Here is a 135,311-nt window from a genome sequence, read left to right as displayed (position 1 = left end):
ACAAATTAAGCACTGGTCCTGATTAGCAGAACCATAACACACATTTAGAGTGTGTATGTAGAGTGTGTGTGTGTGTGTGGGGGGGGAAACACACTGATAATTAGAGGAAAGGGGGGCACCTAGGGCTAAAGAGGCGTGGGCCCTAGGATGAGGGAATGCCTCACTCTTATTCCCTATTATTCTCAAGACTCCCTAAGGGAACACTGCAGACAAAGGAAGCATCAGCTGGTGCTTAGTTATTCAGTCCATTATATTTAGAGTAGGGCTGCCAAGTGATTAAAAAAATTAATCGCGGTTAATCACACTGTTAAACAATAATCGAATATCATTTATTTAAATATTTTGGATGTTTTCTACATTTTAAAGTATATTGATTTCAATTACAACACAGAATACAAAGTGTACAATGCTCACCTTACATTTAATTTATTTTTAATTACAAATATTTACACTGTAAAAAACAAAATAAATAATATTTTTCAGTTCACCTAATACAAGTACTGTAGTGTAATCTCTTTATCATGAAAGTTGAACTTAAAAATGTAGAATTATGTATAAAAAAACCTGCATTCCAAAATAAAACCATGTAAAACTTTAGACCTAGAAGTCCAATCAGTCCTACTTCTTGTTCAGCCAATCGCTCAGACAAACAAGTTTGTTTACATTTGCAGAAGATAGTGCTGCCCGCTTCTTGTTTACAATGTCACCTGAAAGTGAGAACAGGTGTTTGCATGGCACTGTTGTAGCCAGCGTTGCAAGATATTCACATGCAGATGCGCTAAAGATTCATATATCCCTTGATGCTTCAACCACCATTCCACAGGACATGTCCATGCTGATGACAGGTTCCGCTCGATAACAATCCAAAGTGATGCGGACCGACGCATGTTCATTTTCATCATCTGAGTCAGTTTGGTGGTTCAGGTTCTGTAGTTTCCTCATTGGACTGTTGCTCTTTAAAGACTTCTGAAACCGTGGTCCACACCCCGTCCCTCTCAGATTTTGGAAGGCACTTCAGATTCTTAAACCTTGGGTTGAGTGCTGTAGCTATCTTTAGAAATCTCACATTGGTACCTACTTTGCGTTTTGTCAACTCTGCAGTGAAAGTGTTCTTAAAACAAACAACATGCTCTGTCATCATCCGAGACTGCTATAACATGAAATATATGGCAGAATGCGGGTAAAACAGAGCAAGAATCATACAATTCTCCCCCAAGGTATTCAGTCACAAATTTAATTAATGCATTATTTTTTTAACGAGTGTCATCAGCATGGAAGCATGTCCTCTGGAATGACGGCCGAAGCATCAAGAGGCATATCAATCTTTAGCGCATCTGGCAAGTAAATATCTTACAATGCCAACTACAACAGTGCCATGTGAACACCCATTCTCACTTTCAGGTGACATTGTAATTAAGAAGGTGGCAGCATTATCTCCCGTAAATGTAAACAAACTTGTTTCTCTTAGCGATTGGCTGAACAAGAAGGAGGACTGAGTGGACTTGTAGGCTCTGAAGTTTTACATTGTTTTGTTTTTGAGTGCAGTTATGTAACAAAAAAACCTACATTTGTAAGTTGCACTTTCATGATAAAGAGATTGCACTATGGTACTTATATGAGCTGAATTGAAAAATACTATTTCTTTTGTTTATCATTTTTACAGTGCAAATATTTGTAATAAAAATAATATAAAGTGAGCACGGTACACTTTGTATTCTGTATTGTAATTGAAAAGGATATATTTGAAAATATAGAAAAACATCCAAAATATTTAATAAATTTTAATTGGTATTCTATTGTTTAACAGTGCGATTAATCGTGATTAATTTTTTTGAGTTAATTGTGTGAGTTAACTGCAATTAATCGACAGCCCTAATTTAGAGGAAACATGGAGGGAGGGCCAGGTAGACATATCCATGGATGATGATGATGCTTCTCTCCTCACACGAGGCAGACACCTTAAGTTCTGATGAGGCAGAGATCTCTATTATCCTGAATATCTCCAAAATACAGAACTTGATACAGTAAGCCAAGATTACCTACAAGCTTTGCAGTCCCTTTCCTAGATGAATTGAATAGGACAAACAGAAAATCCACTCTTTCCCAAACTCTGACACTACCGGGTAAATTTTCAGAGCTTTGAAATGTCATGGGGATGGGGACAAAAATTAGACAATATGATGTCCTGCATCAGGTAAAGGAAGGTGGAACCTGAGAAATGGAGGTAAAGGCAGATAGCGGGGCCATACAGAGGGAAAGAGCGAGAGATCTAGAGCACTTGGGTTTGGATGCATCATCAGCTCTTGCTGGAACAAGTACTGACCACAAGGAAAATGACTACCCCTTCCCCTCAAGCTTCTTCGCTACTCTGGGAGCTATTAGGATCAAAGAAGTCTTGTGAAACACTAACTTCTACATTTATAACATTTCTAGGTATTGCCTATCCTGCACATGAGGCACTGCACCACACTAATCTACTCACCAAATCCCTCAAGTAGAATTTTCCTACATAAAAATCCTCTTGATCCTTGCAGCATGCGGTGAAGGTCATCAGATTTAGGCTATTTTGGAACAAGGTGTTGTGTTTTTGGTTTGGTTTGGTTGGGGGAAAACCAAGGAAAAAGAGCCTTGTTTGAGCAGGAGAAGTTATGTACCTTGTAACTGAGTTCAAGATGTGAGACCCTATCGGCAGGGGCGGCTCTAGCTTTTTTGCCACCTCAAGCACGGCAGTCAGGCAGCCTTCGGCGGCATGTCTGCCGGTCCCGCGGCTTCGGTGTACCCACCACCGAATTGCCGCCGAATCCGCGGGTCTGGTGGATCTCCAGCAGGCATGCCGCCGAAGGCTGCCTGACTGCTGCCCTCAAAGGGACTGGCAGGGCACCCCCTGTGGCTTGCCGCCCCAGGCACGTGCTTGGAGCGCTGGTGCCTGGAGCCGCCGCTGCTTATGGGTGCTCCACTTGAGAGGTGCATACATTGCTCTAAATGCACCTTCAATCTGAGATTTTTGGTCACAGCGCCCATTTGGCTTGCACATATTTCCTACACATCCTTGTGTCCTAAACTGAAGAGAAGTTCCCCCTGAAGGAGGTGGGTGCTTTGTAACTCGGTCTAAGGCTGTCTGTAGGATTGCAAAGCCAAAGGCAGCATCTGCCCGGGAAGCAAGAACCAAAGCATAGTGTCTTGAGAAAGTACGGACTGAAGCCTGTGTAGCAGCTTTGCATATTTCTGTAAAAGGCATGTTCTGTAGCAGGGCCACAGACATGAATATGTTCTCGTAGAATGAGTGTGATACAAAAAATCCTCAATGCCATCTGGCGAAGGGGTTACAAGAATATCCTGATACTGATATCAAGTATCAGGGGGTAGCCGTGTTAGTCTGTATCTACAAAAACAACAAGGAGGTTTTTACCCACGAAAGCTTATGCCCAAATAAATCTGTTAGTCTTTAAGGTGCCACCAGACTCCTTGTTGTTTTTGTCTGATACTGATATGTACATCCTGCTTCACCAAAGAAAGTCATGTAAGGTATCAAAGGAAAGCCAGTGTCATACTGGTTATGAAAATTGTCATAAAAATTGTATTGATACTATGTAAGGAGTTACGTATATATAATGGAAATATGTTCTTATAGTTTGTATCAAGGTGTTAGTCTTCAGCAGAGGTGAAAAACTGATTTCCTGCCAGATCAGAGATGTTTATCCACCTATCTGTTGAAATGTAAATTTATTGTCTTGTTCACAATCACTAGTATGAAATAAATACAGATGACGGATCATGAGATTTAACAGGAAGAGAAGAACAGTGGGGGGAAGGGGGGAGAGCCTTATGTGGGGGTGCCTTTCAAAGGTTTACTGGACTATAACTGGAGGACAAGGAAAGCACTCTGTTAAATGAACAAACAGTGCATTTACATTCTTGAAAATGGGATCATAACCAACCAGCCTTGTTTGGAAACACTGCAAAAGGGTTTGGGTGAGGTAAGATTGGAGGCAAGGAGGTTAACCTGTTAAGTTAAATTTAGTCTCTAGAAAGCATGTATTGATTTAGTTTTATATCTAACCATTTTTGCACTACAAATATATCTAAGTGTTGTGGTGTTAAGCAAAGCAGTAATCCTGAGTTAAATTTTACAAGTGGTGTGGACACTGTCCCTCTGGGGACAGCTGACCTGTAATTCTGTGAATGTTCAGTGGAGAGGGGGCTGGACACCACAGGGGAATGTTTCAAAGAGCGTTGAGGATTGGAGTGCACCTTTGTTAATCTGCAAAGCAAAGTGAGGGCTGGCATTACTCTGAGGAGAGTGGGTGGCTAACAGTCTGGAGGTGTCAGGGAGCTGACACTTTGGTTTTGTCTACACTGGCACTTCGGCAGCAAAACTTTTGTCGTTCAGGGGTGTTAAAAAACACCTCCCCCGAACAACAAAAGTTTTACCAACAAAAAGTGCCGGTGTGAACAGCGCTTTGTCAGCAGAAGCACTCTCCTGCCGACAAAGCCACTGCCGCTTGTGGGGGGTGGAAAGGAGAAAGGTGATCCCTATCAAAAGTTGTGACTCAAGCCTCACCTCAAACACAACTTTGCACATTTCCAATTGGCTGTGGTGGTAAAAATAGAGGTTACTTACTGTACCTGGAGGTTCTTCGAGATGTGCGGTCACTATATGTATACCGTATGTACGTACACATGTGCGCCATGCGCCTGAGTCCAGAAATTCTTCAAAGCAGTGTCCATTGGCCCACACATGCACAGTAGCTCTCCTTGTACTCCCAACTGAGGGTATAAGAGGCAGTATGGACTGATGCCTCTCCAGTTCCTCTTCTTACCGTAGTCTAACAGGATCCGAAGCAGATGGGAAGGAGGGCGGGTAGTGGAATACAGATAGGAACCACACATCTGGAGGAACCTCCAGTTACAGTAAGTAACCTCCACTTCTTCAAGTGATGGTCCCTATGTGTAATCCATACCTGGGTGATTGGCAAGCAGTGTTCAGACTGGGGCAAGGGGGAATGCAAGGAAGCTGGTAGCAAAGATGCTTGCAATGCTGCTGATCCCACAGCTGCATCTACAGTCGAGACATGAACTAGGGCACAGAGCATCATGAATGTGTGTATCAAACTCCAGGTGGCAGCTCTGCAGCTGTCCTGCAGGGGAATGTCTGATAGGGATGCTGTGGAGGCAGCTTGTGCTCACGTGGAGTGAGCTGTGACATCCTCAGGGGGAGGAATGTTTGCTAACTTGTAGCATTCTAAGATGCATCCTGAGACCTATTTAGAAATCCTCTGGGAGGATATGACTTGCCCATGCGACCTCTCTGCTGTGGAGATAAAGAGTCTCAGTGATTTCCTAATGTGCTTGGTTCTTTGCAGGTAATGGGACACCACGGAATGCCAGACGTCAAGGGAATTAAGTCTCTTGTCTTCAATGGAAGTTTGGGGTTTTGGGAAAAATACAGGTAAGTGTTTCGTTTGATTGATGTGGAACTGAGAAACAATCCTGAGGCAAAACTTGGGGTGTAGTTGAAGAGAAACCTTTTGTGTGTGTGAAACACTGTAGAAGGAGGGTCCGCCATGACGGCTCCAAACTCACTGACCGTCCTAGCTGAGGTGATAGCTTCTAAGAACGCCACCTTCGTGGACAGGTGGGCCGTGGTACAAGTCACCATGGGTTCGAAAGACAGACTAGTGAGCTTGGACAGGACAAGGTTAAGGTCCCATTGGGGGGTAGGTTTAAGCACTGGTGGGAAAGTCCTGATCAGGCTTTTCATGAATCGTACTGTAGCTGGGTGTGTAAAGACAGAGAGTCCCTCTGCTGGAGGGAGGAAGGCACTAACTGCTGCTAGGTGTACTTGTAGCTAACTAATAGACCTGAAGCCTTTAGGGAAAGGAGATAGTCTAGAACAACTGCAATGCTTACAGTATCTGGAGAATGTTGGCACAGTTGTACCAGGCTGAAAAGCGTCTCCATTTGGCTTGATAGCAGGTTCTAATAGACTCTCTTCTACTCTGGTTAAGGATCACCTGAACAAGGTCTGAACATGAGTGTTTTATTTCTGACGCCCATCCAAAAACCAGGCTGTGAGATGGAGTGAGAGGGGCCCGGACACCTGCCATAAGGATCCCATGGACTCCAATGAGGCCAGAAAGAGGGATTGATCAATTGCTGGGGACCCCAAGGAAATCAGTACCAGCAGTCCCGGGGGGGGGGGGGGGGGTCATACCTGGCAGAATGGCAAGCAACCCCTCAACTTTCTATCAGGGCTTAACTGTCTCTGTGGAGATGCCAGTGCTGCGATCTCCTCTGATTCATCCAAGTCTGAGAACTGCTCCATCAGTAGCGGTGGTACTGTCTGTAGTGGGGAACTCCTGCCGCTTGTTGGAGGTGAGATTGCTCCTGGGAAAGTGATGGACATCCCGTAGGAGGGCCAGGCCAGAAAGAAGTGGAGACTGTGGATGAGGGAGGAATATGTCCTCCAGTGTTATGTAAGTCTTGGTATGACCTGGTATCTGAGGGATTCCCTCAGTTAAGTCTGATGGATCTGGTGCATCAGCTGGACAGTCTTTAGATGAACATGGTGGTACTGACAATGGGCCTGGACCAGCACTGGTAGACGCAGTAAGCAGCTATCCTTATGCTTCGGTACCGAGGTGACCCACAGAATCAGTGGATCTTTCTTTTTATTTATCTTGCTCTCCGATCTGGGGGTCTTCTTTGGAGCCAGTCTTAGGTTTCGCTCACGCGACATCTCACCTGACCTTGACCGGCTCAGGGAGGAAACATGTTTCTTATGGACAGTTCTCAACTGGGATTTCTCCTCTCATGGGGAGCCCTGGAAGAAGCGTCCTTGGGCCTAAATGTTGACAGCTCCACTCCAAGACACGTGATTGGAGGGGCACTTTTAGGCAGGGGAGGCTGATGTATGGGGGTGTCTCCCTGGCCTGGATCAGAGAGGGGCCTCATAGCTTCTCCAGCAGGTGCTTTCATAGGTGAAACTACTTAGCGAGTGGGTGGAAGGCGGTAGAATGGGACCCAGTGATGGGGTATATAAACCCCACACCAGTGATGACAGGATTAAAGAGATGCTATGGGCAAGGCTGGCCCCACCCTTCTGGCCCTGTCAATCATGTTATGGTGGAATAAGGGCTTAAAAGCAGGAAGTCTCCAGCAGTTGCAGGGTAGTTTGGGGACAGAGTAGATGGTGGCTTCACAGGGAGATTCCTGGAAGTCTTTACAGGAGCTGCCCTCAGGAAGACCATTTACCAGCCCGTACCTGTTCCTACAAGGAGACAACTCTGGTCTACTGGCAGAATAGGATTGGTTCAGCAAGTCCCAAGGTGAGCTGTTAGGTGGTTGATACTGCTACCCTCTGTCCCTTTCAGGGCTAAGGAATCTGAGACCATACTAAAAGAACTAGGGAAGTTGGAACCAAGAGCCCCAATCTCTTCAAACTCAATCTGTATCACAGAGACTAGGCAGGTGGTGTTTTTTCCAGTGTCTGTACAGTAGGAGGTGCCCATCAGCTTCCCAAGAGCTGACAAACTCCTGAACACACTTTGGATTAATCCACCATTTGAGGGAAACCAGAATACAAGGTGGGGTAGAGAGATCTGCAACTGCACCACGGTAGTGCTTCAGCGTAGCCACTACCTACACCAATAGGAGGAGTTTTCCATGCTCCTGAGTGTCATACCTGGGTCAAACTAATATTCTAGTCTAGATCAGCCTCACATAAAATACTCTGTAAATGCCTAAAGTTTCTACCTGGAGGCGGAATGATCATGTAAAACGTCCTATCGTATCAGCACAGATGAAGGTGTGAAACTGATAGGACAGCACTGAAATTTACACATTGTTGAGCCAATTTACATTTTATACTGTGGCTGACTTAGCAAAATCAAGCATCCACTGGCCCCACAACTGATTTCACAGATAGCTCCAATATGATGTTATCAGCCATGAAATGTATTTCTCTCTAATTCATCCTAAATTTGTATAAACCAAATTGAATACATTTTTAGAACATTAGGGGGTGGGGATACATGCACAATTTGGTATTCAGAACAGATGCCGTGGGACTAACTTTCCATTCAATTTGCAGGAAATAGATGTGAGAGGTGACGTCTCAGCTCTGTTACACCCACAGTAGCGCAGATCTAGGATTGCTCAGTTTTTGGATTATGCCACTTTCCTTTTCTTCCTGGAGGCAGTCATCAAGACATCACTTTCTGAATAGCTCAGAAGCAGAAGGCAGTTAGTATGCTTAGCTGTATTGAACTATATAAATATGCAGAGTGTATATAAATATTCTGGTTCAACTGTGGATCAGTTCAATGTAGGTTGTTCCTTTTCAAATATACTGGTGCCGCATCTTGAAGCTACCGTGTAGGTTAAGAGACTTTTAAGGTAAAGTAACTGCTATGCCCCAACCCCAGTCTAATTTCTTGCACCATCATTACAACAACCATAACCAGCAACACCTAAGGTCAACAAAACATTGAGTGACTGACTTGTCTGCTGCTTCCCCACACTCATTGTTAGAAAGCACATGAAGAGCGGTTAGGCAGGGTGTGCAGAAGGGACAGAGTAATAGGACAGTAGATTGCAGGGATGCTTATTAGCATGTGTGTAGGTTCTTTTATTATTTTTAATGTTTTCTCTGTAATGTCATCTTAAGAATAAATGTACTTGTTTAGAAAGAGCTGTGTGATAACTTTAAAACATGGGGAATTGCAACTGTTCATAGCCTTTGAAGAGAAAGCAAAGCACAAACTATGGCTTTTTGGGTGGTCTGACTTGCTGGGGAATTCACAGTGGAGGCAGGGAACTGTGCAGCCTCAGTCACAACCAATGTTCCCTCTAATTTTTTCCATTCATGTGCGGAATACATTGTTATATGCATTGAGGTATGTGCGGATGTGCGCCACCAGTAAAAACAAAAACCCTAGATATAATATATATTTTTAAAAAGTTACCAGAGGGATAATTACTCCAGCCAGGACAGGTTAGGCATTTTAGAACTCACTACTTAAAGAATTAAATTTAAGTGTAAGAGAAATAAAAATTATGAAATGTATAGACCAGTCAAAACACTAAAACAACACATTTTGAAAGAATAAAATTAAAGAATATATGTGCATTGCAGAAAGTACCAAGAAGTAACAACAACAATAATACAAGTATGTGTTGGGAGGTGAGTGTGAAAGATACACTGTGTGTGTGTGTGTGTGGGGGGGGGGGCTGCTGGGGATGTTTCTGAGACACATTGTGCTGTCTCTTTAAGGCACCCGCTGAAGGCTCCCTTGCTCTGTCCTGAGCCCTGTTGTCTCCCCTCCCCCGCTCTGCAGAGATGGGGTACATGGGGAGGGGGGAGAGAGAGAGTGTGTGCGTGAGAGAGAGACTGTGTGAGCTGGCTGCTGGGGAAGTCTCAGAAACCATGCACTACCTCTTTAAGAAAGGCACTCAGTCACTCACCGTTCAGACCTGAGACCGCAGCAGCTCTGAGTCCTCCTGAGCCAGGCTGTCCCCTCTCCCCTGCTCTGCAGAGATGGGGTACAGGGGGGAGGAGGGGTCAGTTTTGGGCCCCACACTACAAGAAGGATGTGGAAAAATTGGAAAGAGTCCAGCGGAGGGCAACAAAAATGATTAAGGGGCTGGAGCACATGATTTATGAGGAGAGGCTGAGGTAACTGGGATTGTTTAGTCTGCAGAAGAGAAAAATGAGGGGGGATTTGATAGCTGCTTTCAACTACCTGAAAGGGGGTTCCAAAGAGGATGGAGCTCGGCTGTTCTCAGTGGTACCAGATGACAGAACAAGGAGTAATGGTCTCAAGTTGCAGTGGGGGAGGTTTAGGTTGGATATTAGGAAAAACTTTTTCACTAGGAGGGTGGTGAAGCACTGGAATGGGTTACCTAGGGATGTGGTGGAATCTCCTTCCTTAGAGGTTTTTAAGGTCAGGCTTGACAAAGCCCTGGCTGGGATGATTTAGTTGGTGTTGGTCCTGCTTTGAGCAGGGGGTTGGACTAGATGACCTTCTGAGGTCCCTTCCAACCCTGATATTCTATGATCCTGACATCAGCACCCCCACACACACACTCTGCACCCCCAGCAGAAGGGTCCTGGGAGCAGCTGCACTTGAATCTCTCCTGTCGCAGTGCAGCTTACAGGGAACACAGGTCACCAGGGAGCATGACGTGTCTCCACCCGAGACATGAGGGCTGTGGTGCTAGAAGTCTAAAGAGTGGGTGCTCTTGCTGGATCATAAAGGGGAATATAGGTGCCATTGCCCTGAACTGTGACAATGATGACAAAGGGGTTTAATTGTACTTGGTTTTAGAGAGAGAGATTAAGTGATCTTTGATCAGTTGGTTGTGCCCAGAAGAACTAATAAGCATGAAAGCAGTTTTATTTGTCTATCTAGTATCCTTTACTTATCCTGCTGTATAATCCATGGCTCTGCAAAAAAAAAAAAAGTCAATTAGGAAGGCTTCTGAGAAAATTGTCTTGCTTTCAGAAACGTCTAGTAAGATTAGACTTGAAGTCTAAAGGTCTCTAGAGAAGGCTGAGACTTTGGTAGCAGTATTTAAAATAAAGTACCTCCCTTTTACCCCAGTGTTCCTGTTCTTTTTATGCAACACTTTAATTGAGTAAGGCTAGAAAGCATTGTGTTAATCTGGAATAATGTGGACAGAGAAAAATGTAACAAACTGAGGTACCTGGATCCAGAGGCTGAAGGCTGCGTTGGTGTCTTACCTCCAGAGTATTGAAAAATGTAGTGCAAAGTGGCCATCTTTCAGAAGTATCATGATGCTGAAAGGGCAGATTTTCATTTGTGTCTTATTTTGCTTCTTCCCTCCATTGCTGCCCAAACAAACCCAGATTAAGGCATACGTGCTACACGTCTGCACATAAAACCCCAGTTTCTGGAGTCATGAGAGTACAGATTCAGTCAGCTTTCATTTAAAAGTTTCTAGCCTCATGATTGTGTAGAAAATGTCACTGGAGCATGACTGGTGTACTGACATCTGCCAGAGTGGGCAGAAAGCTGGAAGCAATAATTTAGATTTGAATTGCCTCATTCATTTCATTTGGGGTGTTAACTCCAAGACCATCTGCTCTGGTGGAACCTTCTGCCACCTTCACAATGAACTGTGTAGCAGGAAAAAAGTGCAACAGACCCAGCCCACTTAGGCATATCTACACTAGAAAATTAGGTTGATTTAACTACACTGGTTCAGTGTGTGAAAAATCCACAGCCCTCAGCTGCATTGTTATGGTGACCTAAGCCCCTACGTAAACAGGACTAGGTCCACAGAATTCTTCCATCAACGTAGCTACTCCCTCGCAGGGAAGTGCATTATCTACACAGGTGGTGCTCAAACTTTTTCAGTTGCCACTACCCCCTCTTACCAGTAACTGAATCTGTCTGCACCCCCCTCTCCCATTACTACACAGCCAAGGCTTCCTCAGCAGTGGAGCGTGGGCTGAAGGCACAGCTAGGGATAGAACTGCGGATGGGGGAGGAGCTGGGACTAGAGGCAGAGCTGTGATGGGGGCCAAGAGAGAGTGTGGCATAGCCAAACTGGGGGAGGAGTGGAGCTGAGGCTGGAGGCAGAGATGGTGGAACTGGCCCTGGAGGCTGAACAGGGTTGGAGACAGAGCTGGTGTGAGGGCAGAGTGTGTCTGGAAGCATGGTGCTCCCTCCTTGCCCCACATCATGGCTGGCCCTGTCTCTGCACCTCCCCTATGTTCCTCCATGCTCCCTTCTCAGGGGGCGTGCCCCAGGGTTTAATAAACACTGATCTACACCAAGAGAACCCCGCCCACAGGCATAGGTAGTGTCTACACCAAAGCACTACAGTGGTGTAGCTGTGCTGCTGTAGCATTTTAAGTGTAGACATACCCTTGGTAAAGCAGAACGGGTTCTGGCATAAGAGTACTAGGGATTCTTCTGCTGCAGCCCTCTGGCTCTTGAGGTAGGGGGACCTTGTTGCTGCATTCCCTGTTGCCATCCCTGTCTAGAATGGGAAGGCATCCTCTATTGTTGCATGAGAGCACAGCCAAAGCATGGGGAGGAGATTGTGCTGTCAGTGTGCCTATGGCCTCAGACTGCTTTACTCTGGCCCTGCTACCCATTTTTTGCATTCCTCAAATTGCCCTCTGCTCCTGCTGGGGTGAGGGAGAGAAGCAGTGTCAGCACACTTTTCTCTTCCCTACTGTCACTCTAGAATAGTTTATAAAATATAATCTAACCAAGGGGATGTAGTGGAAGGTTGGTTATGACTCTCCCCCATAACCAGGAAATGGTGTACTGAAGTATTTTAAAGGCAAAATAGCAGTTAATATCCATGGATGTGCTTTTATCCAATTTTTAAGGAAAAGGAACTGGCTGCTGTAAGTCAGACTTTAGCCAGTTCTGTGTGACCACTATTACTGACAAGCCGAAGTGAAAGTGCTGCACTGAGCAATTAGGGACGTCTCTACACCTACAAGTTTCTCACATCTACCACATAGGCCTGTGTATTTAGAATGCCTGTGTATGTTTTCTACATCAAGCATACTCCCCTTCAAATCATTCTGAGAAGAGTTGGGGGGGAAGGGAGGGGGAGAGAAGAGAAAGATTTTGGCTTTATCCTGATTTCATACTTAAAAATTAGGAGCAACTATAGGAGTCAGTGAAGATACTGGTGAAAAGGAAATCAAATCCAAGCCCTCTTCTCCATATCAGTTTATTTAGGAAAACCGTATATGCTATCGCTGCCTCTGTCTTTGTGGTGGGTCAACAAATCCACTGCTGAAGCAGCTCACACCATATTTAAAAGTCTTGTCATGAATAAGATGCAATCAATCTTGGAAGCTTTTCATAACATGAATTTACTAGAGTGAAAAAACGCAAACTGTTAAGACCGATGGAACAATCTTTTTCCAATACCTACACTAACTGACATTAACGACACAACAAAGGCTCTAATAAAGTGAAGGAGTATACTGATTGTAACCCACAGCAAAATACATGTCTTGCCAAGTTAAAAGTATTAATATGAAGCTGACTCAATGACACTGTTGCAAGGTCTTAATAAAGTTCACTACATTTCAAAGATTTTTTTTTTCCTCTTTATTTAAACACAGATACATTTACAGCATGCAGGTAAGTTAAAACTAGATGGCGTCTTCCCCAAACCAATTATGTTTTAATGCATCTTCATGTACTGAAATTAAGTCACTGTGTTCCACAGGTAGACTTGTCATCTCATGTCAAATTTAGAGTTACACACAGTAGTGAGTCAGTATTTAAGTTATGCAAATAATTTAGTTGATCACCATGAATAAATATTATTCCTTTATTTAATTCAGTTCCTACTCTAAACCATTTTTAAAAAATATGATCCAGAGGAACATAAAAATAAAACCACTCAGACTGCAAATTGAAACAGCAATGCATTTAACATTCTATTACAGATTTAATTTACAAAACAGTAACTGTCCTGTCCAGATGACCTACCATAACTGAATCAAAAAGAACAAAATAGCAATTTCTTTGAAAATTGTAAGTTGCAATTCTTGGTAAACTTCATAAAAGCTTAAAATAAAAAAGCTTAGATATAAAAAAAGTGATGTACATTTTGAGCTACATGCTAGTTACAGTTTATTTTACTGCTTATTACACAGCAATGTTCAGCACCAATACCCGTGATACATTACTTACAGGAATGAAACTACCATCTACATGAGAAAAAATCCTGCTTCATCTGAGAATATTTCCAAGGAAGCCAGTTTTTAGCCAGTGTAAAGTAAAATATGCAGAGGTCTGAAAATGTGTAGTTAATATTGAGAGATAATGGACAAGGCTGTTTCCATTAAGAGGACTCCATTTAAATCTATCATAACTGCTACTTCACTGTCCTCTTTCCTTGATATGCTGCCTTTATCATGCTTCAGAAGAATTTGCAAGATTAGGACTCAGAGACAAACACTCCAAAGAGCAAAAATACGTGTTTAAAGGTTGAAAACTCCAAAACAGTGAGGATTTCTGACTGAAGCAAATAGGTTTAAAAATCTAACCTATTACAAAAGTCAAGCTGCAGTAGTTAGCAAGGAAACAGAAAAAAGTAAGTTGAATTAAGGTCTAAGATTTGACTATGCTCCATCATAGCACAAATATTTTACTTTGTATAAAAAGTTTTTAAAAGTGATTTACCATTGAGGTCTTTATGGAGCTTTTACGTTTCCACAACGACTGATGAATAGCCAAAAAAGGGCAGACCACTAATATTAAAGATAACATTAGCTGGTTTGGGAAAAAACAATTATTTGAACTCTCTTTCATATTGCTAAGTTCCTTCCCTCTCAAAGATCTGGTAACATTTCTATCTTTTGAGAAGTACTGTTCTAAAAATGTAGTGGCTAAAACCCTAGGAATAAATTATACAAATGATGGAATTACAACATTAAAAGCCTGATCCTAACCTCAGTGGGAGTTATGGGTGCTCAAAACTTTTGAGAATCAGCTCAAAACCAAAACAGTTTACTTGTTGTTAGCCAATCCTACACAACTATATTGCAAAGAGAAAAAGAAAAAAGTTTGATAAATTTAAATATTTCTAGAAGTAAACAGATTACAATACAATTCAGTGTAGCACAGTTTTTACACATATCTCTGGGATTTCTGGCTGTATCAGCTATGAAAAATGTTTCTTTGCCTCCATTATTAGTGGATTTTAATTCATTATCCAATGGTTCAATTGACTCATTTTCTTAAATTGAAAGTTTAAATTTCATCTCAAGAATTCCAGTATGTATGCAGTATTGGAAACATAAGAATTGAATCCTAGATTATTCTAGCTCATTTCAGTGTACACTAAATTAGTGAAAAATATCCATTTGTCCAACTCTGGTGATAGTGAACAGAATGTTCATCAGAATGAAGCAGAATGTTTTCATTCCATCAGGCTATGCTATGTGTAGAATCAAGAACAGGACAGATTAAATATTCTATTGCCAAAGCCTTTTCCCATGTAAACTTAAGTTTACTCTTGTTACTTTTACAGTATTTAACTAAAAATAACATAACAGGTATTTAATCAGATAACAGTTAAACAGCCTTGTTCAAACTGAAATCTTTAGTTCTGTGGTTTCAAGATTTAAGTGCCTGATGGCAGCTGTCATAAGCACACTTCAGTATTTCCACACTGTACAAATAATATTAGTCCTGGCTAAATAGAACATCACTTCAGGAGAACTTCAATGTACAGTGCTGTTCTAACTCAGAGTGGGACAAGTAGTGTTATTTAAAGTGGTAAAAATTAAAAAAAAAAAAATTTTCAACGTTGTTCCACATTCCCTAAGACAATAAAATGTACACAAATTAAACTAGGAAATTCGAACTAAGATTTTCTTAACATACATTCAACTTGGCACAGTGCAGACTAAATTTAAGACATGAAAGACAAACTGTAATGGACAGAGCTACACTTGAAGTAACATGTCATTTTTCAAGACGCCAAAATTGCACTCTAGTTTTGTTGGGAAATCAGCAGAATTTGTAGGAGGGGAGAGCGCTGTACAGGCCAGGTATAATTTATACATTTTCAAAAAATAATCCTACAATCCTCAATGGGAGAGATTATTGTCATGGAATGACTCTCTCTGCATGATATCCAATCATCTTTATATTTCATTCACTTTTCAGCAACTATAAAGAAAAAGACAGTTAAATTGATATGCAAACATATGCCAAAGACATGAAATATAATCAATTATTTACACTAATTAAGAACAAGGTGCTTAGTGCTATTTTCAATATAATATCCATTTCAACCTTTAGTCACTTTTATCAAATTGATGGTCTGAAGTTTGCTTTATACCTGACAATGTCAAAATGAACAACAGGCGTGGTTGTTTTAAATACCTTGATGTCTACAATTTACAGGAAGGTAAGTAGCTTGCAGTAATGATGATTGTTTTATGTAGCCAATTCCCTGGAAGGCAGGAAAAAATTTTTCTATAATGTCTTTTCTTTTATATTGCCAAAAGCTGGGAATGGGCGACAGGGGATGGATCACTTGATGATTACCTGTTCTGTTCATTCCCTTTGGGATACCTGGCATTGGCCACTGTTGGAAGACAGGATACTGGGCTAGATGGACCTTTGGTCTGACCCAATATGGCTGTTCTTACGTTAATACAAGCACATTATATGCCAATACTTTCTATGATCATTGCTCATGTATCCAGCATCAAGCTGACAGCTACTTAGAACTGATATTTTGGCAGTTTTCAACATGCAAGATTTTCACAGAGGTGGGTGGTGGTTGGGTGCAGCACCTGATAAAGATGCTCTTCAAACAATCTTTTCAGCTGTTTTAGAAAGAAGGGGGTGTTTGGAATGAGACATCCTTACCCACTAGTCATCCCCAAAAGGCTGGGTTGTATGGGTAGTAGACTAATAATTACCCTTCTTTTGATTTAATATTTTTGCATGAAAACAATTAAATGACATTACCTGTTAAAAAGTGGACTCCCTGTTTCTTCCAAGACCCCTAAAAGCCTGCCACTCAGTAAATTTCAAGTGAGAAATATCCATACTAACCCTGGCAGAAATGGTTAAATAATGTACCTATATTTCTAATCTCCCACACTCTCTGCTGCACACCTGTTCAGAACAAAATACCATTGTTGGGTGGCTGGAAAGTGGGGAGGTAGAGAGGGAACAGGCAATAAGGTTTTTGACATGATCTGCAGACCGAGGAGCAAATTATGAGTTTTCAATGGTAAAACTGACGTAACTGCTCAAAGAGAGCCCATTACAGAGTAAAAAACATTACCAGTATAAATTAAATGTGAAAAGCATAAATACTAGGGGTCATTACCATGCCTTTGATGGACACATGGACACTTACTACCAACGTCATTGGGTAAAAATTCATTTCAAACTAGCCCAGATGACTATCCCTCTTTCCCTTCCCCCCCCCCCCCCCCAGGGGAGTACTGCAATAACCTAATGCAGAAGCAATTTTCGCAGCACTGACAACAAAAATTTAAAGCTTCAAAAGTTATGTAATTTATCTCCCTTAGCTGGCTAATCTGCTATACTTAAGAGCTCAGTCTAACAGCTAACAGTCTCCCTGCTTGAATTTCCCAATGCCAACTAGTATACAGCTACAAAGAGTGAAAGTTCTTTTTCAAGTGAGATGTGAGCTCAATAGGCAATGAGAGTAAGAGAAAGTTAATATACAAATTCTATCAATGGGAGAGAATTATGATCTGAGTATTTATAAAACACCCAGTCACCATGGTTTCTAGGTGCTAATCAACTGCCAGCATCAGTTAGCTGTCTGATACTTCGGAGACTTGGACTTAAAAATCTTGTACTTCACACTCCTGTTCCCTGACTCCTCTCTAATCCCAGGAACAAAAAGCATGACCCCTAATAGTTCCATTCTTTCCTAGTTGTTGAAGGCTAAGATAAACGCCAAATTCTGAGTCCTTAAGGAGAGAATTATTACATATACAGGAACTGAGGACCCACAGGGCTCTAAGTGTGCTCTATGCTTCAATCCAAGATGCAGACAGTTTCAATACAGACAACTAATTGTGCAGCAGATACTCAGACAGATGGAATACTCAAAATGGGGCTGATGTTTTACAGTGAGCAGAGGGGAGCGACCAACTGCAATGAATCTATTAGTGTGAAAATATGCTTTAAAGCCCCAAATCAACACTGTTACTTAAGTATGTGAAGGTCCCATTGATTTCAATGAAGTACTCATTTGCTGTAATATATACTCATATGCTTTTTTTTCCTTAAATCACATACTAATCTCAGTTGCTGAAAATCTGATCACTGAAGCACTTTGTATAGTACTTTAAAAAAAGTATCACTGAGAACTCAACTCAAACAGCAAGAGTTTTTTAAAATCTACATTAGATGTTTTATGTAGTACAGTTGTGGCCAATTGATCTATACATTACAGCTTTTGTATTTTGTTCAATTAGAAGTACGATTCCTAACCCCAGAACTGCCCCTTTACTACACAACTGGACTTTGGTTGTACAAAAGGAGGCAACAATATGGGCTGCTTATTTACATATTTTAGCACAGTCCTCTAATTGCAAGATATAACCACAGAATATTCAACTGGTTTGTTCACACAGTTGGATGGATTACGAACACAAACTATGAAATACACTATCTTAAGGATACACTAAAAAACAGCTCCTATAAAGAGAAACTTACACTTTATCCTGCCGTCCTCCACCTCCACGCAGTGTGACTGGCTGGCTGTTTTGAGTAAATGCACCTCCTCCACGAATTGCACTTGGATGAGTTGGAGAAGCTGCTGGATGCTGGCCGGGACGGATAGGCTTAGCTACACGAAATAAAATGTGCCTGTTAGAAATCATACACCAAGCAATTCTAATAATTTGACCTTCTATTGTTCAAATTCATTAATATTATGTTTTATGACACCTTGAGAAAGGCATATTCTTACTATTTGCATCATGCTTTCTAAAATGAGAAAAACATTTTTAAAATCTAGGGAAGTGATGTTTTGGGGATTATAACAATGAGATTGTTAGACTCAGGCAATGTATCTTATGATTGGTTGTATGAAACAGATCAATGTTAAATCTATAACTATGTACTCTGCACTTTAAGGCCCAACCAGGCTGATTCTGCCTCATCAAGAAAACAAGTTACTGAAATTTCTGCTGTTGGTATATGCTCCTTGAGTTATGCAGTTGCAGAAGCTGCGCCCTATCCAAAGGTGGAGGTGCCAACTTTTTGCTAATGGCTAAAGGTGTACTACATCAGGCATCCAGCATTTGCTGTCAGATCCTCCCTTCAAACAGCTGAATCAAAAGATCTGTCAGTGTGATCACCATATATAGCAACTGGGTTCATGGTGGTCATGCATTCTTTTACATCCTGACTAGGTATCATCTTAGCTGACAGCATCAGTTGGAGAAGTTTTGGAGCCAAGGCTGAAAGCTAGTGGGGTGAAGTTTTATCTTGACAAACAGCTGCTACTCCCTGACAAAACTGAAGCTATGGCCCACACCGAGCTACAGATTCTCTTCCTCTTTAGAAATCCCCCAGGGAGAAGATGGGAGATCAGGGACAGGAGCACAGCCATCACTCTCCAGCAACTCAGAATGGGAAGGGGCCTTTCCTCCCTCATCCTTCCCCAATTTATAGCAAAAATCATAAAATAGGCCTGGGACATGTCCCACTTCCCTTTTAGGGATCTGAAGTTGGAGCAATTTCTCCTGCCTAGCTGACCTCAGCAGTAGGAAGAGAGGGTACAGCTCTAAAACTGGGATTTTGGAAGCACAAGAAGCTCTGTGCTTGTATTATAGTTAAAGTTGGTATACTCAGAGAAATCTGCATGCACAATTTTATAAATTTGGACTAAAATAGTTTACCTCCTCCCTTCCATGTCCAGCTAGCTTTTGGCCTTTCATAGAAAGCCAATCTTTCCTAATAGGTCAGCCCAGGGCCATTTTCTAGCATATCAGAGGCCTCTCCCTATGCTCTGTGATAAAGGTAGAAAGAGACCCTCAAATCTTCCCCATTCCCTTGCCCTTCTGGTGATCTAAGAGGAAGTAGAAGTAAGGGACTATCTTCTCCCCTGAAAGCAAACTACTGTCTGCACAACCAAAGCCATTTTAATACAGCAGTTCTCCCCTCTACTTCTGCAGCAAACATCAGACACTTGCTGCACGGTTTATCCCGTTCCACTTTCAGAAGCAAGGCTTTTGGGGGGAGACGGGCAAGATGGGAGCAGCTTTTCCAGTCCTGTCTCAGGGCTTCAGTGAAGACTGGATTAAGGTTAGTGGATGAGATGGTGCTCCGCTGTTGACCAGTGGGGAGCGTTAGCTCACTGCACTGGCCCCACCCCAGCAGCACAAGGAAAATTTTCCAGATTCCTCCTATTTTGAGCAACAAATCTTTAAATCCATTTTCAATATAGACTGATGGTTTACTAAAGTATAGATTAGCAAGATTCTACTGTGTTTTCAGGTTTAAATAAGCAAATACTCTTGATGTTGTTTAATCTGCCATTGAAATCTAAGGTTGAAAGTTGTTACTGTATAACACAAGAAAAATGGATAATAATGCTGTTAGACCACCCTCAGGTTAGCTAGATTGGATATCAGAATTGTTTTCAGTGACTTCCCACAGACAATAGAAGAATTTGTGTCAAGTGAACTCCTGTTTAATAACTGGTATTTTGGATTAATGCAAGTTATAAAAGAGTTGTCTAGTGACTCATTTTTTGGATACAGAACTTGCTCTCTGAGCAAATACTTCTGCACATCCCGATCAATTTCTGTGAATGCAAGACATTTTAGAGAGATTAACTCTCTTAATCACTTTCTGTTCCCAGCATTAGAATCGCCATACTGGGTCAGACCAATAGTTCATCTAGCCCAGTACCCTGTCTTTCTACAGTGGCAGATGCTGATGCTTCAGAGGGAATGAACAGAACAGGGTGATTATTGAGTGATCCATCCTCTGTCATACCGTCACAGCATCTTACAGTCAGACTTAGGGACATCCCTGACCATGTTGGCTAATAGCCATTGATGGACCTATCCACCATGAACTTACCTATTCTTTTTTGAACCCAGTTATAGTTTCACAAACATCCCTTGGCAACGAATTCCACAGGTCGACATCCTCTTTTTAAGGATGACACCACCTTATTCTTTATGTTGTGTAATAGATCATGGTAGGTGATAGCTACTCAGGTACTAAGGTAATGGCCACAGCATTAAATCCTTGAGTAAAAAGAATTATATTTTGATTGGCAAGCACCTTCAATATTTGAGCGTGCAGAGGAGTGGCTTTACAGATGATAATTACTGTGCATAGTAACTTGTACCTATCCTACTGTTTAAAGTGGAAATTAGGGTAACTTTTTATAAATTAATAAAATATATGTACTATTCCATGTTCTTATACTGTTCTCATCACCACAGTATCCAAGTGCCTGATGACAGTCTTGCATTAAGAGGTTTGAGTAACATTAGTCATATGTGGTTTTGTTCTCATCCTCTCCAGAGGGGAAATTTTGTGAGCGATGGAGTGTTTTGAGATTGGGCTTTTTTTGTTTAAGTACATGTTGCTTTGTACAGATATTAGAGAAGGCAAAGTTGAAGGAATGGACCTTGCATTTGGAATGGAAGGTGATGAGGATTGTTGTGATCCTTACGTTTAAGTTCAAAACATTGAATTACGGAAGTCTTAGATCTTGCGTTTTCTCCTTGGATTTTACAGTTTTATAAAGAAATGATAGTCAAGTTTTGATGAAATCCTTCTATTCAAAATACTTAACTAAGCAAATCAATTACCAAAAAAGTACTGAGAAAATCGTTTATTGCTTTAGCAAAGGCATTAATAATTTGATTATGAAATTGAGTACACTTAAGTTTCTTGTCCTTCCCTTGTTTTGATAGCCACTTCGTAATCTTGCCATCACAAGAGTACAGCAAAGACTTGAAGGGCAAATTATAGAATTTTTTGGTTTATGTTCAAACTTTTGTTTTGTTTTTAAAGGAGACAGAACATTCACCTTGGTAGTTAGTGTTCCATGCAGGTGAGGTTTTATATGGTGTGAAAGCCCAACCACCGAAGAGACAAATCAGGTCAACAAAGCAATGACTTACGAAGATTTGCATGTATTGTACACTGAAATTAACTATAGCAGTTTTTCTACTAAGTGACAAATCTTGCCTTTTTTCACATGTGCAACTCTCAGACATTACTAGGAGCTGCAGGCATGTATGCAGGACAGAATTTGGCCTTAAGTTATTTAAAAAAAAAAAAAATAGAATAGAATAGAAAGGAAAGGAAAGGAAAGTTAAACAAAACATGTTTGGAAACTGCAGTATCTTCTTTACTAACCAATCTGTGCAGAGTGTCCTCTTCGGGCCATGTTCTTGGATCTCACGGCTTCTTTAATACGGTCTACCTCTTGCTGATATCGTCTGCGATCACGAGATGCATTCTCTTTGGCTTCCCTTAGTGCAGACTCCAAAGCTTTAACTCTCTCAGCTGTAGCTCTAAGTCGTTTCTCAAGTTTAGGAAGCTCACAGCGAAGATCTGCATTATCACGTACCAGCTGAGGATAAGCAAAATGTCTTTAGTTTTTCACTGTAGCAAGATGAAAGTAACCATAATAGACGGGACAATACTTTCTTTGTTGAAAGTTTGTATATACTCGATCATAAGCCGATTCGTTTATAAGACGACCCCCCCCCCATGATGGATAAGTAAAAATGGAAAACATTTATGACATGTTCATAAGCTGGCCCTATAATTCAGGGGTCAGCAAACTTTGGCTCCCGGGCCATCAGGATAAGCCGCTGGGGGGCCGAGATGGTTTGTTTACCTTGAGTGTCCGCAGGCATGGAGGTAAACCTAAGTAAACAAAGTGTCCCGGCACACCAGCTGCTTACCCTGACGGGCTGGGACACTAACTGGTGGGGAAATTTTTTGGAGGGGGAGAAGCTGGGGGTCAGGGGAGTAAACCCTGTGACCACCCCCCACATGACCCCACCCCTAGCCTGGGACCCCCACACTCTCCCCATCTCATCCCTTCCCACCTGGGGAGGGCCAGGTGAGGATGTCTCTGGCCTGGCTGGAGTTGCTCCGGCGGGCCAGACCAGGCGGCGTGGCCACAGCATGTTCCAGCGGGCTGGGCCGGGCAGCATGGCCTCAGGGTGCTCTGGGGGGCGGGGCTGAGCGGCATGGCTGCAGCCTGCCAGCCCCAGAGCTGCAGCTGCTTTGGAGGCTGGGGGGAGAGCAGCGTGGCTAGAAGCAGAGAGACTCTGGCCCCACCTCTTCCCTAATGGCTCTGCTGGCTGGGCTGCCTCTCCTTGCTCCCTCTGTTGGGGGGAGGGGCTGTGTCCCACCTCTCCCTTCTCTATACCCTCTCATAAGAACGGCCGTATCGGGTCAGACCAAAGGTCCATCTAGCCCAGTATCCTGTCTACCGACAGTGGCCAATGCCAGGTGCCCCAGAGGGAGTGGACCAACAGGCAATGATCAAGTGATCTCTCTCCTGCCATCCATCTCCATCCTCTGACAAACAGAGGCTAGGGACACCATTCCTTACCCATCCTGGCTAATAGCCATTAATGGACTTAACCACCATGAATTTATCCAGTTCTCTTTTAAACGCTGTTATATAGTCCTAGCCTTCACAACCTCCTCAGGTAAGGAATTCCACAAGTTGACTGTGCGCTGCGTGAAGAAGAACTTCCTTGTATTTGTTTTAAACCTGCTGCCTATTAATTTCATTTGGTGACCCCTAGTTCTTGTATTATGTTAATACATAAATAACTTTTCCTTATCCACTTTCTCCACATCACTCATGATTTTATATACCTCTATCATATCCCCCCTTAGTCTCCTCTTTTCCAAGCTGAAGAGTCCTAGCCTCTTTAATCTCTCCTCATATGGGACCCATTCCAAACCCCTAATCATTTTAGTTGCCCTTTTCTGAACCTTTTCTAGTGCCAGTATATCTTTTTTTAGATAAGGAAACCACATGTCATAAGCCGACCCCCTTCTCTGGTGCTTCCCTTTTTTACTAAAAAAATTCAGCTTATGAATGAGTATATACGGTAATTAAAATAATACATATGAGCAGTAAAATTTACTTTTAAGTATTAAGAGTCAATAGAACTACACCTCTTATCTAAATATAGATAGACATCACTACATTATATATACAAACACACACCACCATTTAAGTCTAAATTATTGTAAAAAACCTTCATAGGAATACACTAGTCTATGTATTTAATATTAAAAATTGAAGTTAAAATTTGAGACAAGCAAGCATCTCTGAAGTGTCTGAACAACTACTCCAGGATACAAATATGTACACATGCATTATACCTTCAAAAACTGTTCCTTGTTCAAGATGTATTTTAAAGTTCTAAAGTTAAATTAATTTAGTCTTAAGTTTTACTATACCTGTTTGTGGACTTTTGTGAGCTGCTCAAGATTATTCTCAAGAAAGGAAATTTTCTGTTTTTGCGCAGCACTGCCTCCCGTATCATCTGAGTCAATCTCTGCACTCTATGGGAATAACAGAAAATAGTGATATGTGGGTGTTCAGATTTCTAATAAAACCGGAACCAAAGGAACTACATTACATTAAATTAGTTAGGCTCACTTCCTTCCTTCCACATTTAAATAGAGACAAGTCTTGCTATCATGTCATGTTACCTTTTTAACTCTGGTAGCCAGATCTTGAACAAACAGCTTCCGAAGGTTGTGTAGCGTTTGAAGTTCTTTTGCCTAAAACAACAAATAAGCATTTTACAGCTTAGAATTCTTAACATAAAATAAATGCTTGTAACTTTTGTTCAAGTACACATTGTAATAACTAACTTACCACAGTCTCTTCCAAACCCTTCAAATCTTGTCTTGCTTGTTCTCGTCTGTCTTGCATAACCCTAACAATTAAAGAGAATATATACACACTAGTACAGCTAAACATTTATATTTGTGTAAAATACAAACCTTATAAATCCTACTTTATGTTCCAAATAGAAAGGAGATTAAGTCCTTAATTATGCAAAGTGCAAAACCACCCTACAATCAGTCACAGATGGCAGAGCATTCAAGAGCCCAAGACTAGAAGAGCAGGGATATTGTGTGAAAATTTGTATACAATTAGCATTAAAAGGGATTTCAATAAGTCAGTTCAGACAGCTGAGTTATAGAACACCCTAAAACCACCATATTAACATACTAGAGGTTGAAAACTTCTGATTATAGGTCCAGAGCCATTGCTTGGAAAGATCTACTGCTCCTACAAATATTTCTAGCGTTGACTGGTCAAGGAGATAATAGATAGTATGTGGGGGTGGGCTGGGGGATTTATTCAATTTGAAAAAAACTTTTCATGTTGTTATGCTGATTTCTTCCTTTATATATTAGCAGTTCAGATTTCCAATTTCCAAAAGATACAACAGCCTAATGACACCAATCACATTATAGGGTCTCTCTCAACATCCTATTTAAGATTTCTTCCTGGGAAATAAGCATCAACTTTATTGTTAAGGCCTCTGGTTTCAGCTACTTTCAAATTATGAGGCAATTGGAGAGATCAGGCAGGATACTGGGGAAAGGACCCAGGCACTTTATTATGATCAAAAACATAGTGAAGGGTGAAAAGTAGGGAACCAGTGTTGGGTTTAAGGAGAAAGGAAACAGAACTTTGCAAAGTTTTTTTTCTGTCTTTATAACAACAATTTCCTTCCACCCAGTATCACCAAAAGTCTGAAGTCTAAATTGATTAGGCTATTCTACCACTTCTAATGTTGCAACAGGAAATGCTCATGAGCTCCAGCTGCATTTCAGATCTCATCTGGAGGGAGTCACAGCAAATTTATAAATATGTTTTTGAGTTTGAGACTAAACAAGTTTTACACTGTTAGTATTCAGCATTGTCTTTGGTTTGAAAAGGCCATGCATTTATGGTACTGTACAGTATAAAGTTAAAAATGATATACCTTGGCCTACACTTTAAAATCATCTAATTGTGATAATCTTACACTTCACGCCATCCAAACTTCAATAATAATATGATTCAATTATGCATATTGTATGAGGAACCAATAGATTAAGAGATTAATGCTTGATATAATTTGGTTCCAAATTGCTTTGGGGGTGTGGACATAAAGCAGAGTTAGAATGAAGTGACTTTATGGGCCAAAAAATTGTAACCTACCAAGATACAAAATAAAGCTGCATTTTCCACTGGTGTAAGGGCATTTGTTTAAAAATCTTTGACGATTGATAATATTAGACCTTAGACGTGCTTTGGCTGCCATCACTCTAAAAGGGATTTTGTTTTGCCACTGATCATTGACTGACCAGCAGCTCCCAGACCAATGTAACCAAGTTCATGACTGATTTTCAAGTTTTAGGTACGCAAAATTAAAATCTCCTACAAGTTTTCAGGCATGAATAAAAATTTCAGGTTTTGTCTTTACGGAAAACTACAATACGTCAGGGCAAAATATGACACCCAGTAAATGTAAATTACATAGTTCAATAAGGCAGTCAATAAAACAATGCATTCAACTCTCTGGTAATCCTTCCAAATACATGCTCACCAATTTTCTGTAAACTAGAGTATGTTTTGTGTCCCAATCCCCACATAAATTAATAAATTTTTGGACAAAGTCTTTAAAAAGATTTCCATGAGAGCTCCTCTGGCTAGAGGCATTTAGAGAAATTTCTTTTTACATTTATACATCCAATTTTGAGCCATCATAACCAATTTCCTTAAACAGTTTATTTAATTTCCTGAAAAAGTCTATAGGAGATTCAATCTTGCATGCACCGGGCAAACCACTACCCATTTTAAATTTGGCATGTGGGTAATCCAAAATGGTTCTCCCATAAAGAACTGGCATTACAGCCAACTAAACGGTAGCATGTTTATTTTGGGGGGGAGGGGGGTGTGCCGCCTCAGAATCAGGTCACATTTTCAGACTTTGATTTTTAAAAAGGGGAGGGGGAGAACAGTGAGATGAGAGGAAGAAAATATATTAAAGATGAGTAAACAATCCTACAAGTAGTAGCCCATTTCCACTTCAGAACAGTAATGGAATTCTTAAATCACAACAACATCTCAAGTAACTGTGGCTGCCATGGGGAGGGAAAACAGTTCTCTTAAAATATGGACTATTTTGAAGTGAAGTGGCACAAAACTAATATAATATTCTAATATTGGAGGAACTAACATGACTATGGATAGTGTGGCTGAGCAGTTCTGGAGGCTTTACGTCATATGCAAGGTTAAGATTCTATCAGATATTTTTTAGTAAAAGTCAGGGACAGGCCGTAGACAAACAAAAATTCATGGAAGCCCGCAACCTTGAGGGGCAGAGAGGGACAAAGAGAGCTGCTGGGGCTTGCAGCTGCTCCAGCCCCACAGGGGGCTGACCACTGCTGCTCACACAACCCAAGCCACTACTCTGGTGTCCCCTCGCCAGCCAGTTGTTCCACCGGCCCCCTGCTCCGGGGCTGGATGGTGGCCAGCTGTTCCGTCGACCCCCGGGTGGCCACCGATCAGCTGTTCCAGCAGCCTTTGCTCCGGCAGCCCGGATCTGACAGCTGCTCCCTCCCTGTCTCAGAAGTAGTCTCAGAGGTCCCCAGAAAGCCACAGAACTCGTGACCTCTGTGACAGAATCGTATCCTTAGTAATGTGTTAAGTAATGAACATCTCCCACACCACTTCAGCTCACCAGTATTTACAATTTTAAGATCCCCAGCCACACATTTTCTTGCCTGAAGTATGATTATTACTTACGTAAGTTCATGCAGTTTTCTGCTTTTCTCCTGATCTGTAGCTCTCAGTTTCTCATGCTCAACTCTAAGACGTTCTTGCTCAAGCATCATCTTCTGGTTTTGGCTGGGCACAGAAAGTTAGGATTAATATACAATTATAGAGAAACATAATGATACTTCGACAATGCTCCAAGTCTTCATCATTATATGCCATTCTTTAACAAAACTAAGCTGAGACAGGATTGTAAGGTCCAAAAGGAGTCAGTTCAGACTGCATTATAAATTTAATCAGAAATCTTAGCAACTAACTCTTACGCAGGTCTGATTATCTGATAAATGATCAACAAATGAAATGATCATCTGTCAGATGAATGAAATCTTTATCAAAGCATCACGCTCACAGTAAACATGTTTACAATGTTGGAAAGAAGGTTTTTTCACTATACCAATAGATGCCTAGTATATTATCTTTATTTTATTCACACTAAAGTTAGGATTTCCAAATGCTAAATGTCATTGTTTTTTTCATTACTCATCACTTGTAGAAACCCTGAAACTCAGCACCAACAAACCAGAGTAAAAAAAAAAGGATGACATTCTTTGCTTTGTTTTGAGCACAGTACTTCAGGTGACAGCAATGAGTTATCCTACTCACTACTATGAAGAATGGTTAAAGACTTAACTGAAGAACTAATTAAATCAGAATAATCAAATATTACCCAGAAATTAATATCCTAAGGAATTCAGTAATCTGCTAGGCATATGGTTAAAGTAATAAATTTTTAGACTACTGAGGTAATTAAGTAAAAATCAATAAAATATTTTAACAGCACAACTCTTACTCTTGAAGTTCAGTAATAAGCTTCTCCTTTGCATCAATTTCATCTCTTAGGCTACTAAGTTGCTTTTGATGTGTCTCACGGTGGCTCTGAATCTGCTGCTCAACAGCTTGCTATAGAAAAAAAGAATATTTGTTTTACTATTTAAAATACGAAGTTTTATATAAAACTATTAAGGAAAAGCAAAATACATTAACTTGCCTTGACTTCATTTGCAGTTTCGACCTTATTTAAGTGCTCCTTCTCCATTTCATGGACTTTTTCTAATGAGAAAATAAAGTTTTCAGTTACAGAGCCTAGTCAATCACAGCAACAACTGTCAGATTTATACTTACACCCTTTCATTTTAAACCTTGAATTAGTTTTTCATATGCAGACAGATTAAGGTGCAGTCTTATATCTGTATCTTAACCCTGTTCTGAATAGTTCTTTCAGACAACAAGTGTCTCCAAATACATTATCTCTAACTACTTTACTTTGTTTTCTAAAACTTCTAAATTACACATTATATAGCACTAGACTGCTATCTTAATAGGACAAACACTAACCACATATCTTCTCCGATGCCAGTTATGCATACTGCTTAGCCACATTAATGGTTACATACTTAAATATAAAGAATAATTCAGACCCTGTGCCCGAAGCTGGACTAGTTCTTCATTAAGGGAATCCACAGATTCTTCCAGTTGCCTCCTTTTCTGTTCCACATTCTGAAGATACTCTGTCAGTGACTTGATCTTGGCTTCATGCTTTCAGAATGAAAACGACATTAATTTACATTTAAACTAGGCATATCAAAATGAAGTTCCATGCAAGACTTAAAAATATTAAAAAATTTAAAAGGCAAAAATAACTAATCTGAAAACCAAATGCATACAAATATTCTCTTTTTCTAGAAAAAGGAAGGCTTGACCCAATTCAGGATCAAGACCCTCATAGTATGCCTTGTACACACTATCATAATACTTCAAAAACCTCTGATCACAGGTAAATACATTGATGGAATGAGCGAAAGGCAAGCTATATATTTTTATCTTTGTACATCAGGTGGATAAAAATTGATTTTTTTGGAACATTTTTAAAAATTATTTTTTAAAATTTAAATATTTTATTATTTACATAAGTTTTATTTTTAAAATAAACCTGTTTACAATGAAATCTGAATCTAATGCAAGATTTGTTAAGGCCTAAAATTATAATCTCTTAAAACATTAAAATAAAAAAATATGCTGAATCCATGAGTCTCTATCAAAAACTGAGTTAAAGGCCGCTTTTCTCTATAAAGAAAGTCAGGGGGGAAATATCTGGCTTTTGAGGTCAAACTTTATAAATATGGCATAATACATCATATACTGTTTAAGGGTTTGATCCTGTGGGGGACCTAGGGGCTGTGCTACTTGGTGCAAGAGACTGGCAAAATCATCACAGGCACTGGAATCTGGCCTCTGACTTCAGGAGACACCATCATGCATCTCATTAGGATCATCCACTCCTGTTTTATAGCTTCTCTCTACGTGATCTCAAATTATGAATATTTAAGATTCCACCTTCCATTGAAACTTACTCTCCAGCTCATGGACAAACACTGATCTGCCTAGTAACTACCAGCCCTTGCTTCGTGTTGGTTCTGGACACTTCAAGTAAATGACCTTGCTCTGTCTCCTGGCATGTGTACACAGAGAGTTACACACAGAAATCCATTAATTTCTTAATTGCTTCTCTGTCTCCAAACAAATAAAATACTGCAGTGCAAAAGGCATGTGGGTTACACAAGCAACAATCCTGGATTGTTATTAGTCCTTGTTTTTCTGGGGGCAGTGATGGCGGAGTTATATAATAAGGGAGAAGTAGTGTACACAACCCAAAGGGAGCAACACTGGTGTCAAAGCAGGACACTGTGTGAAGAAGGGATGACATTCATTTGAGTGCAGCCTCTAGTGTTGATTTCAACACCTGGAAACAGGAGGAAAAAACTGCTGTGGCTGCATGTCATAGTCCCTGTTAGGGAGTATTTTCAAGAAAATCCTGTACCTCAGAGTAAAAAAAAGGAACATGTGCCAAATGTAAACAGTGCAACAAAGATGTAAGATCTAGTTGTCAGAATGAAACATTATGAAAAATGCTCCTCAGAATGCAATGACTTTGAAGATGATGATGTGGACATGTTTGAAACAATTTGGATCAACTGATTGGTCAACATATTTTTGCACCATTCTTAAGCACTGCCTACCATGTTTTACTATGCTAGAGAATAATACATTTTTGACAGTAATCTAAGTTGAGTTTTGGATGGCTTGATTACTTATGAATTTCAAAATGTGTGTTCAAACTATAGTTGGTATGTTAGTTTGCTGCACGAGTAGTTATCAATTACATTTTACTGTAATTGCTGAACTTCTGAGATGATTTTTTATTGCTAACATGATCAAACGTCCTAGGTGCAGATTTCCTGTTTAACAATAAAGTTTTATTAGTCATTCATAAATTTTAACATTTTAATTTTTTTCCCCCCCAAGCTGTTTGGTATGTTGCTAGAAATAAAGATTTAAATAGATTTAGATAATACTTATGATTTATTAATTATTTCCCTATGAAGTTGGGTTTACAATAAGTTATACCATTTAAACAGTGGTACAAACAGCTGCAGTAAGATGAATCAATTTACAAATCTCAGTGTACTGTTAAAGCAGTTCACTGAGTAATACTCAGCGTGAGTGGCACTTTTTTTTTTTTTTTTTTTAAACCATTTTGTTTCAGGGTCCAGCTTAGACATAAAGAGTTATGAACATTCCATCTGCAATGTCTACAGCTTCAGAGTCATCTGCTGGTATCACCAGCAGTGCTGCAACTAATAGACACTAGATAGTAAATCACCTGCTTAAAAAAGAAAAAAAAGGGGTGGGGGTGGGGGGAAGAGACTTTCTTTGTCATCCCGTAAAATCATGGAAGAATTTATAATCTGGATCAGCAAATTCCAGCAAGACTCCATAGATGAAACGGATGCATGGTTTATTTATGCATCAAGTTCGCTCCTTTTGTCTTGTTCAGAACAAACATTTTATTGACATGGTACAATCAATATGACCAGGCTATACTCAACTCAGCAGAGCAGACATTGCTGGAAGGTTGCTGGATACAGTGTATGAGAAGGAAAATGAACAGTGTACAAAAAACTGACAGGAAATTTGTTAATTACAGTCTTGATGGTTTAGCCATGCACACACTGATCCAGTAATGTGCGCTATGTAACACAAGATGTGGTTGTCTATCTTACCAAAACAATTGGAGCAATCAGTAAATGCCCATATATCAGAATACTTAAAAAAAAAAAAAAAAAAAGCTGCAACAAACTGGACAAAAATTCAAGTATCAAATGCATAACTTTGTCAGAGGCAATGCTGTAAATGTAGCAAAGATGAGAAGAAATCTAGAAGATAATGAAGTGAACCTGAAACTTGTAACATGAGGGCCATGCTCATCTGATGCATCTTTTAGCCAGAGATGTAAATACAACTGCAGGAATAAAGGAAAATGTTGAAATAGCAAAATACTTCCATAACAAACACTTTGCTTCAGCTTCACTGAAGAGAGTAGGACGATCCAAACTAATTCTTCTCCAAGATGTCTGATGGAATTCAGTGGATGACTGTTTTGTGCTATTTATTAAGAACTGGCCTATTCTGATGACAATTTGTGAGGAAAATTGTGACAAAACAAATGAAACTATCTAAGCCAAAGTATGGATTTAACAGACATGAAGATAAGCTGAAACCGAATACTCTGAAATATATTTCCATGGCTTTGGACAAACTGCAGAAAGATTGCTGCTGGTGTTGAAATTTGGAAGTGTACTTCAAGAGACACTGGAGTAAGAAATGCCCAATAACAAAGTTAAATTGCAGGCAGTACAGAAATGGATGGATCAAGCACTTACTCCATCTCATTTTCTTGTCAATATTCTCAACCCAAAGTACCAGGGTAGATACTTAAGTGCTGGAGAAGATGCTGCTGTAACCTGGGCACCAACCAATCATGGCAAACCTATTAAATTTCAGGAGTGGAAGTGAACCACTCAAACAGTACATGTTTGCTGATGATGTTTTAAAGAAAGTCATTCTAATGAACTGATGGAAATCTGTAGGACCAGATATTGTGGAAATGCTAACCCAGCTTTTGACAGCACTAGCTTCTTCTGCAGGCACAGAAGGAATATTTTCTTCATTTAGACTAATTCAAAGTTGACAAATTGATTGGGAGTTGAAAAAGCAGTCTGACTAAAAATGAGGAGGGAGGGGATGATATTTACTGTTTTAAAAGTCTGTAGGACAGCCTATGTAAGTTAGGAGACTGCTGTCTCATTTTCAAGAGACTTAGGTGAGTAGGAACTTCAGCTCCAGTCACTTTTACTAAGGCATATTTGAAAAAAATGTCCCCAGCAGACCTGAAACAATCAGTTTAATTCACTGACTATTGTTAATACCTCTGTTTCTTTAATAAATCACTTAGTTGTAAATGTGAAACATGTTTTGATAAGTTTATGTATCCAAAACATTTAAGGTTATTTTGTTTAATAAAAATAAATGTTATATGTGGTTGTGTGTGTTTGTTTAAATACCAGTTACCATCCTAATGCAGCTTGACACACATCATAAGCAAAAAGTTAATTATCTAGTAAATAAATATTTCATTCACCATTTTCTAACATACTTAAAATGTATAATTAATAAGAACCTAAAAATATTGAGCTATATAGTTGCTTAAATAAATGTATATAGTTATAGTGTAGCTTCCTAGGTGACAAAAAGATGTACCAAATCAAGTGTGGAGGCTCTATTTAGTTGTAAATCAACATGTTTTAATGGTTAGATCAACCAATGAGAATGGACCTTTCTTTAGAAAATAACTGAAGTATAAATGGAAAAGTTGATTCAAAATGATTATTTAAATTGCCCTGATTTAAATTAATCCACCCTGTTGCACTTGAGGATTTATCTATCCAGAAATGGAAAGTTGCTTGCCCTATAAGATGGAGATAAAGTCATACCAGTCCCACAGAGAAAAGAATTAGGGGAGCAGCCAGATTATTACATATGGACAGCTAATTTAAAATTTTGAAAAGAAAAGAAAAAAAAAAAAGAAGAGCAGTTCTACTGTGATAACCTCCTCATACTGTGTCTACACCCTGATGCCTTGCCTCCCTTCCTCCTTTCAATTGGTGTTTAAACTGGCGGTCTCCTCAGAGTACTTCAGAAAAAATGACTGCTTTTTCAAGCTTTGAGAAATTGTTATTTGTATGCAACACTCCTCCAACAGCAAAAAGAAAGTCAAGAAGTCACAAAAGTAAGATTAACCCAGTATAAGAATGTTGTTTCAGTGTTAAATATAAAATTATGAAAATGGAGATTTAAGTCTAGGAACCTATATTGGGGTTTTAAGACATCCGAAACCACTCAACTGTGCTCTTATGCTTCACAGGAAGCATTAAGTCCCCTTGGTGTCTATAGTTCTCGGTGTACTTTGTATCAGGAATGATAAGATTTTTTAAGATAATCTTAAACACTTTAGTATATTGCTGATATTAAAAACAGGTTGATGAATACAACATTAAGACAGTTTGAAGAAACAGATGTCTGAGTTCTCACTTGTTCTGCAAAAAGAAGTTCAGATCAAAACCTCTGAATTACTATTTTCACAATCTGACCTGAAAAAGACTTCTGTGTAAGCTCGAAAGCTTGTCTCTCACCAACGGAAGCTGGTTCAATAAAAGATATTACTGCATCCACCTTGTCTATTTTCAAAAATGTATGCTATAGGTTAAGTGAGAGCAACCTAGCTACTGACCAGTAACTAGATAAACAACCAACATAAGAATCATGTTTCAAAAGTGACTTGAATCAGCAAAGCTAGAGTAATGCAACATTTACCTGTGAGATAAGAAGCTGACAAGCTGCCAGCTCCTTTTCGTTTTCTTCAATTTTTTTATTGCTTTCAGTTTGAGTGCTTTCTAACTGCTTGCAGCGTTTTACCATTGTTTTCACTTCTGATTTCATTTTGCTAATGTACAGTCTTGCAACTGTGAATTCTTCATCTATCATGCCAGTTCCTTCAGGCTGCTGAAAGAGAAATTCAGAATTTGAAAGGTTTAAGTGATCAAAAAAATCATTAATATTCATATTAAATATGGGATGCGGCAGCTCAAAGTGCAATCAGAAAACCAGAAGTGCCTAGTCCCTAGTACACAGTCATGGCACTGCTATTCAATTTCAGACCATGTTTATGGTAGCCACAGCTACTACTGTTTTCCATTTTCACACACAACTTAACCCCACCTGCTTCCCACTAGAAAGGCTAGCCTAAGTCATACTTTTTTCACCTCAAGAAATTCTGACTTGTGTTTGTCAAGCTGTAGGTCACTGCAAGTGTTTACAGGTCAGCGACAAACTTCAAAATAATTTAGTTTTTTTTAGTCTATTTGGGATTTTTCTAAGTGAACACATGTGAGTATTTGAAAAGAAACTGTCTGAAGTGGAAAATGAAGTCGTCTTAGATCATAGAATATCAGGGTTGGAAGGGAACTCAGGAGGTCATCTAGTCCAACCCCCTGCTCAAAGCAGGACCAATCCCCAGACAGATTTTTACCCCAGTTCCCTAAATGGCCCCCTCAAGGACTGAACTCACAACCCTGGGTTTAGCAGGCCAATGCTCACCCACAGGGAAGGTATAGGCAGCTGTAGTATCTTCTATACATGGCTTATTAGTTACCTCAATTACTCTGGAAGGAACAGCTATTCTAGAAGTAAAAGCAACCATTCCCGGTCAGTGCTCAGCCTTTCCTAAGCAGGTACCATCAACTGTGCCAAATTACATCTGGTGACTTAAGTTGAGGAATGTTTGCACTGTATTTGCATAGTTAGACTAAACTGTTCGCAGACTTTGTACACTATGCCTTGTTATAAATAAGTCAGAGATAAACACTGTATAAGCTGTAAAAGGCAAATACTAACACTTGGTTCTCTTTATCCTCTCTCAGAACCTTACAGGAAGACATTTATATGGTACAGGTGTTATAAATTACCCTAGTTATTATATCTTTACTAGACTGAAGAGACCTAAACATGAATTAATGTATGTATCATTTTACATTTGTGACAGCTCCTCTTTTTACCTTTGCGTCATTATTTCCTACTGCAAATCCTATTTCTGCAAGATCTTTTAATAAGGAGGCCATCATCTCTGTTGCCCGCTTTTTCTGGTGGTTGGTCATTTCTTTAAGTTTCTGAAGCTCTGCATCTATATTGGCTAAAATTACCTAGAACAAGGGATGAAGGTGTAAAATTAGATTTTATCAGTTTAAATCTTTACATGGGAATATTTTTCTTTGTTTTTCCATCCCGCAATCTCAAAATTAATTTTCTAATTTTTTATTTAGATATTAGCAAAATCTTGTCCCTCCATTAAAGTGCCCCAATCTGGTAACTACATTATGTTTTAAAAGTAACTGTTAAAAACCTGCAAGCACTGTAGAGTAGCATAATATGCAAAACAAAAGTTTCAACAACTAATAGTATTTCACCAAAACTCCTAGAGTTCTTTTCTGAAAGACACAAAGCCCTTCAGCACACAATACATAATCCTGCAACTCTGCCAATGATTCTGCCAACACCCTAGAAGAGCATTTATGGTTACATTTACCAATGTGTGACAGCACAGGGGTTTTTCTCAAAGACATTAAAATGTGACCCATCCTTTATCTGCTTTCTCTCATAGTAAGACATACATTCATCACTATGTATGTTTTGCTGGTGGGACAATTTAGATGTTTATCTGCTGTCTTCTGCACAGAAGCAGATTACATCAATTTCAGTCCATCCCTGCCTAGAGCTTTCTGAACAGATATGGCTGTGGGAGAAGTTTCTAAATTGTCTTTTTGAGCAGTGTCATTAATTCTAGAGCAGACATTCACAATAAAGGTATGCCAATTTACACAGACTGAGGATTGGCCCATCCATGTGCCACCAACAGCTAACTCTAAATTCAGGGTTAGACTTAAATTGAAGAAGCCACTTTATGCCAATACCAGCTGCCAAACAGACCATACTTCTTCGTTGTTCTCCAACCTTAATTTTGATAAAGTCATCCGAAGCACATTTAGGTTCAGCATCAGAAACTTATACCAAAAGACTGCCTTTTCTATAGATGGAGGTAGACAATTACTGGATAATGACCCTAAGAGAACAGAAGGTTGTTTTAGTTTCCTTAGTCTTTGAGTGACTCCATTTTTTCCATTTTCACAAAGGTTTGTTGCCAGGTTCTTTACCTTCTGCTGAGTATCAATACAAAGGCTTGATGAATGCGGCCATACATGCCTGCAAGCATCAATGATAAATACTTATCACTATTACCTCAAACATCACAAATAAACAGATATCAATGCATTATCAAGGGAACCTTGCACCTGACGTGTGGTCATGTCCACACTGTAGCATGTTAGTCTGTGAATTCTTTAAACAAAGGTGCAACTTCTCCCACAGTTTGCTGATATTTTAGCAGGAAGACAGTCCAAACGAATGTTGCCAACACTGCTCACTCTTATCTTGCATCCAAAGGCATCTTGGTATTCTGAATCATGGCTAGGGAACAATGTACCATAGGCATAGTGAGAAGAACAGCCTGTGACGTCCTAAACCCAAATGGTACTTTCTACAATTGAGTGTTCTGCCATATTTTACCAACTGATCCAGAGTACAGTATAAGGGCCCTTTCTGTGGGAAGTATCTCTGTTCTTAGTACCGTAATACCAAAGCCCTTGGGCTTTCCTGGACGGTCTCCATCTCAAATGGGATGGCTATAGCTACCTTTAAACAAAAAACAAAGCTGGATCATCCTGGGGGAAAACTGGTAGTTCTTGCCCTTCTGAACAATAAACAAATTTCTAACATTCCTGTTCCTTGGCAGCATTCACTTCATCCCAGACAAACATCAGTATGCTGTAAATAACTTGCAGCATAGTGGCTGCACTGGCAGCAACATACACTGTTTACAAAGAGGCCAACAATGTGGCCAAGGCAATGGCGTTTATGGTTCCAAGACTCAGTGCATGGGTACCAAAGCCAATGCACCCAGGTATTCCAGGATGTAGAGGACACTGACCATTACAGCTGTTAGGCCAGTGCTTCAGTGCAAAGACCAGGAACACCGTCAAAGGTACCAGGTCTATCCTGAAGTGACCAGAAACTTTTGGTCTCTGAAGTTAAGAGCAGAGTATGGTACAAATCAAGCATGGTCCACTCTCAAAGATCACGATGGACAGAGGTGACATCTTACTCAATAAAGCAGATTCAGGCACCTGAGGAATCAAAGCCTTGACAGAGCAGCAGAAGTAGTGCATGGGATCCAGCTAGGTGTTTTACAATGATGAGAATGACACCAGTGCCTGCCTTATTGGATTTATGGCACCAATATAAAGTCTCAAATCACTTTTAAGTCTTAAGACTGGTTTTTGAAAAGGACTTGGCTAAAGAACTGTACGAAACCAGAGGAGCTTTCAGGTGTGTTCACTGGATCATGGCAACAACTGTTAACATATCCCACAGCCAATCATGGATGTTTCTGAAGAATGCCCCATGTAAACCATACCATTCTATGACAGGCAAGTTAAAACTGCACTCTACACACACTTAAAAGGCTCTGGCAAAAACTATTTTAAAAAAAGGTGGAGGGGGAAGCTACACAAGAGACTGTTTACTACTTCTAGTAAAAATGTGAGGCCCATCCTTGTTGCTAAGGAATGATTTACTAAGATTAGAACAAAGCTTGGAATGCAAATAGTACACTTGTATCAAGGCAAGTTTCAGAAGCCCAATGTTCCAATGAAGTTGGGATTAATAAGCTCAACATCAACTACACATGTTGTGACTCTCTAGACCTCAAAGTAGCACCATGAAACCCCCCATATTCACCACTGTCATATGATTATGATATGTTTTTTACAATGCATGCTGGTGAGGTCTCATTTTATATCCTGTTGTATTGTATGTACTATCATTGTATGTGAAATTGCCATGTGTTACTGAAATATGTTGTGAGTCTGGGAGACATCCATAGCTGGCCTTTCAGTAGGGACAAAAGGAGCAACTATCACTGGCCAGACAGGTGTTGATGGCCAAGCAAGAAAAATCCACTCTCTGAGGCTTCTCAGCGAGGACAGCCTAACCCACCTCACAGCAAGGATCTTTCTAGCAGCTGGAAGAAAGTATAAAAGAGGGACAGTGATGTCATCACTTGGCCTCTCTTCCCCCATCTCAAAACCTGGAAGGTCATCTGAAAGAAAGACTTTGAGCTGGGGAGATTGGTCCCAGGCTGGAAAGGGCATCCAGCCTGTGTACTGAGAACTGTGAGCTGCCTGTATGATCTATTAGGGTGAGAGACTGATTCAAATCCTGCTTAGTCTCTTAAAGTTAAAAATAAATTCACACTCTAAATTCTATTTCTTATGTAATCAACTTTGATCTATATACCTGCTACTTACAATCACTTAAAATCTTTCTGTAATTAATAAATCTGTTTTTATATTTTACCTGAACAGTGTGTTTTTGGTTGAAGTCCTTGGGGAATCTCAGCTCAGATTACAAAGGCTGATGCATGTCCACTTTCCTTTGACAAAGTGGCAAACTAATTAATGACCTTGCACTGTCCAAGTGAGTCTTGAGCAATGTAAGACTGTAAATTTCCAGGGTGCAAGGCTGGAGTGATTTGCTGGTGGCTCTCTCTATGATTCATGAATGGCTCAGGGAGCATTCATGTAATTTAGCTGGGTGTGAGACTCCACATGCTGATGGCTGAGTGACCACAGCGCCTCTTTTGATCACAGGAGTTTTGCTGCTTGTCACTGGCATAGCTTTGTGAGAGACAGCCCAGGCTGGAGAGTTAAGGGGCAACAACAGTCCCACAGTTCCAGGTTGTACCCCAGGGATCCCCGTCACACCTGTGATCAAGGGAGGCCTGAAACCAATTATCCCAATTTTGGCACAAACATGCCCAGAAGAGACAAGCCTGTCACTGACAAAGGGACCCCAGTTGTCAAAATCTTGTTTAAACAGAAAATTTATACCCGAAACAAAAAAATTTCATTGGGGTATATGCAGCAATGTCTTGACACCTCACACTGAGTTAAGAAAAACTAGTGATCAGAGGATCCCACTCGTAAGAAACTTTTTCGTCAACTATAATCAGAAAGAAACTAAGCCTTTAAATGCAGACTGAAGTTAGCAGATTCCCAGGCAAGAGGGATGCCACAGGCCTGCTGCTGAGCCCAAAAGTTTAGGATAACTACTAGAACTCCCAAGCTGGCTTGCACACAGACACACAAGAGGGATTCCTGGAGTTAGGTTCTTTGGAGAAGTGCGAATTTAAAAATATTTTTGTACTGGTTCTAGATTGATCATTTAAGGTCTTTGTACTACTCAAGTTTGATAAAATCCACCTAAAAAAAGATGGAGAAGCACTTTCTTCTAAAATTGTTCCAGTGTCAAATAATCCTAATTTACCAGCGCTCTCGTTCTTAAAGTATCTGCTATCCATTCAACCTAGAATCTTTGGAGGGGAAAAAAAAAAGATGGGCATGATGGCAGATACTAATTGCTATTTCAAATAAGGCCCAACCAGCCTTATGTTGCTGACAGTCAACAAATACTACCTCTTATGTACATCTAGTCACCATAGCAGAGAGTTTAGAACAAATACCTCAAGCTAGTATCCAGTTATTTACTCATTGGCATAGCAAGGAAGTGAAATGTAAATAAAGAAAGTCAGCACAGGGAAGAGAAGAAAAACAAATTCCCCAAGCTGGAGTACAGCTGATAGAACTAAAATGTTTCATGCAAATGAAGATATAGTTTTGTATCACAAAATGCTTTTTTAATTAAGAAACTCTGCAACTGGTTGGTAAGGAAACAAATGGAAACGTCTATGTTGCCTGTCTGAAACCACACAATTTTTATATAAGCAATAAAAACAAAGAAAATTGTGTGTTACTAGTGTGATGGAAGCAAAGGCAAAATTCATCCTAAAAACAGTAGTTCTGGAAACTGAATCAACAAGAAAAATATTTTACCTGGGTAATAGTTTTGAAAAGTATTGAAAGAATCCACAGGAAAGAGGATTAAGTAGATTTTTTTTTTTTTTATGAATTCAAAACCTGACAAACATTAGAACTTCTGAAGCAGTTCAAATAGAAGAAAGTATAGAGCGGAATCTTTCTTCACCTTTTGGTTGGTGATATACCGCTAACACCTGGACGAGGACAGAACAGACCCACAGAATGAGACTTGGACACCAAGAGTGCAAGGCAGGCAGGCACTTCTCTCATCAATAATACAGTAACTGCCTACTTTCCACCCTTAACTGCTGGTAGCCTTTGAAGGGTGATAAGTTTGAACTGCCTATTGCATTAACGTGTTGAGAGTCAACACATACCTCTGCTCACTTTAGGCAACAGAACTGACTGTACAACCTGCTACTACAGTGACTTAACAGGATTTTGACACCACTCCCCCAGGCAAATTGCAAAAATTAGTAGCTATGGAATAACTCCTCAAAAGGGCAACTCCAAGCCGAGGCTCCAGAAGAGAAATCTGAATGGCAGATATAAATTGCATTTTCTATCTTTCCCATTAACTATGATTTGTTGTGCAAGCTACATATCACATTAATATTTGCCAAAATCTGATTTAGATAATCAAATCAGAACTATTACAATTCCACATCAGAAAAATATAAAGCTAAATTTCATGTTTTAACACTCAAAAAAGCCATTTAAAAGAGACAACGTATGTAAGCAGTTGAAAAAACATGTTTCCTAATAACAAAAAAGTTACATTACAGATATTTAGTAATTCCCTGTCCTGATTTCCTACCGATTTCTGATTGAGTTCGTCACTAAGCAGCTCATATTCCTTTGCTTTGTCTTCTACTTCCTGAGATTTCTGATCATAGTTGACAGCAAGTTCCTCAAGGGCTTGTAGCACCTCTTTTACTTCTTCTTTAGAGGCATCATTTTCAGCCTGGAGGCGATTCAGCTCAGCTTGCATATTGTCTTGGTCCCGCCTGGTAGATGCTAGAAGCTACAAAAGCGATAAAAAAAAGTAATAAAACACAAGTTGTCACTTCAGTGACATTAAGAAATGCAAGTAGGAGCCTAAACTTACTGAACATTTTCTCCTGGAGTATAAAGCCTTATTTATTTAGAATTTGTACATGGTCTACCATTATGAAATAGCAATCCCTGAACTTATCCTCAGTACAACCATATTTTAAGAAACAGATGGTTAAACTATTTGTCAAGGATAGTAGACAAAGCTCATGTTGTATATTTCAATATCTGGTCTGACAAGATCTGCATTTTTATTTACAGTTAACTATTAGTCAAAACCTGTGTGCGTGGGGAGAGAGTGTGAAGGCTTGAAAATCATACAGCAGATCTTCCTGGTGAACTTTAAAGAAGTTGCTAATCGTTAGTTTAATTAGAATGTTCTAAACTCCCAACTGACATAAACGTGGCCAGTACTTCACCCTCTCTGTATTTTAATATTTCATTACTGAATAGGCACATGACCAAGCAGAATGGAGAGTTTTCAAAATATTGAAAAACCAGAGCTGAAACCATTTTCTGAAGTATGGTCAAAGTCTTATATGCTCAGGCCTTGTCTACACTACACAGTTTTGTCAACAAAAGTCAGCTTTCATCAACAAAACAGTGGAGGTGTACACACTACAATGCTCCTCCCGCTGGTTTAACATTCCTGCTATGCCGACAAAATAAGATCACCTCGACGAGAGGTGTAGAGCTTTTTGTGACAAAAGGCAGATCAACGCAGTGTCAGTGTAGACACTGCGCTTGCTTATGTTGCTCTAACTGGCTTCCGGGAGGTGTCCCACAATGCCCATCATGACTGCTCTAGTCAGCAGTTTGAACTCTGCTGCCCTGAAGAAACACAGGCATGCGCCCCTGCCCCGTTTAAAGGATTGGGAATTTTTGAAATTCCTCTTCCTGTTTGTTCAGCATGGACAGTTAAAACAGCACCTTTCCAGCTGACCATGCCGGCTTTCCACAGTAGACACGCTCCTGCGTGGAGTACACCAGAGCTGTTGGATCTTCTGGGTCTGTGGGGAGAAGAGGCTGTGCAGTTGCAGCTTTGTTTCAGGCATAGGAACTTTGATACCTACAGCCTGATTACTAGTGGGATGCAGGAGAAGGGGCATGAAAGGGACATGCAGCAGTGCCGTGCTAAGATCAATGTGCTGAGACAGACATACCAGAAGGCAAGGGAGGCCAACCGTCGCTCTGGTGCAGTGCAGAAGACATGCCGCTTCTACAAGGAGCTGCACACCATCCTTGGCAGCGACCCCACCTCAACCACCAAAAACCCCAAGGATACTTCGGGAGGACTTGAGGCAGCGGCCAGCAGAGTCAACCCTGAGGATGAAGTGGTAAAGTGATAGACGAGGAAGTGGAGTTGGAGGAGGCTGTGGAACACGACAGGGTCATCCAGTGGTGTGGTGAGTCAGGACCTCTTTTTGACTCCGGAGAGGTCCAGCCAGTCCCAGCACTCCAGCTCTGGCGTTCCTGAAGCAAGGGACGCGAGCTCTGGTAAGCTTTGATTTTGCTTTGATACAGCATGGTGAGAGGAAATTGAGCTCATGTACTTTGTTATATGGTAGAGGAGGGATAAGGCACAGAAATTAACAAATTTCTACACAGCACGGGCCCAGCGGAAAAGTTCTTTAATGTACACCAGCATGTCCCGAGAATCCGCCAGAGAGATCTCTAGGAAATTTTTCTGTAGGTATTCTGCAATCCTCTGCTGAAAGTTCCTTGGCAGAGCTGCCTTGTTTCCCCCCCCCGCTGTAGGAAACTGCCACGCCAACCGGAAATTATTTCTGCAGGGATCAGAGCAGCACACTAGCGAGCAGCATACAGACCCAGTCTGAAGCCGCATGCATGCAGGAGATGCATCCTGGGTTACCCTTAGGAGTAAGATATTGGGTTTGATTATGCATGTAGTGACCCTCTTTGCAAATCACCCAGACCCTTTGTCCCTTCTTGCTCATTCCCCACTTCCGAACCCCCCCATCAAACTCACCATATTTGAGACTCTCACCAAGCTGTGTGCTAGCAAAGGGACAGTGAGAAAGAGGTGTGTGTAACTTTTGTGATTCATGGCTCGGAGTGAATTCACAATACTGTCTGTTAATTGTTTCTTTGGCTTCTGCAGATGTGCCCTTGAGGACCCATTCCTCCACACCAGCGGAGCACCTCAATCAGATAAGGCGGCAAACCAGAAGGAATAAGGAGGATATGTTTCGCAAAGTGTTGCAATCAACAGATGCAGCACATAGCAAAACAAGAGCATGGAGGGAGACAATTAACAAGACTCAGGCTGGGTAGCCTGGAAAGGACACAGGGGCAGGAGCGGATGATAAAGCTACTGGAGGGCCAGAGATGCTGAAGTCCCCTTTTAGCCTGCAATCAGAGCATATTCATGCATGACACCCCCTGCAGCCAATACAGAACTTCATTCCATGCCCTCCCCAAACTCCCCCACCACATTCCTCACATGTTCCCAGTCCCTCGCAGTACCCTGTGCACTCCAAGGACTGGTTTCACAATGAAAGCTGCAGTTACATGCAGCTGTAAGAGCCGTAACTGAGAGACTGTTCCTCATTACCATGTCCCGTTTGACAAAATTTGCGTTTCGTCCTGTTATTAAACTTTAGTCTTTGAAATAAAATGAGTCTATTTGTTCCATACATGTTAGTTGGTGCTAACATTTAAACACAGTGACTATTGGCAGGAATATTTGCTCAGTACAATTAAAGCTCAGGAAGCAAGCACTAAAGGGATTGTTCAGGGTGGCAAGTAAATATTGCCTGGCCGAATGCATCACATAAAGACACGTTACTGCAAATCATTGTCAAAATGCTTCTTCAAAGCCTCCCTAATTCGAATAGCCCCCTCCCTGCTGTGCCCCTCTAACTGCCCGGGTACCTAGCGGCTCCAAATCAGTAGCCAGCTGATCTACCTCAGCGCTCCATCCCGGGGAAACTTTTCTCCCTTTGCTTCGCAAATGTTATGCAGAGCACAGTCGACTGAAAATGATCAACCTGCCAAAAGGCAGTACCAGCAATCTTTTAATCGGCAAAGTCACAACCAGGAGAAAAAGGGGTAGATGGGGTCTCCCAGGATTACTATGGACATTTCCATATCCCCCATTTGAATCTTCTGGTCAGGAAAGAAAGTCCCACTGTGCAGCTTTCTATATAGTCCAGTGTTCCTAAAGATGTGCGCACCTTTCCTGACCACCCCGCATTGATGTCAGTGAAACGGCCTTGCTGATCCACAACGGAGAAGTAGCCCTTCCAGTTGATGTACTCCGTTGCAAGATGGTCTGGGGCCAAAATTGGGATATTCGTTCCATATATTGCCCTGCCACAGTTAGGGAATCCCATTGCCTCATAGCCATCCACTATTTCCTGCACATTACCGAGAGTCACAGTCCTTCAGAGCAGGTGGTGATTAATGGCCCTGCATACTTGCATCACCGCAGCTCCTACAGTGGACTTTCCAACTCCAAACTGATTCATGACTGACCAGTAGCACTCTGGAGTTGCAAGCTTCCACACGGCAATTACCACTCGCTTTTCCACAGTGAGGACAGCTCTCATTCTGGTGTCCTTGTGCCGCAGCGCTAGGGTGAGCTCCGCACACAGTTCCAGGAAGGTGGATTTGTGCATCTGAAAGTTCTGCAGCCACTGCTTGTCATCCCATACTTGCATCACAATGCGATACCACCACTCTGTGCTTGTTTCCCGAGCTCAGTACCGACGGTCCACTGTGTGCAGCTGCTCCATGAATGCAAGCCGCAATCTTGAATTATTTCTTTCTATAGCAGGCAGCAGGGCAGGCACCACCGATTCACAGCTCATGAAATACTGCAGAACCAGCCCTGTTGTGTTCATAATGCTCATTACCAGACTGGTCAGCAGTTCAGGATCCATGCTTTCAGGCAGAGATGGTGGGCGCACAGTTAACAAGGGCTGCTGAAAAACAGCGCAAAACGAAGCACTCACTGTGGACACATTCCGCCAACCCAAGGAGCATTGTGTGGACATGCACAACTGATGTAATTAAAGTGGCTTATGATCGTCGACATAACTTAAGTCCCTCTTCCTCATCCCCAGATGAGGCAGTTGTAGTGAAGACTATTTCGTCACCTTGGGACAATTTTAAGACTCATCAGGAGTGGTTGAGGAGGATGGCTATGGCCCTAGATATCCAACCAGAGATGGTCCAGGAAAAATCTCTCAAACTGGTGGACGTTTTGGTATCTGTGGCTCCAGCCTGAATAGCTCTAACTTAAGTCAATATAACTCTGTAGTGTAGACATGGCTTCAGACAAATATTTAAAATTAAGTAAATCTATTTTCTTACATAGGAGAGCCAGGCAAGGTTGCCCACGCTTCCCTTCTGTTTTCTCTAGCAATGGAATCATTTGCATCTAAAATTAAGAAATAATTCAGTGACCGAAAGAGCTAATTTTTAGTAAAAACATATTAGCTTTGTATGGAAATTAGATATTAATATTACCTAATCTAAACATCTGTCAAAATTAACAGAAACAGAAGGATCTGGTAAAGCTTTGTTTTTTAAATAAATTATACCAAATTAAATACTTTTGGTTGGCATTACACAGCAAGAGCAGATTCATATACAGTTCATAAATAAAAAGAAAAACATTATGTCCAATACTTCCAGCAAACCTAGATAAGAGGATAACTGTATACAAATTATGATGTCACAACTCAATGCCTTGTAAAACTGAATAGTTTTGTAATCCAAATATGGTGATTAAAATGAACACTACTTAAGAGGGTTTTTTTTTTTTCCTCCATTTCATATTCTTCCTACAGAGGAATGCAATTATTTTGAAACTTCTAAAGAATGAGACTTCTTGATACCCATGGAAAAGGTGGGGAAGACCTACTGTGACAAAACTCTTAACAGACACACTAAATTGGTAAAGGGGTTTGTGAATCTGTAGTTACTGACTGGCCAAAGTACATCAAACGGGGAGCTCTGGATAGACATTGAACAGTTAGATTCTGACTTTAAAACTGGAGAAGGATTATGATGTGGTAAATGAATAAACCAGTTTCCTTATATAATCATCCTACTTTCAGTTTACTGAAAAGTTAGTTATGACTTTAAGGTGGTTTTTTTCTGCATTATCCCCAATTATTTTTTTTATCAAATGAAAAACCCAAAATAAAATACACAATAGTGAAACTCACCTCTTCCTGATCCAACATTTGTGTCTTCAACTTTTCTACTAATTGGCTCTGCTGATTGATTTCTTCATCCTGCAATTAAAACCAGCAATCCATTGAACAGTTTGAACACACAAAAATCTCAAATACACATTAGAAGTCAGTTGTTCACCAACCTTTCCATTTTTGGAAACAATTATCAAACTAAATACAAGACCGATGATTCGTGGACTCAAAAGTGATATGAAAAAAATATAGTAGGCTTCTAGCTTTAGATGCATTTGTAGTAATTTACCTTGCACCCAAGAGCAAAGTCCTACCCCTTTGTTACGTCACAATGTCTTCTCCAAGTTCAAGAACTAGGACATGTGCTCTCTGTAACTTCTAAGTAACCTACTAGGAATGAAAATTCTCCTGACTTTAGATAAATTTATTACTTTAAGATATTTAGTACTGTAATATTGTTTACATGTTAGAGATATGTAACCAAATGGCATATTTTGTAAAATATAATAATGGACAAATAAGCAACATCTCTCAGCTTTTCCAAAACAGACCACTCAAATATCAGTTTAACTGCATATTACCTCCCCCTCCCATTAGTATTGTATTATCACAGACATCCAACTATCAAGGAGCTGAGTGGTCTCAAAGAATGTTCTGCATTCAACTCTACTCTGCCTACATCAGACTCCATTTTCATCTATTTCCTATGCTCGGCCCACTTTGCTTTGTTCTTTCTATCCTTTCAATCTCTGCCCCCGCCTGTTGAAATTGACAAAGAGAATGCCAATTAGTCCCAAATGAGGGGATTGTTTCTGTTGTGTTTAATCCATGGGAACTGCAGTCAGACCATGTTATATGGATTGAGAACACCCACCATGCTCATTTGTACTAACAAATGAAGATTTGTCTGAATTAAAAATCAACTACTGTAGCTCCAAACATGCTTACTAAGAGATTTTATATTTAACAAGAACAACATACCTTGTCATCAAGTTGCTTGTATAATTTAGTGATTTCTTCGTCACACTTTCTTCTTTCAGCATCAGTAAAATTACCAGTCACTCCAATTGTAGCAGCTGGTTTATCATTATTGATAGCAACATCCTTATCCACTGCAAAAGCTTCCAAGTTGGCTTTCTCTTTGTCAAACTGCTCATCAACTGGTACAATCTCCCCTTAAGTAAAAAGATTTTATAAATATGTTCTCTTATCACAGTTAGTTTAGAAATGTCTTTCAAAGTGAAGTATCCCTGAGAGGTTATATATGAGATAGTCCGTAGTTATGATAGGTAGTAGTTAAATGGTAAATAAAATATTCCAGAGAGTTTAAGGGCCTGTGATATACAGGAAGTCAGACTTGATGGGCGAATGGTGTTTTCTGGCCTTAAATTTCACCCAGTTATTATTCCAGTTAATTACTGAGTCTAATAACTTGTGTGCTTGAGTAAGCACAATTTGTTTGACTAAAGCATAACTTCTAGAAAAGGATCTAGCTTTTATTTGAAAGACTGAGAATTCACGACTTCCCTTGATAGTTTGGTCCAGTTGTTAAATCACCCTCACTTAAAAACGTAGGTCTTATTTCTGCTTCAGCTTCCAGTTTGAGTCTTGTTATACCTTTCTCTGGTAAACTGAAGAGCTTTTTAGTACCCAGCATTTCTCCCTGTGAAGGCACTTATACCCTGTAATCAAATCACCTCTCAATCTTCTTTTTGACAAGATAAATATATTGAGCTTTAAGTCTCTTGCTATAAGAGGAGCTCTGTGTAAGCTTGAAATCTTGTCTTTCACCAACAGAAGTTGGTACAATAAAAGATATCAACCACCTTGTCTCTCTCTGATAAGGCATTCTTCAAGCCCTTGAATTACTTCTACAGCTCTTTTCCACACCCACTCCAATTTTTAGAATGTGGACACCAGAACTGTACACAGTATTCTAGAGTCAATCACACTACTACTATACACAGGTCAAATCACCTCCCAACTCCTATAGTCCCTACTTCCTTGTTTATACATCTAAGGATCACAGACCTTTTAGCCACAGCATCACACTGGGAGTTCAGGCTGAGTTGCTTGTTCACTATGATCCCTAGATATCATTCATAGTCCCTGCTTTCCAGGATACAGCATAGCCTGCATTCTTTGTTCCTAGATGTTTAACTTTGCATTTGGCTATATTAAAACGCATATTGTTTGAATGGCTTTACCAAGCAGTTAAATAGTGTCAATATTTAGTATATATATATTAGTAAATAGTATCAAATAGTAAATAGTATTTACTAAACAGTAATTAACACTGCTATTGATACTATCAAGTCATAACCCTACTAGCCCTCCCACCATTCGATGATTTCCCACGGATGACTACTTTGAGATCTGTCAATTCACCAGTTCTTAATCTATTTAATTTGTGCTTTAATATTGCATAGTGCCAATTTTTTAGACTGGTGTGAGTACTAAGTCAAACATATTATACAAGTCTAGTTCATGTATGTAATTACCTTTATCAGCCAAATTTGTAATCTCAAAGAATGTAATCTGTTTGTTTGATTAAACCACTTTGAGTAGCATTAATTATATTCTTATCCTTTAATTAATAGAATCCTGTTAAATATTAGTATTATGAAAACTATCTGGCCATCCACAGACAGTAAATTTTCCAAAACACAGCATTCCAAGTTCCCGCTTTCCATAATCCCACAAGTGCTTCCCACAAAGAACATTTAACATATTAGTGCACATTTACTTTAAACAGCCACCATTCCCATACAATTTAATGTATTTAAAAAGTACAACAGTTTAATGCAGGGGGTCCCAAATTTGGTTCGCAGCTTGTTCAGGGTAAGCCCCTGGTGGGCCGCGAGACAAGCCGTGAACCAAGTTTGGGAACCCCTGGTTTAATGCAATCAATATTTTCCTAGAAGTTAAACACCTAATACAAATACAGTGACTACTGAAGCAAAAATCCAGTAAATTGAAAGCTAACGCATGTCATCTCAACTGAAACATGAAGGAATATTCTTAGCCACACGTTTCAGTAGTTTCAGTTACAATTTATTTTAAAAGGAATAAGGACTACTACAGTAGCCTCAAAGATTATATGCTATTTTAATAGCATGTTTCAAGATTATACAACCCTAGTTTTCACAGGCCATTAATGTGCCTGTAAAAGTTTGCTCCTCGTTAAAATTGTCAGCAAAGTCTTATAGTAACGCAAACTGAATTGGAAAAATAGATTTGGTCAGTGTTATATAAGGGTAAAAAATAGTTTACAGACGCTCCCCGACTTACACAAGCGTTCCGGTAAGTCGAATTTTGTATAAGTCGGGGACGTATACCCAACAATTATGCAAAAAAACAAAAAACAAACCCACGCTTATGGAACTTTTTCTGTAAGTGTGGGTTTGCGTAAGTCGGGGTTTGCGTAACCCAGGGAGCGTCTGTACCCCGTTTAGACACCTGCAACATTACCAAACTAACTTTTTTAAATTAATTTAATAAGATTCAATTAGTGTATTGAGTTTATTTGGAAAAGAATAGCAATTAATAGGCTTTACCTCAGATTCACAAAATGAAAAAAAAATGCGTAACATTGAAGAGTTAACCTAGAACTCAGTATCGTTATGGTTATAACAAGCCATGAAATGCAAAGTTGAAGATGAGACTTCAGATTGACACTACAGTTTATGATTTATCAGTTTTTGATATACCCATTTTTTAAAATTTACTTTTCAACGATTCATAGATTCCAAGGGACTACGATGATCATCTAGTCCAGGGGTGGCCAAACTTACTGACCTTCCAAGCTGCGTATGATAATTTTCAGAAGTTTGAGAGCCACAAGACAATCTGCCCCGCAGGGCTTCTGCCCTGATGCCCCGCAACATTCCCTCCCCCCACACAGGGTAGAAGCCCCTAGCCTCACCACCCCGCTGCAGGGCAGAAGCCCCAAGCTTCCCCCACTCCCCTGTCTGGTAGGTGGAGAATGGGCCACACTAATTATAAAAGAGCTTCATCTGTCTCACGAGCCACTGTCTGGCCACGCCTGATCTAGTTTGACTAATTCAACTATATTCACTAAGCTAAAATTCAAGCAACAAAAAATGTAATAACTTCTTACCATTGCGCCATCTGTTGAGCTCATTTTCAAGCCACTGTATGGTGTTACGCAGTGTCTTGTTTTTCTCTTTTTCTTTTTCATACTTTTTTTTCCATTGTTCTGCAGTGAGTTCCACATTGACACAGACTGTGTTCTTAATAGTCTTAGCTCTAGAAAAAAAAAAAAAAAAAAATCAGAAAATTAGCCAGGCTGAACAAGTCTGATACAGAGATTCCAGCCTACTCACAGCTTGATCAGATTGATTCGTTACCTAACCTATCCAACAGGCACAATATTGTGCCTGACTGTGTCCTTATTCTTCTTTCCACACACAAAACCTTCAATAAAACTGTGATAAGACAACTACACAGTACATCAAAAGTTAAGCAGTGAAGTTCTTAAACATCCAGTCTACACTGCACTAATCAGTTCCCCTTCTAAACCACCATCATCTTCCTTCCAACCATCTATACATAATCTCCATATGCTCAACAACCAGTGGGTGTCCTTAACTTCAATCATAAAGATAATTCCAGTGCCAGACATATGCAGATTTTAATTCTGCAAATTCTACATAAATGCCAACTTTAGAAGAATCACTAATGTGGACTCAACGATGGGGAACGAAGTAGGGTTTAAACTGAGAATAGCCTGAGGTAAAGGATATGTGCCCTGACAAACTTTCTTGTTCTCTGGTTTAGGCAAAAAGAGAAGGGACTGTAGTTCTTTGAGATGTATCCCCCTACAGGTGTTCATGTGCCCCACACACCTTCGAATGGAGATTTTCTATTATCACTGTCTGTTGAGTCCCTGCATGTGCCACTGATATGTTTGTGCCCAACACTGAAGCTGTATCAGACTGCATGGGTGAATCTGCCTCAGTTCCTTCTCCACATCTGAGTCTCAGAAAAACTCCAAAGCAGAGAGGAAGGAGGGCAAGTAGTGGAGCACCCATAGGAATGCACATCTCAAAGAACTACAGTTACTGCATAGGGTAACTTCTCTTTCTTTGAGTATCCCTATGGGTGCTCCACTTCAGGTGACTCCGGAGCAGCATTCCCATATGGAGGAAGGCGATTCAGAGTCAAATAAGTTAAAGGAAAGAACTGCAATGCCAACTGCCGCATCAGATCTGGAGGCATTGACTAAGGCATAGTGTCTGGAGAAGTTTGTTTCCATAGAGAAATTCAATAAGGAGTAGGTCGCCGTCAGTTCAAGAGGAGGCTTCATATGACTTAAGAACCAAATTAAAGGTCCCAAAATGGGGTAGGGACTTTCACCCACGGGAAGAGATTTCCCAGACCTTTCATGAACCTTGCAAACAGGGAGAACCTCTCAATAGTGGTGTGAAAAGCTGTCAGGGCAGCCAGAAGAACCTGGAAGGAACTAAGTGAAAGTACTGCTTTCTTAAGCTGCAACAAGAATTCCAAAATGAGCAGAAGCAAGGCAACTTCATGGACAGCTTTCTGGAGTTCACACTAATGACTAACTTATCTCCACTTTTAAAGGTAAGTATTTCTGGTTGAATCTTTCCTACTATTGAATAATCTGTATTGTTCCTCTCCAGAACAGGACAACCTCTAGCCCCGCAAACCACTGAGGAGCCACGCCTCGAGGAGACTGCTCAGATTCGCATACAGCAGTCGACTGCCGTCCTGAAAGAGAGGTTCAGATGTGATCAGAAGATTTATCAGTGGATAAAGAGCTAGGTGGAACAGATAAGGAAACCATGCTTGCCTTGAACATCGGGGCTTTAAGGATGACTCTGGTCTTGTCCTGTCTGATTTTGTTTGTCATTCTGAGGATCAGAGGCATCAGGAGAAAAAGCATAAAACTGCCTTTTCATCCAAGGGAGAAGGAAGGTGTCCCCCCAGGAATTGTGACGTTACCCTCCCCAAAGCAAGCAAATGGCATTTTTTGTTTGCAGTTGTGGCAGAGGTCGACTTCTCGAAACTCCCAAGTCTAAAAAATACCAACTAGAACCTGGAGATCCAACTCCTATTCACAGTCTTGGGAAAAACACCTGCTGAGAACATCAGCCATGACAATTTGTCTGCTCAGAAGTTACACTACTGAAATTCCTATGCAATATTTTATGCACCACTTCCATAATTTCACTGCTTCGGCACAGATAGAAGGCAATCTTGTTCCTCTCTGCCAGTTGATACAGAACATGCAGGCTATGTAGTCCATCATGACCTTGACAGATCTGTGCCTGATGAGAGGCAGAAATTCAAGGCAGGTATATCTGATCGCTTTGAGCTCCAACAGGTTGAGATGGAGGGTGGTTTCCTAGGATCAACATCTGCCCTGCACTGTTAGAGAATCAAGGTGTGCCCCTCCACCCACCATAACGGAGATGAATCCGTGGTCATGGTTATCAATTATGTTGGAGGAAGGGAACCCCCGCTGCTACCTTGCAATGGACCTTCCACTAGTCTAGGGAATACTTCACCTGCTAGGGAACTGACACCTACTTGTCTAGTCTGTGCCTGTTGGGCGAGTAAACAGATTTGAGCCACCCCTGAAAACAGTGAAGGCATAACCTTGTACACACTGTCACAAAGGTGCAAGCTGCCATGTGACCAAGATGAAGACAGTTTCTGACTGAAGTCTAGGGGCTCTCTTGAATAGTTCTGACAAGGTGTGATAAAGTCACAAATCTGTCCAGGGGTAGGAAGGCCCTGGATGTCAAGGAATCCAGGTATCAGAGGGGTAGCCGTGTTAGTCTGAATCTGTAAAAAGCAACAGAGGGTCCTGTGGCACCTTTAAGACTAACAGAAGTATTGGGAGCATAAGCTTTCGTGGGTAAGAACCTCACTTCTTCTTCCTGTCTTACCAGTAATTTGTTAGAGATGTCCCTGAAGCGGGAAAGAAAAGGGGAACAAGGAGGGAGGTAAAATGGATGGCGTAGCCCAATGATATTACTTCCATCACCCATTTGTCCAAGGTGATATGTTCCCATGGTTATTGGAAATGGAACAGTCGGTCTCCAAATGGGGGGGAGGTGGACAAAATGTTGAAGCTGGCAGGCTAATGCGGCAGGAGGGGTCAAACCCTCAATCATTCTGTCAAAACTGATCCTTCAGTGATGAAGCCTGTTGTGAAGTCGAATCAGATGGGGGAGCCACAAACGTCTGTGTGAGAGACGGACCTGTAAGCTTGTCCTTGGCAGACAGTACCGATAGCTTGAAGTGCTTTACAAATGGTGCTGATGTCTCTGGAAGCTTATTTGGTACCAAAGAACTCGATACGGGTAACATAACAAGAGTAAACTCTGATGGTACGGAACATCTGAGCTTGTTCTGACCATCTCCACTAGATGGTATCAAAGCCTTCCCAGAGCCATGTTTAGCCTTAGGGCTGCGGCACTTTCCTATTTCACCAGTACTGGTGGAACTCCTTGCCTCCACAGTACTGAGCCTCAAGGATGATGTTTCTGAGGTTGTCAACCTGGTCAGGAAACTAAGTTTTTTGGGGTTGCATTCCTGGGAGGGAAATTAAAGCTCCTCTTACTGTGTTTAGAGGAGGTCTCTGAGGACTTCCCCCTTCTGGGAGAGTGTTGCACTGAGGTCAAAGAGGTGCTAGAGACCCATGGGGGAAACTGATGTACAGGGGGTGCACCGTCATCCAGGAAGTCAAGTCATAATGACACTTCTTCTGAGCCCTAGATTTGAAGGCTAAATAGAAGTTACACTTTTGTAGTATGTGCGATTCTCCCAGCAGCAAATGCACTTTGTGTGTCTGTCACTGACCAGGATGGTCTCTCTACACAAGAGGCAACATTTAAACTCCAGTGAATCAGGCATGCCCCTCTCAGGAAGGAAATTCCCAGAGAATATTAACTTTTTTTTTAAAACCAGAACAAACTACTAAGGTAACTAAACTAAGAAAGAAACAAGCTCAGCAATAGTTGAGGTACATGCAAAGACGACATGCTAACTTCCATCTCAGGACGAGGCGACTGAGAAGGAATTAAGGGCTGTTCACCCGCGCAACCTGATATAGGTTCAGTGTGGGCATAGGCGTGGGAACTAGGGATGCAGGGGGTGCTGCCGGCCCCGCGTCTGGGGTCCTGGCTGCCGGCCTCAGCTGGGGGGAGGGGTGGGGAAGACAGGGGTAAGTGGGCTGGCTTTCAGCACCCCCACTATTAAAAATGTTCCAGCGCCACTGAGTGTGGGACACGAGGATATCTTACGCAGGCTGAATGGACACTACTAATGAAAATCTCTAATGGAAAACACGTGGGGTGCACATGTACCTGAAGTGGAGTGCCCATAGGGACACTACTTGAAGAAGAAATGTTCCCCCATACACTCCTCGGTTGTTTTTTTTATTATTATGAAACCCTAAACTCCAGCAAAGTATTCTCACTTCCTGACAGTCTCTGGTATGCCTCTTATCCCTCAAAACTGATTGCTATCACACACACACACACACACACATATATATATATACACACACACACACACACACCACTTTGGTGGATTTAATCTAAATTGTAACTAAAAAGGAATATTACTGTAAGGATACATTTTTAAATTTATGCTGGTTACTTTGGAGACAGATTTTATATTTCTCTCTAAAATGGGTAAAAGCTCTCAGAAGGGCTTGAGAATTAATGTTATTAAAGCATTTCAAGATGTGAGTGAAAGGCACTAAGTGAATGGCTTATGAAATGAGATGGTAGGAACGCGATACATTCACATTTTATGAAGATGAATTATTGGGAGACCAACTTTTATAGAAATTACTTAGATAACAGTTCAGAGGAGAGGAACCTAGGAAACTAAGGATGTTAAGCTCAAAACTCCAGTCCTGAAGATGCACTGCAGCAGCCATCTTGCTCTCAGTTTCCTTGATCTGGCAAAGTATCAGAAAACTTTTTGAATCACTCCACACAACAAATGCTTTCCATACTAAAATGTTTTCCCTGTAAGGCCAGCTGGAAACTTGATCCACTAAATTAATTCCTCGGATGGATGTGTTTGTTCTAAATAAGAACAATGGCTGGATAAAGAGGAGCAGATTAAGAAGAAAAGTCAATTCACTTTTCAGTGGATGGAATTATTAAATTGGCAGTTTAAAAATAGAGAATTAAAATCAGACAGAATGATAGTAGTGATGGGAGAACAGACTCATGTTAAAAATATCCAAATTCTTAGAGTTCCTAATGATAAGGAATGCCTGATGCCTTTGGTTTTTTTGGAATAAAATGTTTCTCTATATTTTGGATTTAAATATAAAATTAGCCTGTATTAGTGACTAAGTGTTAAAGAATTCTTACTGTAATGCAAGTTACAGGAAATAGGCTTGAGAGCTCAATCAGCGCAACAATTTAAGATCTTGCCCAGAGGTAGAGAATTGTGTGCGCAGGCAGGGAATGAGTGGCACAGAGATGGCTCAAACAGTTCACGGTAACTGGGTTCAAGAATCTGACCCTTCATTTCCATTTGAAAATGGTGTACCTAATGCACTGGTTACCTGTAACCATTCATATTGTCTATAAAATGCTAGCAGTTATCAATTTTTCAATTGTTTACTATGTGCATAGTCTATTTCAATGTTTTGTTGGCAGTTACATGCCCTTGTCCAGGGACTTGTACAGGAATGTTTACCAGTAGCCACAACAGCAAAGTGAATCTGAAGAGGCAGAAATCAGGACTATGAAGCAAGTGTCTGTTTCCTTCTTTCCTTCTGACTCTATATATCATTGTCTATTCCCACCCCCACCCCTCCCCCACTGCGTGTACATCCCACCTTACTTTCTGCCCTCAAGTTTTTTATCCCATCCAATGATGGAGTCCCCCATGAGATGTCTATATCCATACACCCCCACCTGCTGGGATTCCTACCAGGGTGTTGTCACTGGATCTCGTTCAGGGACTAGCTGTATTTCCCATAAACAGCAGGGGTCTGAAATTTGAACCCCTCTTTCCTCAGCTGCCAGAAAGGAGATGCAGCGTTCTGTGTGTGTTCCCCGCATTCAAAAGCTTGAAGCGGGCTTTGGTGAGGTCTCTGCTACTCTACCACTCGCTGTTCTCATTTCTGAGTTTTCCTCCACCACAAATAGCTCCAGTGACAGCCTTTGCTACTGCTCAGTGCTTTGCTAAGCAGCAAAAGAGCAAGATCAACAATTCCCTGTTTCACTGAAGCACATAAGGTAATGAATAGGAACAACCCCCCCCTCCCCCAAATCCTCACACACTCTGGTCAGTATTTACTCTGCAGCATAGTAAGAGCAGCTGCAGAAGCACTGGGACTCTGCTGTCTTAGGAAGACAGCATTAGATCAATCTTTTCTTCCATAAGGATGAGAACTTTATTTTAAATGAAAGTAAACTCTGCTGAAGAGGATGATATTGGTCCTCCACACTCACAAGAAAGTTTCTTACACTTGCCATGATGAGTGGATTTTTCAAGCCCTGCTTATGGATATTTTAGGCACACTACATAATCGGGCACTAAAATGCTTAGCAGTGTGTATACATGAGTTAAAGAAATATTAAGTGTTGATGTTATATTTGATATAGGAACCGTAACCATCTGTGAATTTAAATTAAAAATTAATTATTCTGCATTAGTGTCTTTCTTCACTGATCTTTTTGGTTTTTAAAAAGCAAATGTGTATAGTTGAACATGCAGTCAGCAGTAGAATTTAAGAGCTCAACCTACCTTGCTTGATTACAGCAGACATCTTTGGCAGTTATCATTTCATCGAATGTGTTTACTTACACCAATCTTACCAGAAAAGATGCATAGGAGCTTAATAAAAAGATGCTTGTACTTCATGACTTACAAGACTTCAATGAAACAAATGTCTCTCCCTACTAGCATTTTTGAAGTGTTTACTCACCTTTGACCAAACAAGAGCGTAGATTTAGTTTCAGACTCATTGTATGATGATGGAGAGCAGCAAATTACAATAGTGGTTCTGCAGTTACCACCCAATGAATCCTGGAGGATTCTGGTCATTTTACTGTCACGATATGGAACATAAGTCTGGAATAAATAAATGTATAGATTAGCATATGTTTGAAGGAATAAGTTAGAGTTGACAGACTTAACTATCTAGTTTGTTGGATAAGGATCTGCACTCAATTCAGCTAAGGCCAATAAATTAGCAAGAAGGATAGTAAAGATAATTTCTCTTCAGGTTCTTAAACAATGCCCAACACAGTGGTAACAAGCACAAACCTTTCAAATAAAAGAGTTATGTCTAAGCTTTTGTACTTTTAGGGTAGAGGAAACTTCCATTAAGATTTCTGCTTTACACAGCAAGAGTGACACTCTAACAGACACTGTTGCACTTGCAATGTAGTGATACAATGGTTGAGATTTTTAAGGCAGTGCATGGGGAGATGTGTGGTTAAATCCCATGCACTGCCTTGAAAATTTCAGCCCATAGTTCCTGGGTACTATTACATCTGTATTGTCTCTCTTTCTGGACTTAAAAAAAATACACTTACGCTGCTTTCAGCCAAAGCAGAAATGACATTTCCAAGAGCTGAGAGAGACTTGTTGATGTTCTTAGCTTCATCCAGCAGAGCACCTTCTGCTCCAGTTTTACTAACCTAAAAAAGATTGAGTAAATAAAAGTAAACATTCTAGAAAACATTATTCAGGTTCAGTGCTTATAAAAAAGCCTGAACAGCTTGCTCTTTTTTAAAACGAAGTGTCACTGTAGCACCTCTAACTTGCAGAGCCAGTTGGGAAAATGGATTCTCTTCCCTCACTCCACACCACCTGAAGAAAAATTCTGATTTTCTATCAAAAAACAAAAGTTTTCAGCTCAAGACTATTCAGTTTTTCCAATGAAAATCAAAAATTTACCAAGGAAAGCAGATACTTTCTGTGAAAAAAATTAATTTAGTTGAAAACCCAATTTTGGTGAAAAGTTTGACCAACTGTACTCACCAGTCATATATATATAAAAGAAAAAAAAAGGGATTGAATGCAAACAATTCATGCATAAGGCTAAGACTGTGTCAGTTATGGACAGGTCACAGGAAATAACCAAAATTCACAGAAACCCGTGACCTGTCCCTGACTTTTATTAAAAATAACTATGACAAAATGAGGAAAGAGAAGGGTCCAGCACCCATTGCTGCTGGGCCTCCAGGATTCCCCCTACCCTCGCTGACTGAGAGTGTGGGATCCCCCTGCTCCTGGCAGCAGCTCAGAGATGCGGTGGTCTGCCCGCGTCAGCAGGTTGCCCCACTGGCTGACAGCTCCAGCCCCGCTACCCCAGGGCCGAAGCGAAAATGTCACAGAGGTCTCTGGAAGTCACCGATTCCGTGACTTCCACGACCTCTGTGACAAAAATCTTAGCTTTTGCATATGAATAAGGCTAAGAAATTCAAAGTTATGGACACTAATTAATCCAAAAGTCAATCAAGTCAGGCAGGAAAGTTACCATCTTAAACAATAGGGAAAGACAATATAGACCAGATTCAAAAACAGCCTCTGTCACAAAAAAAGCTCAGATACAGGTTCCCGACACTGAAAGTTACAAGAGCAGAGAAGATTGCAGTGGAAAATTACTGTAACCTGACTTCCCTCAGAAGGTACCTGAGGGTCATGGATAAAGATGGGAGAGACTGAAGAACAGGAAGCATCACCAGTTTCTGCTAACACCTTTCCCCAGTTCTGCTGCCCAGCCTAGTTTCCTAGTCTAAATGCCCAATCTTGCTCTACAGTTCTATGATCTGCATCTCCCCTCCCTCACATTCTCCCAATCTACACTGAAAGAATTTTGAAGTTACATTTTATTTTATTAATGTAAACAAGCATTAAGTGTAAACTACTAAAACACAAATACATATGCTAGAAGGTGGGTGCACAATTTGTTGGAAAACTGCTCATTGACCATTTTTAGGAACCAGTTAAACAATGAAGGGGATTCGACAACATGGCCACTTTTTTAACCTTTCCTTGTAGATCAAGTTTTCTAAACCTTTTGTCATTTCTGTTGCACTCCTCTGGCCAAATACTCACAACAGGATCAGGCCTGGAAATGCCTTCCCATCATGGCATGACTCCAGAGCGGCAAGGAAAAGCTCTGACAAAGAAACCTTTAAAACCTTGGTTTTTTTATACACTGTAAATAAACAAGTGATGTCACTGCTGGTTACTGGACCTTAACTAAAGCCAGATGAAGCAGTTCAGGGCTGAAACCTGCTCTCTTCAAGGTTTCCTCATCTCACTTTGCCATATTTTCCCCTAGTTACAGGAGCAAGAATTTATTTTCAAAACAAACTAATATAACTAATTATTTCCTGCAACTGGTGGGTATCCAATTAGCCATGTTTTTCTTTATTTTGATTACCTCAACCCAAATCTTAAGTAAGATAACACTGGTATTTCAAGGGCCACTACAAACTTAACATAAAGAATAAGATCATGTGAAAGGGGGATTGTCTTTGGTCAAATGCTTTGCGCCTATCGCTCATGCTACTATCCAAACTCAATTTAAAAACCATAGTTCACTCAGGCCTAATGTCGGCCTCCTGGTGGACTATAGGGGACAAACAGGATCCCATAAATAGGGAGCTCACAGTACTGGCAGAGTGGTGCACAAGGTGACTCCACTTCATTCAGTTAAAATAAGGAAGAAATTTCCACATAACAGCCTTGTCTCAGAATTAAGGTTTCTCAAGTGCATTTCCAGTCAATGTAATCACCATTTAGGACAGTGTTAATACAAGCAACCACAACCTACACAATATCCACACTGACACCACCTTCACAACAAACTCCTTTTCAAGTCCAACATATAACCAATCACAATCCACACCTCCAGTTTGTCATATCACACTTAAACAGGGTCAATGGAACGTCAATCTACTTTTTTCATGTACAAAAAAAATCACGACACCTTTTACCAAATTCAAGCTTATCTATCAATAGGGAGCATATCAAACAAGCCTATACTGGAGTCTGGGTTTCACATATGAGCGCTGGATTTAAAAAGAGTCATGAAGCTGACTGGGGAGTCAGTATTATGATTTGTGTGTTCTTAGGAAGTGATACTTCAGCAACCTAAGCTCTACGTTAAACAAGGTTCCGTATGTTCCTTTAGTTTTCAAATATATACAGAAAAAGTTACCTTTTCACTACCTGCCAAGTCCACAAGGTAAAGTTTTCCACTCAGTTTCTGTTCTGTTTGAGTGTTTTCTTGTTTTACATTAATAAGGAAGATACTATGACTTCGAGAGCTGTGTTCATTCATATCTATAATGAAAATATTTAAGAATTTTCAAAACACTTGCTTATGCAACAAATCTGCCCTGGATAACAATTACTTTAATTTGACCTTAGCTGAACATTTAGTATACTAATATGAACCTCTCACAGTGAACAAATATATCTAGAGATAGACAGCCTTACAGTAGTTTGTGATGAATACAGCGTATTTAAACTAAAGTAGGCAAATGAAGGGTCAACAGATTAAGTCATCTTTTTTCCTATACATTTCTATTAATAAAATGTAAAGTGTATTGACAGTTTATTAATCTGGCCTTTTACTCTGGGCTTAAGTATTTTTGGAGTTTATAAGAAACACTAGAACATTTGTCAAAAAAAATTTCAAAGCTGTTACATACTTACCCAACGTGTCAGAGTTTCCTTTAGAAACTATTTCATTTTTGTTATAAATTAAAGATAATGATTTTTTTCTTTTTTCCTTTATGCTTCATAGCATAGGTAAGATATGTGAAGCACAAGTAAACTTTTAAAGACACACAGTTCATACTGAATTAAAACAGTTCTTCGAGTTCAGTAACAGAAGTCTAAGCTGATTTACTTTGGAGGGGAAGAGGGAGAAGATGAGCCCCCTATTTAATCTTCTCTCTAGCTCTGTGTCAGACAGAAACAACCCTAAATCCCCCACAGCCCTCTAAAGACGTGCGGGTAGCTACAAGAGAAGCTGAGGAAGTGTAAAGAAGGAATAGTCCCTTGTTCCCAGCCACTGTTACTTCCCTGTTCCTCAGCTTTTAAATACTGACCAGTTCTGGTTTCTGTTCCTGGCTGCCACCAAGAAAAAAAAGTAACCGTGTTTGGCTTATCACTCCTCCAAAACACTCTCCTGATCAAAGGGAGGGCCAGAGAAGGCTTGGCCTTGGTATTTGATTGCCTTCGCCAACCTTTTACTGATAAAATAAGAAAAGGCAGCAGGAACAGGAAATTTCCCCCAAAAACAGCAGCTCCCAACATTTTTCTGATGAAGTCCTCTGTAGATGAAAAGCTTGTCCATTCCCTTGGCCAAATGCTGCCATATTTTTTGTTTATATTCTCTTTTCTTCTGCCTCAGTTTTACCTTTTCTGTCTCTGTTCTGTCCCCAATGCAGCATTTTCTGTTTTTCCTCTTTTTGCCATCTCATTTTGTAGCTTCCCCTCCCTATGTCCCACTCAGTAGAAGGCTACATATTGTTTACAGTGAGAGAGTCCACTGACAGCTCCAAAGACACAAGGCACATACTTTTACAACTTAGTGGAGTGCCATAGGACCAAAGAGAGAAACTTGGACCTATGGGATGCTGCCTAAATCTGCAGACAAGTAAACATGGGCATCTCGTGATCAGCTTTGTTATAGGCCTCTGCAGTAGTAGAGACAAAAAGCAGGTGGCTTCATGAGAGACAAATTGCTTTACTTCCAGATACAGGAGTACATTCAAGGGGTGAGGGACATGGATCTGGGATCATGAACGTTCACTACCCCATGCTTGTTCTCTGCCCCTACTCCAAGAGGGGGCATGCAACCTCAAGTTGAGTAACACTGCCCTAGAAACAGGAAGTTAAATGAAGGGGAGACAAACTAACTAGACCAAGATTGTTTTAATTTGTCTTAACCTACTCTTGCCTCCCGCAAGTGACACAAGTCAATATTTCAAAAAAACTAGAACCATTCACTTAAATTCACAGTTTGGGCTTCTCTCGTTTATAAACTCAATGAAAGGAAAAGAATGCCATAAGGGGGAAAAAAACACTTACTTGTAACTGCTACATGTCTGTTAGATTTTCCTTCATCTATAGTATCCATAACTTCATCCGGACTACATACAAAACGTTCAGTGCAGCCCTTTAAAAATTGACAAAACATAAATAAGTGATGTACACGGAGAAAAGATAGGTTAGTTCAATAGCGTAACACTTATACTCACCTTTACATAAGGAACTCTGTTTTTGTCCTCATGAACAGAAAGATTGGTCTTTGAAACTGGAAGAAAAAAAACTCTACAGATAAGATATTTCATTTGTTCAAAAGAATAATATGGGGAATGAGCATATATATCCCGAGGGAAACAGAAACATCATTTCCTATGATATCCCATGCAATTCTTATATTCTAACATATGAACAAGGATTTACACAAAATGGCCATTAGAGAAACCCAAATGCTTTTATGCAGATAACACATTATACAAAGAAAAGGCAGAGCTATACTTAATTTTACAATTATAAGATTATGAAAACCAATGAAAGACTACATTTATAGTTGCCATTTACAATGTATCATTAATATGCCACATAAGTATCCTAATCTGGCGGTAAAGTTTCTTTCCCCTTCTTTGCAGTCTAACAAGCTGCTATCCCCATCCTATATAAAGGGCACAGACTTACCATCTAAAAGGTCCCTTATTTTATCCAAGTATATTTCAAAATATGACACCTAATAAAAAAGATACAGCATTAAAAACACAGTAATTCATAGATTTTAGGCCAAAAGGGACCATTATAATAATGTAGTCTGACCTCCTGCCTAACACAGGAGACTTTCTTCCTTCCAGTGATACCTGCACCTAGCCCAAGAATTTGTGGTTGAACCAAAGCATCTCTATTAGAAAAATATCCAATCTTAATTAAGACTTCAAGTGATGGAGAATTTACCACAACCATTATCTAAGTTACCAAAGGATAACTTCCCTCACTGTTAAAGATTAGCATCTTACTGTCAATGAATTCCCAACCTCTGGGTCCAACTGTCTTTGGATTCATATCTTCCAAATTAAATGGGAGACTTGTATATACACCCCACCCTACCCCCGAAGATTTAACCATCAATTACTTTACTTTAAAATCAGATGCAACTTTTTTTTTGTTTCAAAAGTACTTCTTAAACCAAACAATTTACCTTAATGTGGAACTCCAAATTTTCATCCATGGAGTAAATATAATTAAAAATATCTTGCACTATTCTTGGAATAATCCCCATCCCATCTGGATCATGAAGTGTTCCCTTTTGAGAAAAAAAAAGACAACTAAATGCAATATTCTTTATCAGTTATAATTCCATGAACACAACAGATTTCTACTATTCAAAAATGACAAACTGAACCTGAAGGAGTTGATTTTAGAATAGTAACTAGAAAGAAAATTTTTAACAAGTCTTGCCAATCCATTTAGGACCAAGGTTTGTTAGGGTAAAAAATGAATCCAGTAATCTCTTAAATAATAAATTGAAGATAAAAAGCTGCTATTAATGGAATACTTAATATTTTATCATTTTTTTCCATAGTTATATACCCTTCTCCTTTTGAAATAAAAATCCTCAGTCTCCTCTGTTCATCTGGCATCCCTTCTCCCACAATTTCTTGGTGGGCTTGATCGTAATATAGTATTTTGGGCATCATTATTACCATGAGTCTGGGAATAGCAGTAATTAATTTGTGGAGCCTTATTTGGTCCTCCAGCAGCAAAAAAAGAAATATTATGAGAAAGTCCTTTTTAGATACCTTACCTCCATAGTGTGTGTTTTCCCAGATGATGTTTGTCCATAAGCAAATATTGTACCATTGTATCCCTCAAGTACATCTAACAAGAAAGAATTGATGCATTAGGGTTCTTTTCCAAGCAAGAAGATAATTCAGTGTTTGATGGACAAATAATCTAATAAAGGATTTTGACTCCAAATGAATTTTGACCATTACAAGGTGTCTCCACTATGAACACAAGTCTAATAAAATAGAATTGCATGTTGCTAGAGTAGGAGAAATTACATTAATAGATTAAAATGTAAACTAATGCATTACATAAAAGTGTCTGTATCTTGAGTCTGAAACTCTTAAAAGGTGAGCGGCAAAGGAAAAAATGGGATTGTACCTTTTTGCTTCTTTTTAGTATATAAAGGCAGAGTGAAAGGCTTTTTAAAAAAGTTTAAATTAGAAATTAGTGTCTTGTTTAGGCTGGAAATCTATGAGAACTGAAGAACTAGGAACACAAATACTGTGCTTCCGAGGACAGAGGAAGAAATCCTGCAACATGCTGTTATTGGATAACCAGCCCACCCAGAGAAACTTTCTAACTTCCAGTAGTTAAGAGGCTAGCTTATGCCATAAACTTAAATGTTTGTATCCTTTCTAAAGCTAGTTGTTTTTTTTAAAGTATTGTGACTGTAATATATGTAACATTTCAAATTTATTGTAATTGTAATATTTATAGAACTGATATTCTTGTTATCCATATAAATGTCTAAACTTTTTTGAAGTCTCCTGGGTAACTTGTCTAAATGATTAATTCACTGCCACAAGTTCACAATTTAATTGTGACTTGTGTGAAAAAGGAAATCCTTTTTATCAGTTTTGAATTTGCCATTTGACAGTTTCATTAAATGGCCCCTTGTCTTTTTGTTATGAGAAAGGACAAACAGAAGTTCCTTATCTACCTTCTCAATACTATTAATTACTTGAGAGGAGACTAGTAAGGAGGGACACGATGAAAAGGAGTAGTACCAATCTTTAAAACTCTTCATGACAGTTTACGCATCCCCTTAATCGCTCATCTTCTGAACTCCCTCAAATAATGCAGTATCTTTTTTGGGGAGGCAATAACCAAAAAGAACACTGCAGTCCAGGTTAGCACACACTATTTATACAATTGACATAATACTTCTGTACTATTCATCCTGTCGCTCCTTATGCCTCCTAACTTTATTTGCTTTTTATACAACTGCTGCATATTGAAGTCTTAATTTTGCTGTCCACAGTTATGATTTTCTTAAGTTTTTACAGTTAATTTAGAACCTTGAAAGGTGTATGATTAGTTCAAATTATCTCTTCCAGTGCTCATTATTTTGCATTTGTTATCAATTAATTTCATCTGCCACCATGTTATGCATTTACCTAGTTTGGTAAGGATCCTCTGAAGTTTCTCAGTCTTCTGCAGTCTTGCTCAAGTAATTTGTATCTGCAAGTTTGAGTACCAAACTGCTCATCCCCCTTTAAAATCATTAATGCATTCATAACGAGTGCTACTATAGACCCTTATAGCAATTCACTGCTAAACTTCAGCTATCATGAAAATTTAACATTTATTTCTGTTTTATCTCTTAGCCAGCTTCTGATCCTTACCAGTAAATTGCCTATTACACCAAGACTAATTTTTTTTTTTTTTTTTAATAGTAATTTGTGAAGGTTTGGTTAAAAGCCTTTTGAAAGCCCAAATTTACATCTACTGGGACGCCTTTCCTTTACCCAATATTTTACTGACCTGTTCAAGGGATTCTACTACAGTTGTAAGGCAAGATTTTATTTTGCAGAAGATGAACTGGTTAGACTCTCACATGATGATTTTCTAGGTTTTTTATAATTCTATTTTAAAAGTATTGCCGCAACCAATTTTTAATATATTCAAGGACAGAGATTCTGTACTCTTTAAGATGTATAAGCATTGAGGAAGGAGTTCTATCTGCAGAGGATCTTCACTATAGTTGTGTAATGAGAACTTTAGTCAGCTAAGATGATCTCAAACTCTTACTTAGCTATGTATTATACAAGCTTAGAAAAACATTGCATATGCTTGATTTTTGAAGGTTCATACTAATCAAGGCTTTTTCCTGGAACAGATATTTCCATAGCATCATCTATTCCTATGCCATATTTCAACCCCATTGATTTTGGCTGCAATTTTTTTTTTTTTTTTTTTTAAAAGAGTCTCAAGCATCATTTTAAAATAGAAAAGTTATATTTTTCCATTTTTTTTTTTTTACTTAAGAACAATTTTTCCCCTATAATTGTCCAAGAGAAAATTTTAATGGAAGAGACCTGGCCTGAAAGATTGCAACCTGACAAGATCAACATTTCAAACAGTTATGAACTGAATACATGGGTTCAGAATTGATGTCATTCATCAACTTTAACTGTAGTGATTGCTGCCATTCCTGCTATAATTCACGCTGTTTCTTTTAGATACAGTTTTTGGGGGAAAGATGGGTAGGAAGAGAAGAGCTGGAACTACATCACCATTTTCAACAGTAAAAGCCACTTAATCTACTGATGGCCTCCTTATTGTCAAGTTCAATGTTTTTCCTTACCTTTTACAATTTTTTTAGCACAATCATTGTACACTTGTTCCTGCGATGTACTTGACTGGAATACATGGTCAAACACATACGGCTTGGACTGAAAAGACACAAGAAGAGTAAAAAATCCCAGTCACAGAAAGTAAAACTGAACATTTTTCAAATTTGAACTGTCCATATTAATAGCCTGCTTCTACAGTATCTTTTTGCTCGTTTGTATACTTGAAGCCTTCAATAAGAGGAACTGATTTATACACAAGTTACCTGAGTGAAAGATAATCGATACCTGACCACATATGAATGAAGCCTTGAACTAAACATATTTGCATCCTGAAATCAGCCCAAACAGTTTTTCAAAAGAACTTTCACCAGAAGTATGGCCCAGTCTCACTTCATTACTGTTTAGCAACAAGTCAGTTCATTTTAAGTTTTCACACAAATCTTAAACCAAAATGCTCAGGTTAGTACTGTACACCCAAGAACATTTTTCCCTCTGGGAAAAGAACTACAAGGTTATTACTTCAGGATTCTAATAGTCTCCCCTCTTGAAAGGGAAGAGTAGTAGCGTTCTAGAGGAAGTATGCCAAGAAACTTCAGTGCTTAATCGGCAGAAGCCAAACCTGAGGTAGCTGAAGTCTACACTGGAAAAGCAGACTGCAGCCTATATTTTATTCTCTGGATGGAAGGACATATTCAAGCTGCTGCAGTACTGAATTCTACTTCCAAGTGTTTCAGTTAGTGCAGACTTAGTTTTGGACTTAGCAGGCTCTTGGAGGTGTCCATTACTACTATTTTGGATATTCTTGTGACTACATGCTGATCTGACTAAAGAGACAATGTAGTATTATGTCACTGAGGTAGAGTATGTCACTATCCCCTTTTTCCGGAGTATGCTGCTACCACTCCCATCATCTGAGTACGCTGAGACACTCATAACCACTCCCACTGGGATGGTAGATACATTATGATGAAAGAAATTTTGTATTTTGGGGCAGGATTTCCCAAAGCACTTAAGTGATTTAGGACACAAGATCCACGGATCTTCATCAAATCATTCAGGTGCTTTTGGAAATCCCACCCATGATTTATGCTAGTTTCTTTTAATACAGTCTAAGAAGTTTATCCAAGCCAAATTAAAACTGGGATGGACACTGCTACATTATTAGCAAGAGAGATGCCTTCTTTAACAATTACTATCAGTCTTGAGGTGTGAGGCTGAAGTTTCAATAAGCACATATATAAAATTAGCCATTGAATAAAGGATACAGCTATAGACAGCCATTTCCTCAACCTTCCTGTAGAGACTTTGAAAAAAAAAAAAAAAGGAATATTAACAGGCACATCTGCTATTGTGTGTGCTGCAGGCCAACTCCATTATAACTCATAGGTAACATTTGTCTAATACACCTTTACCCCGATATAATGCTGTCCTCGGGAGCCAAAAAAATCTTACTGCGTTATATCGAACTTGCTTTGATCCGCCGGAGTGCGCAGCCCCGCCCCCCTGGAGCGCTGCTTTACCGCGTTATATCTGAATTCATGTTATATCGGGTCGCGTTATATCGGGGTAGAGGTGTAAATACAAGTCTGCATGCACTACTTCATATGAAGTGAACATCCCTATTGCTGGATCACGTTGCCCCCATTATCACCTTTTGTTCCATATCTATGCTATTCAGATTGAGACCAATAACATCCTAAACAAAATTTATGGTGTACTGTTGATGTGGCTGGCATTCCTTCAGGTTCAGATGCAATTTGAAACTTCCTCTAAATTACTTTTCCACTTAAAAAAAAAATTGATATTCATGAATACACTATTCCAAGTCAGTACATTTTTGAGGAAGTCTTAAGTGACTATCAACTGATTTTGGAGACTTTCTATGGAGGGATTAAGTCAGGCAGGTCATTGATCTTGCAGTAATCCAGATCTAACTTTAACAGTTAAAAGACTGTTATAATGCCTGCATCTGTAATTTTCACTCCATGCATCTGAAGAAGTGAGGTTTTTTTACACACAAAAGCTTATGCCCAAATAAATCTGTTAGTCTTTAAGGTGCCACTTGACTCCTTGTTGTTTTTTGTGGATACAGACTAACATGGCTACCTCCTGATAGTTAAAAGACTGTTTAACTCATCAAGTTTTTTTTCTTCATGTAGAATTTCAATGTACCTGATCCCTGATGTTTCCGGTACAATGTATGGTTAATTTTTAGCTTTTCATTTCCTCACATGGGAAAATGAAAATAGAGCTATGAAACAAAGCTGTAGCTGATAGCTCAGTGGTTTGAGCATTTGAGCATTGAGCATTGAACTAAACCCAGGGTTGTGAGTTCAATCCTTGAGGGGGCCATTTAGGGATCTGGGGCAAAAATCTGTCTGGGGATTGGCCCTGCTTTGAGCAGGGGGTTGGACTAGATGATCTCCTGAGGTCCCTTCCAACCCTGATATTCTATGATTCTATAAGAAACTTCCAAAATTCTTTGTTATAAGTAGTGGATAGATAGGTTAGTGATGTTGTCCAAAACAATCAGACTGCTACATTTTATTTTGATTTAATGCCAAGTCATACAGGAATTTCTTAAACATTGCATTCAGTGTGCCTGTAACATATTTTAGTTTCAATCAAAACAATTTATTCAATCAAATTAAACTTCATGTTAGTCTGTAACTTTTTTGAGCTCTTTAGAGAGACAAGATGGGTGAGGTAATATCTTCTACTGCACCAACTTCTGTTGGTGAGAGAGACAAGCTTCTTTGAAAAATCAGTTTTAACATTCTTCCCCACATTCTAAGGTACAACATTTATTCCCATTAACAAACAGTATGGAGGGAGGTTGTATTTACTAGTTCTACTTAAAATAATTTAGCTATATCATGCCTTTATAATTCCCCTTTAAGCTGCCATTGAGATACTACTATGAAAGGGAAAGAGGTAAAAGGAAAAAAAAAACTAATTTTCTTCCCACTCCTATTGATTTATAGGATTACTCACTATACATACTATGCCTTGTTGAATTTTATGGATTAGTTAGAGGAAGTAATCTATATTTAAGGACTTCTCTCTCAAACAGTGAATCCCTTATTTGAATTGATCTTAAATATATAAGTTTATACATCACAAGCTTCAGGAATCCTTGACAGACTGACTAACTCCAAAACACAGATCCCTGTAACAAATTTACTAAGTCTACCAGAATCCCCACTAGATTCCCCATTCTCATTACTGACCAGGAAGAAGGTGGTCTTGGTGGCATGCCCTGAAAGTTGAGTGATTATAGACCAAACTAGGGAAGCAAATTCCAAAGGTTCAGTGCCCTAACAGAATAGTCTACCTGCAGTCCACTCCCTCCCACCACACTTTATACCAATGAGGCTCTAGCTCATCTCCACTGATCCGTATTTGTCAAACAACAACTGTTAATTTAAAAAAAATATTTCAATGCCAAAATAAGCAGAGGTGATAAAGAACAGCTTTGCCTACTACTGTGACTAATTTTAAAAGAACTACATATACACTGATCACAAAAAACAGTCTGAAAGATTGTTGTGTAATTCGAAACAGGTTTCATTTATTTGGCATTTGCAATATCAAATCTACCTGGTTTTCCAGTGGCCTACTTTCTCACAGCAGAACAACCAAGTTTCTAAAAAAATATCTTCAGAAAAAAACCTATCAATACGTCTTTATACATTATGAAGAAGCACAATCCTATTTTTCAGTGCCCAGATCGCACCATTATTGTGGCACATATTTCCCTCACTTCGCCACAAACACCTTGTCTGCATCAAGAAGCTATGACTGAAAGCTTTCTGAGGAAGGGTACAGAATCAGGCCTTTTTCTGTACTGAAGTTTTTGGGTACTACCATAAGTGACAAAAAAACAAGTTGGACCATCACATACGCTATACGTTAGGTGTAATAAGCCTTGTGTTTTGGGATACAGATACCCTTTTGACTAGGAATCAGATTCTCAATAGCTCAGTAAAATATTTCAGTTAACATTGCAAATTAAGCCTATAGATTGCCTATTCATGTGTGTGCCAAGTCCCTATTTTCCAGTCTCCCCAGAGCCCACAGACCCTGAGTTAAACATCCAGATTCACCTCTTTCTCAGAGTTTGGCTATACTGGTAAACAAACATTACCCCATAAGACATCAGCCTAAGCTTCCTCCTTGGCTGCTTCTATGGTTTCATTCTATGAACCTTCTCTAAATGAACCTAAATCAGTCTGTCTCAAAGCAACATTCCAAGCCCTTGTTGAAGCTAACTTGCAGCCACCTGCCAGCATGACCCAGCAGTAGTTACTCAAATCTTAATGGAGGGTTTACACAGACTTTGACACAGTATCTTTTTATCATCATAATTAATGGCCAGTTTAGCTTTACTGGGCAACAGTTTTCAGTATTAGCCTATATACAAATATATTCAAAACAACTGAAATGTACAAAACTTTGCTCTTCACAGATGTCCGCTGGCAAGTCATCATCTCCTAGCGTCTTCTTCATAGAAGATAATTCCATTACTCTTAATGAGACAGAATAACCTTTAACTTCAGGTTATCCTCAGAAGTACAGAAAATAAATTGTATAACAGTATTATTTATTTCTATTGCATTCATACTCTAGTTTTAAAGTTTACTGTAAGATTTTCAGAGTCCATCCATAGCAATGTGTGGCTTGGATCATCTTGTTTTCTGATCCTTAATACCTGGAATAGTCTTTTCATTATTGACACTATAAGATGAGCAGCCAGTAACGTTCCATTTCTCTATCACAATGTACACAGCGCTTTTAACTCTAAGGCATATTCTTTTTGCTAATGTAATGCATCATTTTATAAACCCATCCTGTCTGACACTGTAGCTGGCTTATTCTTGGCATGAAGAACACAAGACAGTTTATAAAAGACTGAGGTATTAAAAAACAGCTTTTCTCCCAATGCAAAACAGTATGATACAGTATTGCTATCCCAAACTGAGTGATTTTAGCAAAACTTTTTTTCCATTAATTTGAGAGCACATTTATTTTTCATTCCCAATCCTCTTTCCCAGTTTGAAAGATAATGTATTTTTGCTCTATCAGTAACAGAGTTCAAAGTAGCAAAAAAGACAGGCAAGCAGAGTCCCAGTATAGTATTCTGCTTCTAGTAAGAAAAATGATGCTTTTCAATTCTTTTGAGGTGCATGAGGAGAATAAGATGCATATAGAACTGATTTTCTGTAACTGTAGAGGGTGCAGGGTATGTCATTGGACCTTAGTTTTCCTGTCTTCCATTCTTATTTTTCTATGTTAAGATTGAAATTTGAGTGGTTCCTTACTTGCTTATATAATACATCAAATATAAGGCTCTGTATACTCTGCAACAAGTAGGGATAAAGTTCTGCAGCATTTCCTTTGCCAGAGGATAAATGGGAAAATACTATCAGTGAAACAGCCCTGTTATTTAATTTGATGGTCTCAATTTTATGACGGCCCCATATTCAGTTTCAACATGAGAAGTTTTTGTAATGAAAATGCATAATTGCAGCAGGGAAGATGTTACGGAAAGCTGGAGGTTCTAGCAGATGGGTGGGGAACAGCTGGAATTTTGGCATTCAAGGAGACCTGGGAGGTAGGTTGGGATTATCGCTTTAGTTGGATGTTTGTTCTAAAGGGATCAACGGTGAAATAGTTAACAATGCTGACATTTAAAGTGTCTTTAGGTTTTAGAAATGAACACCACACTTGAGACCAACAGAGATTATTACTAAGATGATAGCACAGCAGCAGTACAGTATACTTCCTTCAATATTGAAACAAGTCTTCTAGCCATACAGGTCTGCACTATTACAGTGTTTGTCAAATCCATATTCTTTAAGAAACTGTTGTACTTCTCCTAAGTGATCAAGGCTCAGTAAAATATTAAACTAAACACCACCACTCAAAAAATCCAAATACTTCAGTTATAGGTCAGAGTACAGCTTCTAACATATGCAGTCATTTTCCATATAAGGTCAGATTATAATATTAAGGTGGAGTACTTTTACAAGTATGGAAGTGTTTTTTTCCTTCTAAAATACAAAATAGCATACCATCGTTCTACTTCTGCTGTTTTGTGTAAGTGTCCCACTCCTTGCATGCCCTACCCTCTTTCAATGTTCCATATGAATTACATTTTCTTTCTGAATATTGCTTTTCTGCTGCCAAGACGATGAAGTCAGTAGAAGAAAGATCTTCACTAGTCTGGTTCTGCAAGAAAGTGACAGAGCCAAACCTTTCTTTAACTTAATATACAAAACCAGTTTTAAAGAAACTGAAAGCCAGATATATTTAGATATTCAGGACAGGCACCAGGCCTTGCATGTTACGGATACTACCCTGTTAATTAGAAAATACACTGAGGCAGTCAGATGTCTTCTAAAAAAACAGAAAAAGATGGGAGTGCTCTCTACATTACTGAATATAGGCATTTGAAGGAAAAATGGGACACTGCTTATTTGTATGTCAATACCCAGACTGCTCTTGCAGATATCAATTCAGACTTTAGCAGTTGTGAACAGTCTAAAAGTTCTGGGTGTGACAGTAGTTTGTTTGTTTTTGTTTTTTTTTGGGGGGGGGCGCGAGAGGGAACAATCACAAGACAAGAAAGAGCACATATACAGGTACTAAAAGTGGCATACAAACATTTCATTCAGAGTGATAATGCTCTCTGCTTGCAAACAGTTTCAAGTGTAAAAAAAATAAAGGTCAAAACCACATACATATGAACATGCTGGTTTCTCTCTTCATGTGACCTTTTCAGTAAGCACTCCCCATAACTTACATTTAACACTGAAGAAATACAAGTTTGTGGGTAACTCCAATATGGACTTATAAAAACATGTTCACAGCAGTTGTGTTAGGTTTCAGCTTGCCTTGCATACATTCTTAAACAAAAAGGCATTATAATGAATTCTGCATTAAAGAACCCATTTTTCTCTGCATTCATGCTGTAAATATTTTAATAGAGTCACTAGCTGGAAAAGGCTTTACTATTTTAAAAGCATGATAACTTAAAAATATCAATTGAAAATTATGCTGTTGCAATCATCAAGGAAATATCATCACTAAAACATTAGTCACATTTAGACAAGATTAAGTTGCCTCGAGTTAGGTGTCATGATGCTTATCATAGCCTGGTCCACACTTGAAAGCTTTACCAACACCACACCTCTGTCGGCACAGCCCAAACCCCATGATTTGGCCTTGCCTACAACACACACCATCATCATTGTGCTTGTAACTTGTTAAAAATAAAATTTAAGCACAATTCAATTTCCTAGCGAAGAGAGGAGGAGCTATGCTAGGACTAAATTGCATAACAACATTTAGGGGGCACAGCTACTTCCACAGCCCAGTTTCCAGACAGTCCCAGTGCTCCTCACAAAATGCCATGTTTAAACCTGAAGATATTCTACCTACAATAATTACAACACTTAAGATTACTATGAGGTTCTTACCCACGAAAGCTTATGCTCCCAATACTTCTGTTAGTCTTAAAGGTGCCACAGGACCCTCTGTTGCTTTTTATAAACTATAGGATTACAGAATTATTATTTTTTTTTTTAGTTACCTTGTGTATTTGACCAGGGAATATATTGTCAGTTTCACTATTTCCCTCTACAGTCAGTTCATCCCTCAAATGAAAAAAAAAAACCCTCTGTAATTATTTAAAGGAGATCAGCAAAATCCTTATTTTTTTTTTAAAGAAATTTGTGTTCTGAATCTTTAAAAATTAGAGGGTGTTTTAACAAACTAGATTTTTTTTAAACTGAGTCAATTTAAAAAGAGGTTAGGTTGACAACTTTTTCTAGCACCAAAGCAAAAATATCTTGAGCAAATCCCCAGTGTTAACAGTACTTGAAGGAATAGGATAATACCCACCCAACCTCCAAAGAACTGGAGTCACAATGAAAACATATGCCCTTTATACTGCTATAACAAAAATGTTACATGCATACAAGTCCACATACTGTCTTAATGATGTGCATTTGTTTTTTTAACACATGAATTCATCAGGAAGAACAGCTAGAAAAGATTCCCCTTAAAATTAACTATTTCTAAAATGAAAAGACTTTCTTGGAATTAGAATTCAAAGCCCAAGAGATATGGCCTCGTGCGAGAACTATTAATGAGCTGCATCTTTCTTATAGCTATTGTTCTTCAAAACAAACTAAGAGAATTTTTTCACTTCAAGGTCCCAGAAACAAAGGCAAGGTTTTCATCTCGAGGCCAAAAGACCAAAACATCAAGACACTTGATCACGGCCTTGGATAGACCAAGAGACTACCTACACTTGACCAGAGACATCTCAACCACAGATTGCTGTGAAATACATAACATCTACAATTACAATAAATCGTTTCTTTAAAAGACAGAGATGGAAAAGACTCACTTGTCCAGGATAACAAGCATGCCTCTAGATGTATGGATGCCCAGGAAAAAGAAAACTATTGCTGCTTTCCCCAGAAAGTAAGGGGAAGTCAAGGTACGCATGTGTATGGTTAGAGTAGGACAAACCCAGAGAAGAGCACTGGGAGCATCTCTGCTCCCACTCTGTCTCCTAACTTATTTCCAGTCTTGCCCTTCTCCCTGCGAAAAGGGATAACTCTCCCAAATGTTACTGGGTAGGTAAGAGGCAAGCTTCTCCCTATTTCAGCATGGGCCTGCAGAGGCAGCATTGTAAGTACCACAGGCCAATCAAGAGGGTGTAGCCTCTCCTTGAGTGAGGAGGCTGTGAAGAGAATCCTAGCTCAACTTACTGGAAAGAAGAGCTTGGCAGGCAGCTACCACTATATATAGTGGTGAAGAGAAGCCCGATAAGATATGCATGAAAAGGAGAGGGAAACTGATATAGTCTTCATGGAAATAACTGAGGAATGGCTTTAGGAAGGCTATTTCAGACAAGATATTTTAAACAGGCTAGCTGGTTAAATGTTCAGGCTACTAGAGATCAGTGAAGCTTTGCAAACTCTGACTAACTCATCCTTGGAGATAAACTGAATGGTCATGAAAGGTGCAAGTTTGACAGTCCTGGAGAATTAGGTCTTCAATTTTATTTAGTAATCAGAGGATGTGATTTTGAGTTTGAAAATTTTGCCATATATCAGGAGTAAAAATGCTTTATGTTACTGGAATGATGGGAATTCCAGCATATTCACTGTAAAGAGCATTTGTTTACAATCCCAATGGTTGGAATATCATGAGACAGGACTTAAAAGACTGTCAGTGGTACCTCAACCTATCAGCGCTTTCCTGGGCACTGGTCCAAGGCTGAAAATAGCAAGTCCTGGACCTAAGACTTCTGGATGTTTTACATTCGGCTTTCACTACTGCAGAGGAATATGGTTAATAAAAAATTCATTACAATGCATGTTATATCCCTACTAATTCTGTCAATTTCAAGCTCCATGTGGTCTCTAAGGAGAATGACTAGTTCCCCTCACACTGACTTAGTGAGTCTAGCTTTTGCATTAGTGGTAAAAAGTTGTAAAGAGAAAAACATTCAATCATTTTTTTTAATTTGTAAAAACTGACCATCTTGGAGTTCTTGTGGACGATCCTACACAGTCTACACCACAATGGTAATGTTTCTCAATGTCCACTCCAAATTACCTCACTTTTATCGTTTGAAACCTAAACCACAGATCCTCCTAATGAACTCCAAACCCCTACCCCATTAGCAATGATTGCACTTTGGCCCAAAAGGTAGTGGCTAGAAGGTTAGAGAGTGGGGACGGAACAGAATTTATCACCTAGAAAGTCTGATACGTCTCAGGAATGGAATTAACAACCTTTGATTTCAGATGGGACACACTCCTATGAATGGATACTCAGGACCAAGCATGAAAGTGAGCATATTTACTTCAGACAGTGACACCAGTTTTGTCATATTCTGTATCTGCTAACAGTCTAGATAAATGATGGTCAAGGCTTCTGTGTAACTGTGAGAATTAATGCAGTCTGCTGCACCAAATTTCTGAAATGAGATCTTGAATGGGCCAATACCAGCTCATTTCACAAGAATTTTGTTGGCTTTTCAGTGGCCTACTTATTGCTGACCTGATCTGCATTTATACCAGAAACAGCAAAAGGTTCCATATTCCATTAGCAATCCATTTGTTTTCTAAAACTGAATATAAGTAGAATAAGAGAAGAAATACTTTAAAGCCTTGTACTATAAATATGAAGCTTTCTAACAGAAGCTTTATTTACTATTACGCATTTGTTCCACTTCCAAGTTAAGCTGCTATGAATAAATATGTTTAATTCGGGTTGCTTCAAGAAGAAAATAGTGTACAGAACCTAAAATCTAAACAAGTATTAGCAAGGTAAATTTTAAAGTTATATTCCACATTTCCTCTCTAAATTTGCAATTGTGCCACTGTGTGGCAAATTCTTCATCTGAATGTGCAGATTAAGAATGAGTACAAGTGAGAGATGAACATTAGAGAGGAAAAAAATCTTTGTACAACCCATTTACCAACAAATACCAATGACACCAGAGAAGACAGTTACTGTAAATTATAGTCTAGCTCTCCATTCAATAACTCACTCTACAGTAGCTGCATTGCAAACTGGCACTGCTGGAATTATCTTTTCCAGGACACCAACAAGATCTCTTCACAGCAGGCCTCTATTCTGCAGAATGTGATTTTTGTTAAATTGCAAACAAATGTGTGATGAACCACAAAGACATAAGCGGTCTCAATTTATTTTGCTGGACAAAGTATTAGCCACTAGCCCACTGGTCGATGTACTGATCACAAAAACCACTCAGCAGATTTTCTTTTGCCAAAACTATTCAGTGGACAAATTACTCTGGTAACTTCTTTCTTAGACATTACTAATGCAGACATTACATTAGTTGCCAACTCATTAGGTTACACAAAAGAAGGCTAGTTCTTTTGCCAATTTTCTCTCTCTTCCCATACACCTATTTCCAGGATGTCGGTTCTTTATTTAAAAATTTCACTACTGTATTCAAAAAACCACTATCAATATCCTGAAAACAGAAGAATGGAAAGCCCAATATCTGGGGCGCTCTATTCTCCAGAGTCACCCTGCTTATTTTGTAACTTAGTTCAGTGCAATCTTCCTCAGACTGATTAGTAAACAAAGATATGAATTGGTAAGTTACTAGTGATCAGTAACGAACAGTCCAAATCCATTAATGGCACACACTACTGTATACACCATTTTCCTCCACACATAAGAGCTGTTTCTCTATGTCTCTGATGCGGCGTGGGGGAGGGCACCCATTGCAGCACTGACTGAGCTGCGATAAAGCACAACTTTCATATCCACAATGTATGAAACGTGCACGATGGTCCCATCTCAATTTCAAAACTGCCACTTAAAGTCATGCCCAAAGTTTCGAGGGCTGCTGCTGCTGCAAGAGGCCTGCTAGGCAGGGAGTTTTTGATTAGGTGGCCGCTTTATATAGTACATGCACTCCGCCCGGCCAAGTCAACCCCTGCGTCTGCCCTGCTCCCTCCTCTGCCCTATCATGTCCCCGCGAAGCCCGGCTGCTCCCCTTGCCTGGCCCCCTCCGCTCCTCTCCGACTTGTCGCTCCCCTTCGTACCGCGCCCATCCCCGTGGTATCCGGCCCTCTCCCCAGCCCGCACTCCCGGCCGGCGCTCACCGCGATGATGACGGTGTCCTCTCCCTGGAACTTGGCGACGTACTTGTCGCCGCGGGTCACCTCGGAGTCGTTGAGGGGCCTGAAGCGACACATCACTTTGATGTTACATTCCGCCGGGTCCGCCATTTTAGGCCAAAGCCGCCGCCTTCGGGGCGCTCAGCCCGGCCGCCGCTGCCTCCGCGCCGCTCACTCCGGGGTCCTGCGAGCGGCCGCCGCCTGCAAAGCAGCGCCTCACTGAGCGGAGGGGAGAGGGGAAGGGCTCCTCCCTGGCCGCCGCTGCCGCCTCCTGCTCTCACTTCCTCCCCAATATGGCAGCCATGGCGGCGCCTGCAGCCGGCGAGTCCGGGCCCTCCCCTCCTCGAGCGGAGGCGGCGCCGACAGCAGGGCAGGGAAGGGTGACGTCACCCTCCGCAGAGCACACCCACCCCCTTCACCTCAGACTCACCGCGCAGGCGCGCGTCGAGGACAGCTCCGCGGCTGCCACCGAAGAGCTTCTTTGCGCAGGCGCACACTAGGCTGGACGGGAGGAGGGGGAAACATGGCCACCCGCAGACTCAAGAATCTCCTGCGCAGGCGCACAAATGGGGTTTGGGCCATGCCGTAGCGCAGGTGCAGTCATTGGGTCAAGGGGGCACATTAGAGATGGGGCGTGTGAACAGCATGGTGGGAAGGCGCGGTAGCAGAGGACGCCCAGCTTTCAGGCAGGGGGCGAGCGACAGGGATGCTGCCCAGGGGTCATTTACAAGGGTCTGTGTCTGTCAGTGCCATCCCCACTGTAGCTGGTCAGCCCCTGGGTTTCCCCCCCAGCAGTCACCCTGTTTTCAAAATACACAAACCAGGGCAGTTTTCTGACATCGTGTTTTAGCATCACAAAATCGTCATTCACCATGGTATGATATATCACAGATCCACCCAGCTGTACCAGGGGCATCTGTATGAAACTGCTCGCGAAGGCCTGGGCAATGGTGTCATGTGCATAATCCGTGTGGTTTCCTATCTGTTTGAAATCATGTCCACGTGAAATCGTAATAGGAAGCCATATGTGGCTTCTGGACAAATCCCTATGGCTCTGGCAACCACAGATGAGAGGCGGGGAGGGAGCACCATGCCACTACATATCTTCACCAACTGCCCTGGAGTGGCCAGAACAGGAATTTTACACAGACTAGACCAGGTCATCACTTTTCAGACTCATTGCAATGTTGTCACCTGACAAGTAATGACAGGCTTTGCCGTGAACAATGGCTGGCACAAAACACACTACACATTGAAAGAAAATGGGTGTACAAAGCATTTCATATAGGTATTTGGGGTACCATATGTAAGGTAACATAAGAACGACCATACTGGGTCAGACCAAAGGTCCATCTAGCCCAGTATCCTGTCTTCCGACAATGGCCAATGCCACGTGCCCCAGAGGGACTGAACAGAACAGGTAATCATCAAGTGATCCATTCTCTGTCGGCCATTCCCAGCTTCTGGCAAAAAGAAGCTAGCAACACCAACCCTGCCTGACTAATAGCCATTGATAGACCTATCCTCCATGAATTTATCTAGTTCTTTTTTGAACCCTGTTATAGTCTTGGCCTTCACATCTTCTGGCAAGGAGTTCCACAGGTTGACTGTGCATTGTGTGAAAAAAATACTTTTGTTTGTTTTAAACCTGCTGCCTATTAATTTCATTTGGTGACCCCTCGTTCTTGTGGTATGAGAGGGAATAAATAACACTTCCTTGTTTACTTTCTCCAAACCAGTAATGGTTTTATAGACCTTTATCATATCCCCCCTTAGTCGTGTCTTTTCCAAGCTGAAAAGTCCCAGTCCCTTTAAACTCTAATCAATACAAACCTATTGGTTTTGTCCAGTTTAGGTCAAGTTTACCTACAGGGCCGCCCTTAGGCATACGCAGCATACCTGGCTGCGTAGGGTACCCAAAAATTTGGGGCACTCCTGGATCTTAGTGTCCACCCTTCCGCCTCTTCCTAACCCTGTTCTAATCTGACCCTTCCTGCAGGCTCCCACCACAGCTGGCTGTTGCAGCCCGGTGAGTCTTCCTCTGGAGGGGATCTAGTACTTAAAAGTGAAAACGCCTTCCAGCCTGCCAGACCGATTAGCACAACATTGAAACTGTTAAAGAGCCATTCAAGTGGCAATGAAGGCATTTAACACGCATTTGCCAACCCCCAAGTATATACTGTCAGTTTCTGAATTTACTGACAAAAACAGTTGTGCATGAGCTGAGGGGTGAAAACATTATTTACTCCGAACATGTTAGTCTACAGAACCTTAGTTTAAAATTTGATTTAAAAATATTTCGTTAGTGTGTTGCTGAAGATTATAATATCACATCTCTAAAAAATCCTTGCATAGATTTTAGATGCATAATCTGAGTATTCATCTTTAGCCTTAAATGCTTGGATCTTCAGACATATAGTTTTTTAAATAAATCCTTCAAAAGACCACTCTTATCTAAAATACACATGCGAGCCCGGGCTGCCGTCGGGCATTGGGGCACCAGTTTAATAATACTGTATAGGGCCCCATAAATCTTAAGGACGGCCCTGCTTACCTAACATCTTTCATTTTGTTTTGTCAAAGCAGTGGCAGGGATGTTGGAGAGAACTATTGAATAGCCAAGCTCATCATTGTTGTTCTGCCTCTGTGCTCCTGAGCTGGAAGAGAAGACAGCACAAGGCCACCCTCCCCCCCACATCCCCGCCCTCCACCTCCCCACATCAACTGACTCATCAGTTGGTTTTAAGGCTATAACAATTTTCGGAGAGAGAGTTAAAATTGAATGAAGTTTTAAATGTAATTGAAACACAATTAAATCCTTCAGTGTGGAGGCTCTCAAGAGGTGGTTCCAAGCAGGTTTTACCACCATGCTGGTTTAAATTAAGATATACTATGAGCTTTTTCCACTACTGGAAATTGGATCCAAGTACAAATTTACATCTCTGTTCAGTTTAGTCTGCTCACTTTCAGAGATTAGCAGCCTGCAAAATGGAAACTTTTAAAATGGCCTTGAAATTATTTTAAAAAATGAGGGAGTCCCTTTCTTAAATTAGTAAGATTTAGTAGGTCTAAATGGCCCCTAATGGTAGCTGCACTATTTATGGCTTTTATGAACAAAAATGGTGGCTGTGCTTATAAATTAAATGTGAGGATTATGAGTTTTAATGGGGACTGATCTGCCACACAGCATTGTCCATCCTCAAGATCCTTCTCACAGCAAAGACTTGGTTGAATACTATGTGTTTGTTGGGTGTAGGCTATTTAGATGAATCCTGTTCCAAAACTAGTGTGATGGATCTGCAACACAGGGGACTACAACTCTCACCAGCCCCTTCCCTACTGCATATCCCCTTCCCTTAGCCAGGTACTGAACCAGGAAGGGACCAGGCTCTGTTGAGAAGCAGCAGCCACATGGTGAAGGAGGAGTTGCAGAGAAGCTGAATCCAGAGAAGATCCTCAGGAAATAGGCTGTGACTGTCAGACATGAGAGCAGAGTGCAGGTCTGGGTGGGACTCATAGGGGAGCAGCAGTGACTGGGTAGGGAGCCAGTGCAGAGGGGCCCAATGAGAGGCATTAACTGAACCTCGCCTGGAAATCTGCAAGTTCCGATTTGCTTGAATATAAACTGGACTGGATCATGCACCGCTAGGCCTGAAGAGCCTTGACTGCCCCAGTGGCCCAACCAAGAACCGCTATTGCTCACTTTGAGCTGTAACTATTCAAGCCTCTGTACCTAGGGTATTTGCAAACTTCGGCTTTCCTGCCAGCCCTAGTAAAATACCTTTTCACATAGCCATGTGTCTGAATGGTTACGGAGACTCAACAGGGCTAATGTCTACAAAGCCTACCGGCTGAAGAACCTACAGTGCTTGCCTCAGAATAGCAGTGTACATGGCATGCAACTGGCACCCTAGGGTTTGAGGCACTCAGACACCGTGCAGCTCCAATAATTATACTAGCGCATCATGGCTCATGCAGCTGGGAATCATTCTAAATATTACCAATTGTCTAAATATATCCAGAGCTGTTTTTCTCACTTTAATACATGATATAATTTGTTAAAATCTAGTTCTGTGTTGTGAAGCAAGTTTTCAGTCTTCTCAATCAAAATCATGTTGTAACAAGTCCATCTTTCTGCTCTAGTTAAAACCTTTGCAGGAGCAAACTGTCTTAATCAGGACAGCAACAGCTACACCTTCCAGCCACATAAGTACTGTATGCAATAATTATTTGCTAGGCACAGGGTGTGAACGGGGCACTGATGCTTGATGCAATCTAACATAAGAGGTATAGCATATGTATGTCACTCTAAAGTCGTGTTTATCTTTAATTGTAATAAAATATTGTAAACATAATGGCTGCCAGCCTTAAGAATATGCCCTCTATATTTCTAAATAAAAGAGCCTATTTCTGTTTATTGATAATTTCAGAACTGTGATTAGATACTTAAACACATGCCTAACTTTAACCGTTATTAGGGTTATTCACGTGCTTAGAATTAGGCATGTGCTTATGTACCTTGCTTAAAGAACACGGAGGTAAATTATTTGTTACAATGTAAATTCCTTTTCTTTTTCTATCCATTTCCAAGCAAAAACAAATATACTAACAGCAAAATCAACAAGCTTTCCCCTCCATGGTTATTACTCACATAAACAATTGTTTCAACTGCTGAGACATCCTTTATTTTGGTCCATTTAGGAAACTTGTAATTATCATTATCCAGAACCAAAGGGAATATAAATCATTAGCTAAATATGATGAGATACTGTGCATAATGTTAAAACAACTTCAGTACAAGAGCAGGTTTGCAGTAGCTTGCCCCCAAGTACTCCATAATATTCTAGTGCTAAATTGAAGTAATTCGCAAGAAATTACATGAAGGGGCCAACTGTTAAACTTTTAAATGTTTTAAATTGTGTAAACGCCACAAATACACAGAAAGGAAGCATGAAATAAATAATTACCAATATCTGAATTACTCTTGAACAAAAGATATCTCGAAGAGTTGGCTCAATGTATCATTAAAAACGCTTTTCACTTTATGTTACCAGTTTCATGCAAACTCATTGGAATATTGGTTGACAATACTTCTCATATTGGGTGAAATGAGTTCTGCTGAGCCTTAATCAATTCTTAAGAAGTAGTGTTCCCATCACAAAAACACCTTTACAAAGTTTCAGAGAAGCACAGGATTAGTAGGCATAAAGAATGAATTTTTTAAAGTCCCCAATAATTTTCCAAACAGATTCCTGGGATTATGTCTTTGGCAAGTGTAGAACCTGTACTTTGATATTTCAATATATTTCAATATATTAAGTAGTAATTATTTCACAAAACTTTGGGTGCAAAATTGTGGTGAGAATTTTCTCAGTGGAGAAAATGCATTCTATAAAAATCAAGGTGACAGTCTTCAAAGAAGCCATGACTTGTGCTGTTGACACTTCAGATTGAATTCTCTTTAACCATCTGCCGTGCATACTACTAAAGCGTTCACTGCTTTTTCAGAAGTGACTTGATTTTTGCCCTGTATTAGATATATATATATATAATTTTATATATATATAATTTTAAAGTCATACTTTATCTTACTGATAACTTTAGTAAAGTAGGTTGATAAAGACTGATGACTTTGGTAAAAAAGTAATTTATCTGACTGATATATGTCTGAGTTCACCAACAGTGTTTCTTCTCATTAATGATTTATGCAACAAACTTTAGAAATTCTTCAAGGAGATTTGCAGCTACTTGAGATTTCCTATCTCTATCCAGCATTATAAGAGCAGCATCTTCAGCAAAGAGGATATGCCAATTCTGAGGCTTACAGTGAAACTATATCAAAATAATGATGTAATTGCCCCATCAAAATTGTTTTGGGAGCAATGACAGCAATCTTGAGTTGATCTAAAAAGATTGAACATATTTTATTAAATCTTTAACCCAGGTTTTCGTGCAGAAGCAAATCAAAGCTACTTACCCCCCCCCCTTAAAAAAAAATTACCGAGATGATAGATTCATCGATTGATAGCACAAGTCAAAATTCAGTATCCATAATGCAAACACAAGTGCTTTTTTCATTTTAATTTTCAATGTGCTGGAAATATATAGCACTTGCCAGAATTCAAAGTGTATTGCATGTCAAAGCTATTTAGAATTTGCAAATCAGTATGCAGAGGCAGATGAGAGAATAGTCTGTCAGACATGGCATCCTCTGAACAGTCTGAAATACTTTGTTACCTCACACTTCGCTTCATATATCTAGGGCTACCAAGAGAATTTCTGGGTGCTAGTGACAAAAGCAAGCCATGGACAACATGGCTTAAAGTGGCATCAAAGATATGTTAGGTCTGTTATTGCCTGACAATGGAAATTTAGAATACAAATATTTTAGGGCTCTGACAGCTTATTCAAATACATTTATAACATCTCTGCACCAGCAACCAAGTTGCCTCCACATGCAACCTAGCCAATTTTAAGCCTTGCTGGATCCTTTGCCCTTCCCAAGTGTAGCTCTCTATCTCACACACATTTCTTGATTTGTGGTCTCCTGACAGTCACGGATGTCAGGAATTATCTTCCTTTCATCCCTCTTACCCTGTATTTTCATGTAAGCAACATTAACATCAGTTTAATGTTTTCATTGGCCTGTAACTAGGAATAATATTATTGTGGTCCAATCCAATAAAACTTGATTGCAAACTCATTTCACCCTTCAAGTTAAATCTCTTAATTCAAATTCACTGTCCAGTTTCCATTCAAAGTTCATACCCTCATTAACATGACATGCCTGAAAAGGAGCTGTTTCCCCCGCTTAGCTCAGGGAGCTCTGCAACGTGCCCAAGTTGTTGGGCTCAAGATAGTGGTGTCTGGATAAAATTTAATGGCCTGTGATATATAGGAAGCCAAAGCATATAATCTAGTGATTCCTTCTGGACATAAATTATATGAAATGTATGAATTTCTATGGAATGTAGCTCCTATCTCAGTTATATCTAGAGCCCTGAATGAAGCAACAGGATGGAACATCTTTGAAGATGCAAATGCTGATGCACATCAACTTATTCTAGTTGTACATCCTAAGTAATTACACAAATCAACTCTTTTTCTGCTGATTAAATCAGAAACACTTAAAAACAGATTTGACTTTTCATCCAATTCACATGCTCCAAATTATTTTCATATTATTTCATACCATTTTTTAACCAGTTAAAACTCTCCTGGAGAATATTGTCCTTACATATAACATATTTATCTCAGCTTTTTTTTAAAATAAATACTTTTTTAAAGAAGTTTTTTTATTAACCTCCCTAGCTAGAAAACTGACTCTGAAACCCATTCAGATAAATGAACATGGGTTTGGACCTTATATCTAAATTTTCAACTACTATACTGGCACTGTTCCCTCTCATAAAGGTTGCCTGACATTTCCCATTATAAGATCCTTTTTTCAGTTGCTTTTAGCTTTGTCAAACTTTAACCATTTAGACTGAAAATTGTCCACCCTGGGTGTCTGCTTCAGGCTGTTTTGTTTATTTTTCAGCCAAAACAGTTCATCAGTTTCCAAGAACCAGATTAGGGAAACATCTGTTGTTTTGCCATGTTAAAAAAATTCTTACAACTGTGTCATTTAGAAGCTCTAACCTACCCAAGCTTTGGAGCAGTGCTTTGAAATTTGGCAGAAGGCGGGGGACAGTTAACCTTGTGCCAGGAAAATGCCTTTGCTGTGCCCTTGTAAAACTGCCCAAATTTGGCCATTTTATAAGCCTTTGAAAAATCTTAGTTTGCCCATGTTCAGTAGAAAGTTGTTGAATCTTTGCAGCTAAAATCTCCAAAGATTCTGTTGTCAGTGAGCATATTCCAGGTGATCACAGTTCCTATGTATCTTTGGATGGTGCATGCACTATTCCCACAGAGCAACTGAGCATGCTCCATACTAGGACTACAGGGGCTGACCAGGACTTTCCCTGCAATGGCTGTTGCAGCTTGGTATGGTCTGGGCACTAGAACTGAGAGTAGGGAGTGTGTCTTTCTTGTGCTATCAGTGACCCCTCCTGCTAGCTCTCAAGCAGCATAGAAGAGGAAGCTGCCTGTCTTGTGCAGAGGGACAGAAGCAGGAGGAAAGGGACAGACTGGGAAAAGGAACCTGAAGGGTAGCGGATGAGACTAGTTCTGGTGGTGAGGAAGGAAATTGAAACTGGGATCTGAGGGGGAACTAGGACTGGAAACCAGAGGGCAGAGGAGGAGGGCTAAGACAAGGAGGCAGGGTGCATGGGATGGGGAGAACTGGGACTGGTTAGGCAAAGAGACTGGAACAATGAGCTAGAGTGGGGCAAAGAGTTGGGAAGAGGGCTAGGAGGTGACTGAGATTGGATTCATAGATTCAAAGGTCAGAAAGGATAATTTTGATCATCTAGTGATCTGACCTCCTGTATAACACAGGCCGTAGAACTTCCACAAAATAATCCCTACAGCATACTTTTAGAAAAACATCGAATCTTGATTTTAAAATGGTCAGTAATGGAGAATCCGCCACAACCCTTGGTAAGTTGTTCCAATGATTAATTACTCTCACTGTTAAAAATACTGTTATTTCCAATTTGAATTTGTCTAGCTTCAATTTCCAGCCATTGGATCGTGTTATAATGTTCTCTGCTAGATTGAAGAGCCTACTATTAAATATTTGTTCCCTATTTAGATACTTATAGACATAGGCGCCAACTCCATAGGTGCTCCGTGGCTGGAGCATCCATGGGGAAAAATTGGTGGGTGCTCTGCACCCACCGGCAGCTCCCCGCCTCCCCCGCCCCAACTCACCTCTGCCTCCGCTCCGCCTCCTCCCCTGAGCGTGCCGCCGGGTCCTGCTTCTCCCCCCTCCCTCCCAGCGCTTGCACCGTGAAACAGCTGTTTCACATGGCAAGCCTGGGAGGGAGGGGGGAGGAGGGGGAATGCGGCGTGCTTGGGGGAGGAGGCGGGGCCGGGCCGGGGATTTGGGGAGGGGTCCAATAGGGGCAGGGAGGGGCGGAGTTGGGGCGGGGACTTTGGGGCAGGGGTGGAGTCGGGGCGGGGGCAGGGCCGGGGAGGGGGCACGAGCACCCACCAGCGCGAAAAAAAGTTGACACCTGTGCTTATAGACTGTAATCAAGTCACCCCTTAACTTTTCTTTTCTTTGTTAAGCGAAATATATTGAGCTCTCTATTACTATAAGGCATGTTTTCTAATCCTTTAATCATTCTTGTGGCTCTTCTCTGAACCCTTTCTAGTTTATCAACATCCTTCTTGAATTGTAGACACAAGAACTGGAAACGGTATCCTAGCAGCAGTCACAGTAATGCTAAATATAGAGATAAAATAACTTCTCTACTCCTACTGGAGATTCCCCTGTTTATGCATGTCAGGACTGCATTAGCTCTTTTGGCCACAGTGTCACACTGGGAGCTTGTGTTCAACTGATTATCTACCACAACCACCAAATATTTTTCAAAGTCACTGCTTCCCAGGATAAAGTCCCCCATTGTGTAATATGGCCTACATTCTTTGTTCTTAGGTATACATTTACAGTTAGCCATAATATAACACATGTTGTTTGTTTGTTTCCTGTTTACCAGGTGATCCAGATCACTCTGTAGCTTCTTCATTATTAACCACTCCCCCAATTTTTGTGTCATCTGCAAACTTAATCAGTGATTGTTTTGTTTTCTTCCAGATTATTGATGAAAATGTTAAATAGCATAAGGCCAAGAACTGATCCCTCTTGGACCTAATTGGAAACACTCCTATTCAATGATAATTTCTCATTTACAGTTACATTTTGAGTCCTATCAGTCAACCAATTTTTAATCAATTTAATGTGGGCCATGTTAATTTTATATAGTTCTAGTTTTTTAATCCAAGTCAAACGCCTTTTAGAAGTTTAAGCAAGCTATGCAAGTCATTGAAACTAAACTTTTCACAGGTGGTCACTAATGGTGTTCCTTGTTTTCTGAGTGCCTGACTTGAGACTCTAGGGTCTGATTTGCAGAAGTGCTGAGAACTGATAACTGCAACCGAAGTCAATGGGAGCTGTGCTTTGAACTTATAAAGTGCCATGACATGCAAAGTACTCTAAAAAATCAGTTCCTTGGCATCTCAAATTGGGCACCCAAAAGCAGTGGATAACTGATCTTAATCTCTCAGTGCCTCAGTTCCCATCTTGTAAAAGGGGATAATACCATCCCCTCATCTCACAGGGGAGTGATGAAGATAAACTTTCACTCCATGCATCTACAGAAGTGGGTTTTTTACCCATGAAAGCTTATGCCCAAATAAATCTGTTAGTCTTTAAGGTGCCACTGGACTTCTTGTTGTTTTTGAAGATAAACTAGTTAATGTTTGTGAAGCACTTGGATACAATAATAATGAGCACCATCAAAAACCAGGAGGAAATTAATATTTCTGTATTCAGAGCACTGTATGAATAGTATGCTCACATTGAACAATGAGGAGAAAAAAATACCGAATAGCTGCTCATTCAGTGAGCACTGGCCAGGCTGTGCACTGAATGAGGAGGGGTGTTTAAACAAATATAAACCAAATTTTTATTTGCAGAGAGGGGTTTATAACTTCACATACAATATTATATAGAGAAGAGACAGTTATTATTACTACTAATTTTTTAGTGCTTGTCAACTTGAACAGTTTAAAAAGAGATGAAAATATAAAAGCAGGAACACAGCAAGATGGTTAAAAGTTAAATGAAATACATGTCTTGCACTGTGAGATGACGGATGAACTAAATTCACATACAATTTATTTTTTCATGAGTGGTTATTATTGGAAAAGTGGTTATATACACTTAATTATTTATTATTAATTATTATTATTATTTATGTATGTATTTATTTGTATTACCATCGGGCCTAAGAACCCTCATGATGGATCAGCAGTCCATTGTGGTAGGTGCTGTACAAACACAGCACAAAAAGATGATCGTTACCCCAAGGAGCTATAATCTAAGTATAAAACAAGAAATAACAGATGGATACAGACAGGTGGGAGAGAAAACAGTCAGACAGTATTGGTCAGTATGTTAGGCAGTGGTCTCAGCACACCAGCTGCCTAAGGGGTAAGTTTTTTTATAGCTATCATAGCAAAGAGAATTTTAAGGAGGGATTTGAAGGTGGATATAATGAGGTTGCTCTGCAGATGTTTACAGAGAGCACCTCTCAATGAGCATGTGGGGCAGTATAGGAGAAAGCACAAAGGTGTTTAGTTGAAAATTTTACAAGTGGGCAACGGATGTTGGCATCATGAGGCAATCAGAGGTGAGTATTGACAGTTCCATTAGCCAATAAGAGATTACAGGTAGGGTGGGGATTGACCATAAAGGCTTGAAAGTAAACACAAGCATCTTATATGTGGTGCCATAAAGAAAGGGGAGTCCCGTGGAGAGATACAAAGAAAAAGTTGATATGGTCAAAGCGGTGGGCTAGGGAAATGATCTGTGTAGCAGCATTCTGAATGGATATAAGTGGGGCAAGACTGAACTTGTCAAGGCCAGAGAAAGGATGTTGCAGCAATCAAGATGTGAGATGATGAGAGCTTGACAAGAGCTTGAGGCGAGCAGGATGATTGGTGTTGTCACAGTGATGGAGGACAGAGGTAGTGGGGAGGGCTTGGTGGGAAGATTAGGTGTTCTGTTTTAGCCATGTTCAGCCTGAGTTGACAGTCCGATATCCATAAGGAGATGTCAGAGAGACAGGCTGAGATTTTAGTTTGGACAGAGGAATTACTTTACAGATCAGAACTGATGACTGGACAAATATTTTTTTACTACTTTCTAATAAATTCTACTATTTTAAGCTCTGCAGAGCCAACAAACCTATGGGAGAAGGATCTGAGTTGTATGTTAGCTCACTTATCAGGAAAACAATTAACTAGGTTACAATATTTATTACTGCTTCTAATAAATGAGTCATACAGGTGGAAAAGAACGTAGCTTGACTTTCAGAACCCAGGCTGAGTTTGTCAGGCTGAAAGATTTTTTTTTAAAGTTGTAAAGTGAGCATAATTTCTCTGGCAATGATAGACCTTGGAACCTTATGCTGTTTTTACAGATCCATCTTCAGAGTACAACCATATATTAAAATTAACCTCTGCTATTGTTCCTGCTAACCTCATACAAAACAGTCTAACAGTATTGACTTCTGATCTTCCCATAAATGGATGTGTTCTCTGCATACAGAGAAGTAGAAGAGTCCTCATTTGCTGGAAAGCTTGCAAAAGTTGGTGTGACGTTATTTGTGTGCGCATGCGTGTGCATGTCATAGTGTCATAGCTTCAGGCGTACAAGCTTTAAAAACAAAGTTCTCAATCACCTCAGAATCACTCCACCACCACGCTCATTCATCATGCCACACACACAGGATACAACAAAGGGGTTGCAATAGCTTTTCAGGGTGTTTAGGAAAGATCTCCTTTCCAACTTGAATGTTTGCCCAGTCCTTACAACACTGAATTGGCATCTCTGAAAGCAAAGGCTCTTGGTGGTTAGTCAGGAGCTTCTGCTTCTAGAAGTGCTGATTTAGCACACATGGGAGTGGCTGAGTTAAAAAGAAAATAAGGTAAGGTAGAAGGTAGTTGCTAATCACTCCACGGGTAGCACTGGCTCAGCTTTTATCATCATGAGTAAATTTCATTTACATCTAGATTTCATTCATGCTGTCAACCAGTTGCAACATTTCTAAGGTCCTACCTTTTCTTTCCATCCCTATTGCTAAAATTCTCATCATATCCTGCCTTGATTACTGTAACATCCTCCTCTCTAGCTTTCCTATTTCCTACACTGACTCATCTAATCCATACAAAACAAAGCTGCTAAAATAATCTTTCTTGCCCATTGTTCTGATCATATCACCCCTTCTTTGAATACCTCCACTGTATTAAGTTCAAGATCCTTGCTCTTGTGTTCAAAGCCCTGCATAACCCTATCTCTCTTTACTTATCTGTCTTTGCCTCTTTTCATGGCATCTTCATCCTCTTTGCTCTGCCAATGATCCCAGCTTCAGTACACTATTTGTCTACTTCTCCCACAGCTGGCTTTATGCTTTCTACCACATCACTTTTTACACATGAAAAGCCCTCTTGAGCTGATCTGTAAGCTGCTACCAGTTCTTCCTAAAAAACCACTACTATTCTGATGCCTACAAGAATTAGCCAACTAGTAATGGCAAAGTAGAGGGACAACTGGGAATAGTTTATGTACACTTTGTACTTTTAATGTATTATGAAGACATGGTCTGTCATCCCTTCGATAACTTCACTTGTGTGTTGTACCCTCAGTTCTCCCAAAACTCTTCAGAACAGGGACTCTGCTGTATTCCTAGGTGTTTGCACAGCATCGTAAGTGCTACTGGAAACAAATAATAAATAGTGAAAATAATAGACAGAAAAGATTCCTGGATACCTGAGCTTCTTCCTGACTCCCAGTCCTCAAACAAAAATCAGTGAAATCAGTCTAATATTCACCATAAAATGTGTATTTGTATTGAAAGGCTTACCAATAGCCTTTGTAATTCATAGCACAGCACCAGCATAGGAGAGGGGAAGAAGGAAAGCCGGGTAAGCAGACCACCACTAAGATATGAGAATAGTTATATACCATGCCTACTATATGCCAGATCCTGTAAATTGATCCATGTGGGCAACAGACAGGGGTCTGCCTGCACAGGTCCATATGCTGGATCTATCTATATTGTCTTTGGTAGTACAGTACTGAATTTCTTCTTTGGCATTGCTATCCAGGAATTTTATTCCCTATCTTATTTACTGTATTTCTATATTTCATTCTGTGAATTTAATTTGATACACCTATTACATAGCAGACAGTGAGGTCTGAGCATCTACAAAGCAGGTACCTCCTTTGTTTAAAAGGGGATACACCTAGCAAAGTGTGGGACTAGCATAGATAAGGCAACAGCAACAAGAAGAGAATTGTAAAATCATTTTCAAAGCTTTCACAATCTCCTTTCTTTGCCTTTGTTCTCTGCTATTCTGTAGCAGTTTAGCTCACTCTCAGAATTGTTCCACGCCCATCTTCCTGCCTGGTGCTCCACTAATCCAAAACAAATGGGCTGCTCTTCCTTCCTGTTACTCAGGTAGCACAACCTGCTAAGCAGAAGTGGGTATAATAGTTACAACAAGAAACAAAACTTCTTGTTTTCTTTTCATTTATTTCCTTCCAAACTTAAAAAACAGATTGATTTTCTCAAAATATACTACGGTTTATGAATTTTTCTCTCAAAAATGACCCCTTTTGCCAGTGGAAAAGGGGCCTATTTCAAATGAAAAATTGCTTTGAAATTCAAAAAGAAATGTAAAACACCTGAATGTATTCAGGCTTCAGTGCAAAACGAGGCATTTTATCAATCTCATGATAAAGTAAATTTTAGAAGCACAAAAATAATCCAAAAGGAAACAGCAGACAATTGAGTGTGAATTTTTATGCAAAAAATGTTTTCAGGTATACACAGCTGAAGTGCTGATAAGGATTTTGCATTGTTGCTTCCTCAGACCAAATCTTGAGGTCTTTAATGTTAGTGGATGTGACTCATCTAGGGGAAGCAATATATTAGTCAATCAAGTGATTCTGGAGGTGTGGATATGCAAATTCCCAGAAAAAAAAATCACATATGCCAAGATAAAATGAGATCTCCTTTGATACACCTGTAAGAATGTTACACAAGGGATGAGAGTTAGGATTTGTGTTGATGGGGTCGCCGTTAATAAATGCCACAGAGAAGTTATGGGTCACAGCAGGAGAGCAGATTCTTTTGGACCTAAGAATTTTAACCTGTGATTTCAGGAATAGGGAAGTGTCATAATTTTCTTTTATCTTATGATTGAGAAACATTCATCCTATGGCAGATGTTAACAAAATGACCCTACCAAAGGTGTAAGACCCTTCACTCCAACTGAAAGGATAAAGCATGAAAATAGATGTGCTGGAGAGAGTTCTCTGGGGCTCTCTAGAGCCTGTGGTTAACATTACACTACCAGAATGGAGGGAGGAGAATAGAATCCACCTTGCCAGAAATGGCTTGTCTTCAGGGCTCATAAAAATAGAGCCATATTTTTGCTATTGGAATGGCCCAATAAAAGTCTTTTTCTAATTACACACAGTGAATACTGTGCTGGAGTGTCACTATACTCTGCACATTTTTCAAGAACACAGTATAAACAGCCCTGGTGGTAGACATGTAATACAAGTTTGTTTGCACCATGCGGCAGCCTCCCTCCTTGGTTATAGTTGTGAGAGAGTGTTTGTGCAGGGCTAATTATATTGAAGTCTTCTCTGTGTCGATTAACTAGATGCCAGATATGTGGAGCAAGGATCCTTGTGTAAGGATGGGGGGGTTGGCTACATAGACCAAAGATCATCATTCATTTTTGGAAGATGGGGTCTGGCCTGCAGGGCACTGCTGGTTGTAGTAAACACCAGTTTCTGGTGCTGTTATTTTAGAGTTATGTAGGCCCAGATCCACAAAAGGGACTGAGGCATTGCAACACTGAGCACCACAATGCCTAACTTTTAAGTGCCTAGAAAATCACAGGCACAACACTGCAATCCATAAAGCCTGAGTTTGGTGACTAAGCTCCCTGTACAATGAATGGGGAGAGAGAGGCACTGTGGTGCTAAGACAGGCTCCCTGCAGCGCCCTGGAAGCGGCCGGCAGGTCTGGTCCTTGAGTGGCTTGGGCCCAGCGGCCCCCACCCAGGCGCTCACCCTGGGGCCGAACCACCGCCTCTGGCTTCTACCGCCAGCTTGGCTGCTACTTCCGGCTCCGAAGAATGAAGGGCGGGCGCTGCAGCCAAGAGGAACTTGGAGGGAGGCAGCCAGCGCTGCACAGCACACCCTGCGGCCGGTCCACCCCAGCAGCGAGGATCCCGCAGGGACCCAGTACCGCAGGCCGCAGTGACACTGCCCATGCACAGCACCAGGCACGGGGTGGTGGCAAAGTGTCTGTGCCCCCCCAGCCGGAGATTTACCAGCCTTAGCCTTCCTGTGCTGGAGGCTGGTGCCCGACTCCCCTCAGGCCAGGTAAACGGATCTCTGTTCTGACTGAGCCTCTCCTTGCAGCCAGCTGGAGCACACCACAGACTGGGGCAGCGCTCCAGCATTGGGTCAGCAGACTGCAAATCAGGACTTAGAGCCAGTGCTAGTGTAACGCCGACAGACCCTGGTCATCGATGGGCGGGATCGAACCTGGGGCCTCTGGAACTTAGTGCATGAGCTAAAAGCCAACTGGCTGTTAGGTAAGGCTGTAGAGCAGACTCATTTTATCTCTCTCTCTTTAAGTGGGCTCAGTGCCACTAAATGGGACAGAACACCACACCCAAAAGGCCATTGGGGGCCATAAGCAGAATATTTTTGGCCCCCCTCCCATAATACTAAAACAGGCAAATAAAAAGCAAATGGGAGTCGCATGGACTACCTAAACAGCTGATCTGGCTTAGGTGCCTCACACAAGAATGGGGTTTGCAGTTGGAGACTCTGAGCAGAAGAAGCCTCTCTGTCCCCACATATGCCTAGGAGCCAGACATTCCGCCTGCTTCCAGGGTGCCGCACGGAGCCTGCCTTAGCCCCGCAACGCCACCAACTGGAGTCGCCTGAGGTAAGCGCCGTCCTGCCGGAGCCCGCACCATGCCCCAGCCCTGAGCCCTCTCCTGCACCCCAACCCCCTGCCCCAGTCCTGAGCCCCCCCCACTCCAAACCCCTTGACTCCAGCCCAGAGCCCCCTCCTGTACCCCAAAACCCTCATCCCTGACCCCACTCCAGAGCCCGCACCCCCAGCTGGAGCCCTCACCTCCTACCAGACCTCAACGCCCTGCCTCAGCCTGGTGAAAGTGAGTGAGGGTGGGGAAAAGCGAGTGACGGAGGGAGGGGGGAATGTAGGGGGCGGGGCTTTGGAGAAGGGGTGGGGCAGGGGGCAGGGCCTCAGTCAAGGGACGGGGCAGGGGGTGGGCTAGGGTGTTAGGTTTTGTGCTATTAGAAAGTTGGCAACCCTAATCACTATCCTGTGGAATATTCTGATGTGGGGCTCCCTCAATCTCTCTTATTAAAGTTGTTCCACTTTAATTCAATTACATATTAATTGGACTAGAGAAAGCATTAGACTAACTCTATAGCCTAGTGGTTAGGGGGCCTCTGAGCACAGCTACTGGATCAGACCTCATGCACAATTTAAACACCTATCTTTCCCCTGGTCCATGATTGCTGTGGGGTTTAGATGGGAGATAGGCACCCAGGTGCCTAGAGGGAGGCAGCAGTATGCATACTTGATGCAGAAACATAGGCACCTAGGGAAATTCTACTTCAAAAAACATAGACACCAAGCAACTGTAGATGCCTACAGAGTTAGAAAGCAACCAAGCTAGGTTTTGTGGCTCGCAGTTGTGCCTAAAAATGGGACTTAGGCACCTAAGTTCCTTTATGGATCCCACCCGTAACATTTCAATAAAAATAATGTAAGGGTTAATTACAAGCTCTTGTTTCTTTAAAACAAAGAACAACACACCCGGTGCCTGCTGTGTTCCCACAAGCTAGATTTGTCTGGGAACAGACAGACAATAGTTTATTGTTACAGCTAATGTTCTACATTGCACATAGGTATAAATCTAGAGGCAGAGGGAGAAGCAGTTTCTGTAAGCATGGAAGGCTGGCTCTTTTGATCTAAACTGCTTGGAACACTTCCTTCTAGGTCTAATAAAAGTTAAGCATTTTCTTAAAAAATTCCAGGCGAGTGCTTGGAGATTGTTGACAATCCAGTTATTTCTTTGGGTCTGAAGTGCATTTTTGTTTCTTGTTTGCATGTGGGTGTGGCACAGCTTTTTACCTGGGGGGCAGACATATCCTTAGCTATTGCTTTTTACTGGCTGAGCAGTATGACTTGGACTATAAAACAGAAACAGAATGTTAGACTGCTGATTACATCACTTTTAAATTAACCAGCAATGCCAATGTGAGCATGAATCTTTAGTAAGACCCTGGAAGGCCTCATGAGATTTAGAGGATCTACAAACATAAGTAATAATGTGTGGGAAATTATCAAGAATACAAAGGAGTCCTTACTTCTAATATATAAAGTAAGTGTGTGTGTGTGTGTGTGTTGGGCGGGGGTGGGTGGGGGTTGTTTTTGCTTTACTTTAAAGGATGGTTCTATCCTGAAAAAGTGATTACCTGAGAATGAAATCTGCTTTCTTTGTCTATACAAAGTTTTATTTGCTGGCTTTAATGACCAAAAAAAAAAAAAAAGTATTGCCTGTTGAGAGGGAGTGAGCCAAATTCTGTTCTTTCTCGTGCAGCAGCAGGAGAGTTGTTAACTATATTCCATTCAAGTACATCTGTGCAACTCCATAAGGAGCATACTTCAAAAACTGTGGTGGTTGGGATGCTTGTTTGAATCAAATCAAAAATTCAGATACTTTTCCAATTGTTACCAAAATTACTTAGTCAATATTATATATTTTTAAGGGAATCCATGCTTATGCTAAAGTAAACCATTTCCCCAGCATCATCTATACTGAAATATATTATAAACTGGGTGTAAGCTTTTGTTCTTAGCTCACACAGAGATAAAACAGTATTTTGCTGAGGTTTGTGAAAATAAGAAGCAACTAATATAATTGTGCTAAAAATTAGGTAAAATTTTCCAACAATCTTGGCTAGCAAGTGCAGACTGCATAGAAATGGAAATATTAGGGCAAGAATTATGCAAACTAATTTTGGGGAGTTTGTGCCCATGGTAACAACGTAAGGTATATGTACTCCTCAGCAGCGAGTTATATTTCTGGAACAGTCCATGCTGCTGATTGCATCCCCAGATAATCAATTAAATAGTAAAGTATTTAACTCTTATCTTTCTGTATTTGTGCTAACTGATCTTTGACTAGTACTCATGGGTTAATAAATTTAGTTATTTGTGAGTATTTGATGTCTTCTTAATAAATAATCGAACCTTTACGTAACAAAATTTATCTGAACCTTTCAGGGCTAGATGTTTTGAAATAACAGGTTTCTCTTGAGATTTCCAGTACTTCCTGACTTTGGCTCAGTCTAAAGAATAGCTTTCTAGTAGTACCACTTCCAACCCAGGAACAAGAACATTAAAATAAACAAAAAGAAATGGTAACCAAACTTAAAAGAAGTTTCAGATCAGTTATTATTTTATCCAGATTAGTTTGCCCCTTCTTAGACCACTATCACGCAATGCTTTTAAAGGGTAAGAAAAGAGTGATCTTTTATCTATTAAAAGGCTGTGTTTATAATGGAATAGCTCTTTAGAATGCTCTCTCTTTTTCTATTAACACTTTTTAATACTTTTTTGTTTTTTTTATAAACATATAAACAAAGTACAGATGTAAAGAGATAGCAGATTGGACAGAGTCCATACAAGGAAACTTAATTTGATATAAGAAAGCAATGAGCAGGGAAACTTTAAAGGGAAATATTTAAAGGTTCAGTTTGGTCCAAGGGATTGCCATTACGTGAGGGAAGGAATTAGGAAAAAAATAACTTACGGTCAGATTTTTAAGCACGCAAAAATGCAAGAGCATTAAAAATCAGACTCTTAAGAAAAGAGTGCAGGTTAACAATATACCATTAGCACCTTGTCAACCTGTATGAAATAAAAACAGAGGAGGAGGAATAAAAAAGAAAAGAGGAGGTTACTCACCCTGTGCAGTAACTGACGTTCTTCGAGATGAGTGTCCCTGTGGGTGCTCCACTCCAGGTGTTGGTGCGTCCCTGCGCCTTTGCTCGGAGATTTTTGTAGCAGTACTCATACCGGCCACGCATGCGTAGAGCCTGCCCCCCCGCTCTGAGTCTAGCTTAATAGTGCGCATGCGCGGCCGGTCTCCTCAGTTCCTTCTCTACAACGGAGGCTACCCCAACTCCGAAGTAGAGGGGAGGAGGGTGGGTAGTGGAGCACCCACAGGGACACTCATCTCGAAGAACGTCAGTTACTGTACAGGGTGAGTAACCTCCTCTTCTTCTTCGAGAGATGTCCCTGTGGGTGCTCCACTCCAGGTGACTTAAAAGCAGTGTGTCTCAAGGAGGTAGGGACTTCGGATCTGATAGGAATGCAGTAGATAGTACAGCTCTGCCCAGTCGTGTATCAGAGAGAGGGCCCTGAGTAAGGGCATAGTGTTTAACAAATGTGTGTTCAGAGGACCAAGTGGCTGCTTTACAGATGTCCGCCAGGGGAACTTTGCGTAAGAAAGCCACCGAGGCAGCCAGAGATCTAGTGGAGTGAGTTCTGCTGCTGGCAGGGAGTGTAACCTTCTTTATCTGATAGCACAATCGGATGCACTGAGAAATCCAGTTTGAAATAGGTGTCCCTTTGGAACGCTCCGCGATGGAGACAAAAAGTCTAGAAGAATTTCTAAAAGGTTTGGTTCTATCCAAATAGAAGGACAAGGCCCTGCGTACATCCAATGTATGCATTGTGGCTTTGAACGAGTTTGCATGTGGTTTCGGAAAGAAGGTTGGTAGGTGTATCGGCTCTTTAATGTGGAATGAGGAATGCACCTTTGGAAGAAATTTGGGGTGTAATCTAAGGGTAACCTTGTCCTGAAAATTAGCGTATATGGTGGGTCTGCCATAAGAGCTGCTATTTCTCCTGCCCGTCTGGCGGAGGTAATTGCTACTAAAAATGCTGTTTTCATCGAAAGGTGTAAAAGGGAGCAAGTGGCTAGGGGCTCAAATGGTTGTTGAGTTAGGCAGGATAGTACTAAAGGAAGGTCCCATGGAGGGGTAGGTGGTTTAATGTCTGGGTATAGGGCTTGGAGTCCCTTGAGGAAACGCTTGGTGATTGGATGAGCAAAAACAGAGGTATCATCAATTCTGCCCTGAAAGGTTGTAATAGCAGCTAAATGGACTCTGATGGAGCTGAAAGAAAGGCCAGATTGCTTAAGGTCCAATAGGTAGTCAAGTATGAGCAGGAGAGGTACCGACGTGGGAAAAAGGTGTTTATCTAAACACCAATGTGTGAATCGCTTCCACTTTCGTAGATAGGTGGTGCGAGTAGATTGTGTTCTGCTGTGTAGGAGCACTCTTTGAACTTGTTCAGAGCAACCTAGTTCGTTTTGGGAGAACCATGTAGAACCCGGCTTTGAGGTGAAGCATGGACAGGTTAGGGTGAAGAAATCGGCCGTGTTGCTGTGATAGGAGGTTTGGGATGAGGGGCAACGAAATTGGAGGTCGAATCGACATTCTGGTGAGGAACGGAAACCACAGTTGTCTGGGCCACGACGGGGCAATCAGGATCACCGTGGCCTGGTCTGTTCGTATCTTTATCAGGACTCTGTTGAGAACCGGTATCGGGGGAAAAGCATAAAGTAAGTTCCGGTGCCATGGGATCATGAATGCGTCTCCCAGGGAATGTTTGCCCAGTCCCGCTCTGGAGCAAAAGTCGGGACATTTCGTGTTTTTCGCAGTTGCAAAAAGGTCTATGGTTGGGTGACCCCAAATGCGGAATATGTTGTGAATGGTTCTCTCGTCTATTTCCCATTCGTGATCCCAGGGAAAGTGTCTGCTTAATTCATCCGCTGTGGTGTTCATCACTCCGGGAAGATAAACAGCTGATATCCTGATGTTGTTCGCAAGGCACCAATTCCAGAGCTTCATAGCCTCTGTGCAAAGTGAATGGGAGCGAGCTCCTCCTGCCTGTTTACATAGAACATGCAGGCGATGTCTGTCATTATGCGTACATGTTGATTCCTGATTAGTTGGAGGAAGTGACGGCACGCATTGCATATGGCTCGAAGTTCTAGGACATTTATGTGCAGGGAGGTTTCGGTTGAAGACCATAGTCCCTGGACTGTATGGTGAGACATGTGTGCACCCCATCCTGTCAGGGATGCATCGGTAGTCAGTATGAGGGATGGAGCCTCCTGGAGAAAAGGGACTCCAGAACAGAGGTTGGAGGGAACTGTCCACCATAGTAGAGAGTCTTTGACTCCGAAAGGTATGGAGAGAGGTTTGTTTAGAGCGTGCACATTCGGTCTGTAAACCTTGGCCAACCACGCTTGGAAGCACCTCATGTATAGTCGTGCATTTTGGACCACGAAAGTGCACGAGGCCATGTGACCTAGTAGTTGTAGACTATCTCGGGCAGTGACCTGGGGACGGTTGCGAAGTTTTGTGGCCAGTAGGCTTATGCAGTTGAAGCGGTCGGGTGGGAGAGATGCCAATCCCGTCCGGGAGTCGAGGTCTGCTCCTATGCACTCCAGGTGCTGGGTGGGGCATAATGTGGATTTGTTTTTGTTTATTTGCAGGCCTAGAGATAGGAAACAAGCGACGGTAAGCCGCGTGGATCAGAGAGGTTCGTCGAACGTTGAGGCTTTGAGGAGGCAATCGTCGAGGTAAGGAAATATTACGACCCCTTGTTTCCTGAGGTGGGCAGTGACTACGGCTAGGATCTTGGAAAAAACACGGGGGGCCGTGGACAGTCCGAAGGGGAGAACCCTGTATTGGAAATGTGTTGAGCCAAGGGTAAAACGTAGGAAGCGTCTGTGGGCCGGGTGTATAGTCACATGAAAATAGGCGTCCTGTAGGTCGAGGGCTGAAAACCAATCGCGCTGCTCCAGTGCTGGGATTATGGTGGTGAGAGTAACCATCTTGAACTTTTGCTTTTTGACAAATTTGTTGAGCCGCCTGAGGTCGAGGATTGGTCACCATCCCCCAGTTTTCTTTTCTGTTAAGAAATAATGGGAGTAAAAACCCTTCCCTTTGTGTCGTTCTGGCACAATTTCTATTGCTCCCAGTTGAAGGAGATGTTGCACTTCTTGGCGGAGTAGTTGCTCATGAGAAGGGTCCCTGAAGAGGGACGGGGAAGGTGGGTGGGTGGGAGGCAAGGAGAGGAAGGGGATGACGTATCCAATTGTAACGACCTCTATAACCCACTTGTCGGAGGTAATGTTCTGCCATTGATGGGAGAATGGTCGTAGGCGGTGTCCAAAAATAGGTGTGCTGGCTGAAGTGGGAACACTGTTTTCTAAACCCTCGACCAAGGCTTCAAATCTGCTTATTAGTTGGAGAGGATTGAGGCGCCCCCGCAAAATTGGGACGACGACGCTGGAATCTCGGTCTCTGGCGTTGCTGTTGTTGTTGTTGCTCCTGTGCTCTATGGAAGTGTTGTGTATATGCGGGGTAGTGTGGGCGTTGGTAAGGTTGATATCTATATTGTCGCCTTCTGGTCGTAGTTGTCTGGAGACCTAAGGACCGGAGGGTTGCCCTTGAGTCCTTCATTGAGTGAAGCACGTCGTTCGTGGTGGAAGCGGAAATTTTTCACCGTCAAAGGGAAGATCTTCAATGGTACTCTGGACCTCTTGAGGAAAGAAAGAGGAGGAGAGCCATGAACCTCGGCGCATGACCACTGCTGTGGCGGTCGATCTTGCTGCAGTATTGGCTACATAAAGGGCCGCTTGAAGAGCGGTACGTGCTATGATTTGTCCCTCAGAAACCAGAGCTGTGAATTGTTGTTTCTTCTGTTCTGGAATGTCATCAATAAAGTCCATGAATTTATTATAGTTTCTGTGGTCATATTTTGCAAGAACTGCAGTATAATTAGCTATACGAAATTGTAATGTTGAGGATGCATATACTTTATGACCAAAGAGGTCCAAGCGTTTACTTTCCTTGTTGGCCGGGGTGGAGCGGGAATACTGTTGTTTGGTCCTTTGGTTCGCTGCGTCTACTACCAACGAGTTTGGCGCCGGATGGGTAAAAAGGAATTCAGAGCCCTTAGAAGGGATGAAGTACTTCCGGTCCGCTTGTTTACAGGTAGGTAGGCTTGTAGCTGGAGTCTGCCAGATGGACTTAGCAGGTTCTAAAAGGGCTACGTTGATTGGTAATGCAACCCTAGAGGAAGAAGAGGCCTGTAGGATGTCCGTTAACTCATGCTGTTGTTCAGGGACTTCCTCCAAGTTAATTCTCAAGTCACTGGCAACTCTTTTAAAAAGGTCTTGGAATTTTGTGTAGTCATCCGACAGTGTTGGAGGAGGGGGAAGTAAGGCTTCCTCAGGCGTTACCTCTGGCTCTACTGGAATAGGAGCAGGACTTGGTTGACCCTGCAAGAGTGACGGTGCTGCCTGGTGTCTTGTGTCATTGGCAGGTTCGTCAGGTGGTGGTGCTAGACCGGTGTTGCGCCTGGTTGAGGTGGAGTAGCGCGTGTGTTCTCGAGGGTACGATGCCCATGGTGCCCAATATTGCCATGGTGGTGGGTAGGGCATAGGTGGTGCCATCCAGGGGTTCACCCCCCAGGGGGCAGAATCCTGAGAATAAGATGAGGTAATTTTTCTATAACCTCTGTTGACTGGGGTCTGGGGATGGGAGTCTTGATACAGTGAAAAATCCCCCTGTGGTTCAGCTTCCTCCTCACTGGAGGAAGGCTGTTCAGACCCTGACTCAGCCATTGGGGAGAAGCAGGCATTCAGCAGGGGTGACTGCAGGATAGGTGACACAAATAGATCTCTTGCCTGAGTAAATTGAAGTGCTGAGGCTCCTGTGTGAGGTGAAGGCTGTGCAGGAGGAAGTTGCAGTGAGGAAACATTCCTCTGAGCCGGGGTTTTGATTCTTGGCTCACTGCCAATCTGCTCCGCGGGTGCCGGTGCCGTGGCTGGTGCCGGGAGAGCAGTCTCAGCCTGTAGGGGGTCAGGCAGGTTGTGGAATGTCGGCACCGCGTCCGTCGCGCTGCCGAACGGTGCCAGAAAAGAGGCAGGCAGCTGGAAGCCTGAAGCTTCGGCACCGGAGCTTTGCGCCGCCGCCGCAGCCTCAGGCGGGTTTCGCATGGTGCCGCAGGAGCCCGGCTCGTCAAATGTGCTCAAGCGGGGGAGCACAGGCAGGGAAGCAGTAGATCTGCCCGGGGAAATCCTGTGTCGCAGGGTTTCCTTTGAAGCTGACAAAAGGTGCCCTTTTTTTGAAGATTTCTTGTGCTTCTTTGAGGCAGGGGGGCTGTGGTGGGCAGCGGAGCCGGAATCAGCGCCTGGGTCTGAAGCTGTGCCTAGGGATTTCTGGAGGAGGAGCAGTTTCAGTCTAAGTTCCCTGTCCTTCCGTGCCCTGGAGCTAAGTTTGCTGCAGTGGGCACATCTTTGGGGAATGTGGGTCTCCCCCAAACATTTTATACACTGTGAGTGGCCATCTGACAGGGGGATAGCCTCCTTGCAGTTAGAGCAGCGCTTAAAGCCTGTGGAGCCAGGCATGTCCGAAGCGGCTGCAGCTGACAGGAATTTTTTTTTAAAGAGATAGAAATGGTAACTAACTATAACTAACAACAAACTAACTAACTAGAAGGGTAATTGTAACAAGAGATATTGTTGTGAAAGAATTTCCTAATGAGTCTGCTGAGCTCCGTCTCAGGCTGGGAATGGTAGATAAGGAACTGAGGAGACCGGCCGCGCATGCGCACTATTAAGCTAGACTTAGAGCGGGAGGGCAGGCTCTACGCATGCATGGCCGGTATGAGTACTGCTACAAAAATCTCCAAGCAAAGGCACAGGGACGCACCAACACCTGGAGTGGAGCACCCACAGGGACAGCTCTCGTAGAAGAAGAAAAAGTTCATGAGGAACAAAAAAGAAAGGAAGTGAGAAAGAAAGGAAGAGACCAAAAGAGATGAGCATGGGCATACCAAGTAAGGACCCATTAGTTTGTGTGATGAAGGGTCTACAATAAAATGTGATCATACACGTGGTTTTCATGGCATAAAAATGCCTTGTACCTGGCAGCATCTCCTAGGATTGGAAGAATAAATCCAGTTGCCCTCTTTGGACAATGTTTTTTCACTATGAGGATAGATGTTAAATCCAGTTTCTCCTCATACTGGGGAGGAGAAGAATTTTAATATCTCAATAAATCTCTTCTGTAAAGAGTAAAAACTCTAATGGCACATTAGATAAGCTGGTATGGGCTCATCCTGCCTCAGAGTTTTGCAGAAAGACTAATGTTCAGTGCTTCTGAGACATTGGGTGCAGATACCTGGCCATGTGAGGGCAGTCATGTGACAGGATCAAAGGATTTGTGATAGCAAGGCATGCAAGTGGTTGCATCTCCAGCAGTGGGGAGGTTCTGCAAGGTTCTTGGCCTGTAATCTGGCTGGTATCTGGTTGAATCTGATCAATATTTTGTTTTGGGTTCAACGTAGGTTGGGCAAAGCTGAAGGTTATTTTACTTTGCACCAGACTTGTTTTCAAGTTCTATAACCCAGAGAGATTCTAAATTTGTCATTCACTGTGTCCTAGATGAGGAGGCTCTTTAGAATGTTAAACAACTACATGATTCAAAATCCAATATTCAAACTGTGTCAGTGAACTATTGTTATCCAGACAGAAAATCAGGGCAATTTCATGCTGATTCTTAAGTTTATCATTGTTGCTGTCCACAATAAACTTGGATCAACTTTCTTAATGTGATTTCCAGAAAACTGCTATTGATAGGGATACATAGTAACTAGGGTTGTCAAACAATTAAAAAAGTAATTGCAATTAATCTCAAGATAAAAAAATAGTCGCAATTAATCACAGTTTTAATCACACTGTTAAACAATATTAGAATACCAATTTAAATGTATTATAAATATTTTGGATGTTTTTCCTCATTTTCAAATATATTGATTTCAATTACAACATAGAATATGCAATTCTAGAAGATACAATTTGAATAACATGTCTTAGCCCTCTGTCGTTTACAGTGTTGAGTGTTCTGCAGTCCATAGCTATCCACTTTGCAATAGCCTTGGTTAAGCTGTTCTACTTTGTTTGATCCATGGGCTTGTAGCAATCCTGAAACTCTGTAAGTGTACTCTATCATGGCTGGCGGGATTCATTTGCTGTCGGAGGGTTATCTGTAGCACAAGAACTGGAGGCGAAAGCATGTTTAGCACATAGGTGCTACTGCAGACTTGAAGTACTTTGATGGTATTGGAACTCATCCTTGGAATAGCTACAGATAACCATCTTTTTTCCAGAGAATGATCCGGAAGTTTTTAAAAAATAAACATCCTATTCAAAAGACCTGAACTTTTGCCGCTTTGCTCCATTAACTTTTTATGATATTTAATCACTCCAGATCATGAGAACACAGTGGAACTGTGCCAATTCCACCAAGCGATAAAGTACAGTAAGTGAAGAGGTTCAAAACAGAGATTTGCGATTAACGCTCATTTAAAAAAAAAAGTATGGCTGTCAATTAATCGCAGTTAACTCATGCGATTAACTCAAAAAAATTAATCGTGATTAAAAAAATTAATTGCGATTAATCATACTGTTAAACAATAGAATACCAATTGAAATTTATTAAATATTTGTGGATGTTTTTCTACATTTTCAAATATATTGATTTCAATGACAACACAGAATAACAAAGTCAGTGCTCACTTTATATTATTTTTTATTACAAATATTTGCACTGTGTAAATTATAAACAAAAGAAATAGTATCTTTCAGTTCACCTCATACAAGTACTGTAGTGCAATTTACAAATGTAGGTTTTTTTGGTTACATAACTACACTCAAAAACAAAACAATGTAAAACTTTAGAGGTTACAAGTCCACTCAGTCCTACTTCTTGTTCAGTCAATTGCTAAGAGAAACAAGTTTGTTTACATTTACAGGAGATAATGCTGCCCACTTCTTTATTACAATGTCACCTGAAAGTGAGAACAGGCATTCACATGGCACTGTTGTATCTGACTTTGCAAGATATTTACATGCCAGATGCGCTAAAGATTCATATGCCTCTTCATGCTTCGGCCATCGTTTCAGAGGACATGCTTCCATGCTGATGATGCTCGTTAAAAAAATAATGCATTAATTAAATTTGTGACTGAACTCCTTGGGGGAGAATTCTATGTCTCCTGCTTCATTTTACCCACATTCTGCCATATATTTCATGTTATAGCAGTCTCAGATGATGACCCAGCACATGTTCATTTTAAGAACTCTTTTACAGCAGATTTGACAAAATGCAAAGAAGATACCAATGTGAAATTTCTAAAGATAGCTACAGCACTTGACCCAAGGTTTAAGAATCTGAAGTGCCTTCCAAAATCTGAGAGGGGAGGTGTGGAGCATGCTTTCAGAAGTCTTAAAAGAGCAACACTCTGATGCGGAAAATACAGAACCAAACCACCAAAAAAGAAAATCAACCTTCTGCTGGTGGCATCTGACTTAGATGATGAAAATGAACATGTGTCGGTCCACACTGCTTTGGATCGTTATCAAGCAGAACCTGTCATCATCATGGACACATGAACTCTGGAATGATGGTTGAAGCATCAAGGGACATATGAATCTTTTGTGCATCTGGCATGTAAATATCTTGCAACGCCGGCTACAACAGTGCCATGCAAATACCAGTTCTCACTTTCAGGTGACATTGTAAACAAGAAGCAGGCAGCATTATCTCCTGTAAATGTAAACAAACTTGTTTGTCTGAGCGATTGGCTGAACAAGAAGTAGCACTGATTGGACTTCTAGACTCTAAAGTTTTACATTGTTTTATTTTTGAATGCAGTTTTTTTGTACATAATTCTACATTTGTAAGTTCAACTTTCATGATAAAGAGATTGCACTACAGTACTTTTATTAGGTGAATTGAAAAATACTATTTCTTTTGTTTTTTACAGTGCAAATATTTGTAATAAAAAATAAATGTAAGGTGAGCACTGTACACTTTGTATTCTGTGTTGTAATTGAAATCAATATATTTGAAAATTTAGAAAACATCCAAAAATATTTAAGTAAATGGTATTCTATTATTGTTTAACAGCATGATTAATCATGTGATTAATTTTTGTAATCGCTTGACAGTCCTAAAAAAAAGGACTTAATTTGTTTTGCGTTAATCACTTGCGTTAACTGCGATTAATTGACAGCCCTAAAGTAACCTCAGAACTGCAGCTCTAGTTATTATGATAGAGGATGGCTCATGTTTGCACCATGTATTTAGTATATAGTGCATCGCCATTGACATTTCTGCCATTGGAGAAGTTGTATTTGAGACTCCGGCTGGCTCAATTAATAAATGACATAACATTTCAGAGTGGTTTTTTTTGTGTGTGTTGGCATGCTACTGGCACTAGCTTTACAGATAAGAACCTTCTCCACAACAAACCATTGACTCAGGTCAAAATTTTGTGCATGATCAAGAATAATCCATAAAAGATTTTTATTTAAGTTTAAGACTCTGTACAGTACTTTAATATTATTTATGAAGTGGACCCCCTGCCTTTAAGCTGTTAAAATGTCTGCTTATTGCTCACCAAAAAATGGGCTGTTAGTGTATAAAGGGATATAGCTTGCATTAATACAGAGAATGCACACTTTAGAGTCTAACTCTGTATTCCTTGCACACCCAAATCTGCCAGTGACTTCTCAATTTTCTGTCCTGTCATTATGCTTCCTCCATTAAAAAGCCAATAGAGAGAAAAGCAAACATTTTACTTTGACATTAAAGAGACAAATTCTGCATATGCCTCTTGCATATTTGAAAGAAAAGTAATGAGCAATCAGATTTAAAGTGTAATCATTTACACAATTAACAGAACAGCCTACCAATAACGGATTATTAAGCACTTTTCCCCACAAGCTTCCACAGACATTGTTATTGATAAAAGGATGTTAAAATAAAGAATTACATAATCCTAAAGTGCATAGCCATGTATTACAATTGTCACCGATGACAACAGTGATGTACCATACCTAGTTAACTTTTACTTTAAGTGTTCCAAAACGGACATTCTACTGGTAAAACACAGTATATGCTCTGTTCAGCCTAATTTTCCCGCCCATAAACAGCGGTGATGTCCAAAATCATAAGCTTTTTAAATGGTTTTATTTAATTTGCACATATTGAGAGTGATTCTGTTCAAACCATTAGACATAATTTTGTTTTGTTTCCTCTTTTCTGCCTGTTTCTCTGGAGACCCCTTTTTACTCAGCCTTTGGGGAAGGGACCAGCTGAGTAATCTAAATGAATTGAGTCTTCGACCGGAAAGATTACAGACTATGTTTGTTTGTTTAATGATGTATTTATTTCCAAGGACCAGCTTTATATGCAGTGGTTAAAACAATTACTCTGCAATGATTTCTTAGTTTTAATTTGAATTATTTAAAATTATTCATTAAGGGCAGGGTGCTCAGCAGGAACCAGGTCTCATTATTCAGAGGCAAGACAAAGCCTCCCTGTGCAATAACTCAAAAGAAAATAGCCAGAGGTTTCAGTAGTGTCCTTTCATAGCACAGAAAATTTTGAAGGAGGATTGGATGGCTCAGGGGCTTTGTAATGGGAAACAGAGCCTTATGCCTTATTGGTTCAAATCCCACAATGGTAGTAATCAACAGTTTTTACCAAGTTGTTTATTCGGTGTTTTGTGTGAAATTATTTTGGTGGTCTCAGTCCAGTTCTCAGTGGACAGGTGTCCTCATCACCCACACTATCACATTTGACATTAATTGTCACACTTGTGGGAAGTCTCAGTAGAGACCCAGGACTGAATGAACAAAGGGGAGTGAATTACTTTCTCATCCTTCAAACCAGTGCTAAGGTCATTAGCAGAACCTTGTGGGGAAACTTGTCCTGCTGCTGCTGCCTGCATTCACATTATTGTGGGTGAAATTCACCCCAGTGCAGATGGCCCACACAAGGTCTTATGCATCATTAAAGTTCCACTTAAGACTTTGGTTTGGACATACCGAGGCTGAAAAGAATGTGTCTTAAAGTGCTCTCAGAGTTCAGCATATTCAGTTCTTCAGAACAGTACTTTAGCAATAATCTTCTGAATGCAATATTCTCTCTCTGACCACAATCCTTGCTGAAATACATTATGATACCTTTGAGAATTTTTTATACTGACAAGCAGCATGAAATGTAGTGACGCTTCTTCCTCCTAATTTCTGGCCTGCCCTCATCCCAATCCCATTCCAGGATTTCAGTGCAGCAGGTAGTGGTGGAAGGATTATCCTTCTCTCCAAAAAGGACTCCATGTTGTTATTTAGAAATTAATTGTAATGCAATTACTGAATAACCCAGGGAACCATTCAAAACTAGAACCTGTTTGTGACTGGTGCTTCTTAAGGTGCCACAAGTATACCCCCTATTATATGCTGAAAGACGCTCCAGTCAGAGACGATTATAGACGTAGGTATAGGAAGCACTGAAGATACTCTGTTCTGCTGACAATATAGCCTGCCTTTTCACAGAAAACTCTGAGCGAAAGAATCCTGCGCAACTGAAAATCAGAGAACTAAGTGATAATTTTTAGTAGCTGTCCCTCCCATTACTATCAGAGCCTTGCCTGCCAGCTATCCATCCAGTAACCATTATTGCCTTGCCACGTAATTTCTAATAGAGTTTAGAGTCCACACTGTGAATGATAGCAGTGAGCTCTTTGTATGCTGATCAGTGCATAATATCTACTCATTCAGCCAGCTGCTTCTGATGCAGAAAGTTAACTAGAGGAGTCTTTCTGATATCTGTGTTCTTTTGTGCAGAAGCTTGGGGGGAAATTTATTCTGAAATCATTTATTTCTTAATCAATTTGTGCTTTTATGTAGCAATGGCAGTTAAGTTTGCAACTGAGTTTCATTCCAAGACTGATTTTTGTCTCCCCTCTAAAACGCACAAAAAGGTTATATTGGCCTCAAAATTGGTAGGTTAGATGGGGGGAAGAGGTCCTGAATTATGACCCATTTAAAAATAAAGCACAGTTCCAAAATTCTTCTAGCATTGCTCACATGCTTTCCCCGCCTTCACTGTAACAAAAAGGTCATTTACTCCACTTTTTCTTCACATTAACTTAGTCTAAAATCATTTTTCTCTAATGAGCATTCAGATGCTTTGGGATCCTGGAAGATGCTGGAGAAAAAATGCTGTCCTGTACTGGGCTAGGGCACAAGTGGAGAGAGGCAAGGAGGTGGGAATGGGGGGCTGGAAAGGATAGGAGAGCATAGGGAATCTTTTCCACTGCATGAATAGCAGGACAAGATCTTTCCATAGTGCTCAAGAGAAATGTTAGTAATGAGGGCCAGGAAATGCATTGGTCCAACATACTACTTCCCTAAGTGGGGGGAGTGTTCTGCAATTTAAAGGTTTATATCCAGCCTTCCAGATAGCTGGCATATATTCTGCTGCAATGCAGTAAGTAGCCTGAGATAGCTGGGGACAGATGCTGCTCTTGTCCAGAGTACATGTCTCTTTTTCCCACCCATTCTGGGGAATGCTGGAGGTGAGGCAGAGTCATGTGGGGGGGTCACGTGGGGAGGTCATGTGCCCCCCCATTTGTGTCCCTCCCATGAGTGCAGCATACCAACAAGAAATTATTTTTACTTGCACCACTGGATTTGGCCCAAAATGTTTTGGAAACTTAATGGTGATAAGACAACATCCTGTCTCCCCACCCAGCCCCTCCAGCATGCACTCCTTGCTTCACGGAGCTCTTTTTTGTTCTCTCTCTGTGTCTGGTTAACAGATTTTATCTTTTGTTCAGAATCTTAGGGATCTGAATTAAAGCTTTGAAGATCTTAGTTAATATGTTACCAAGACATCATTTTACCATCACAGGAATATCTTTTAGTTTAGAGACATGTGCTTTGCTAAAATAGATTTGGAATGACCTACAAATGCTTTTGTGTCCTCTTGGATCCATTACTGCCATTCTTTCTGTACTGGCATTCCAGAGCTGCTGATTCATAGACTCCATCTGGTTCAAAATTCTGCTGTGCATGGTTCTTTCCAACACTAAGTCTAATACATTACTTGGACTCTTAAATCTCTGTACTGGCTTGACCTCCAGCATTGTCTCTAGTTTGTTTTAAAATCCTGTGTTGTAAACAAGTTTCTATAGGGTCTTATCTTATATTTGTCTGGCTTAGTTCAGTTATGACCAGGAATATAACACATATGTTCTTTTTACAGCCCAAGTCCTGCAACTGATTCTGTGCAAACAGACCCTTGTGCCCATGTGAAGCCCTATTGCAGTCAATAGGGCTCTGTGTAGGCGAAAGGGTCTGCTTATTTGAATTCAATCATGACACTGGTATCCATAGTCTGTAAATTCCAAAATATGAGAATTTGTAAAATGTAACTTTGCAGATTTATTACTAACAGGCAGCTTTTCCTTTTATAAAAAAAAAAACTAAAATTAAGATCTGTTCAAGGCCTTTAAGATGTTTCATTGTTGTTATTGTTTTTATATTTGATATGGACAAGCAAGTTTTTAATTATTCATTAATTAGAGTCCTATAAGATAGTATACAACACCACCTCAGTCACCAAAGACAGTACACGTAGCAAAGGAAGACACATGCAAGGTTATATTCTGGGATCTTTCTCAAAGAGTGCAGCAGGAATGCCAATTGAGTGCATAGGATCACATCTTTCCCTAAAATTTTCACCTAAATAGCAGAATACAAAGAGGGAGGGAACAATAAAAATGGACTTGACATCCACTAAATTAATGTGAGCACCCAGGCTGGAGAGGGCTCACAAGAACCCTTAGTTAAAATTGCACCATTAAGTTGATGAAACGTTTAAAACAATTTCCCTTCTGTAGTTCACCTCCTTTCTAGACACAATGGGTGAAATCCTGGTCCTATTGGAGTGAATGGGAATTTTGCCAATGACTTCAATAGGGCTAGAGTTCCATCAAAAATCTTATCCGCACTAGGAATAACTTCTATCTAGCAACTGTTGAAAGATTTTCTTTGTAAAACTATTGTCCAGTGTATCACTGGCTTTGTAGAGTGAAGTTTTATATGTAGAATATGTGTGGCATGTGCAGCAGCACTGCAAAATTCTCCATCCTGCTTCACCCATTTACTTCATGAATCAACCCTGACTTGAAAGGATCATCGCTAGGGTTGAGATGGGAGTTCAGTTTCCAAGGCTCATTCAAACCTGGGCCTTTCTGCTGAGACTTCCTGTAAAGTTGCCAGCTAATGCCAGTTGTGGTGGTGCATTATGTGATATTGACGGGGAACATGACTGATGACTCTAAAGTCATTTCACCAGGAAAGGTTCTTAGTGCTGCTTGTTTTTGCTATGCTTTTTTCAACACTGCTTACTTTGTTAAGTCAGAACAGTCACTGTTTTCTAAACCAAAAACAATGACGTCCTCTTGAGAAACCCTGGAGAAGGTATCCACAAACTGAAATAGGAAGAACCACTTGGTCAGACTTACACAGTGAGATCAATTTACATTTTAGAGGGCCATATCAGCAGCAATGAAGTGAGGTTGACATTAAAAACAATGGAAATTGTGATTAGTGCTAATGTGTAAGGGAGTACAAAATTGGGGGCCAGTGTAGCCCAAAAGCTGGCTGTAAGCTCCTGGAAGTGCAGCGTTTTCAACTCATGCAGTTTTACAGTGAGTCTCGCAATATTTGGAGGCTTTATTAAAAACAATGTCCTTAGAGTCACATGATTACATAGCCACTCAGCTTTCATTTTTTTTTTAAAAAACAAGTTCCTAGTCCTCATAGTAGAAAATTAATTGAAAACAGAGCCTAAAGGTTCAGAAACCAGAAGGCAAATTTGGGGTCTTAGGCCCATGACTTGCAGGGGGTTGCCATGAGGGAGCCTGGGCCCACCCTCTCCACTGGGGTCTGACCCAGGGCCTTTTAAGGGATATCAGTGATCTGACAGCCAGGGGATGCTTAAGGCTGCCCTCCCTGGGCCACTTCCTATCACCCACCCTACGATTGCCCCAAGGTCACCATCTGGGTTAAGGTGCTGTGAAAGATGTCCTCTGTCCACAAGGCACCTTCTGGTAGCTTCGTGTAACATGGTAGCTCTCTTCCTTTCTTGAGTGGCAACTGTCTCCTTCTGCGATATGACCCGCCCTCCTGGGCCAACTCAGTCCTAGGGCTCTCCCCTGCTGGGTAATCAAACAAAATAAAGAGGGGTGAGTTTATATTAGAGGGAAAGGGAAATGCTTCCCTCTCAGACTGTATCTGTAGCAGATCCTCCCTTCCCTCAGGCAGTTTTGGCAATTGCTGTGAGGAGAGATTCTGCCTTTACCTCAGCTTTTCTCTCCTAGAGCTCCAAGTTGTAGGTCTGCTCTCTTCCCTGGGCTGCTGCCAAATGAGCTCCTCCTCCAGCTTTTAACTCCCCTTCCAGCTGGTGCATTTCCTACAGCTGTGACAGGGAGGGTCTGGCTGAGCCCAGAGCAGTTCCTTAACCCCTTATTGCCCAGTGTGGGGTTTGTATACCCCATCGCAGAACCAGACAATACCTATCTCTCACTGAAGGCATAGAGAGTATAACCCATTCATGGGAAGCCATTTCCATTACCTGTGGATGAAATTCACCCCTGTGCAGATGATCAGTACAAGGTCTAACCTCTACTTAAGTCCACTAGCGAATTTTACTCTGTGTACATCCTCTTTGGTGGTTGATGAATCTGTGCCTTTTCACCTCAGTGTCATAATGTCAGTCCCAACAGATGCATAAGACTGAGTAGACACCTCAATGCAGGAACAGAGAGGCTTGATGTCTCCCTCATCATGCAGTCCAGTCATTGTCTAACCTCAGGATCTCTTCCAGAGTCAGTTCTAAATGCATGAGTCATAGAATATCAGGGTTGGAAGGGACCTCAGGAGGTCATCTAGTCCAACCCGCTGCTCAAAGCAGGACCAATCCCCAGACAGATTTTTATCCCCGTTCCCTAAATGGCCCCCTCAAGGATTGAACTCATAACCCTGGGTTTAGCAGGCCAATGCTTAAACCACTGAGCTATCCCTTATTTGTTGTCAAAATGCCTATTGGACCAAGCATCACCAAAAGCTATGTGCGACTTATCAGCATCAGCAGGAGCCAATGACAATACAGAAGAGACTCGCATGAGTCCATATTTTGTGCAATATTTTTAACTGTCTAAGCAGACACAAGGCGCCAACAGGATTCTCCCCATTGCTTATGACCACAGGTTCAATGTATATTTGACACTCAATTTTGTGAATGCAGACTATTTGCATAACTGGTCCAATAATGCTAGACTTATCAAAGAGAAGATAGAATATGGGGTTTCTCACTAAAATGATCTGACTGTTCACAAGGGAAATATGTAAAGTCTCTGCAGAAAATGGGGAATCTGAAGATACTTAATTTGTTCCTATTGCTGGGGAAGGACATAAATACAACATTCGGATACAGATGCTTCAATAATTTGATGCCAGGCTCTCACCTCACCAGAACCATCCATCCACCAGTTTTAACCCTGGAGTTAATCCAAACTGGAGAATATGAAGTGTGCAGTTCTGACCGGAAACTTATACTCCACATATTTTCATTATAATTCAAAACAGGGGTGTTGTTTGACTTTTACAATATGCTAAAGGTCCTAGTCCGAGCTGGATTATTTGGTTTTATATTGCCTGAATAATGGGTACCAGGTTTTCTTTTGCTTTAATTTTCTTGTTAGTTGCTCAGTCCTGTTGCTTGCTCTGTTTCTGTAGATCCTTACTGAAAATGGTAAAGTGAACAAGAACTCCAGCAAATATTATCTTGTAAATCTGACTTAAAAGCACAAGGAAACAGAAGGAATTCAGATGTTTCTTGCCCTGAAGAATCATCTGGGTGAGTAGTCATCAGTTTCTCTGTGACTTGTAAGTAATGGCTTCTTGACCCATTCTGTAGAAACCTTCAAGACATCTCTGCAGTGAATAACTGACGTTGTTGGAGTCAGACTATCTCCTTTATCTTTTGGGTGGCAGTGGCCAGGAGTAAAATGCATTCATTTTTTGCTGTAGCTGTTTATTAGTAGTGGGACTGGCTCAGAAACCCTGGCAGATGGAGATGGGAACTTGGATTCTCACTAAAACAGGAGCTTTTTAAAATAGAATTGTGATAAATACTGTAATGATTCCAGTAAAAACCAAAATTCTCAGCACACCGCACCGCCAACATGCTTCAGCTCTATTTTAGGGGACAGAGTGTAGGCCATTAGGTCCTTTGCCTTACTCCTGAGTCTGCACGCTGGAGTGCTAGTTATGGTGGTGGTTTCATGACGATGATCCATGTCCAGCAGGAACAGGCCTTGAGACCACCAACCCATTTCAGCTAACAAAGGTTAACTTCTTTTGTTAACTACTAGCCTATGCTGGATGCAGACAAACGTCCCCAAGGTAAGGCGCTGTATCCCATTACAAGTCCTCTGAGTGATCGAAAGCCCTTAAACCAGGAACTTCAATAATCCCAATTTGATATATGCCAAAGAACAATGCAAATAAAACAGGAAGGGCAATGGACAACCAGGGACAGGTGGCAACACTAGAGAAGCTGCAGGAAAAGAAGTGAAGGATGGTAAGCTAATTAGGAACACCTGTCTGTGAACAGGGGCTAATCAAAGGAGATATACAAGGTCATTCTTTGATACCAAATTTAAAGCTGCATGAATAAAGGTTTGGCTGATAAAGGCTGTTGCACTATCAGCAGCTACGGTCAGGCACAGCTCCAAAGCTTTCACAAGAGAAGCCTGATAAAGTGCTTATCACAAATGTTTGTCAATGCTTTGTCACTGACAGACATGGCAATAAATCAGAGGAAGCTGTATTAAGGAAATTCTGGATCTTTTCTTCTCCAGGCCTTGCTTGCATGCTTCCCCACATCCACCTCTTCATTTAGGGGACAACATCTCTCCCGATTGCACCCAGTATTGTGGCACATATCCTCTAGGCAGGTTCTTACAAGTAAAAAAACTATTCATAGATGTCATTATGTTGGACTTGAGAGTGCCATGGGCGTACCCGCAAAAAAACACGCAGATTCACTGAGCCTGCAAAAGTGCACATTGTACCAATAAAACTCTCACACTGACATTTTCAAATAAGGTAACTGCATGTGAAAATGGGTAGCATTGCACACAATTACTTGATTTACTTGTGTTTATTGGGGGCCCACTCTCCCTGAATCTTAGGATATAACACTACCTTCTAGAACAGAAGTTATACTGATTATAATCAGATAATTATCAATACTTATGCTTCAGGGCATGAACTAATCATTAGGTTTGATTGGGTTGGGAAGAAATGCTTCCCTGTGTTATTGTGTAGTATTGCACAATTGTGTGTATTATGGATGTTTTTTGTTAGTCTGCAGAAACATTTAGGATTGATCATGCTGTCTACAGGATACCATACATTGCTGATTATAGGTTTATAAGGGACCAGTGCAGTCTGTTCTCATATAGCAATTCTTATTCCTATAGCAAAAATAATAAAAAGCTTAAATCACAGACATTAGTCAGTTGTGGAAAGCTGAAAGCTGCATCAGTAGTTCTGATAGGATGTGGGAAGAGAACACACTTTGAATTTACAAGGGATGTTGAACCTCAGAATTAGCTAATTCTATAATTGTTTTATTTTGACTTTCTATGAGATTGGGTTTTTTATACATCTAATATCGCCTTTATAACATAGAATTATCCCAGTAAGTGTCATGCAAATACAAATAGATTTCTATGGAATATGCAATTCACAACTTCAATATGATTAGGATTTTTTTTTTGGTCTTTTTCCTTATAAAAAGTTTATGGTATACAGGTACGAGTTTTTGATTAGATTATTATTTAACCTTGTCTGTTGATCCTCAGTTGTATTAATAACATCAATTATTATTTTTGTTGAACCATCAGCATTACCAACTCTTGCAGTTTTATCATGTCTTATGATATTTGATTTCTTACTTAAAGCTCCTGGGGACAAGTGATTAGGTGAGAATCTTAGCTCTGATTTTTGAAAACAAAGTAAGATTCTAGCCCTCATGGTTACAGAGAAGAACTTGACAATGTACCTGAGTGTACCCTAAAGTCTCAAAAACCAGAAGGAAAATAAAAGAACCCAATATATTTTTTTTTTAAATGCATGATTATTAAGCTAATCTTTTGATTTTGGGGGGCTGTCTGATGATTTTGGAATGTTTGGTGTTGGCATATTACATATTAAAGTCCTGAGGAGATGCAACCCAGTATGGTGACGGTTTTTTTAACTTGACTCATGCTGTTGACAAGGGAAAAGATAGCCACAACCCAAGCTCATTTTCAGACAAGGCAATGTTGGAATTATTTCTAGTGCATAAATTAATTAGTGTACTGTACCTGCACTAGTGAGTGAGGAGACCAATTAACTTCTCTTGAGCTTCTATTTTTCATTCTTAGTAATGAGACTAATTATTCAGTTGTGATTCATAGGTCAAGAGTAACAAGGAAAGAAAAAGGGTTGAATTAAAAACAGCAATATAACAGCAAGTGTAACAAAATTTGGAATTATAGTGCAGCAGTAGCACCATTATAGTTAGTGAAGTAGCTTAATAGTTTAACAGCTGATTTTTCTAAGTGCTGTAAAATCTACCATTATACTTTCACTCTTTATTTGCTGGTTTTCAGAGGCTTAAATACAGGTGTACTCAACATTCTGGAAAAATATGAGGCACTGCTGGTCAACCTTAACTCTATATTAATGAAGTTTGGGGGCAGTGAATTTTAACAAGCGATACTAGACGTTGATAAAACATGGATGGATACCTTATACTTTTGAGCAAAGAAAAGCAATAATTTAAAAAAATAAATATATGTAGTTGATTCTGTTTTACCAAGTGCCCTTGAATCCCTCATTTGGACATCTTGAATATTCTGATTTATTGTATAATACAATTCTTTTGTATGTAGAGTTATTTATATAAAAGAATCCCAGAAAGCTTAATAAGTTATACCTGCAAATACAAATAAACTTTGTGAACATGTTCCCACATGCAGTATTCCTGACATGACACACCTATTGACATTGATTTTAAGGGCAGAGAGATCATTAGGATAATTTATTCTGACCTTAGAGGTGGTGCTAGCCCATTGGGGGCCCTAAGCAGGAATTTTTTTGGGGGGGCGCACAAGTGAATAGGGGGTCTCCTTGAGCTGCTTGGGGCCCAAAGCAATTGCTAAGTCTGTTTATGCCTAGCGCCAGCACTGTCTGACCTCCACTGGATATGGTAAATGTTCCATCACTTCTGGCCTTAAAATGTACGGGTGAGATTCTTTGAGCCCAGCACAGAAGTTACAGCCCAAGAGGAAGGGGGATGCTAAGCTAGCTACAAGCCACCTTTGCATCCTCCTGATCCTGGGCTGCTCCATGGACTGCAGAGACCCCTGGAGAAATCCTGGAGGCCTGTGTAAATTACAGCAGTGTCAAGGACTACTTTATGATCTGTAGTGCTTCCTGAAATCTCCAAAGTGCTGTGTACTGTGGCCCCACCCTTCAACATGCCCCTTCCCCTCCCAGACCCGCTCCCAACAGGCACTCTATACCCTGGCTTCTGAGAGGATTCTTGGAAGGCAGCCATATGGCTATCCATAGTGCTTGCACTGGGGGAATCCTTCCGCAGCTGGACATGGGGCTTGTAGAACTCCTTTCCACCTCTCCAATGTTTGTAAGTTTGTTAAGAGGCCAGAGAAAGGGTGAGAATCTCGCTTTATGAATTTGTAGATGTGGTAAGTCAGAGGAGCAGCTTATGGGAACAAGGGAAAACTATAGCCCTGTGACTTTTGGAATACTCTGAAACTGAGTCTGTAAAAACAACGAGGAGTCCTTGTGGCACCTTAGAGACTAACAAATTTATTTGGGCATAAGCTTTCATGGGATAAAACCCACTTCATCAGATGCATGGAGTGAAAAATACAGCAAGCAGTATATATATTTTACAACACATGAAAAGATGGGAGTTGCCTTACCAAGTGGGGGGTCAGTGCTAATGAGGCCAATTCAATTAAGGTGGAAGTGGCCTATTCTCAACAGTTGACAAGAAGGGGTGACTATCAGAGGAAAATTTACTTTTGTAGTGCTAACAAGGCCAATGCAATTAAGGTGGACGTTGCCCATTCCCAACAGTTGACAAGAAGGCGAGAGTATCAGCAGAGGGAAAATTACTTTTTGCAGTGACCCATCCACTGAGTCTGTAAAACAAATCTTAAAGCGGATGCCTTAACGGGAAATGTCTTGGCAGTGTACTGTGCTGTCCATATCCTTCTGTTCCTGCATTATGATTCTTTTTAAAGTGCTTTGTCAAGAACACTTATACTGTTTTGCTCAACCGATTTCTGTACCAAGCATCAGTTCTTGGATGGCTGCCACTTCTGTGGAGGTAGATGGCTTCCTCCAGTTTGCCCTTTGAAGACAACTCAAACTCAGCAGCTGAAAACAAAAGACACTTAGTGAATGATTGCAGGTATATTTTCATCTCAGTGCCACTGACATTAACACTAGTTCCATGTGCGCAGCAGGGAGGGTGATATAAAATATGCCCCTTAGTTTGCTTGACTTTTCTCTTGGTTTATTTTTCTGCTGTAGGGGGTCTGTGCACTGCTGTTTGATTTTCCTGACCTTGTTGAGTTTCAACCTATGTTAGTTTCAAGCTCTCCCCCTCTCTCCATTTGTGTTTCTTATTTCAGTTTTGTTTGTGTTTCTTCACTGAAATTATTGGTCCAACTTATGGCAGCTTTGCCACGGCTATCGGGCTGTGCCCAGAATGGGCTGCTCTGCAGTCCCCCATAGCCAGCGTGCAGAATGCTCTGACCATTCCCTCTCCTGCCCCAGTATGCCCCTGGCCAGGTACTGTAAAGGGGGACAGCATAGGGCCATATTTGCCAGCTTTACATTGTTCCTGCTTTGGGAGATGTGACCCAGTGTGCCTAGGGTAGCCCTCACTGAAAATGCCAAGGGTAGGGCAGGCTGCAAAAGGGAGAGCAGTAGACTCACCAACCAGTCACAAACTGTGCTTCTGATCCCCCACATTGGTTATCAAGAAGGTTTAAAAAAAAAAAATTACACAGCCCCCTTGATTGCATTCCAGTTTCCTGGCTCCCAGTCAGTACATAGGTCCAGTACAGTGAAGTTATTTAAAAACTCTGGGGTCAGAAGAACATTTTGTATATGTGAGCAAAGGGTCAGCCACATTTCCAGGTCAATATTAGTTTGGCTCTTACCCAAAATACCATGCTGCCAGCCAATCCTTTAGTGTCTAAAACTAAAGGTTTATAATAAGGGAAAAAAAGAGAACAAGAAGAAAGTTGTTAAATGATAAGCAATCAGATACCTACATAAGACTACAAAGTCCGTATATCAGGTTCTTAGCAGTATTGGTGAGTTGCTGGCTTGAAAGTCCGTCTGGAACATATCCACAGCTTGGATGGGTCATGAAGTCCTTTGTTCAGAGCTTCAGTTTGTAGAAAAGTTACTCCAGAGGTAAGAAGCAAGAATCATGAAGACAAAATGGAGATGATGCCTAGGGAGGTTGTGGAATCTCCATCTCTGGAGATATTTAAGAGTAGGTTAGATAAATGTCTGTCAGGGATGGTCTAGACAGTATTTGGTCCTGCCATGAGGGTAGGGGACTGGACTCGATGACCTCTTGAAGTCCCTTCCAGTCCTAGAATCTATGATGCAGCTGCCCTTTATATTCTTTTTGCCATGTGGCTTGTACTTCCTGTGTCCCAAACACAAGCTTCACCGTACCTGGCATGGAAAAGCCTTAGAGTTCTGTCCATCAGCCTGCCCTTTCATGCCTTGCTGACTCATCAGGTGTGTCCTCTGGCTCCTTTCAATGGGTTTGTTGTACAGCTGATGACCCTTGATGGGCCACTGAACAGACAAGGCAGTGCTGATGCCATTATGTCCGGGGGTGTCACCCAGAAACACTGCACAAGTTTGGAAATACAGATATACCCTATATATCTATAACTCATCGTACACAGGTGATACAAACATATAAACAAGATTATCATACTTGGCAAATTATAAAATTTCCATAGATACCTTAACATGGCCTATCTGGTCAGATCATTTGCAATTTTATAATATTGGTATCAACAATATCACCAAGTGTTCCACATATTCCCTACAGCATAACAGGGGAGTTTTCCTAAAGGTCATTGCACACCTTTTATGGTCCCTAAATGCTTCTATAGTGGTGAACAGGACATGCACCAGGAGCCAAAATTTGACCATATATATAGTACATACAAAACTGTGTTAAAGAACATATTAATGATGTAAATCAAGCACTTAAAAGATAGGAAATGCTAGAGTTAAGGTTGCCTGAGCAACCTTAATTCAGCTCCCTTGTGCATATGCATTATGATACAGCCTTTAATTACATGATCACAAACGGTACAATCCACAAAGGTACTTAGGTACCTAATTCCTGTTTATAGGCACCACTGTGAACCACCAAACTATTGCTTGGCTGTTACCTAACTCTATAGGCACCTAAACTCACTCAGTGCCTTAGTGTTTGCCTCTGGGAATTCACAGTGCAGCCTCAAGCTAGATACCTATCTCCCTCCTGAGCATGTGCACTACTGCCTTGTGATAGACTGTGGGGTCCTACTTCGCTGTCCAAGCCAAATCACGTCGGGGTCACCATTTGTGGGGTCCCATGTCCAAACTGAATCACGTCGGGGTCACCATTTGTGGGGAGCGGATAAAGCACACGACCAATGTGGTTGCAAGCTGAACCAAGCTGACTCTTTATTACAAGCTTTCTCTTATAGTCTTTCTTGCTGAACTGAACTCTGTTTATTACAAGCTTTCTTTTATAGTCTTTCTTAACATTACATAACACAATTAGGCTATAATTACACATCTACCGATTGGACAAGAAGGAGAATCATGTGTTCATCACATGTATAGCCCCACACCGATTGGTTCAGATGTTCCTTACATAAGGCCATGTCTTATATAACCACCAGGGGGCCTTCCATAAGGCCTCATCTTATATAACCACCAGGGGGCCTTACATAAGGCCCCATCTTATATAACCACCAGGGGGCCTTACATAAGGCCTCATCTTATATAACCACTAGGGGGCCTTATATAAGGCCATGATTTATTGTCAGGCAAGTGTCCCATCGTGACCCTTACCCTCTCATGGAACTTTGCATCCCCACAATAGACATCCAGGCGCCTATTGCCTATATGCCCCAGAGCAAGTAACAAACTGTGAAAGATAGCCTGTGGCCACGTAAGTTGCATGCAGAGCCAAAACAAAATGGCTAGGGGGAGCCTCCTGTATGCAACTGTGAGGGGGCGGGGTTTAGCACACACCCCTAGACCCCCGCGCTTGGTGTCTCTCATTGGCTAGTTTAGGCAGCTAACTGCCTAAGATGCTGGTTTTGTAGCTCGCAGTCTAAGGTGCCTATTTCTTCCTGTTCATTGTATGGGGAGCCTAGGTACCCAACTCAGGTTTGTGGATCACAGTGCTGTTCCTGGCATTTTCTGGGTGCCTAAAAGTTAGGCGTTGTGATGTTCTGCATCGCAAGGCCTAAGTTCCTACATGGATCTGGGTCATACTGTTTTTCCCACAGGACCCCTGCCTCATTCAGTCCACATGCTGGATAGTGCTCACTATTCAATATTTTGTTTAATTCTGATTGTTCAATATGTGGTCTTACACCTTTTTAATTAAAATTCAAACCTTGCTTGCAATATATTAATTTCCTCATGGGATTTTCTATGGTGTCAGCACTACAGTATCTGAGTGCTTCACAAACAATAATTAATTTAAGTTCGCAATACCACTGTGAGGTGAGCGAATGGTATTTAAGGATAAGAGTTGAGGCACAGTGATTAATTTTGAAAGTGTCCACTAATTTGGGGTGCCCAATTTGATTTTTCAGATTACTTAGCATTTTATATATTCAAAGCATAGCTTCTATTGACTTCAGTTGCATTGTGAGCATCAGCACTTCTGCAAATCAGAGCCCAGGATATCAAGTTGGGCACCAAGAAAACAAGGAACACACAATTTAATTTAACTGAATTGCCCAGCATGAGACAGGAACTCCTAGTCAGACAGAGATAGAATCCAGTTCTCCAGGGCAGCATTCAACTGCCTTAACCATAAGATTATTCTTCCTCTTCCTGCAGTCCCCTGCCCTATTCACTACACACTTTCCAACTTCTGCAAGAAATCAGATGGAGTCCTACAGGCAACAGCCTCCTTCATATATACAGATTTTTTTCAAGAAGGCAAGTTATTTTGTTCATCTTGGCTCAAATGAACATGCTGCATTTAGCTCCACTTCATGACAATAAACAATGGACAAAAATTGTATCACAGATCAGATTTGAGTTGTAAGTCACAATATATTACTATTCCAATGGAGACCTTTGGACACTTGCCATAATATAATATTTACTACTAATACTAATAATGATATTTAGCTGCACTGTAATGGTATGTAAAAAGATTTTTGCTAGGTATTCATTCAAAGCCACATAATGGTCACTTCATGTGCCTGATTGTAACTCCATAACAGCATGTTTTGAAACCCCCAACCTGCACACCTAAGTCTCTGATGGACTGGTCATCCTACTATTTGTAAATTTACTGCATGATGTAAATGCACTAGGGACTGTGCTGCCTAGCTGCAGTAAACTTTGGTACCACAAGATGGCAGAAATTTTGCTTTCTCCACATTTGATCCATAAAACATGTTAGGAGTATGTAAAGGGTTTATTTTTACCTTGCAAAGAGAGCTAATGTAAAAATAAAAAAGAATGGAAATCACTTATTACCATAAAACTAAGGGCTGATTAAAATACACACTCAGCAGAACTTAACATAGTTTAAAATTGGTAATTTTTGTCTATCCTCTCGGATTGCTGTGGGTTTGTGGATTATAATGAATGTTTTGTTATTTTTTGTACAGAGGTGTAAAGCTCAATTTCTATATATAAAATATAATATTGGAAGTAAAACGGAAGTGATAGAAATCTGTAAAACAAGGCAATACAAAAATAATGTAGCAACAGGTACCAAATTGAGGCTGAGATGATGCATCATAATGGAAATTTTACCTTCTGTGCCATTCTCTCCTCGGATGGACAGAAGGGGCTCACTATTAAAGAGAGTGCCAGCTACATACACACAGCTGAAAGCTGATTTGGCCATGAGCTCCTCCAGTTTGTTATTCTGCCAACAGTTAAAGTACAAATTGTACTAAATGAACAACAGCCATCAATAAATGTTGCCTGTTCCCTCGTCTTAGCTTGGCTAGACTGAGTTGGCTTGTTGCAGGATGGGTATAGCTCATTTGGTGTATGGCGTATAGGCTATTTGGTATAAAATGTATAGGCCATTGGGTTTACAGGTAGAGAAGTTTATGGATGTCATGGTAGGAACAAACAGCTGAGACATCACCACTAGTCTGGGTAAAACTTGTTAAAGGATAGTATAGGGGAGAATCCTGCACTGACAGTGGAGATGAACTTATAGTATTTTCTAGGAATAGTGAATGTGATTCTATGAGACAATCATGGAGTTCATGATTTTTAATGAATGTCAAGTATATTTAAACTAAGGGTTTTTCTTATGATACTGCCAAAAACCTGATAGATGAAAAGAAGGCTAGTTGGGATGCTAATACAAAGCTATATGAAACAGAGGACTAATGTTACTAACATTATTTCCTAGAACTCTAATTTAGTCGTCTTCGCTCTATTTTCTATTCTATTTTAATTTGGACTCATTTTTAAATCTGGCAGCCCCTTAATTCTTGCTTTTTTCTGTCTATTTAAGATATGTAATATGTTGTGTTACCATTTGGTGTTGGTCCTTTGTTATAAAAAATTATGTGCAGAGATTTTATACCATGGGAGGCTGAGGGCCTGATCCCAAGTACACTAAGTCAATGGAAAGACTCTCATTGACTTCACTGGGCTTTGGGTCAGGTCCTGAAGGAGGAACTCTTTAAAACAAATAAATTTTGTATTATTGATTAGCCAGTAGGTAAATATATACAATAGTGCTATAACAGGTAATATCTCATACTTCCAGAAACACAGCATAACACTGGTACACTACACTAGCAATTATACACCTTCTAAACATCTATATTCTTTCTTTTAACCAGATTAATCATTACTTTCCATTAAAAGGAAATCCCAATGTATCAAAACAAATAACTGGTTAGAGCTGTTGATCTCATATCACCAAGCAGAGACACTAAGGAGAGGATGGAGAATCTCAAAGGGACACTTTCTGATAACACAATAGAATGTGAATGCTAAAAAGGTGTGAACATGGCCAAAGCTCATTCACTTAATTCTAGAGAATACTTGTAAGGTGGTGGGTGGTGGTGGTGGTGTTGTTTTGCATTAGTTGCACAACTCCAGGGTAAACTAGCCACATCATTAAAGTTAATTGACATGCCAGGGAAAGTTGGTTAGAACATTCCATTCTTTCTGATATATAAATGTATTATAAAAACTATCATTGCTTTTGAAGGATAGATTGGAGAGAAAGCTCTAAATGCATTCATCAACAATAAATGTTGGCATAACATCTATGGATTCGCTAAAGTCATCTCCATTAATGCATGTTTCAAATTGAACTGGGAAGGAATTGTCCACTATGTATATCTCAGATTAATTCTGCTGATTAAATGCAGCCCTGAAAAACCTACAGAATGCTCTAGACGCCTCATATGCTGGATGCTTCTTCCATCTCAGCCGGGATTGCCCTTCCTTGCACATCCGTTGGTTTGATGTTGTTATTCCATTTGTTTTTGCACAAAGTTGTTAATAGTTTGTACAGCCACCTGCTGCAGTGTTATTTTTATGTTTTTCATTGATACATTTTGGGTTCACTGGAAGGTGCTCCTTGTCAGAGCCAGACCCCTCCCCTCTGGTACATCAGAGAAAGGGACTGCTTCCCAGAGAAGGAGGTTACCCTTCCCCTCGTCCTCCCCCAAACAACAAAAAAGGAAAAGTCTTTGTGAGTTAATGGATTTTGATATTGTGAGGTACTGGATTTTTAGAGGCAGCTCCCTCAATTCTGACTTCTCTGGTCTGTTCCGACTGTTCACACCCTGAGAGAATACGAGAGCTTACTCCCTTATTCCTAAGAGTACGTAGGAGATCAAAGAACAAGGAGAACCCAAATATGCCAAACTTGCCTTCTCAATAGGCATGTATATATTAATAGGCTACACAAGTGGTGCCATGATAGCTAGGCATGGTGACTCCTACTGATGCTTTGGTAAAAATGATGTCCTGGCCTACAGAGGGAAAATGTTCACCTAAGAGATCATTGTGGAAGAAGCTAGCTGCAGATTTAAAACCAGGATATGATGACCAAGAGCAGATTGGTCATTTCTGCCAAAGCCCTGTGCTCAGAAGCACTGAGTGCCAAGTCTTGAACAGAAGCCATATCCCCCTCAGTAAGCCAAGAAGTTCCAGCAGTCTGGGACAATGCTGAATGCCTGCTTTCAGATTTTTTTTGTATGATACCATCACAAGACTTGTGACTCTCTCTCTCTCTCTCTCTCTCTCCCCTCCCAAGATATTTTACTGGTCAAAAGGAGAGCTCTCTGGTTCTCATACTGGCATTCTTAAAGGGTGACAGATTATATGGGAACTCACTGGGCCATTGGTTGTAGGATTTAAATGATCACATTTCCCAGCCTCTAACAGGATTTCTCCTCTGTTTATTCCCAAATTAAAATAATTTTTAAACCAAATTAGCCATTTTCTTCTGTTCAGATTTCCCCTACCATGTCCATCACCATCTTATCTGAGTGCCAACTACAACTCATGTGAAACTATCATACACCCTCTGCTCGCTGTAGGAAACTGTTCTCCCCTAAAGCAGGGCTTTCCTCCAGCTGTCTTTCAGCCCAGCCCAGCTTCCCTTTCCTGCTACCCACAGCTGTGCTTGTCATGGAAATAGACTAAGTGCCTCAGGGCAGGGGCTATGCTATTTTTTATTCACATGCACAATTATAACTATGTAGAAATAATAATCTATGCATCTAACAACATTCCTATTATGTCACTTGAGGTTAAAAAGGATAGGTACTTTTGTTGTTAAAAACAAATGAATAAAGATTTTAAACAACCAAAGAGTTTAGAAAAATGTGAAACTGCTGTTGGTGTTAATTCAGAAAGCAAATATCAAGAGCCAGATGATAATGGAAACATCACAATTGCAAGAGGAACCTGTATCGTATATGAACTTTTGAGCCCCCAGAGGGCACTGTTTCCTCTTCCAGATATACATGCAAACTCCTGTCTTGTTAATAAATCCATTGCCAGAACTGTACTTCACACCCATTGAACAGTTGGGGCAGTTTCTTCAGTTTGATTTTGTTCTCAGAAACTGTTACAAAAATATATAAAAAAAATCTGCCTTCCCTTTTTCAATATCCTGATTCTGTAAGAGCCTGTGAATATCTCTGTATTAGGAAGGGGTAGCACCTGAATCAAAGTAGAGAGACTGGTTGATTAGCCATTTTGCAGCAGTGAACAAATATATCATGGTTTAGGCAAAACAGTGCTGCATTCTTAAGAGTTGTCCTGCTTATATTTTTACAAATACAATTCCAGTCAGCAAGGAGACTTGATGTGAATGAAATTATGACCTGTATCTAGGATTTGGCTTTTAGTCTGGATTGTTTCTGTTTTAAAATGATCAGGCTTCTACATTTCTTATGCAGGGATTGCCTTGGTAATACAATGCATTGTAAGCAGAAGAGTGAGAGCTCCAAGAAGAAGGTACCTGTAGAAGGTATTTCCACTTTAAATAATTTTGTCTCTCTCTTACACTTTTTTTTATAGTGTAATAAACCCTTGGAAGTCAAAACTGACTACATTAAAAGCTACACTACAGTGAGTTGGAAATACTGGCTGTACTAAAATTTTGCACTGAGAGCCAAAAGTGCTTTCAAAACATCATCTAATTAATCCTAACGGGTGGGTGATATAACTTCATATTTTAGTTATGGGGAAAATGAGGCAGAAGTAAGGAACTTGTCCAATTTGGTTGAAACTTTAATTTTTGTTCCATGGGAAATTCTGACCTTTTCAGACTAAAACTATCAATTTTGAAATTTCATACAGAAAGGCCATTCCAAAAGATTTTAGTTTCTGAAAAATTTAAATGTTTCCATGTTATTTTTTTCCCCAAGCCAAAATGGAACAGCTAGCTGCCCCAGCTCCCTGGGCTGCCATCAGGGGAAGCCTGGGGCATCCTCCAGGATTTGAGGCAGCCCTGGAAGTCCCCCATTTTGCAGACAGTGAGTTGATGCTCTCAGGCTTCCTGCGGCAGAGCTAGCAACCTAGATTTTGAGAGCCCCTACTAGGGCCAGGGCTTCCAGGCTGTATGGCCCTGGAAGCCCATGCTTCCCACAGCCCACTAGGTGAGCAGTCAGGATACCAGCTGATTTCCATTTAGAACCCTGCCTTCATTTAGGCAGAAGTTCATCAAACTCGAAACATTTCTGCGGAACATTTTGGTTCCAACAAATTGGCATTTTCTGAGGGAAAACTATTTTGTCAGAAGATTCCTGACTGGCTCCAGTCCAAGACCACAGAGGGAATCTGAATGACAGCTTGCATTAAAACTCCGGAGATCCTGACTCTTGCTCATGTACTCTGAACACTAGATCATAACTCTCCTCTGCATCATTTAAAGTCCACCCTTTATGCAGATGTCATACTACCTGGGTGTGACATTTCCCCAGAGTACAATCTGGACTGCTGGACAGCTGTGTCCCCTCAGATCTCCAACCTTGGGTGCCTTTTACACAGCTTTGCTGTGACAACCACTACTCCTGGACCTGCTCACACACAGTTTTTAGTATGCAAAATCACTCCTAGCTGAATTACAATGAATGCTTTGGCAGCCACTCATGAATTACATACAAGGCAACATCAGCAACATCCCAGTCCCAGACTTCCCCCCAGAAATGTACGTCTTGTACTGCCCAGCTCTCTCCTTCAGGAGAATACAAGCTCATCGAAAGTCCATCATTTCATCAATGAAAATGATATGCACCAGCCTTATTATCTCAAGTGGCGGTTCCCAAACACTTCAATCCAAACACACTGGTTTAGATAAAACAATGAAATTAGTTTATTAACTACAGAATTATAGATTTTAAGTGATTACAAGTAATGAGGCATCAAAATCATAATTGGTTACAAAGAAAATAAAAAGAAATCACAAATTTAACAAGCTAAGTGAACTTAAAAGCAAAAAGCTAATAGCTTTTCTCTCACCAAAAGCTAATAGCAGCCAGGACCTCCCACCCCAGTTCAGTGATGCTTCCTTCTTTGTCTTTCAAGCTTTGTTGATGTTGTGAGAAGAGAAGAGGAGGGAGAGAATTTGTGTTGTGTCCCCCCCTCCATTCTTATACCATTCTTCCTCGAAGCTCCTAACTTTCCCATTGTCAATGTGTAAAGTTCTCACTCAGACCTTTCTTACTGCCACAGAATGGCCACTTAACTAGGTGATAGTCTATAACAGTTCATCTGAATTAGCCGATACCTGATGAGGGTGCCAGTTTGTCTTTGTCTCTGAAAAGGTGGTTTGGGCCTGCCTTTCTAACACTGACACATGTTACAGCAATATTATACAGAAGAATCTTATAACTTTACGTACAGTGTTGATAAACATTTTACCAAGACAATAATGTTCAGCACGTTATGAGTTTTCAAATACCGCCTCACAACGCATACTTCATACAAAGTGTATCATGGTCTTGTAAAAAGGATGAATATAGGGTAGGGGTGGCCGAACTTATTGACCCTCCAAGCCGTATCCAATAATTTTCATAAGTTTGAGAGCTGCAAGACACACAATCTGCCCTGTGTGTTGGCGCCTGCCAGGGCGCAGGGCTTCTGTCCTGATGCGCCCCCCCCCCACAGGGCTAAAACCCCAAGACCCCCTTCCTTGCAGGGCAGAAGCCCCAAGATTCCTGCCCCCCATCTGGTATGTGGAGAATGGGGGAAGGGGGGGGGAAAAAGGGGCTCCGTGAGCCACACTAACTGTAAAAGAGCCACATGTGGTTCACAAACCATGGTTTGGCCACGCCTAATATGGGGTACAGTCTGTCACACTGGGGCAGTCATAGAACTTAAAACTTAAACAGATTTCTAACATCATGTCTTCTCATTTGTAAATGACATACTAAATGTAGCAACCTGCATGGGAGTTGAAGGGAGGAACACAGGTTGCAGTAGGTAAGCATTTGAAGGAGGCACCAGGAAGCCACTCTGTTTGCCTATGGTTTGAATGCCAGCTGCAGTTGCAACACCTCTGCTAAAAGTTCTGTTAATAAAGAGCAAGTTTGGTTTTAGAAATATGAAATCCTCTCATGTTATTACCCACTGAACAGTTTCAATTTTAAAATTACAGGTTGGGCCAGACAAGCAGTAGCAACATATATTTCCACAAAGGGATGCGAGTTTGAAATTAGTTAGTTCTTGATTCCTGGGCTAGTAGATGTGTGAAGTTTTATGGAGGCTTTACACTAATGCTGTGCTTCAGTTGGACAGAAGCGGCACATACTCCACAGGGGAGCTGCATCCTGTCTTCCCCACTGTGAGGAGGAATGTCCTTCCATACAAGGTGAGGTTCTGGACAGGAGAGAATCCTTGAGTCTTAAAGGTCCCAGGGTAAACAAAGTTAGAACTTATGCCATTGGCAAGTATATGCTTATGTTATATTTTGTGTTGGCTTCAAACTATAGTAAACTTTTAATCAGCCTAGTTGTGAGAGGCTGGTTGCCAAGAACAACTTTATGAAGTTGATGTAGTCCCATACATATATCTTAAGTACTCTGATTTATGAGATGTGTGAACATGTTCTAAAGAAGCAGTTTTGATAGTGCTGTGTCCATAATAATGTTGTGAATGTTTTTACCTGAATGTTTGCCCAAAGTAAAACACGTGTTTTAGATTCATACATTCAGATTTTTTAAAGCAATTGACCGTGTGTGGCAAACAAAATCTGCATCTGATGCCAATGTATGCTAAGCACTGTTATAATTTCTCTCTGTTTACCCAGTACGTGTTATGTATTATGTTTTGCTGCACATGAGATAATTTCACCCAACATTAGCTAAGGAGTGTTCATGGCAAATGAAATCAAATAGCTGCAATTAATGAAGCGGAATGCCAATGTGTGTGTGAGATAATTGTATTTAGGAAATACTAACCTGGTTCATAAAGTGCCCTACATTCACAAAACATTATTTAACATCTGTTCAAGCCTTATTCATTTGTAGCCTGTGAATGGAATGCGGATTTTTTAAAGGCAAGGCAATCAACAGTTGGAATGGAGCTGGAAACCAATTCAAAATGACACAATGCTGTGCATTACCAGGCTTTAATACCAATGAAAATAATACAGATGCTGATTTTACCAAACTAAAAGAAATTCATAAGTGCTCATGAATGAATTCTACCATGTATTGTGATAATACTCATAGCTAGGATAACGTTGTTTATATTATGGAATCATCTGAGCAGGATCAGGGACCAGTTGTGCTAGGTATTATACCAATGCATAGCCCAATCCTACAAATGAATATGCACATGAGTAACATTACTCATGTGAGTAGTCCCATAGAAGTTAATGGCACTAATCACATATGTAATGTTATTCACAAGCATTTACAAGAGTTACACAATTAAACAGAAGCCCACATTGTCAACTGTATTTAGGTGCCTAACTCCCACTGGTTTCAATAGGAGGTAGGTACCTCAATCTGAGGATTCTGGGATTTTAGTCCTGATCATGAAGACCTTACAGTCTATGGCCCTGTGCTTGTAATGAGTAGGCGAACCCCAACTGACTTCAGTGAGTCTACACAGATCCATATGCAGGCTTCAGGGGCTAAGAAGCCACCAGTCAGAACATAGGACAACTGTTGAAGACTGTAGGGCTAACATATTAATAATTAAGCAGTTTTATTTTTATTTACATTATTTTGTTTTGTTTAGGGCTGTCATATCATATTCTGCATCTGAATACATAAAAGCATTAAGATTTCACTTCACTTCAAAGAAAACGTGCCACAAATATTTCCTCCTCTTCATATTGTTATGGTATTAGTAATGGTGATGGGCTCTGTATAGGAAGAATATCAACATGTATAGGAACCAACTTAAGCACATGAGAGAAGGTTACTTACTGTAATTGGAGGTTCTTCGAGAGGTGTCGTCCCTATCTGGATTCCAACTATGGGTGTGAATGCGTGCCATGCGCCAGAACTGTTCATAGTAGGGTCCATTGATCTGCACATGTCGTGTGTCGACCGTGTGGTGCGTCCGAGGCTTTAAGGAGGCTGTACGGGTCGACGCCACTCCAGTTCCCTTACCCAGAAGGAAGGGAGCCCAGAGCAGAGGAGCTGGAGGGTGGGACTGGAATCCAGATAGGGACCACACATCTAAGAGTACAATTACAGTAAGTAATCTTTTCTTCTTCTTCTTCGAGTGATGGTTCCTATATGGATTCCAAATGTGGAAATGTATCGAGCAGTGGTCAGTGCGGAGATGGGTACGAGGGCTCACGAGAAGAGAGACAGTGTGCAGGACAGCATGACCGACTGCTACATCTGTTGCAGAGGCAGGGGTGATGGCATCATGGGCAGAAAAGGTGTGGCCAGAGGTCCAGGTGGCTATCTTACAAATATCATGCCATGGAACATCTGCGAGGAAGGCCAATATAGCAGTATATGCCCGTGTAGAGTGGGCTGTGACACAAGAAAGTGTATAGCAGTTGGTGATGCACAGATCATCCATTTAGAGAGTCACTGAGAAGAGAGAGCGTGTGGCCCCGGCAGCGTTCTGCAATGGTGACGAAGGGTCAAGTAGACACACAGAAGGCAGGGGGAAATTAAGATAAAAGGCTAAGGCCCGCCGAACATCAAGAGGGTGGAGTGCATGTTCTCAAGGAGTGGCATGTGGTTTGGGGTAGATGATCAGGATGTGCACGCACTGGTTGAGGTGGAATGACGAGGTCACGTTGGGGAGAAATTTGGGATGGAGGCACAGGGAAGACAGTGAAAGGTCCGCCATCAGGGCTGCCAGTTCACTAACATACCATGCAGAGGTGATAGCCATCAAAAAGATCACCTTCATGGAAAGATGAGTGAGGGAGCAGGTGGCGAGTGGTTCAAAGGACAGCTTGGTGAGGATGGAAAGGACAAGGTTAAGGTCCCAGGAAGGAGAAGGCTTCTGGATGGCGGGGAAGGCATTGAGAAGGCTGCAAAGGAAGAGGGAGGTAAGCTGGGTGGGTGAAAATGGAAAACCCATCCAGAGGCGGAAGGAAGGCACTAAGCGTGGCCAGGTGGACATGGACTGAGGAGTGGGTGAGGCCTAAGCAATGGAGAGAAAGCAGATAATGCAGGACGGTGGGAATGGAGATGGAGTGCAGGTGGTGCTGGTGGCGCTGCACTCAGGTGGTAAAAAGATGCCATTTGGCTTGGTAGCATGCTCGAGTGGATCGGCGTCGGCAATGGGTAAGGATGTTGCGGACAGAGGACATTGTCTATGTGTGAGCCCCATCCAAATACCAGGTCATGAGATGGAGAGGGCTCAGGCTGGGATGTCAGTTGGCTGTTCGTTTGCGTAAGGAGATCAGAGAGATGGTGTGACGATGCGGTTCTGGCGGGACCCAACTGAGTGTGCCAATTCAGGACAAATCGCTTAAAACAGGGCAGTTACAGCCCTAGGCTGGGGTTTTTCCACTTCTAAGGCAAACCAAACCAGCCAGACTAAGAGGACTTTGGTCTCACCCCACTGGCTAACCACAAGTCACACAAGCAATTCCCTTAGACACTCCAGTTTCCCAGTATCACCACCAGTGCCACTCGTTATGGGGACAAATGGTTATGAAAACCAATACCCCAATAAAAGAAAAAGGTTCTCCTGATCCCAAAGGACCAAGCCCGAGACCCAGGTCAATATATAAATTAGATCTTACCCACAAATCATGCTGTTGCCAATCCTTTAGAATCTAAAATCTAAAGGTTTATTCATAAAAGGAAAAAGATAGATATGAGAGTTAGAATTGGTTAAATGGAATCAATTACATACAGTAATGGCAAAGTTTTTAGTACAGGCTTGCAGCAGCGATAGAATAAACTGCAGGTTCAAATCAAGTCTCTGGAATACATCCCCAGCTGGGATGGGTCATCAGTCCTTTGTGTAGAGCTTCTGTTTGTAGCAAAGTCCCTCCAGAGGTAAGAAGCAGGATTGAAGACAAGATGGAGGAGCTGCAGCAGCCTTTTATAGTCTTTTCCAGGTGTAAGAACATCTCTTTGTCCTTACTGTGGAAAATTACAGCAAAATGGAGTCTGGAGTCACATGGGCCAGTCCCTGCATACTTTGCTGAGTTGCAAGGCATATCTGCCTTCTCTCAATGGGTCAATTGTATAGCTAATGGTCCTTAATGGGCCATCAAGCAGACTAGGCAGAGCTAACACCAACTTGTCTGGGATGTTTCCCAGAAGCATAGTATAAGTTTGAAATACAGACAGTATAGAGCCAATATTCATAAACTTCAACTACAAAATTGTTACACACATATAGACAGCATAATCATAACCAGCAAACCATAACCTTGTCTACGACACCTCATTTGACCCCCTTTATATAAGATTTGGTGCCACTACAGGACCTTGGTTGCAACCATGTTCTATATGGTCCCAGATTATATCAATAATGTCACAGATGGATTGGAGGACAAGCAGAGAGATGTAGGAGATGTGTACCAGTACTGGTGATGCCAGGTGGGGGCAATAAGGAGAAGAGTCGCACGGTCATGCCACACCTTGTGCAGGACTTGGGGGAGCAGGGGAATGGGCAGGAATGCGTAGCGGAGGCTGGTGGTCCAGGACAGGAGGAAGGAATTGCCCTGGGAACCTGGGCCGAGCCCTCCCCTGG

At 40.8% G+C, this 135,311-nt stretch overlaps 1 protein-coding gene across 1 annotated transcript; it reads right to left on the bottom strand.

Moving 5' to 3' along the window:
• Positions 1-14,582: 14,582 nt before the first annotated feature.
• Positions 14,583-78,886, bottom strand: KIF5B (kinesin family member 5B). The gene is made up of 26 exons (XM_024214443.3): positions 78,546-78,886; positions 66,891-66,978; positions 64,320-64,393; positions 63,714-63,818; positions 63,203-63,251; positions 62,743-62,798; positions 62,573-62,660; positions 60,690-60,814; positions 58,051-58,155; positions 57,438-57,583; positions 50,604-50,752; positions 47,465-47,658; positions 46,502-46,570; positions 41,068-41,274; positions 35,319-35,462; positions 34,078-34,266; positions 28,785-28,902; positions 28,355-28,416; positions 28,157-28,266; positions 27,337-27,438; positions 24,406-24,466; positions 24,237-24,308; positions 23,982-24,086; positions 21,903-22,119; positions 18,228-18,360; positions 14,583-15,683 (listed from the first exon to the last, which is right to left on the bottom strand). Exons 1-26 carry the CDS (start codon positions 78,669-78,671, stop codon positions 15,677-15,679), a joined length of 2,901 nt encoding a protein of 966 aa, XP_024070211.2. The 5' UTR covers positions 78,672-78,886; the 3' UTR covers positions 14,583-15,676.
• Positions 78,887-135,311: the final 56,425 nt, after the last annotated feature.

The sequence above is a fragment of the Terrapene carolina genome, unplaced genomic scaffold (assembly GCF_002925995.2).
Source record: "Terrapene carolina triunguis isolate 2854851 unplaced genomic scaffold, T_m_triunguis-2.0 Scaffold111, whole genome shotgun sequence".
In the NCBI taxonomy this organism is placed as follows: domain Eukaryota; kingdom Metazoa; phylum Chordata; order Testudines; family Emydidae; genus Terrapene; species Terrapene triunguis.
The sequence above is the reverse complement of the archived record's forward strand: the minus strand, read 5'-3'. Positions and strand labels throughout refer to the sequence as shown.

Excerpts from the sequence above, each read along its gene's own strand:
- KIF5B (XM_024214443.3), bottom strand. The coding sequence starts at position 78,671 with ATGGCGGACCCGGCGGAATGTAACATCAAAGTGATGTGTCGCTTCAGG. Across the intron at positions 35,463-41,067 it reads ACGAACTCAATCAGAAATCG|GTAATTTTAGCCAATATAGA; the intron begins GTAGGAAATCAG and ends CCCTTGTTCTAG. Across the intron at positions 34,267-35,318 it reads TAGGAAATAATGACGCAAAG|CAGCCTGAAGGAACTGGCAT; the intron begins GTAAAAAGAGGA and ends TTTCTCTTTCAG.